The following is a 144,179-nucleotide window of genomic DNA, read 5'->3' on the forward strand; positions in this document are numbered from 1 at the left end:
GAAAACTTCCAAACTCATTTTATGAGGCCAGCATTACCTTGATCCCAAAACCAGACAAGGATCCCATCAAAAAAGAGAATTACAGACCAATATCCTTGATGAACACAGATGCGAAAATTCTCACCAAAATACTAGCCAATAGAATTCAACAGTACATTAAAAGGATTATTCACCACGACCAAGTGGGATTTATTCCAGGGCTGCAAGGTTGGTTCAACATCTGCAAATCAATCAATGGGATACAATACATTAATGAAAGAACAAGAACCACATGATTCTCTCAATAGATGCTGAAAAAGCATTTGACAAAGTACAGCATCCCTTCCTGATCAAAACTCTTCAAAGTGTAGGGATAGAGGGCACATACCTCAATATTATCAAAACCATCTATGAAAAACCCACCGCAAATATCATTCTCAATAGAGAAAAACTTACAGCTTTTCCGCTAAGGTCAGGAACGTGACAGGGATGTCCATTATCACCCCTGCTATTCAATATAGTACTAGAAGGCCTAGTCTCAGCAATTAGACAACAAAAAGAAATTAAAGGCATCCAAATTGGCAAGAAGAAGACAAACTATCACTCTTTGCAGATGATATGATACTATATGTGGAAAACCCAAAAGACTCCACTCCAAAACTGCTAGAAGTTGTACAGGAATTTAGTAAAGTGTCAGGATATAAAATCAATGCACAGAAGTCAGTTGCATTTCTGTACACCAACAACAAGACAGAAGAAAGAGAAATTAAGGAGTCAACCTCACCTACAATTGCACCGAAAACTATAAGATACATAGGAATAAACCTTACCAAAGAAGCTAAGAATCTATACTCAGAAAACTATAAAGTACTCATAAAAGAAATTGAGGAAGACACAAAGAAATGGAAAAATGTTCCATGCTCCTGGATTGGAAGAACAAATATTGTGAAAATGTCTATGCTACCTAAAGCAATCTACACATTTAATGCTAGGCCTATCAAAATACCATCCATTTTTTTCAAAGAAATGGAACAAATAATCCTTAAATTTATATGGAACCAGAAAAGACCTCGAATAGCCAAAGGAATATTGAAAAAGAAAGCCAAAGTTGGTGGCATCACAATTCCAGACTTCAAGCTCTATTACAAAGCTGTCATCATCAAGACATGGGGGCGCCTGGGTGGTTCAGTGGGTTAAGCCGCTGCCTTCAGCTCAGGTCATGATCTCAGGGTCCTGGGATCAAGTCCCACATCGGGCTCTCTGCTCAGCGGAGAGCCTGCTTCCCTTCCTCTCCCTCTGCCTGCCTCTCTTGTGATTTCTCTCTGTCCAATAAATAAATAAAATCTTTAAAAAAAAAAAAGATGGCATGGTACTGGCACAAAAACAGACACATAGAACAATGGAACATAATAGAGAGCCCAGAAATAGACCCTCAACTCTATGGTCAACTAATCTTTGACAAAGCAGGAAAAAATGTCCAATGGAAAAAATACAGCCTCTTCAATAAATGGTGTTGGGAAAATTGGACAGCCATATGCAGAAAAAGAAATTGGACCATTTTCTTAAACCACACACGATGATAGACTCAAAATGGATGAAGGATCTCAATGTGAGAAAGGAATCCATCAAAATCCTTGAGGAGAACACAGGCAGCAACCTCTTCGACCTCAGCCACAGCAAGTTCTTCCTAGGAACATCGCTAAAGGCAAAGGAAGCAAGGGCAAAAATGAACTATTGGTACTTCATCAAGATCAAAAGCTTTTGCACAGCAAAGGAAACAGTCATCAAAACCAAAAGACAACTGACAGAATGGGAGAAGATATTTGCAAGCAACATATCAGATAAAGGGCTAGTATCCAAAATCTATAAACAACTTAGCAAACTCAACACCCATAAAACAAATAATCCCATCAAGAAATGGGCAGAGGACATGAACAGATATTTCTGCAAAGAAGACATCCAGATGGCCAACAGACACATGAAAAAGTGCTCCACATCACTCGGCATCAGGGAAATACAAATCAAAACCACAATGAGATACCACCTCACACCAGTCAGAATGGCTAAAATTAACAAGTCAGGAAATGACAGATGCTGACCAGGATGTGGAGAAAGGGGAACCCTCCTACATTGTTGGTGGGACTGCAAGCTGGAGCAACCATTCTGGAAAACAGCATGGAGGTTCCTCAAAGGGTTGAAAATAGAACTACCCTATGACCCAGCAATTGCACTACTGGGTACTTATCCTAAAGATACAAACGTAGTGATCCGAAGGGACATGTGCACCTGAATGTTTATAGCAGCAATGTCCTCAATAGCCAAATTATGGAAAGAACCTAGATGTCCATCAACAGATGAATGGATAAAGAAGAAGTGGTATATATACATAATGGAATACTATGCAGCCATCAAAAGAAATGAAATCTTGCCATTTGTGATGATGTGGATGGAACTAGAGGGTATCATGCTTAGTGAAATAAGTCAATCGGAGAAAGACAACTATCATATGATCTCCCTGATATGAGGATGTGGAGATGCAACATGGTGGGTGTCGGGGGTCAGAAAAGAATAAATGAAACAAGATGGCATCAGGAGGGAGACAAACCATAAGTGACTCAATCTCCCAAAAGAAACTGAGGGTTTCTGGGGGTAGGGGGTCGGGAGAGGGTGGTAGGGTTGTGGACATCAGGAAGGGTATGTGCTATGGTGAGTGCTGTGAAGTGTGTAAACCTGGCGGTTCACAGACCTGTACCCCTGGGGATAAAAATACATTATATGTTTATAAAAAAATAGAAAATTAAAAATTTAAATAAATTAAATTAAAAAATAAGGTTTGCTAATATTTTTCCCATTCCATAGGTTGCCTTTTCCTTATGCTTAATGTTTCCTTTGCCATGCAAATCTTTTTAGTTTGATGTAGTCCCTACTTTATTTTGCTTTTGTTGCTTGTGATTTTGTATCAGACTAAAAAAAAAAAAAATCATTGCCAAGGCCAACATTGAGGAGCTTTTCCCCTATGTTTTCTTCTTAGAGTTTTATGTTTTCAAGGTCCTATGTTTAAATCTTTAATTCATTTTGAGTAGACTTTTGTTTGTGGTGTATAATGCGGTCCAAATTTCATTCTTTCACGTGTGTCCATCCAGTTTTCCCAGCACCATTTACTGAAGAGGCTATCCTGTCTCTCTTGTGTATCCTAGGTGCCACTGTTGAAAATTTGTTGACCATGAAATTTAGTCATCCAAGATATGAATGAAAACAAGGAACTGAGGAATGGAGATGCTGTGGTAAAAAAGATTGATAGAGAAAACTCCATCCATTTAAATGTGAAGCCAAGAATAAACAACTCTGAAAATTATAGCTATATAATTATAGCTATATGTCAGTTATAAAATTTGAAATGACAATATTATAATACACTAAATAAAACACAGAAGGAAATGGGATAAAGGATGAGTGCTCATTTCCTTATCTTTCACAGAAGAAATCAGTCAATATGATATAAAAGTAAAACATGAACTTTAAGAAAATTTCTTAATGTTCCTCATCATTCTTCTTTAAAGGCTCTTTTAGCAATAAATGTCTTTGATGAAGAAACGTCATAAGGTTGAATATCCAGTAAGCTTCATATTAGCTTCCTTTTTATTAAATTCAAATAAAACTAAATTTATCTTTTAATTAAAAATATCATGTACAAGTAGATGCAATTTTTGTTGCTGGCCATCTACAGTTATATTTCTATCTTTATGTAAACAGAGCAATGGCTAAAAAGTTATTCTACTTATTATATCAATATCTGCCTGTAAATAGTGGTACATGAAGGTACTTCGTAATCTCACTTGTATACTTCTGCATGGCTTAAATGTTTATAAATGGCTGTTAATTCTGTGAAAAATAAATAATTCTATAAAATTTTACTTAAAATCATGGAAATATCATCAAAAAAGATGTAGTAGTAAATACATAACCTTAAAATGATAAATAGTTGAATTATATTATGAAGCCTTCCGTACATGGAAAAGATTGCAGACTAATTGCCAAAAAGAAGATTGAATGAGAAAACTTGAATAAAGCTGTAGAGTGACATCTCTAATATATCTTTCCCCAAAAGTTTTTAAATAGAATTCAAAAGTGAGATTAGGAATAAAAGAGTATCGGGGCAGCTGGGTGGCTCAGTGGGTGAAGCCTCTGCCGTTGGCTCAGGTCATGATCTCAGGGTCCTGGGATCGAGCCCCACATCAGGCTCTCTGCTCAGCAGGGAGCCTGCTTCCCCCTCTCTCTCTCTGCCTCTGCCTACTTGTGATCTCTCTCTGTCAAATAAATAAATAAAATCTTTAAGGAAAAAATAGAAGAGCAGCATGAGTTTTATTTTTAGTAAAGCAAATTTGAATAATAGGTTCTTACTATGTGTATATCATTAGATAAATACACCATAATATAAATTATTTACTTTCAGATTGTTTTTTGGAAAGTAGCTTTGTTGAAAGGTAGTGAAACTAAAAAGGTGTTATGCAATAATTTCCTGCTGATGGTCAATATTTTTAGACATTTATGAAACATATAATTTAAATAAACTACTTTACAATAAATGTTCCCAATAAATTATACCTTTCCTTTAAAAAAAAAGAGAGAGAGAGAGAGAGAGAAGCAAACCATGAGAGACTCAACTATAGAGAACAGAGGGTTGATGGAGGGAGATGGGAGGGATGGGCTAACAGGTGATGGGTATTAAAGAGGCACTTGTGATGAGCACTGGGTGTTGCACATAAATGATGAATTTTACCATATATGTTAACTTAAATTTAAATAAAAATGTGAAATTAAAAAAAGAAAAAAATTTGAATCTCCCTGATGGCTAGTGATGATGAACATTTTTTCATCTGTCTGATAGCCATTTGTATGTCCTCAATGGAGAAGTGTCTGTTCATATCTTCTGCCCATTTTTAGATATGATTATCTGTTTTGTGTGTGTTGAGTTTGAGGAGTTCTTTATAGATCCTGGATATCAACCTTTTGTCTGTACTGTCATTTGCAAATATCTTCTCCCATTCCGTGGGTTGCCTCTTTGTTTTGTTGACTGTTTGCTTTGCTGTGCAGAAGCTTTTGATCTTGATGAAGTCCCAAAAGTTCATTTTCGCTTTTGTTTCCTTGGCCTTTGGAGACATATCTTGAAAGAAGTTGCTGTGGCTGATATCGAAGAGGTTACTGCCTATGTTCTCCTCTAGGATTCTGATGGATTCCTGCCTCACATTGAGGCCTTTTATCCATTTTGAGGTTATCTTTGTGTACAGTGTAAGAGAATGGTCGAGTTTCATTCTTCTACATATAGCTGTCCAGTTTTCCCAGCACCATTTATTGAAGAGACTGTCTTTTTTCCACTGTATATTTTTTCCTGTTTTGTCAAAGATTATTTGACCATAGAGTTGACGGTCCATATCTGGACCCTCTACTCTGTTCCACTGGTTATGTTTCTGTTTTTATGCCAGGACCATGCTGTCTTGGTGATCACAGCTTTGTAGTAAAGTTTGAAATCAGGTAAAATGATGTCGCCAGTTTTATTTTTGTTTTTCAACATTTTCTTAGCAATTCGGGGTCTCTTCTGATTCCATACAAATTTTAGGATTATTTGCTCCAGCTCTTTGAAAAATACTGGTGGAATTTTGATCGGAATGGCATTAAAAGTGTAGATTGCTCTAGGCAGTATAGACATTTTAACAATATTTATTCTTCCAATCCAAGAGCATGGAACGGTCTTCATCTTTTTGTGTCTTCTTCAATTTCTTTCATGAGTGTTCTGTAGTTCCTCAGAGAAAGGGGAACCCTCTTACACTGTTGGTGGGAATGCAAGTTGGTGCAGCCACTTTGGAGAACAGTGTGCAGATTCCTTAAGAAATTAAAAATAGAGCTTCCCTATGACCCTGCAATTGCACTGCTGGGTATTTACCCCAAAGATACAGATGTAGTGAAAAGAAGGGCCATCTGTACCCCAATTTTATTGCAGCAATGGCTACGGTTGCCAAACTGTGGAAAGAACAAAGATGCCCTTCAACGGACGAATGGATAAGGGAGATGTGGTCCATATACATGATGGAGTATTATGCCTCCATCAGAAAGGATGAATACCCAACTTTTGTAGCAACATGGACTGGACTAGAAGAAATTATGCTGAGCGAAATGAGTCAAGCAGAGAGTCAAGTATCATATGGTCTCACTTATTTGTGGAGCATAACAAAGAACACGGAGGACATGGGGAGATGGAGAGGAGAGGGAGTTGAGGGAAACTGGAAGGGGAGATGAACCATGAGAGACTAAGGACTCTGAAAAACAATCTGAGCGTTTTGAAGGGGTGGGGGATGGGAGGTTGGGGGAGACAGGTGGTGGGTAATAGGGAGGGCATGTATTGCATGGAGCACTGGGTGTGGTGCAAAAACAATGAACTCTGCTATGCCGAAAAGAAATTAAAAAAAAAGAAAAGAAAAGAAAAAGAAAAAAAAAGATCAATACTGTCCAACAGCTGAAGGAGAGTGCTGGTCTGCTCAGCATCTCAGAACCGCCCCTTTGGGGTGTCCCTGAAGACACACAGAAAATACCTGATGAGAAGCGTGCAGCTTTAGGGCACAAAAACAAGGCTTCACAGCAAGAGTCTGAGGCAGATAGGTCTGGAGAAAGGCCAAGGCCGTGCCCAGCCCCCGCAGTAGGAAAGCTGGGCGTTCGGAGGAGGCTGCTCTTCCCTTTTGGCAGAGACAGCGCCAGTGGCCAGGTGCAGCAAGGCCTTCATCACCGCAGGGTAAAAACAAAGCATGAGACATCTATGAAAAAAATAAAATAAAAAAAATATATAAACCTTTCCTTTTGTGAAGAGAAACAATTATCTACACGTCTAATTTTGTCAAAGCTGCAATAAATTTAAGGTGGCATAAAGATGAATGTTTTTGTATTGAAGCCAAAGAATCTGCCTTTAGGATAGTCATAAATAAATACCATAATAGCCAGTGTTGACAGAAGCAGCTAAAGAACAAGATATCAAAATTTCATTTTTGCCATAAGGGTAATTCTACTTATAATTTTTTTTTCTGATTTTCATGTGCAGGTTATCATTAATAATACGGAAACACTTTGGCTTATATAAAATTATCTTCTACCCAGCCAGCCATCTAACCAAATTCTCTTAATATAACTTGCACATTCTTACTAGAATGAGCTTATCATGGGTTTCTGCGTCAGTTTTCTAGGGCTGCCTTCACAAAACGTCACAGACCAGGTCACTTAAACTGCAGAAATCTGTTTTTTCACAGTTCGGAAGACTGGAAATCCAAGATCAAGGTGTCAACAAGGTTGGTTTCTCCTGGGGCTTGCAGGAGGAAACCAAGCTTTTTCATTGTGCCCTTGATATGGGAAACAAAGGCAAAAGAAATGTAGCTTAAATCAAATCTTCTTGCAGCTTGCAGCCCACAGATAGCAACCTGACACACGCAGAGTATGACATTCCTCAAGGAGCTCTTGGCTGCCTTAGTGCTTTTAATATATGAAAGGAACTTCCTCCTGGCAGCAGCTGGCCCCTCAAGGTCCTGAGAGCCTTGCCTCCAGACTCCTTGGAGACTGCTGCTCCCCATAGCCCCCACTAATTAGAAAGCATACAATCAGTCACTCCTCACAACCCCAGTGTAGCTCTGTCTGCCCACAGGTGCCATCCTGTGAGCAGGGAAAGGGTTAAGGTATAGGCCAGAGAGATAGGAGGCCTCTGACTCCCCTGATTAAGGCCCTAAACTATTCTTGGCAGGTAGAGATGCTGAGACAGAGCTGAACAAGAAATAAGGGAAGAAATCAAGACCACAAGCTTCCCACTCAGTTCTCAATGAAAGACTGCCACCAAAAGCCTCAGTGACAACCCACGAAGGACCCCTCTCACTCGAGAGAGCTTTTTTCTTTCCTTTCTGCTCTCACCTCCACTTAACAAACTTTCACTTTATTCCACCTTATGGCGTCCGTGGCTCTGGACTCTGTGAGGCAAGAACCCCACAACCCTGCAACCCCCTCACGTGGTCATCTGTGCTGTGTGTGTCTTAAACTCCTCTTCCTATAAGGCCACCAGTCATACGGAATTAGAGTTCCACTCTTTTGAGCTTATTTTAACCTTATTTACCTCTTTAAAAGCTATTTTTCCAAATATGATTGATCCCATTGGTGGTTAAGATTTCAACATATGAATTTGGGAGTGGAGAAAGGGGAGAGGGGCCAAAATTCAGTCCATAACAATTTCTAAGGATATGTAGATATATCATAGACAAGAAAAAGAAAAATCATTTTCTTTTCCATTATTTTAGGTGTTATCTCATTTTCTTCCTACTGCATTTTAGACAACTTCTAAAATAATGTTGAATAATAATAAAGTGCTGGTCATCTCTGTCCTTTTTCTAAGCGTAACAGAAATGTCTAATGTTCTGTCACTTAGAACCATGTTTACGATATATTTCTGACGGTCTGTCTTATTTAAGCATGTTCTGCTATCTTTATTGTACTTAGACTTTTTATGAACAACTGCTCTTTTATTCAAAGCTTTTCAGTGTCTTTTGATATAATTATATGGCTTCTTTAATTTGGAAAGTGTAAAGAATTAAACTCACAGGTTTCTGATATTGAGATAACTTTGCATTCCTGGGATGAGTTCTTAGTCATGACATATTAATAGTATTCTGTTTGCCAATATGCCATTTAAAATTTTTCGTTCAATACAATTTAAAATTTACATAAGCTTTGATTCAACAATCCCACTTTGGGGACTGTAGCCCATAGAAAGAGAATTTCCAGCAGAAGAAGATGTTTATACCTAAAGATGTTCCTTAGCAAATGTTAAGTAGCACAGTTTAAAGTCGAAAAAAAAAGTTTTAAAAAGTTATCCTATAAGGAAGTTTATTTTTTAAATTTCATCTATGGACTACATAGATGGTCTTCTCAACATATTAGAACACTGGTAATTTTACAGAAAGGTTGGATTGTAACTGATGCAGAGAGAAGGGGGTATAAAGGATAGGTTGTTTTGCTTTTTTTTTTTTTAATGTTTACTGATTAAAATCCCAGTATTTTTGTAGAACCTGACAAGCTGATTCTAAAATTCATATGAAAAATAAATGGCATGGTGTATCAAAAAAAATTTTTAAATGACAAAGTTTGGAGGTCTAATCAGATTTCAAGACTCACAACAATCAAAACAGTGTAGTGTTGGTTGAAGGATAAATTTATGGTCAGTGAAACAGAATACAGAGTCCTTAAATAGAGCCACACATGTGGTTAATGGACATTTATCTATTTATTTATTTACTTATTTATTTATGGATTTTTGACAAAAGGTGTCACGTAACTCAAGAGAGAGGAGAAAGGCTTTTGTACAGTGCTGGAATAACAGAATATGTATATGGGAAAAAATGAACCCTATTCCTTGCATAAGACTACACAAAAAACAATAAGTTAAAATGCACATAGTCTTACTCATAAAAGCCAAATCTGTACAACTTCCAAAAGAATACACAGAGAAAAATAATGAATGAGAGAACAGGTAAATAAACTAATATATTCAGAAAATAGAACATTACTCAGAAATAAAATATTAATCAAGCAGCATATGAAATTCGAAAGCATTAGGCTGAGAAAAAGGAGCCATTGCAAGAGAGTCCAAATTACATGAGCCCATTTGTGTGAAAGTTTGGAACAGATTAAACGAATGTATAGTGGAAGAAAGTGGAACAGCTGTTTTGGGGGCCAGGAGTGGGGTTGGTGCTGGAGGGATCAGAAAGTGGGGTTGGTGAGATAGGAGGGAGTAGAAAAAGGAAGAAGCAAAGCCCCATCTTGTCCCCAACCTCCTGCCTGTGCATTGCTGATGCTAGGACAGGAGCGCTTCTAGAAACGGCATGGAGTACGTTTGCTTTCTTCCAACGGAAGAACTGCGGAGAATATATTTAAAAAGAGAATGAGTTACAAAAATGAAGTCCCTTGTTGCATGAAGGGACTTACAGAAAAGTTCCAGAAAAAAGAACCATACACATTGCCTGTTATAGTTTATTTGCAGCAAATAAAAATGTGTGTCTAACATCACTAAGGCATTGTTTCCAGAAGAGAAACACAATAACGAAGTGCCGATCAAAAGCCAGCTCATGTTAATGTGAAAAAGAAAAGCTTTGAGCACAGCTTAAAGCTCAAAAGTGTAAAGGAGACCAGAGATGCCTTTTGGTTTTCCACAAAGACCAAGGCCAGGAGAATCAACACATGGTAAATACATCTGATCCCCCAAAGGTCCTCAAACAGAACCGGAAATAGACAATGTTGAGATCCCTGAAAGGGGTTTTAAGACAATATGCTTCTGAGCAGGGAAATGCCATGAATAAAGAAATGTTTGAGAAAATCTGTCTTGCTCTACTACAGGAGACAAAAATCTCAGGAACGATCATCGGGACGTAGGGAGACCTCCACGGAGGCTGCTGCAGAAGTCTGACAAATGAAGGAAATGTACCGAAACCCTAACACCGAAAACTAGGGGGACCTTGGAGAGCTTCTAGGCCCATATTCTCTTCTTGCAGCTGGTCAAGCAAAACAGGCTCATAAAATGTAACTGGCATAAAAGCTCAGATGTGTCGCAAAACTTAAGTTCTTTATTTTGTCAAAAACCAATCTGTTTTCTGTGTCTCCACCTAATCCCTAGCAGGCTTAGATACAGACTTATTGGACACACGAATAGAGAGATCTCCAGTACACTCTGGCCATCTAACAGGCCCTTCAAGTAATGCTCACGTAATGCTCTCTCATTTGAATAAAAATCCTCAGCCTCCCAGGAGCTCCTTCCTGCCCAACCTCCAGTAAATTTGCAACCATATGGGGTGTTATATTCTCTTGGTTATTAGAGTAAAGGGGCTCTCAGCCTCATGCCAGTCCTTGGACTGGCATCTGCTGGTCTCTGAATGACGTCGCCTGTTCTCCTGGTTACGGTTTGCCTCACTGGCCTCTGTTGCTGCCGCGTATGGCCAGCAAATTTATGATCCATTCCTTCGGTTTGGACTTTGTTCCCAAAAGAAATTGGCTTCTTCCTTCTGCCAACTCGGCTTTTTCTCAATCCTTACTGGCTTCAGACTCCTGGTTTACCCTGCAGCCTCCATCCAGTACCCTGGCCTGACGGCCTTTTCTCATGAGGTCATGAAGTCCCCTCACCCTAAATGTCTCTCATGTTAGTATCCAAATCCCTCCCTTCCACACACTGGTCAGGTCGTTACCCCCGCCCCTAAGCTCCTCCCTGCGGCCCAGTTAGGGGAACAGGCAAGAGGCATATGACATTGACAGACCATCAACTTCCCAAACAGGCCTTCAATCCAGGCTAAAACCAAGAGAGAGAAAATCAGGACACCAGTTTCATTGGTCCTGTATCCTACATCTTCCTATCCTTTCTGTCCTCCAACCCCATGCCAAAAAGGATGTTAGCTCTCCTCGTATATTCCAAACTTCATCCCCTTCTCTCTAATGGAAGTCTCTTTATTGCCCCTTAGAGAAAATTAGGGAAACCTTCACTAAACACTATGACAAGAAATATATTACACCTAAAGACCCTGGACTAACCTTAATATAATATATGGGCTTAAATGGTTAATAATTCCTAACTTTATGGGGTAGCCAGGTGGCTCTGTTGGTTAAGCATCTGACTCTTGATTTTGGTTCAGGTCATGATCTCAGGGTCATGAGATAGAGTCCCAGGTCAGGGCTGCACCAGGAAGGGAGCCTGCTTAAGAGTCTCCCTCTCCCTCTCCCTCTGTCCCCACCCCCACCCCCACACCACCCCTCCTCCCACGTGTATATGCGTTCTCTTTCTCTAAAAACAGAAGGAGGGAAGGAAGGAAGGAAGGAAGGAAGGAAGGAAGGAAGGAAGGAATTCCTAACCCTTTAAAAGCTTTCAAATAGGCTTTCAAGTCGCTTACAAATTAATCAAATATGTGCCTTCTGTCAACCAAAGAAAATCACAAGGCCAGCCCATATTCAAAGTTAGGGAAACAGACTCTTCTCCTTAGTGGAAGAAACAACAAAATATTGTGGCCAAATATTTCAAGCTACAAGAGAGGAATAGGGCTGAATCAATCCATTAGAGTCTTCCCCAAACTCCACCAAACATCATCGATCCGCCTATCATTTCCTAGCCCTAGCTACAAGAAAGGAAGAAAATGAAATCTTTCTGCTGGACCCATGGCTGTCTAAAATAAAAAGTTCCGCCAGTGGAAGCAGAGATGGGGAAGGGATCTGTAGGCAAGCAATCAGCATTCTCACCACACTAAGTATCTCCCAAGGTTACATGAGTTTTTCTGAGTCTGTGTTCTTAACCCTTAAATAAATACTACCCCAAAGTAACATCTGCTTTCATTCTATCTTGTCAAAGAAGTGCTTAATAAGTTTAAACATCCTTTCTCCAAAATAACTTACTGAAATCCCCTGATATGTCCAGCACGGCGAGATGCTAGAGCCTTCGGCACTGAGGGATTACAGCTGGTGAACAAGATGGGCTGGTCAGCATCTAGGGTATCAAGTGGTAATTACACACGCATACGCAGAGCACTAGGGGAGCTCAGACAAGGCGCAGGATCAATCTCCAAAGCTCATTTCTGATTCTTTCTGGTAGAGGATTTTAATTACAAGTAGCATTTACTCAGTAAGCTGTGCCAGTTTCTGTTCTAGCTACTGAGACACAGCACTGAAGACGACGGCCCTGGAAAACGGCATCCTGAAGCCATTACCGCTGTGAACAATACAGAGTGACCTGGCGGGGAGCGCGGGAGGGAGCCTCATGGGAATGTGTGGGAAGGTCAAGGAAAGCGTCTTTAAGGTGGTGACCTTTGATGAGAACTAAATAATGGGAGAAGCCAGGTATGTGGAAAACTGCCCTCGGGTCCAGAGAATAGTCAGTGCTACAGTCCTGAGTCGGAAACTGAAGAGGAAAAGGGTCAATGTGACTAGCGTGCGCGTCAGAGAAAACGAGCTGTGGGGCACGGGAACCGGTAAGTGGGCCAGCATGTACTTGTAGGTTGTGATAACGGTTGACTTTTTGTACTATATGCAATGAGAAGTCACTAGAAGATTTTAAAGCAGAAATAGGATAGCCTATGATTTATGTTTTCTGAAAGGCCACTGTGGTGTAGAAAGACAGATTGCAGGAAAATAGCATTATAGGAAGAGGAAAATAAAATTAGGAACTAAGAGCTTACCGCATTCACAAACCGAAAGGCAATTATGCTCTTGCCTTCATAACATTAAGTAATAGCAATGCTGAGCCCAGAGTAGCACCCCAGTGCATCCAGTATATTTCCTCTCTCCCTTTCATTCATCCGTTCCCTCTACAAACATCTTTTCTTTTTTTTTTTTTTTAAAGATTTTATTTATTTATTTGATAGACAGAAATCTCAGGTAGGTGGAGAGGCAGGCAGAGAGAGAGAGAGGAGGAAGCAGGCTCCCCATTGAGCAGGGAGCCCGATGTGGGGCTCGATCCCAGGACTCTGGGATCACGACCTGAGCCGAAGGCAGAGGCTTTAACCCACTGAGCCACCCAGGCGCCCCAATCATCTTTTCTAAGTCCCTTTTTTGTTGTAGGCACTGATCCTAATCAGCAGAGCTTAAGATTATCCTCAACGCCTTCCACAGTTCCTGATTCCAGGGAATGCTAATGGAAGAACCACTGAAGATTCCTAACACCCTATCTCAGGCTATCTTGAATAGCTATGACTAAATATTGTAAATCAGATATCTTCCGGTTCTCAAATTCTATGATTCTATGATAGTTCTATATTATTTACGGTATTTTTAAGAAATTGCTCTGAGGAAATAAGATTCAGAGAGAAATATGGAGACAAAAATATAGGGACACACTTTATTCATTACACTAAAAAACAACTTTTTATTTTGTACAAATGATAAAGATTCTAGAAATTTTTTGCAAGATCTTTTTTACCTTGTTCCTCAGAGAATTTACCTGTACTATGTCTTTAGAATGTCCAAAATCCATGTTGTTGGTCTGATCTTTAGTGTAGAATCATTCCATAAATTTTAAATTGGAAAAAATGCAATTTGGCTTTACACCCATATGTATGACCTATTTGAAGTTCTTAAAGGGGCTATGACATCATTCCTTATTCCTGTTTTCTTCTCAGGAAAAGAAAATATCATCTAAAGCTCCTAACCCCCACTCCTCAACCACACAACAATTAACAGTTGAATCACTGATGCAAACAAATGCTGTTCCAATTCAAACTGAGCATCATTGTGGTGAGAAATGTTAACTTCTAATGACCTTCTAGGATTAGTGAGCTTTTAGTAAATCTAAATATATCTAAAGATTGGAAGGAAGTTATTACTGCATCAAGATTCCATCAGCACATTTCGTCTTTCAGTAAATTTCATACAACATGGAAACATCATGAAGCATTCTGGATTGTGAAAACACATTAGTCAGTGGAGCAACACCAGTTTATCTTTCTAATGAACAAGAGGACTGAACCCTGGAACAGACACAAGCACTTATCAACTTCCTGGACCTCTAGAATCGACCAAAATCAAAGTCCAACCTCTAACATCGCCTAAATAGAGCAGAATGTTATTAAATGTGTCCCTAGAGGATGACTCTGTCTTTAACTACAGACCCACCATCTTAGCAGCCCAAGGCCCACCCAGGAGCTCACCAGCGCAATCACAACAGCCTATGAGATGGTTCGGACCTTCAAACCAAGACACGCATGGTCACACCAGAACATATCTATGTGGCATGACTCGAGTCATCTAAACAGTTTGCAAGGACAAAAACAGATCTAATAAATAAAATATTTATATTTCATAAATAAGGCCAGGATGATTGAAACTACCAAATGTTGGCAAAATTTCCTCAGGATCAAAGAATAAAAGTAAGCTTGACTACCTACACATCCTAATAGAGAAAAAGGCCCCTAAAGAATGGAACAGACCAAGTTAGAATTAATGTGAATCAAACCAAATCTGGATGCTGGTGCCTAGCAATGCATGGCCATTGAGGTTGAGATAGTGGAAGGAAAATAGTTCTAGGGTAAGGGCTACACGCAAAGACAAGCCAAGAATAAAAAGGTGGAGTAACAAGTTCACTAAACACCGTGGCCACCCTACTCTCGAAGGTCTCAAGAACATGTGGTATGGGCTACACTCACTTATGTCCCAGGTTGGTTAAGGATCATACTGACGAGTTCACCACTGCAGCTCGCACTTTACAGTGTAACCAAATACAAGAAAATAAAGCAAAGAATAGGTAGTCAGTAAGTAGAAGCCATTTCTCTGATTTATTTAGCAAATGGAGCCACTTGTAACAAATTAGCAAGGCATCAGGATTTATTTTTGGAATTCATTAACACTGAACTATTTTCATGCCCTGAAATTGTTACCTTGGGATGAGATGCTTACTGTAGTAATTGGGGCTAATTTCTTAAAATAATAAAGTTTTCCTTTTGGTCATCAGGTTTGTTTAGTTTAAGTGCAAGTTTATTAAAGTTGACTTCAAAGGTTAAGTCATTAGGCAGGGAAATTTGGTGGTTGCTGTTTTTAAAGACTTTAAAAAAATTACTTATTTCTAAAATGTATCCAAAGCAGTAACACTCCTTTGAAAGAAACAAAAGCTTGGAGACTCAAATTTGGCTCGATCTTCCAGGATGGAATCGTGATTTAGATCAGAAATGAGTTAGGAGGGTAGGATACCTCCTAACCCTGTGTTCCATGAACAACACCTAACTGACATGGGGGAATTCAGCTTAGTATGGGAGCCGAACAGGCTCCTGGGCTCTTTGGAAGCAGGAACTTGATGAAGACGGAGAACATCTCTGACTTATGGCTACGGTCTCCACCCGATACTGACAAACTTAAAATGAAAACCCATTGTTCCTATTAAATAAAAGAAATTAGGGGAGCCTGGGTGGCTCAGTCGGTTGAGTGTCTGCCTTCAATTCTGGTCATGATCCTTACGTCCTGGGATTGAGCCCTGCGTAGGGCTCCCCTCTCAGCAAAGAGCCTGCTTCTCCCTCTCCCTCTGTGATCTCTCTTACTTTCATTTTCTCTCAAATAAATTAAAAAAAAAAATTAAACAAACAAATAAATAAATAAATATGACAAATTTAATATTGAAATGTACAGAACTATTTCCCTTTTATGTATCCAGCTATGAAATATCTTAAAATTTTAGACATTGAGCTTAATTTAATGACTCAAAATTCCACATAAACCTAAAAAGGAAAACTATGGGATGTGAAAAGCCACCCGTGCAGTCCTAAGAACAGATATTTTTACAGCTTTGTTGACAGGTCTTAGATTCAGCCAGAACAACTGGGAATATGAGAATGTGAGAAATACTTGTTCAAAAAAATGTCACACTGACTTTGACCTTATCCTCTACAGGGTTATTTATGTCTCCCATGCCCTTAACTATCCCAAACTTTCACATTCACTTCCAATGATTATCTGTTACTTTTCCCTAACTCTTAGAGCAAAGTCAGACTTAACATTTCCCTACCTCTAGCAGTAAAGAATAAGCCTTCCAGCTTCCTCTGACTTTATAGGACAAATGTGCTTTCACATCCCCTGACCTAAAGAAGCGAATGATCTACCTCACCAATAGAAATGGCTTCCCTCCATCCGTCACTCCCAGCCTGCAAAGAGCTTGGACCCAGCCTTACAGCAGAGTGGAAAGAAGAAGGGGTAAGACAGAATAAGAATTTACTGGGGTGCCAGGGTGGCTCAGCTGGTTAAATGTCTGCTTTCGGCTCAGGTCATGATCTCCAGGGGCCTGGGATCGAGCCCTCCATCAGGCTGGGATGCTTGGCAGGGAGTCTCCTTCTCCCTATGCCACACCCTCTTCTGCTCTCTCTCATGCTCTGTCTCTCAAATAAATAAACAAATAAAATCTTAAAAAAATAAAAAAAGAGAGAGTTTACTGCAGTGGTATGAGGAGTCAGGGGCACAGCAGTCACACTTACCACACACACAGCTCATGGTACAAGGAATCACTTGAAGGACCACCCATTTGCTTACTAACTCTGCTTGCAAGCCTTGTTCGGCATCTTGTCTTTGGATTTAGTTTAGTGACGAACTATCCAGTCACCTGGGCAGCTTATGTAGCTGCTCTGAGAGTACTGTCCTCACCAGACAAGGGTCACTAATCAAAGAGATGCCATACCTATCCGTAAAAGAAAAAAGCTGTATACCACACCCAGATTGCCCTTGAAGTCGTGTCTTAATACTTCTGATCACAGCACAGAATTCTGCTGACTAAAGAAAAACTTCACTATAAGAACAAACAGACTAAAATAAGTTCATCGCCACTTTGCCTCTAATTAGCATAACAATTTAGCATTGTACGTGTGCCCCTGAACTCATAGTCTTTGTCTCTCCGACACTTTTTTGAAATCCTCAAATCCTTTTTAGAGAAAAACACAGAAAGAAGCTGACTCCAGCTGTGACTTCATTCCCTAAGTCTAAAGACACCATAACTGTCCACATCTACATTTACTCTTTAGTCCAACACTTTTTAAAAAATTCACTGTCAACTGAAAGAAAACTAATAACTAATGGGACTAGACTGTGTCCCATTTTGTAGTAGCTGCAAATTTTCATATTTAAGGGTTTTGACATATTCCTGTTAACTCGTTGTTTAATGTGTGTATCAGCTCATATACTGGCTAGAACTAGAGACCTGTCTTTCTGTGGTCTAACTAACGTCTCTACTTAAATTTTACAAGAATCTCATTTCTGGCCTTAGAGAGAATGTGAGTCATTGTCAAACCACTATCTGTACAGTGTCTGATGGCTGATAGGATGGGTTCACGATCTGAGGAATGCTGTTTATAACAGAGAGATTTAAAGCTGGATTCTCCTGGACAACAGTGATACAAACAAACTCTTCCCTAATCAACAAAAAATGTTAGTCATAAAGTGATAATTGGGTTTTTCAGTAACTATTTCTTATCCCCGCTTCTGGTAACTTCTCTTGGATCTGCTATCCTAGAATGTCAAAAGAAATAAACTTTCAAGTGCCTTTACTATGCCAAAATTCTCTCAATATTTCTCAGTTACAAAGGCAAGACATGCTTTTCAAGGCACGCAGGGCCTTCACACACCACTAGCTCGCAACTGCCTTTCTGCTGTCAAGGCCTTAAAAACCATCTGTCCACTTAATTTTCATACCTTCTCAGCTATATTTTTCATGCTTCCCATCTTTAGTAGGCATGTCCCTCTATTCGACTGTATTAATCAGACTAAACGAGGCCTCCCCTTGGGCACACCTCCTAATTACAAATTACCATGACAATCAATCCTCTCTAATGGCCAACAAGTCACTATCCTGGTTTCTTTTCAAAGATCTACCCCTCCAGCAGAAGAGTTAAGTTGTTTCTAGGTAAGGCTGATCTTAACCTAGGTAGAGTCGTTAATGTGCTATGAGAGAGTAAGACATGATATGACTGAAGATTATCAGGAAGATTCTGGGGGGGGGGGCTTTAAAATTCTTCATACAAAGGTTCCCTTTTAAAATATGAATATTCTGGGAAGTTATGCCAAGGACTGAATGTTTGTGTACCTTCCAAAATTCGTATGTTGAAAATCCTGATCCCCAATATGATGGTATTTGAAGATGGAGCCATTGGGAGGTAACTGGGTCATTGTAAGGGCCTATTTAGCCAGAGCGATTCCTTCTTGGATTAAACAGTCATTTTGTTGTTTATGCAGTAAAACTTAAACTGACCCTGCCCTTGCCCCTCAGGGAATTACTTAAAAGCAAGCCCAGGAAACCAGTCCCAGGTATCAAAGCCCAAATACAAAGGTGGGTCAGGCCCGGTGGAGGTATCCAATCAGTGGGGGTGCATACTGTCTCCCTAGCTACCAAGGAGTGTGGGTCCCGCCTTTTGGGTGCCAATTCTGACCAAGGTGATAGGCTAGTTCAAATATCTACTAGGGTAAATTATAATTCAGTTGGTCACTTGTGTGTGACCTAGCATGACTGTGCAGCTTTCTCTGTGTGTTACAATTTCATTGGCCACCTCTGCGTGGCCAGGCCCAATCACATGACCTTTGCCCTTAAAAGCTAGTCTGTAAATAGAGGGGTTGCCCTCTCTGTAAGAGGCGCAGCTCTGGCTGGTCAGTTTGATTCTTGATGCTTGGTGCGAAATAAAGCTTTGCTTGACCTTTGCTTTGTATCAGTCTTGCTCCTTTAATCACGGACCCATTATTGGGGGACCTTTCAGTCATGAGGGGTGGAACCCTCATAATGGAATCAGTGACCTTTTAAGAGGAGACACAAGACAAGTTGGTTCCTCTCTCTGGTCTCTGAAGATACAATGAGAAGATGACCGTGGGCAAACAGCAGAAGGGCCTTCCCTAAGAACTTGCCCATGCTGGCACTCTGATCTTTTAGGAATAAATGTTTAAGCCATCCAGTCTATGGTATTCTGTTATAACAACCCAGACTAACCTAGATGGGTTAATTCAACAAACAATTCACATGACAAAGTCAGAGATTTATAAAACAATTTCACCTCTATAGGCTTAGTAAGACACAATGTATGAGAGACAAGACGGAGTTGGGAAAAGGTACTTAATAAAATGAAACAAAGCTCGATGAAGACTAATTCTACCTAATTAAAAATTGTTCCTATCCCAGAAAGTCACATTTTGCTCAAAGCAAATATTCTAAACTAGATTGAACAATAACTAGTCTTGATTTACACATTTTATTTTAGTTCATTTTAGGTTTCTCCTTTCATGAGATGGTTTATAACATCCCCAGAATCTGTTATTTTCTTTGAGTACAATGCTCATTATTGAAACTCCCACAAAGCTCTTTACATAAAAAAAAGATACCAGAGAAATATCTGAGTCATTAGAAGCATAATCTTCTAAAAAGAATTTCAAAGCCAATAAAATTATTTCCAGATAATGCTACAAGAATAATTTAGTTTAAATAAAAGATAAGAGACTGTCAAAATGTGCCAGACTTTGAGAAGTTCTGTGTCATACTTCATTGCATACTTTTCAATGTCATTTAAAATTTTTTCAAACTTATCATGATCCTCTGAACAAGGATGATTTTTACATTATGAATTAATGAAATAAAATTTATAAAGAAAAGCATAGTATAGATATATGCTGGAAAGCAATGAAAGAATTTTCATCTATTAATAATTTACCAAGGTCACATCACAATTTGCAGGCCAAATTTTAATCTCTCCTTTTTCCATTTTTAAAAACCATTTCTCTGCATATACTTGGAATCCATAACATAAAAAATATAAGTTTCAATAAATTCCATAAACTCAGGGCACCTGGGTGGCTCAGTGGGTTAAGGATCTGATTTCAGCTCAGGTGAAGATCTCAGGGTACTAGAACTGAGCCCTGTTTTGGACTCCCAGCTCAGCAGGGATTCAGCTTGTTCCTCTCCTCCCTCTAGTTGTGCTTGTTCTTTCTTTCCTTCTCAAATAAATAAATAAAATCTTAAAAAATAAATTCCAGGGGCGCCTGGGTGGCTCAGTGGTTTAGGCCACTGCCTTCGGCTCAGGTCATGATCTCAGGGTCCTGGGATCGAGTCCCGCATCGGGCTCTCTGCTCGGCAGGGAGCCTGCTTCCCTCTCACTCTCTCTGCTTGCCTCTCTGCCTACTTGTGATCTCTCTCTGTCAAATAAATAAATAAAATCTTTAAAAAAATAAAATAAAATAAATTCCATAAGCTCTTCTTTTGGTCTTCATCTTAGAAATGCCAGATACAACTTGGATTTTTTTTTATCACCACTACATTATTTTAATTAACAGTCTCAGGAAAACATAGCTGATGGTTCACATTTCCAAATGAAATTTGGAACAAAGATAGCATATAAAGCCATTCTTAAGAACCGACCAGCTAATTTCACAATTTTGCATGAAAAGTGGCAGCTACATTTTTTTGTTGATATTTAGAATATACCATTTACAAAGAATGTATATGAAGTACTAAGTAAGAATCAAAATATTTGAGGGAGAGTAGAAACCAAGACCCTTTTATTCAGAATATAGAAAACCTTATTACCCTTGGTTCTAATTTCTCAGTATTAGTTTTGCTGAACTTTTATAAAGTTTAAGCAATTTATAGATATTTTCTTAATGGTAAATGTACTAGATGAAAAAGTTGAAGTGTATGATATCAAATTATTGTCTCAAACTCCCATTCCCAGTTTGTTCTTTCTAAAATTTTCTTTCCTTGATTGAGTATCCGCTACAGTGCACACAGTCAATTTGGAAAGCACTAGTATAGTGGGAAGAAATGGATTTTGAAGATACTTCCAATCCTGGCTCTGCCACTTTTGAGCATGAGCTAGTTAATTATTTCAAATGTAGTCCCTCCATGGGACTAAAAATTCCTATCATAAAAGTGCCATTTAGAATAAGTAAGGTAACTTTTTGAGGAACCTCCACAGTTTTCTATAGTGGCTATACCAGTTTGCATTCCCACTAATAGGGTAGGAAGGTTCCTCTTTCCCCACAGCCTCATCAACACCTGTTGTTTCTTGTGTTGTTGATTTTAGCCATTCTAACAGGTGTGAGATGACATCTCACTGTAGTTTGACTTGTATTTCCCTGATGACCAGTGATGTCGAGCATCTTTACATGCATCTTTGGCCATTAGTAGGTCTTCCTTGGAGAAATGTCTGTTCATGTCTTCTGCCCATTTTTTAGTTGGATTATTCATTTTGGGGGTGTTGAATTGTACAAGTTATTTATACATTTAGGATACTAACCCTTTATCACTTATGTCATTTGCAAATTCTCTTCCTCCATTCCATAGGTTACCTGTTAGTTTTGTTGATTATTTTCCTTTGCTGTGCAGAAGTACCGGTAGTTTATTTTTGCTCTTGTTTCCCTTGCCTCAGGAGTGAATTTAAATAAAAACTTTTAAAAAAAGAATTAAAATAATTACTTAAATGTTCCTATAATAGATCCTGGTGTATAAAAGACAATCACTAATCATTAGCAGTTCTCTTCCTGTTTAATTCAATTATTCAACAAAACATTATTGACCAGTTATAAATACTGGGGCTGGATGCTGGGGATATTAAAGACAGCTAAGACACCAAGTTCCATTCAATCCTGTGGTTTAACACGGGAGAAGGATATATAAAGAAATATTAGCAATACAGTAGGAATATTTCAATAGTAGAGACTTACTTATCCATTCAACTAGTTATTATAAGAGCTATATACATTAGGCATTCTACTTGGTACAGGGAATTCAAAGGTAAAATTTAATCCCATCTGGGAAGGTAATCAATTGTTGATTCTATTTTTTTAATATCTAAAAGGATTCATATTATCTCTTTCATTCACATCAGTTTTATTAGCTTGAGTTTTTAAGGAACTTGTTTCTCAATTATTTAATGCATTAGCCTAAATTAGCTTATAATATTTCCTTCTTATCATTTTAATGTCTATAAGGTCAGTGGTGATGTCCCCCTTTTTCATTTCAGTATTGGACATTTGTGTCTTCTTTCTCTTTTCTTGATTAATCACACTGAAGTTTTATCCATTTTATTAATCTTATATAAAAATCAAATTTGGCTTTTTAACTTGCTCCATTACATATTTTTCTATTTTATTAATTTCTACTCTTACCTTCACCATGTCTTCTACTTTCTGAATTTAATTAGTTGTTTAATGATTTTAAGATGAATCACTGATTTTAAGCCCTTCTTCTATAATAAGTTTATTCAAGACTATGAGTTCACCTCTGAGGAGGCCTTTAGCTGCATTTCACAAATTTTAATATGTTACATTTTCACTAACATTCAGCTTGAAATGTTTTCTAATCTCTATGGCAATTCTTCTCTAAACCCATGTATCATTCACAACGGTGTTTATTAATTTCACACTTGGAAATTTTCTAGCTGCCATTTAGTCATTGATTTCTAGGATAATTAAACTGTGCTCAGTGAACATACTCTGATGTTCAATCTGATTAAATGTGTTGAGACTTGCTTTTGCAGTCACACACATGGGAAATATATTAAGTATTCTGCAATTGCTAGATGCAGGTTTACATACATGTTAACATTTCTATATTAGATAATGTTTGTTATCATTCAAATCTACTATATTCTTCTACATCTGCTCAAACTAGCAGTTATTTAGAAAGGTTATAAGTCTCCCACTTCAGTGTGGTTTTGTCCATATTTACATTTAGTAAAATCATTGTTTGCTTTATATCTTCTGGAGCTACTTCACTAGACACACATAATTTTAAATTGTTATTTCTAAAAGACTGACACTGTTATTATGATTTATCTCTCATTATTTTATATTTCTTACTTTGTAGTCTAGTCAATTCGTTTAGTTAGACCAACTTTTTTTAGTTGCTGTTTGCATGCTATATCTTCTATAATTCTTTTTCATTCAACCCTTCTGTGTGCTTATATTTAATCTGTGACTATTAGAACAGAGTATGTTAGGATTTATTTTTGTATCTAGTCTAACAATATTTGTCTTTAAGTTGTTATATTTTATCTGTTTACATTTAATGATAAATAACTGATCTATGTGGGTTAAATCTTCCACATTCATATTGTTTTCTTTCTTACATTATTTTCAATTAATTATGTAGTTTTTATTATTGAATTTTCTTCCTTTCTATTAGCTATTTAGTTACATGTTCTCTTTACTTATAAAATTTATTCTATAACTACAATATTCATCCTTGATTCTTTCAAGTCTAACAGTATTTTTACCATTTTTAGACAGGTGTGGACTTTAGAATAATTATATTCCATTTCTCCTTGCTCATATTTTTTTTTTTATTTATTTTTTTTCAGCGTAACAGTATTCATTCTTTTTGCACAACACCCAGTGCTCCATGCAAAACGTGCCCTCCCCATCACCCACCACCTGTTCCCCCAACCTCCCACCCCTGACCCTTCAAAACCCTCAGGTTGTTTTTCAGAGTCCATAGTCTCTTATGGTTCGCCTCCCCTCCCCAATGTCCATAGCCCCCTCCCCCTCTCCCAATCCCACCTCCCCCCAGCAACCCCCAGTTTGTTTTGTGAGATTAAGAGTCATTTATGGTTTGTCTCCCTCCCAATCCCATCTTGTTTCATGTATTCTTCTCCTATCCCCCTACCCCCCCATGTTGCTTCTCCATGTCCTCATATCAGGGAGATCATATGATAGTTGTCTTTCTCCGATTGACTTATTTCACTAAGCATGATACGCTCTAGTTCCATCCACGTCGTCGCAAATGGCAAGATTTCATTTCTTTTGATGGCTGCATAGTATTCCATTGTGTATATATACCACTTCTTCTTGATCCATTCATCTGTTGATGGACATCTAGGTTCTTTCCATAGTCTGGCTATTGTAGACATTGCTGCTATAAACATTCGGGTACACGTGCCCCTTCGGATCACTATGTTTGTATCTTTAGGGTAAATACCCAGTAGTGCAATTGCTGGGTCATAGGGTAGTTCTATTTTCAACATTTTGAGGAACCTCCATGCTGTTTTCCAGAGTGGTTGCACCAGCTTGCATTCCCACCAACAGTGGAGGAGGGTTCCCCTTTCTCCACATCCTCGCCAGCATCTGTCATTTCCTGACTTGTTAATTTTAGCCATTCTGACTGGTGTGAGGTGATATCTCATTGTGGTTTTGATTTGTATTTCCCTGATGCCGAGTGACGTGGAGCACTTTTTCATGTGTCTGTTGGCCATCTGGATGTCTTCTTTGCAGAAATGTCTGTTCATGTCCTCTGCCCATTTCTTGATTGGATTGTTTGTTCTTTGGGTGTTGAGTTTGCTAAGTTCCTTATAGATTTTGGATACTAGCCCTTTATCTGATATGTCGTTTGCAAATATCTTCTCCCATTCTGTCAGCTGTCTTTTGGTTTTGTTAACTGTTTCCTTTGCTGTGCAAAAGCTTTTGATCTTGATGAAATCCCAATAGTTCATTTTCGCCCTTGCTTCCCTTGCCTTTGCCGTTGTTCCTAGGAAGATGTTGCTGCGGCTGAGGTCGAAGAGGTTGCTGCCTGCATTCTCCTCAAGGATTTGTTACATGTTTTAAAAGCACCAGGATAGTAGCCTTGATTAATACAATCAATACCATTTGGATGCATCCATATGTTTACTGTTTCCATAGATTTTCATTCCTTTTTGCATTCCCATGCTTCCAGATAGAATTATTTTCCTTCTATGTGAAGTACTTCATTACTATATATTTTAGTACAGATCTTCTGAAGATAAATTCTTTCAGTTTTTGTTTACCTAAAAATATTTATTTCATCCTCCTTTTTGAAGGATATTATTTTGTAGGCTGATGTTATATGTAATTTTATGTATATATGTATATATAAAATACTTTTTTGCACTGAGTTGTTAATTATAGTATATTCTGTCTTCCAATGTTTCTGTTGAACAGTCAACTATAAGACATTTTGGCTCATTTGGCAATAAAACCTCTCCTAGTCTGATTTAATGATTTTTTTTTTGCTATGATTTTTCAGCACTTTTACTATGATCTGCTTAGATGTGTCTTTTTTCCTCCATATTTATTCCCCTCAGAGCTCACAGTACTTCTTGAATATATGGCATGACTTTATATTCTTTCATAAGTTTTACAAATTTCTCAGTCATTATCTCAAATACTGCATCTGCCCCATTCTCCTTCTTCTTACAGAACTCCAATTACATATATGTCAGATTTCTGCACATTATCTCATATGTCTCTTATATTCTTTTCTACATTTTCTATTCTTTTTGTTTCTGTGATTTTTTTCTGAACATTTTCTTATTCTCCATATGCCAAATTACTAATTCTCTCTAGTTTCACCAAATGCTAATAAGCTGCCCATTAAGTTCTTAGTTTCAGATATTTGAGTTCTAGAATTTCTATTTGATTTTTAACAATTGGTAGTTCTCTGCCAAAATTCTTCTTCCGTGACTATTAATCATAGTTATTTTAAAGTCTGGGAAACACCAGTATCTGAACCTCCTGATAATAGATTTGTACCATCCTTGATTTAGGTCAGTTTTTTTATTTCTGTATGAATGAATTGGGTTTTTATTGGATGAAAGACACTGAAGATTTGTAAAAATAATTTGAAGAGCTGGGTGATGTTACCTTCCTTCAGAGAATCTACTTATGCTTTGGTGAAGCACCAAGTCCAAGAAAAGTTTGTTTTAATCAAATCAGAGATCAAGATGATTTGAAACTGGCCTTCAAGGCTAGTCTACTGGTTTACCCTAATTCTAGGAAGTTGTCCTTTGAGAGTCCCAGATGAAAAGGTGGCCTATTTATACAGAGTCTACCTCCTTGACAAATCCTCCACTCCAGTTTTTATTCCTGCATCTCCACATCACTCAAAGAATCTCTCCTCAGCTGCTCAGTTTTCCAACCCCTGGTTTCACTTTTGAAATCCACAATTTCCTTGCTGGGCTCATTTTTGTTAGTCTCCCTCTTGTTTCAGGTCTTGGCTTAAAAATGCTAGGTAGCTAACTGATGCCTTCATATGGTATGTTCTTCTTAATATTTTATCCAGAATTCACAATCATTCTCAATAGAACTGGTTTCAAGTAATCTAGTCAACCTCATGCACATTAATAGAAACGCTCTGACCCATGTTCTTTTTAATTTTTTTTAACCTATTGGCTTTTGACTGGTCTTTTCCTTCTACGTTATGTCACTTAAACCTTAAAAATATTTTTAGCCAGACTATTAGTGCATCCACACTAGGATCAGGTAGCTCAAAGTTTATATCAGCAATGCAATCTAGGGAAAAAAAGAGAGAGAGAGAGAGAGAGAGAGAAACCACGATCCAGCAAAAATGCTCCAGTGTCTAAGATATCTGTAAATGTTGACATATCCTCAAATTATCTCCCCTAGTTTTTACTTTCTTAGCACATCCATTTTTGTGAGAATTCTGGTGATTCACCTGTTATTGGACTCTAGTGCTCTGGGGTCATGATGGTTCGCAGACACCAGAGCTACCAGTTACTAGCTCTGGTAGAGACTTGATACAACCGAGGAAGCATGTATTTCCACTTGAGCCATTCCACAATTTACAAAAAAAAACACAACAACAACAACAAAAAAAACATTAACATTAGAATGAGTAGTATGTTTCCCTTAATGGTCAACAACCATTGTTTAAGGGAAACAGAAAAATAGCCCTGGAAATACATGGTACAAGCATAAAGTAGGGTCATTAGAAAGAAAACTTACAACTGGAGAAAACATCAGATTGCAAAAAACACCAAGAGTGCTTAGAATCCCACAGATCAGAGTAACTGGACTGGGCAGAGCTAGGTTCATCCTATAAAGTAAAGAACCCGGCCCTTGTGTCATTGTCAAGTGGTATGGGTACCAGATTACTTCAAGTGGACTATCTAACAATGGGAGCTTCCTGGCTGAAAGAATGTTTTAAAAAGAGTGTCTGGAGCTCAGATAAGATCAAATAAGGTATTAATTATTAGCCACATGGCAGGTGTCAGAGAGAGATTCTTGTTATCCTCACATTGAACAAGCATGCTCCTGCTGAGCTAAGTTTTTGTAAATCCATCAAAAGGCAGAAGAGAGTGAGCCACCAGGGTAATTTCCAAGGCAGGCCAAGAGGCAAGATTTATCTTTTCTCAGTTTTAGCCCTAGCTCGCCCTCCCATTATGTGTGTTGTTCAGACACGTGGCTCCCATCGGTCTCAGTCTCCTCATCAGTAGACTAGAGATAATAGAGGTGAGACTGGACAGATTCAATTCCAGCTCTGGTATTAGGACACTGTTTTCTAATTCTGCACAGAGTGTTTGCATGCTCAAGCTTTGCATAACATAATTTGTTCTTTCTCTAATCCACTTAGATCAGTGGGTTCTCAGCCTTGGATGCCCGTCAGAATCATTAAGATGTGCTTGTTTTTCATTTTTACTACAAACTATGTATATTACTTATGTAATCAGAAGAGTACATTAATGATCATGTACCCGTTACCTGACTGCAACAATTATCAATATTTGGCCATTCTTATTTTATCCATATCTTTGCCCACTCCCCAATCCATCTTCATTCAATTATCATTATTCTTAACAGTTTTAAAGTATAATTTGCATATATTGAAGTATAAAAGTCTTAAAAGTACAACTTTGATAAATGAGTACAACTATAAAATTCACATCCCTACCACAAGACAGAGTATTTCCACCTGCCCAGAAAGTTCCCATTTTGGAACTGCTTTAGAACTTCATATAAATGGAAACATACAGTTTGTATTATTTCGTCCGGCTCTGTTTGCTCAACATAAAAACATGGGTTTAATTTTTTTTTAAGATGTATTCCAATGTCTTATATATTTGGAAACAAGATATTTCACAAATAAAATGAAGAAATTGTCTCTGAGACAATAACATCTCAGACACTAATAAAAGTTGACTATGTTGAGAAATATCCAGGGGCATCAAAAAGCATATATGGCTTCAGTGCATATTTCTGCCACCAGTTATAATCGTATCCTTGTGCTTCACTTTAGTCTAACATCAAGTTGTTCCCCTGCTATCCTCCACCAGAAAGTGCACTCCCTGAGGGTCTCGGAAGATAATACTAATGTGGAAAAAGTTCTATAACTTAATGTGACTGACCCAGCTCTGACCTATAGCCACACGACTAGGAAAATTGTTTCAAAAGTGGTTTAGTCTGGTTTACATATATCTTAAAGGCAACTTGTGTATGGTGTGACTCAAATACAAGAAATAGCCGTTACCGCTTTGAAGGTGTGGGAAATGTACCAATGGTGCATGCAAGATCTTCACAATGTTCTAACAAGAGCCCAAAGATAAATCATCACGAAAGCAAGAAAGATGCAGCTATAATTTCTATGGGTTGAAGAAACTGGAAAAATCATTTCCTATAAACTCAAAAGGGAGAGAATTGTAATTGGCTGGCCTGTTTCAACCCAGATATCTATTGAACAGGTATTAATTTGTACTGTTTGTGCTGGCCAAGTTCTTCCCAAGCAGGAAATGCATTTGAAAATTTGTTAATGGCTATACCTTAAGAAGGTGTTTCAAGATAATACCAAATTTTTGAGAAAATCCTTAATGTTTCTCAATCACTTTTAGGTTGTTGGCCTCAAGTAAGGTTCCAACTCTACCTCTATAAAAGTTTTCTTACAAATGTTACTTAGAGGGTAAATAGTTGTAGGAAGTACATGGTAAAAAGAACTGCAAGGTTTTTCAATCCTTTGTCTTGAGCTGGGAAAGCCCGAGAATAAAGAAGAGGTGGAGGGAAATGTTTGCATCACTCAAAACACAGCAACAGCTGGTTCGCATCAAACGAAATGTTTTTAAATGTGCTAAAAGCTAATTCAAAATACGGAGAAAGAGATTCACTATGCACTGAGAGGGACATCCACCTTCCTCAAAACTTAGTTTCCTAAACGATCATGTCACTTTCCCATTCTGTATATGTGATCACGAGCTAACATTATAATCACAAAAGATAAGACTCTGCTTTTTTAAAAATTCAAAATCCTCCACAGCTCAGCAGCTGTGTATGATTAAGAATGTAAATAGACTCAGGAGACCGATTCCATTTCCAGGTTCTCTGTTTATGAATCACCTACCCAGGGACATAATTTTAATGGAAACAGAATTTCTTTCTAAAGCAACAAATAAATTAAACTTTCAGGAAGCCGCAGCAAGGCACTTCTTTACTCGTACTGATGCACGGAACAAAGGCAGACTCCTTTTTCTTTGCTGTAAGACACTTGCAGCAGCTAACAAGTCAGGAAATGACCGTTTCTCTGTTTTTCATTTTCTAGGAAAGGAAAAATATTAAGGCGGCCTTTTCGGTCACAGCAACTTAAACTCCAGTTCTTCCTCTAAAAGATCTGTCACTGAGGATGCGTACAGTACTGTTTTTTTTAAGATTTTATTTATCTATTTGGGAGAGAGTGAGAGAAGGCACGAAAGGGGAGAAGGTCAGAGGGAGAAGCAGACTCCCCACTGAGCAGGGAGCCTAAGGTTGACTCAGTCTTAGGACTCCAGGATCATGACCTGATGAGCCAAGCAAAGGCAGTTACTTAACCAACGGAGCCATCCAGGCACCTCTGACATATAGTACTTTTGATGGTGAAACTAGAATGTATCACTTAAGGCTCTTCAAGCCAAGCCTGGGTTGGCTGGTTCTATTAACCTGGCCCATGAAACTTAATATTGACCCTGGTTCATGTGCTTGATTTACAGTTCAAGACGAAATCCACTCAAAGTTCTGTGTTGTAAAAAACTGTGCTGTTTTTTAGCCAATTATCTAGCCCAGGGGACCCACTTCAAGCCAGGAAGCCATTATTCTTTCGGAGTAAAGGACAATGGGACGTGAGTACAAATCTAAGAAAAAATAATACTAAGTTATCTGAAATAAGAGGCTATACCTGGTGCTGAAGCTAAAGGTAATTCAACCCCCTTGGCATTAATACCATTCTGCTGCCTAGAAAATCGGCTTTTCTTTTCACTGCCTCGAGAAATTCTCCTCCATCATTCAACGCCTCACTCCAATATTATCTCCTCTATAAAGTCTTCCTCAGTTTCCCCAAATTATGGGTTGGCTCTTCCGCACTGCCAAAGATTTTTAATTTGTGCTTCTTTCCTTAAGAGTGGGATCTATCTTAATCCTCTTTGAAGCTAATCCTTTTTGAGGCTAGAATAGTATGTGGGGGAGGCCCTTAAATATCTTTGAGAAAAAGAAAGGAGAGAGGGAAAGGAGAAGGTAAAAATATTTTTTTAAAAAAAGTAAATAGATATTGCTACAGTAACTCTTTTTTTTCCTGAAAATTATTGTAATCACAAACCGTGTGAACTCTGTGAACTATCATCAACATAATTCAGTCTGTCAGATGGGGTACTTTAGTATCTCACAGCAGTGGCGAGAAGGTACATAGGTGTTACACAAACTTCTTTTATTACCACTAATCTTTAGGAAAATGAAATTTCAGAGTTATTATATAAGTTATAATATCAGTAAGATCTGGTTTGGTTTGCATTATTGGAGTGAATAGCTGCCTAATTAAAGCATAATGAAAGCTTGCAGGGAAGGAAAGAAAATCATATGGTTATTAAGAAAGGACTTTAAAGCAGACTCTACCATTTATTTGGGGCAACTGTTTCCCAGGAATGAATTGCTACATGTTAATGGGGTCAAAGACACTACATGATCCCCAAGGGCCCTTTCCTATTCAAAAGAGCTTTCAAAATAAAGTGCGGGTGGAACGAGAGGCGAGGGAGCTATTCCTTCATGCACCAAACGCATTCTCAGAGCACGAACATCTGTTTCAGTTTACATACTTTGAGTATGACTTTATACATGGAATTAAACTTAGGCAACATGCCTGAGAAGCCTGTCTCCAAAAGAACCGCATGTACCACCAACAGCTGGAATGTGTCTAGGTCCACATTCTGCACAGCCTAATACCCTGTGAGCCACCAAAGGACCCTGGTCTCAAAACTTAAATGTCAAAGAACAGCTCCTAATGCTCATGAAGATTTTATAGTTGAGACGGTTAAGATAGGAAAGGAAAAGGAATCTGACTCTGAAACAACATACAGTGCTAGAATTCAAAGAGATGTTCCTGTAAATAAAGACAATTAAAGATCCAAAAGTCATTTTGAATTTCTTTATATTAAGAGATGCTTATTCAATAACATTTCCCCAGTTTTACTAAGCATTAAAAATATTTTTCATGTACTAATAAGACAAGGATAATTTCTTACAGACTGAAGTGTGATAGGAACCAGGCAAAACTAATGATGTTCCTTTGCTGCCACCATGTGGTCCATCTGTATTTTTGCAGTCACAGTTTCAGTTTGTAAATAATAATTTTTATACCTAGTTCTGAAGACTTTACCATCAGCTCGAATCGCTGGTATGCAAACACTATAATAACTTGAGGGAACACAGGGTCTGTTCCCAGATGATGAACATACTAATAAATTATCAACCAGTAAGTAGCGACTACGATCCCACAATGCAGGAAGCATTGCATTCTATCTGGAAGAACAACCCACGGCCTTGTTCACAAAGCGTATACACCTGTTAACAGCAACACATGACAAATCTCTGAAAACGGTGAAACATTCATGAAAGAAACTGAAGACAATGTAAACAAATGGGAAGACTTTCCATACTCATGGATTAGAAGAACAAATATTGTTAAATGTCCATACTACCCAAAGTAATCTAAAGATCCAATGCAATCCTTATCAAAACAGCAACAGCACTTTTCACAGTACTAGAACAGAGAATACTAAGATTTGTATGGAACCATGAAAGACTCCAAACAGTCAAAGCAATCTTGAGAAAGAAGATAAGATGGAGTTATCACATCCCAGATTTCAAGGTACACTACAAAGTGGTAGTAATCAAAACGGCATGGTCCTGGCACAAAAATAAACACACAGCTCAGCGGAACAGAACAAAGACCCCAGAAATAAACCCACCTTTATATGGTCAATAATCTTTGACACAGGAGGCAAGAATATACAATGAAGAAAAGACATTCTTTTCAATAAATGGTGTTGGGGAAACTAGAGAGCTATATGCATAAGAAATTGGGCCATTTTCTAACACCATACACAAAAATAAACTCAAAATGGATTAAAGGCCTAAATGTGAGATCTAAAACCATAGAAATCCTAGAAGAAAGCTCAGGCAGCAATTTCTTTGACACTAGCCATAGTAACATTTTTTCTTAAAATGTCTTCTAAAGTAAATAAAACAAAAGTAAAAATGAACTTTTTGGACTATACTAAAAAACAAACAAAAAAAACAAACAAAAAAAAACTTTTCCACAGCAGATGGAACCATCGACAAAACAACCTATTGAATGGCAGAAGATATATACAAATGATATGTCCAATTAGGGGCTACTATCCAAAATTAAAGAACTTATAAACATAAACATATAATAACTTTATATGTTTTTAAACATATACACACAAACACATGTGTGTTTTATAAACACAACTTTACAAACACAAACAACTTAATACAAAAAAAAAAAAAAAAAAAAAGCAAACCAGGGGTGCCTGGGTAGCTCTGTGGGTTAAGCCTCTACCTTCAGCTCAGGTCATGATCTCAGGGTCCTGGGATCGAGCCCCACATTGGACTCTCTGCTCGACAGGGAGCGTGCTTCCCCCTCTCTCTGCCTGCCTCTGTGCCTACTTGTGATCTCTGTCTGTCAAATAAATAAATAAAATCTTTAAAAAAAATAATAACCAATCTGATTAAGAAGTCGGCAAAGGAACTGAATAGATATTGTTCCAAAAAAGACACAAAAATGGCCAACAGACACATGCATAGATGCTCCACACCATCAGTCAGCAAGAAAATGCGAATCAAAACCACAGCGAGATGTCACCTTACACCTATCAGAATGATTATTAACAAAAAGACAAAAAATAACATGTGGTGGCAGAGATGTGGAGAAAAAGGAACCCTTAGCAACTATGGGTGGGAACACAAATTCATGCAGTCACTGTGGAAAATAGTATGGAGTTTCCCCCAAAATATTTTTTTAAAATATATACTGTATGATCCAATAGTTCCACTACTGATTATTTACCCAAAGAAAAAGAAAACACTAATTCAAAATGATACATGAAGCATTATTTTTAATGTTTTTGCCGCATTTTAATGTTTAATATGTTTATTGCAGCATTATTTACAATAGCCAAAATATGGAAGCAGCCCAAGTGTCCGTCAATAGATGAATGGATAAAGAAGATGTGGTGCATTTGTGTGTGTGCGTGTGTGTGCGTGTGTGTGTGTGTGTATGAATATTACACAGCTATTTAAAAAAAAAGCATGAGCTCTTGCCATTTGCAACAACATGGATGGACCCAGAGGGTATTATGCTAAGTGAAGTAAGTCAGACTAAGACAGACAAATAGCATATGATCTCATTCATATGTGGAATCTAAAATACAAAACAAATGAACAAACCAAAAAAAGCAGAATCGGACCTTTAAATACAGAGAACCAGTGGAGGCCAGAAGAAAGGGGAGGGAGGGAGGACAGGCAGAGAAGATGAAGGAGAGTGAGAGATGCAGCCTTCCAGTTCCTCAGCAAAGACGTCACAGCATAGGGAACACAGTCAGTGATTCTGCAACGTATCGTACGGTGGAAGCTGGTAGCTACACTCGTGAGCACATGGTATAGTGATGCCGCATACCTGCAATCAGTGTCACATCTGGGTGTCAACTACACCCCCAACAACTGTCAACATAGTTAAATGAAGTATTAACATGAGACAACTCAAGAGCTGTGATACAATTGGACAGGAATGAGTAGTAAAGAAAATTTCAAGTGCTCTGAGTGGAAAGTAGGAAGACATGAGAAAGTTCACTGAGGAGAATTTAGTTTTGTGGTTCTTAGAAAGGATTTAGATACACAGAATGAAAGCAGGTGGAAATAATATTTGAAAAGGCACAGAGCTAGAATCCTCGGGAATGCTGGGAGGCCATACCCACTGTGAAGTTCAGAGAGGTAAGTAAAAGAAGATAAATCAGAAAGATGTCAGGACAATTTGTGGCAGTCCTTTAAGCCAAGAAGCCTGAATTTGGGGAGTCAGTCTCTGATTCAACATATCATGCATTTTTCCCCATTGTAAATACAATCCCTCAGCCACAGGAGCACCTGTGAGTTTATATGAAAATAATTATTTCCAAAACTAAGAATGATCCAGCAGCTCATATCCTCCAATCCCCCACCTTGAGTAAGTGACTGGAAGTTCCCAGGGTCCTGATATCATCACTGCCAAATCTCCAGGGAGAAAATTTTTCAATAAATAAGTATCATAAAGGATGGCGACTGGGCCCAGGAGATGTGAGACATGCTTCCTAGTGTTTTACTGGAGTCTTCTGTTCTATTCTGAGAGGGTAGTTGTTGGGTCCATTATCAAAGGAACAAGACTGAGATAAATTGAAAGTTATGTAGAGTTTTATTCATGCCAAGCATCAAGAATTGACTGACCGGTCAGGGCCATCTCCTAAGAGAGCGACCACTCCCAATCTTACAGGCTACCTTTTATTGGGTAGAATTGCAACCCATATCTTGGTATCTCAACCCACTGGGTTTGTGCGTCTCTCGTTGATTAGCTAGTTTCATCTGGTCTGGTGACGTGTTATTCAAGATTACTCCATACTAGGACAGTTAGAAACAGTACTTTCTGGGAAGGCTTAGTCAGTTGACATATTCAGTGTGAATAATAAGATCGTCGTCCTTCCTAAGATGGAGTCATTTTGGTTTGGGCAAGACCTTCTCACTGTTGCAAACAGCACTTCGTACTGATTGGATGTCTTCATCTGGCCTGACTCGTCCTTGTATTCTGGGCTCTGTTATCAGGAACAAGCCGACTACATTTTACTGGTTTCCCAGACTTGCTTCTAGGTAAGTTTCCCGGGGCGGGGGGGGGGGGGGGTGTAATTTAAGTTTACTGCACAGAGAACAAAATGACTATTTAACCGAAATGGAGTCACTCTGGCTAAATAGGTCCTTACATTCCCCCCTTTTCTTGGAAATTAGTCAAATCTTTGACTTTGAAGCTTGTTTTATGTCCTCCTGTTGTAAGGGGTTATATTGAGCTTGTAGGATTAACATTTTTATTGCTCCAATTCTCTTCTGTACTAATGACATTAGGGCGTTTATAATGCAGGGGCCAAAAAGTAACATTAGTAATAGTATAACCAGGGGGCCTGCAATTGCTGATATTAGGGAAGTCATCCACGGAGACCAGTTGAACAAACTTTCATACCATCCCTGGGAGCTCCTGCGTTGTTGTTCGCGCTCATCTAGTTTCTTTTTAACAGCTGCCAGACTGTTTTTAATGACTCCGGTATAATTTACCCAGAAGCAGCATTCTGTTCCTAGGGCTACGCAGAGCCCCCCTTTTTCTAGGAATAGTATGTCGAGCCTTCTTCTATTTTGCAGTACTACTTCAGCTAAAGAGCTTAAGGAATCAGTTAGCTTGTCTATATTTTCATGCATATGGCGTAGGTCAGCATCTACTTGTGACCCAAGAGTCTCAAAATCTACCTTTTCCTTTATTACAGCTGCGGTTCCGACTGCTGTGGACCCTGCTTTCCCTGCCACAAGCAGTGCTGGAATTAGGATGGGACCACACACTCTGTCCATTTTATCCCTGCAGCAAGATGTTGGAACCCCTCGGGTCCTCCATAATAATCGATTCGGGGAAGAATGTGGGCAGTTATGCAGAGTTCGTTCCAGGAAGAGTTTGGGAACAAAGTGAGATTAAGGCATGGCGTGAGCCTTGAACTGCAAGCAAACCCAGCTCTGGTGGGGGCCTTAAGGAAGTTAGTGAAGACGGTAGGGACTATTATGGTCTTACATAGGTCTCTATATGGGGAAGCTTGTCTACCTTTTTGTGTTGCAAGGAAAAGTCCCTTTCCTTCTATATCCCCTAGGGTTAATCTAGGTAACTTTCCCCATTCACAAGAGTCATAAGAACTCCCATTTTGAATCTGTTCCTTTTGAGTCCCTATGATAAGTTTGGCCCCTATTCCAATATAATATGGGGGCTGAGGGTTTAAGCATAGCCAACAGTCTCGAGTAATATTAGGGTCTGAAGTATTTAGAAAGCTAAACATTGAATCCACCAGTGGGAGTAAAACTTTTGCAGCGCTGTTGTCATTGTCAACACTATCTTTTTTATCCTCCATGACAGTGTTTTTTGGGGTTGGGGTGGCGGGTGGTCTGGTTGGTTTTGGTGGCTTGGGAGGATTTAAAACTGGGTTCGCCCTATAGGCCGGGGTGACTCCCTAATCTTTATTTTTTGGATGGTGAACTGTCCGCCTCTGTCTGTGCCACTTTCATAATATCTGAGGCCCCAGGATCGGCCATACTCCCAAAGATGGTCTTTGGGGTTGGTGATTGTGATAGTTATACTTGTACAAAACCTCCCATATTGCCAGGATGCAGTTGAGGGGAAGGTCCCCCCAGTCAAATTCCCAACAAATTCTTTTTGTGTTACACAGTTGTTTGTCCTGGTGGGTGCTATGGTTATATGAGGATCGTGGTTTGTTCCCCAGTCAGAGGCTATTGTCTCACAACCCATCGTGCACAGTAATATTCTGAGGCTCCCCCACATCCTGTACAGACCCCTGTGCTAGGACACATGTAATAAGGGGCATACGTGATGCAGGGGGTTAAGGGTGCCAGTTGACATATGGTTACATTAAATTGCAGTCGGCTGATGAGTTAGCCATTCCTGATTTGTATAACCTTTTCCATCTTTCCTAATTCTGTTTGTCTAATTTCCCACTTACACTTTTCTGTCTTATGAGGTGACTCAGAAGCTCTTACACAAACAGGTAACAATAGGAGCAACAATGAACTCAATGAACTCATTGTCTTTTGAGTCTTAGCTTTAGTCCACGGTCGGCAGGGTCCATCGGCAGTGGCTTCCATTTCTGGGGGGCATCCTTGTCCTCGGCTCATTTGACATGACACGCATGAATCCAGGCCCTGATGCCTTCTACCTTTATTGTTGTGGGGTGGTCAGGATGACAGTAAATGGTGCCTTCCAGCGAGGCTCCAAGTTTTCCACTTGATGGCAACGTATCTAAACCAAGTCCCCAGGTTGGTAAGGATGTGGTTCCACCTCTGTCTCAGTCTCAGTGTAGGCAGCTCGGATCCCTGTGTGGGCTCTTTTTAAGACAGACTGTAGCACCTGCAGTGACTGGAGTCCAGACTGATCAGTCATTTCCGCTAGGACAACCTCTTGTAGCCGTGGGCAGAGTGGAGGGGTTCTCCTGAACATTATTTCAAATGGGGTAATCTTGTTTAAGTAGGGTGTACATTGCGCCCTAAGGAGGGTGAAGGGAAGGAGATCCACCCATCCACTGCCAGTCTCCAGAATTAATTTTGTCAAGGTCTCTTTAAGAGTCCAGTTCATTCTCTCTACTCGCCCAGAGCTCTGGGGCCGGTAGGCACAGTGTAGTTTCCAATTAGTGCCCATGGCCCTGGCCAGTGCCTGTGAAACTGAACTCACAAATGCAGGGCCATTGTCTGACCCGATTGCGAGAGGCAGCCCAAACCTAGGAATTATTTCTTCTAGTAGCTTTTTGGCTACCATTTCTGCCGCCTCATGTTTGGTGGGAAAAGCCTCTACCCAGCCTGAGAAGGTATCCGTAAAAACTAGCATATACTTGTGTCTATATTTTCCCTGTTTCATCTCTGTAAAATCCACTTCCCAATAAATTCCTGGTTCTTTCCTTCTTTCTCTTTTCCCTCTTCCTGTTCTAGTTCCTCCCACATTTACCGCCTGACATTGAGCACATCTATCAACCACATCCTGAACCATACGCCCTAATTTAGAAACCTGGAACTGCTTGCCCATAAGCTCCTTAAGCTTTCGTGTCCCTAAATGAGTGCCCTGATGTATCTGCTCTACTAATTTTTTCCCTAGTCTTTGAGGAAGAATTAACTTTCCTGTCTTAGTCTTAGCCCAATCCCCTTCATAATCTAGTTTAGCCCATTTTTGTAAATATTTTCAATCTCCCTCTGAGTAGTCTGGTCTTTCTGGCAGGGCCGGAGCCGGGAGTGTAACCAGCTCTCGTGCCGGTTCTTGGGCTGCTTGTTTTGCAGCTCCATATGCCAATTGGTTTCCTTTTGAGATCAGATCTGTCCCCTTTTGGTGTCCCGGGCAATGCATAATGGCCACCTCTTTTAGGTCCCAAATAGCCTGGAGGAGAGCCAATATTTCTCCTCTGTTTTTAATTCCTTTTCCTTCTGTTGTTAATAGGCCCCTTTCTTTATAAATAGCCCATGTATATGGAGAGTAGCAAAGGCGTACCTGCTGTCCGTATAGATGTTGGCGGTTTTACCTTTGGCCATCTGCAGTGCCTTAGCGCCTGCAATCAATTCCGCTTTTTGTGCCAAAGTTCCATGTGGCTGGGCCGCCTTCCAGAGCTCCTGTTCAGGAGAAACCACTGCAGCCCCCACATACCTCTTTCCATCAGCCATGTAGCTACTGCCGTCTGTGAACAGAGTCATCTCCGCATCTGGGAGGGGAATGTCTCTGAGATCTGACCTTATTCCTGTGACTTGGGTTAGGACCTCCCGGCAGTCGTGTGGATGCTCAACCAGGTCCTCTGGCAGCAGCGTGGCTGGATTTAGCACCGCTGGGGGCCGGAAGGTCACTCTTGGTTCATTAAGGAGGAGGGCCTGATACCCTGTCACTCGAGCATTCATCATTCACCAGTCTGGTGGAATCCGGAGAAGGCCCTCGATAGCGTGAGTGGTGGTCAAGACGAGATTTTGACCCAAAGTCAATTTACTTGCATCCTTGACCAGGAGAACCATGGCAGCAATTATTCAGAGGCAAGAGGGGAATCCAGTTGCTACCAGATCTAGTTTCTTGCTAAGATAGTCTACTGGTCTTTGCCAAGGCCCTAGAGTCTGAGTCAAAACTCCTTTGGCCACCCCCTGACTTTTCATCCACATATAGGTGAAAGGGCTTGGTAACATCTGGGATGGCCAATGCTGGGGCACTCAGTAAGGCTGCTTGTAATTCCCGAAATGCTCCTTCTGCCTCAGCTGTCCAGTCTACAGTAGTGAGTTCTCCCTTAATCAGTTCATAGAGAGGTCGGACAATCTCTGCAAACTGCAGTATCCACAGTCTGCCATAGCTCACTGTCCCAAGAAACTCCCTCACTTGTTGGGGCATGGTGGGGCGGGGGCATCAGGGTGATCACCTGTTTCCTCAGGTGGTCTGTGAACACACTCCCTCGTGGAGATCAAAGCCTTAAGTGGCATGGCTCTGACAAAGCTGTGCTTTCTTTGCTGACACCCGATAACTTTTTTTCCTGCAGAGTCTGTAAGAGAGCTCTTGTCCCCCACAAGCATGACTCATAGTCCTTAGCGGCTATCAGCAAGTCATCAACATACTGTAACAGAGTGACTCCCGGGTTGGTGGTCCTATACTCACGCAAATCCTCATGTAGAGCCTCGTTGAAGATGATAGGTGAATTCTTGAATCCTTGGGGAAGTCTTGTCCAGGTGAGCTGGCCTTGGAATCCTTCCTGTAGGTTGGACCACTCAAAAACAAAGAGGGGCTGAGACTCTTTTGCCAAAGGTATGCAGAAAAATGCATCCTTGAGATCTAAGATGGTATACACAGCTCTTTGGGGGCCCAGGAGGGAGAGTAGGGTATAGGGGTTAGGCACCATTGGATGCATATCTTCAACCAATTTATTAACTTCCCGCAAGTCCTGAATGGGTCAGTATTCCCCAGTCTCCACCTTTTTGACGGGCAGCAAAGGTGTGTTCCATAAAGACTTGCAAGGAACTAGGATCCCGTCTCCTCGGAGGCAGTTAATGTGTTTTTTTATCCCTTCCTTTGCTTCCCAGGGTAGGGAGTACTGCCAGACGTGAACGGCCGTGGCCATTGCTTTTAACTGTACCACTACTGAAGGCCGTCCCTTGGCCAGGCAGGGAGGCTTCCCTTCTGCCCAGACTTCAGGAAACTCAACCTGTAGGGTTTGGAGAAGGCTTTCCTCCCTTGTCTCTTTTGGTTTTGAGGCTGGCTCATAAAGGAGGTGTTCATCTACTGCTATAAGCATCTGTACAGTGGGTTGTCTCAAAGTCACAGTTATGTCTCCTTCTGAGAATTGAATGCCAGCCCATAGTTTGTGGAGGAGATCCCTTCCCATTAGGTTATGGGGCATTAGGGAGGACCAAGAATCGATGTTTGACTACTCCTGAGGCCAAATTTAAAGTCCTTTCTGTTGTCCATTTATGTTTTTCTGTGCCATTTGTCGCTTGTACCCAGACTTCCTCTCCAGATAATTTTCCCATAGGCTTTAGTAATGATGAAAATTGGGCTCTGGTGTCCACCAAAAAATCAATTGATTTCCCCTCCACCTCAATTTTAACCCAAGGTTTGGGGAGGGGCTCCGAACCACGGCCCCTTCAGTCTTTAGTGCCAGCATTGCCACCTTCATATTAGGGCACTCCCTGGCCCAGTGTCCTTTTTCCTTGCAGTAAGCACACTGATCTGAATCTAAGTCTTCCCACCTGCTTTCTCTGTGCTTTGGCTTTTCTCTCCACGGACCATCCCCTACCTGCCTTTTCCTTCTCCATTGATCTTTTTCCCCCATCTCCTTGCTGCCTCATGTAATGCCAAAACCTTAACTATTTTTCTAATGTTTTCCATCTTCTTGTGTATCCCTGTTGTTAAACACATTTTCTGCTATTCTCACTAACTCAGTCAGATTCTTTCCTTCAAATCCTTCAATTCTCTGAAGTTTCTTCCTTGTGTCTGGTGCTGACTGACTGTCAAAGGCAAGATTTATTGCCCTCTGATTTTCAGGCGCCTCAGGGTCCATCAGGCTTTTATAGGCTTCAATAAGCCTTTCTAGAAAAGCCCCCAGAGACTCATCCTTACCTTGAGTCACCACACTAATTTTAGATAAATTTATGTGTCTCCTTGCAGCCACATGGAGGCCTCCCAGCAGAGTCTGGCAGTAGAAACGTAAGTTCTCCTTACCTTCATTGGAATTTGGATTCCAGTTGAGGGGTTCCTTTGGGCAGTAGTCTTCCATTCGCCGGGGATCAAGGTCCCAGTCAAGTCTTTCACTTATCACTTTATGGGTCTCTTGCAAAATGTGATCCCTCTCTTCTGCATTAAAGAGGGCCATAAGGAGCTGCTGAATATCCACCCAGGTGGGTTGGTGGGTAAGAAAGACAGTTTCCAAGAGACTAATTAAATCCTGAGGGTGGACAGAGAAAGATTTATGTTGGGCCTTCCAGTTATAGATATCAGAAGAGGAAAAAGGGATATAGGTTAGATGAGGGGCCCCTCTCCCATCCAGCAGAACGACCTCATGGAGAGGCAGGATTGGTGCTGGTGAAACCAGTGGGGTAGAGGGCGGCAGAGGTGGGTAGAGGGAAGGGGAGGAATCGGGGCGGTCTTTCTGCTCAGTGGTTCCATAGGTGGATCCTGACCATGTATGTGGTGGACTGGTAAAGGTGTCTCGGGACTGAGAGTCAGGTTTAGGGGACAGATAAGAAGGGGGAGAATCCATGTCTTCCACATCTGATGGAGGCAGAATGGCCTTTCTTGGTTCCCCCTTATCTTTCTGTTCCAGTTTTGGTGATCTGACCTGCCTTAGAGGGAGGGAAATGGTTTTGTTAGTAGGGGGAAGGTGAGACTTGAGCCATGATGGTGGCTCTTCCACCAGGTATCGCCAGGCCACAATGTACGGTATTTGGTCTCGATGGAAATCGAAGACCTTACTCTGGGTAGAGTAGATTTGAGCCAAGGCAAACATCCCTTCCAGTGGCCATCCTGTGGAGAAAGTGGGCCACTCCAATTGGCAGAGTGTTTTTAGTTTTCCTGGATAAACCTTGTCACCCGACTGGGTGGCTTTATCTTGAAAATCCTTGAAATGTTGGAGAACAAGACTTAGAAGTGTCATGGGTCCCTTACTCTCCACTTGCCCCATTTTCAAACACAAGAAACAACACAATAGACAACAAAGAAACAAAACAAAGACAACCGCAGACCCAGTAGCCCTTCCTCAATCAGATATCAAGTCTAAGGGTGTGCAAGATATAATCCCAGCTCAAAACATAACCTGCCACTGGTGGGGAATTTCTCGGTCCCCTAACTGCCTGGGGGACTCGACCCCCCCCCCCCCAGTGACCGCCCAGGGGTACTCAAACCCCCTGGTAACCGCCCAGGGGGACTCTAACCTCCTGAAATGGTGGGGGACTCGAACCCCCTGGTAACCGCTCAGGGGGACTCTAACCCCCTGAAACGGTGGGGGACTTGAACGCCCTGTGACCGCCTAGGGGGACTCTAACCCCCAGCAATCTACTAATGGAGGTATGGGGCATCCCTGCATCCACTCCAGCCCTGGGGAGCAATACTGCATCCAGGTTTTCCCTGGTGGGCCATACCCCTGGAGCTCCACAACCAGACAGACAGAAAGACAGAGTCTCGAAAGATGAGGTCTCAAGATCTTACCTCCAGAGGCTTTTCCCAGAAATTCTGATGCTGGCTCAGTTCTCATCGTTTGATCCCAGACAAGCCCCCAATGTTGGGTCCATTATCAAAGGAATGAGACTGAGATAAATTGAAAGTTATGTAGAGTTTTATTCATGCCAAGCATCAAGAATTGACTGACCGGTCAGGGCCGTCTCCTAAGAGAGCGACCACTCCCAATCTTACAGGCTACCTTTTATTGGGTAGAATTGCAACCCATATCTTGGTATCTCAACCCACTGGGTTTGTGCGTCTCTCGTTGATTAGCTAGTTTCATCTGGTCTGGTGACGTGTTATTCACGTTATTCACTAGGACAGTTAGAAACAGTACTTTCTGGGAAGGCTTAGTCAGTTGACATATTCAGTGTGAATAATAAGATCGTCGTCTTTCCCAAGATGGAGTCATTTTGGTTTGGGCAAGACCTTCTCACTGTTGCAAACAGCACTTCGTACTGATTAGATGTCTCCATCTGGCCTGACTCGTCCTTGTATTCTGGGCTCTGTTATCAGGAACAAGCTGACTACATTTTACTGGTTTCCCGGACTTGGTCCTAGGTAAGTTTCTCAGGGGGAGTGGGGGGGTGGGTAATTTAAGTTTACTGCACAGAGAACAAAATGACTATTTAACCGAAGTGGAGTCACTCTGGCTAAATAGGTCCTTACAGTATTCTGTTGAGAAGAAAAATTTTAACAAAGAAGGCAAAGAAATTTAGGCTCCCAGGCCTCTCTGCCAGTTGAGTATAATACAGTGGGCTGGGGAGGGACAGAGTCAGATAACCGGGTGAAGGGCTGGGACAATGGCAAGAGTGACTCTTGGGAAGTCCAGGCAAAAGGAAAAACTAACATTTGGATCTACTTGCTTCAAACAGCAGATATAAAAATTCAAAAAATAAGCTTAAAAGCTTATTGTGGGTCATATCCTATTGGATGCTCTCCTGTTCCTAAAAATGAAGCTACAGAACACCATGGAGAATAAAGGATTTCCAAAATGAGGTTCAAATAAGTTCCTTGATCTTCACCTGTACAAAATCATAAAGGAAATTTACACACAGCCCTCTTGAGGAAAAAGCAGTAATTGCCAATGAAATACAGTAAAAATTCATCTTGTAAAAGGAAACATTCTCATAATTTAACATGGTACCCACAGATGTTCCTGCCCTCTAAACAACAGCTCTTAGCATTGATATGCAGATTAGACATGGTTTCTCTGTATTCTCAAGTTTCAAATGGATTCCTGGGACCTAAAGATTCCTAAGAATTGTTTCTGACCCTTAAATGCTGCTCTTTAGCCATAAGACACAACTACATTAGATATTCAAGCCTGTTCTTTAATTCTTATATTTTGTTTGTAAGAAAACTTTGTAGGCAGAGCTTTCTCTATATGATAGAAAAGCAACATGAGGCTCTATCCGAATATTAGGATTAAATAGTAGGGGCCAGCAAAAGCAAAGGAATGATAGTCCCCTCAATCACAAGCACTAACAGAATATAATGGAAAAAACTCTGAAGTAAGTTTATCTTGTCATTATCATTCTGGCCTCTTAAGAAAAAAGCCAGTTAACTAATTTTCAGTCTTCTCTAATGTTCTAATAAATGCCATTTAAAGATAAAAATTTTCTTCTTAATACTGCTTTCTTTGCAGTTTTGGTTAAGTTGGTGTTCTCGTGAGTTCCAATAGTTTTTTTTTCCAGGATTTTTTTGTTTATTTATTTGACAGAAAAAGAGACAAAACACAAGCAGGGGGCAGTGGCAGAGGAGGCGAGAGCAGTAGGCTCCCCCACTGAGCAGGGAGCCTAACATAAAGAACGCCCGGATATGGACAATACAAAACAGAGTAGACAACAGCAACATGTAATTAAGAACTTTTTGAAGTTCTACAGTATTTGGAAAACCAACTTGCTGTAGAATGTAGTCTTGAAAATAATACTGTGTTGGAGATTTTGAAAGTTTCCGCCATGTTCACTCATTTCTTAGCAACTGGTCTCCAATCTTGTTTGTGCACCTCAACAGCTTAAGAAATAATTTGGGTACACATACCCAAACATATGTGTATTTACTTATTTATAAATGTTCTGTATACATATAAACATGTAAATATAGAAATATAAATATTTAGTACTACACTCGTATCTTGTAAACACAAAAACAACATAGAACTGAAGAGAAATGATATAAGAGAAGCTACAAAGAGAGGTTAATGACATCTGATTCTCATCAGAGGCAGTGACTGGTCATTCTGTTACAAAAGCAGAAAAACTATTTCTTACGGTCTTTTTGCTTTCAATCTCCATCAAGCCTAGCTATACTTCCTATAATTTGAATCCATGGATTTCCCAAACCCCCATCCCTACCTTTTCCCAATAAGGACATTTATTGAGAGTGTTTCTGTTTCTGGCAATCAAATGATCATGAAAACAACAATTTATAAGTAAATATTATTTACTTATAAGGCATTGTGTTCCTTTCATTTATATACATTTGAAGTATTCTACTTAATGCTATTGTTTAATATTTGAGGCAATGATGAATCGATTGCTGTCCTGATAAATTTACTTTAGACACAGAGCTGCATAAACTCACTAATCCAAGAATAATTTTAAAAGCTAAATTTGGCAATAGGTATTTTATTTCTTTTTTTTTTAAAGATTTTATTTATTTATTTGACAGACAGAGATCACAAGTAGGCAGAGAGGCAGGCAGAGAGAGAGGAGGAAGCAGGCTCCCCGCTGAGCAGAGAGCCCAATGCAGGGCTCGATCCCAGGACCCTGAGATCATGACCTGAGCCGAAGGCAGAGGCTTAAACCACTGAGCACCCAGGCGCCCCAGGTATTTTATTTCTAGGCATGTTTTCAAAGTATTAATATACTTCACTTAAATATAAACTGGTCTCCAATCTTGTAGTAGGTCCATAGGACATTCTTCTCTGATATCTCTCCTATGCACAAATGATCTTACCATAAGAAACATAACTCGGGGGCCCCTGGGTGGCTCAGTGGGTTAAGCCTCTGCCTTCAGCTCAGGTCATGATCTCAGGGTCCTGGGATTGAGCCCCGCATTGGGCTCTCTGCTCAGCAGGAAGCATGCATCCCCGACCCCTCGCCTGCCTCTCTGCCTACTTGTGATCTCTCTCTCTGTGTCAAATAAATAAATAAAATCTTTTTTAAAAAGAGAGAGAGAGAGAGAGAGAAGAAACATAACTTAGAGCTTCAAAATCCAAATCCTTGTGGCCTTCTGTTTCAACTTTTGTGTCCCAAGTTCCTATATGGGAGACTCTGACTGGCTCCTTGGTTTGGATACCCTCTCCAATTATCTGTGCCGTGGCGGCATTTCTCTGATGCAATAGTTTCCAAAGGGAGTCACTTGTAAGATGATGCCTGGGGATACAAGATTTCAAAATTCTAACTGCAACTTACCGCTAATATTTACTTCATTCTCACCTCACCTGGCAAGCACAGAAGCTGTCCTGCTTAAGAGTCAAATGTCCCACAAGAAGCAATACCTCTTGTAATAAATCCATAACCATTACTTCCAGAGGTCATGTGAGGGACATGTTCAATTACAAGACTGAACACAGGGGCGCCTGGGTGGCTCAGTGGGTTAAGCCTCTGCCTTCAGCTCAGGTCATGATCTCAGGGTCAGTGCATTGGGCTCTCTGCTCAGTGGGGCGCCTGCTTCCCCCCTCTCTCTGCCTGCCTCTCTGCCTACTTGTGATCTCTCTGTCAAATAATAAATAAAATCTTAAAAAAAAAAAAAACAAGACTGAACACACTCAGAGGAACATAAATTAAAACATCCTTATCAGACATGTATGGCTCATTTGTAGTTCCTCCTTGTCCAGATGCAACTTATTAATCAGGGGTCATTTTACTATAGATGATACTGCCTGTAATATACATGATATTCTATTTTCATACAGTTTCCAGTGGGACAGAGATGGCTTCACTTATTTGTGGAGCATAAGGAATAGCATGGAGGACATTAGGAGAAGGAAGGGAAAATGAAGGGGGGGAGTCAGAGGGGGAGACGAACCATGAGGGACTATGAACTCTGGGAAGCAAACTGAGGGTTTGAGTTGGGGGAGGATGGGCTAGCCCAGTGATGGGTATTAAGGAGGCACATATCGCATGGAGCACTGGGTGTTATACACAAACAATGAAGAGCACTACATCAAAAATTAATGGTGTAGTATATGGTGACTAACATAACATAATAAAAAAAAGAAGAAGAAAGTTAACTCAAGGTCACATTACTATGGTAGAAGCAGTAAAGGTTTTATTAAATCCTTTACCCACGCCCCCTACAATGGGCTCTTTTTTTTTTTTAATTTATTTATTTTTATTTGCTTATTTACTGCATAACAGTGTTCATTGTTTTGGCATCACACCCAGTGCTCCATGCAGTACGTGCCCTCCCTATTACCCACCACCTGGTTCCTCAACCTCCCACCACACCCCACCCCCTCCCACCGCCCCTTCATAACCCTCTGGTTGTTTTTCAGAGTCCACAGTCTCTCATGGTTCATCTCCCCTTCCAGTTTCCCTCAACTCCCTCTCCTCTCCATCTCCCCATGTCCTCCATGTTATTTGTTATGCTCCACAAATAAGTGAGACCATATGATACTTGACTCTCTCTGCTTGACTTATTTCGCTCAGCATAATTTCTTCCAGTCCTGTCCATGTTGCTACAAAAGTTGGGTATTCGTCCTTTCTGATGGAGGCATAATACTCCATTGTGTATATGGACCACATCTTCCTTATCCATTCATCCGTTGAAGGGCATCTTGGTTCTTTCCACAGTTTGGCGACCGTAGCCATTGCTGCAATAAACATTGGGGTACAAATGGCCCTTCTTTTCACTACATCTGTATCTTTGGGGTAAATACCCAGCAGTGCAATTGCAGGGTCATAGTGAAGCTCTATTTTTAATTTCTTCAGGAATCTCCACACTGTTCTCCAAAGTGGCTGCACTAACTTGCATTCCCACCAGCAGTGTAAGAGGGTTCCCCTTTCTCCACATCCTCTCCAGCACACGTTGTTTCCTGTCTTGCTAATTTTGGCCATTCTAACTGGTGTTAGGTGGTATCTCAATGTTGTTTTAATTTGAATCTCCCTGATGGCTAGTGATGATGAACATTTTTTCATGTGTCTGATAGCCATTTGTATGTCTTCGTTGGAGAAGTGTCTATTCATATCTTCTGCCCATTTTTTGATATGATTATCTGTTTTGTGTGTGTTGAGTTTGAGAAGTTCTTTGTAGATCCTGGATATCAACCTTTTGTCTGTACTGTCATTTGCAAATATCTTCTCCCATTCCGTGGGTTGCCTCTTTGTTTTGTTGACTGTTTCCTTTGCTGTGCAGAAGCTTTTGATCTTGATGAAGTCCCAAAAGTTCATTTTTGCTTTTGTTTCCTTGGCCTTTGGAGACTAAAAATGGGTTCTTTAATGTACTTTCTAGCATTGACAGATCTGATTTGAAGTTGCTCTCGAACAAGTAAAACATGGGCCATAGTATGTTAGTGGTGTTAGGTGACTAAATGACTTCAATTTTTAAAGAGTTTGAAGAAACTCAAAGCCTGGCCCAAAACTGCTTTGCAACAGCTTAATCCCTAGTTAATCCCTGAGTCTCTGAAAGAATGTAAAGCAACATGACATGCACCACAGAAAATATATGCCCCCCTGCAAAGGGCAGTCTGCCAAACGCCATCTCAGATGTAGCCATGGAGAACAATGAACAAGATAGATATTTCCAGAATGCAGAACTAAGGACAACAAGAACTATTTCAAACCTCACTCAGGTCGAGAAACTCAAGTATAAATCAAGCATGTAGGACTGAGAGAGAAGTTTACAAGTATGGGGGATTTTTGAGAAATGCAAGTGCTTAAGATGTGTATGTCAGATAAGCCTCAAGTTTACTTAAGAGTTCTTAACAAAATACACAAAAAAAATTGTTACAGCTATATTCTTTTGAGAGACTTGATGGATCATAAAAACTCCCTTGTCACTGATAAGAAATGTCCCTAAATGGCCTGTTAACTGAAATAGATATTGTAGATATTAAGTCATGTCACCAGAATAACAAATACCCAGTCTATATATACAGACAATAACATTATGACTTCTTTGAAAGACAGTGAATTAAGATGCCATCAACTATAAGATGCCATTGACTGTAAGACCTCTCTCAGAGATCTAAAAATGTTTTGTAGATTTGATGAAATATTGCAATGGTTTTAGATAAGGAGTTACCACTCATAAACTAATATAAACCACTAGTTTACCTCTAATATTCTCAAAGGGAGGGGCTGAAGACAGACCTGTAGTATTACCCTTATTGTTTGACCCCATCTACTGCTGCCAAATATTAATTTTCTGCCTTCCTGCATGGGTTCTCTCACTAACAAGCTGGAGTAATGAACCCAGCTTTTTTCGTGTCTTTCCTTCTCAGTTTTCAGTTGAGCTAAGTTTTGTCTGAGCTAATATTTTTCTTATAGAACCTTGCTTAGAGCTGCAAAATACACGCAATACTCTCCTACCACTTGACTTAAAACAATCTCTTTGGTAAATACATACAAAGTAAGAGTTTAACCAAATTTAAAAACAAACTGAAGTTTATTTTCCATTATGAAATACCTGTTAACATTAGTTATTTATGCTATTATGTACCAGTAGTTTTATAAAACTATTATTACTAGATCAAATCTCCTCTACTAGAGAAACTCTACCTCTATCATTTTACCCCTGATTATAAATGCTTGATTCTTGGTGGGCGGGGGGGGGGGTGTTAAGTAAGTTCTTTGAAGTAATAACTTTATTCCTAGTATCCTTCAAAGATGACTAATGACTTTGTTTTTGTGTTATGATGAACTCATGACTTTAACATAACATATATCTCAATCCAATACAGTTATTATTCTTTTTTATATTCAAAATGTTCCACCTCAGTGGAACCATCTTCAAGCTGTTCTTGAGTCCATTCAACTCAACCACAGTAGTCTTTGATAGATCTCTTGCTCTCTGGTAATGATAAGATGCTTTGTTCATCTGTGTCTCAGACCTAAAATCAGTCATTTCTTCAAGCAGCTTTGTTTCCTTTTAGCGGAAAATGGAATTTAGAAGCCATATCTGGGTGCTAAGAGTGCCCATGGCTACCAAGTTCATGACAAAATACATTTAAAAAAAAAACAGAATACATCATAAGTTCATAGTGATGATTCCAATTCAAATTTAGAACTATCTTCAGATGTTTCTAATGGGCACCGAAGGTAAAGAGCTAGTAAGCTAGGCCTAGCCTGTCCCCAAACACGGCAGTATTTTTTTAATTTATTTTTTTATTTTTTTAATAACATATAATGTATTTTTATCCCCAGGGGTACAGGTCTGTGAATCGCCAGGTTTACACACTTCACAGCACTCACCATAGCACACACCCTCCCCAATGTCCATAACCCCACTCCCCCTCTCCCAACCCCCCCTCCCCCCAGCAACCCCCAGTTTGTTTTGTGAGATTAAGAGTCACTTATGGTTTGTCTCCCTCCCAATCCCATCTTGTTTCATTTATTCTTCTCCTACCCCCCTAACCCCCCATGTTGCATCTCCACGTCCTCATATCAGGGAGATCATATGATAGTTGTCTTTCTCCGATTGATTTATTTCACTAAGCATGATACCCTCTAGTTCCATCCACGTCATCGCAAATGGCAAGATTTCATTTCTTTTGATGGCTGCATAGTATTCCATTGTGTATATATACCACTTCTTCTTTATCCATTCATCTGTTGATGGACATCTAGGTTCTTTCCATAGTTTAGCTATTGTAGACATTGCTGCTATAAACATTCAGGTGCACGTGCCCCTTTGGATCACTACATTTGTATCTTTAGGGTAAATACCTAGCAGTATTTTTTTTTTAATATTTTATTTATTTGACAGAGAGAAATCACAGAGAGGCAGGCAGAGAGAGAGGAAGGGAAGCAGGCTCTCCGCTGAGCAGAGAGCCCGATGTGGGACTCGATCCCAGGACCCTGAGATCACGACCTGAGCCGAAGGCAGCGGCTTAACCCACTGAGCCACCCAGGTGCCCCCCTAGCAGTATTTTTAACCTTGTCTTTCAGCATTAGAATCAACTGGAAAGCTTTTAAAAACTTGATGCGCGGGGCACCTGAGTGGCTCAGTGGGTTAAGCCTCTGCCTTCAGCTCAGGTCATGATCTCAGGGTCCTGGGATCGAGCCCCACATCGGGCTCTCTGCTCAGCGGGGAGCCTGCTTCCTCCTCTCTCTCTGCCTGCCTCTCTGCTTACTCGTGATCTCCCTCTGTCAAATAAATAAATCTTAAAAAAAAAAAACTTGATGTGCAAAAATAAAGATCTTAAATCAATAACTTAACTTTACACCTTAAAGAACTAAAAAAAAGGAAAGCAAACTAATTCACAGCCAGTTGAAAAAAAATAGTGAAGGGTAGAGTGGAGATAAAATAGAAATCAATAAACAATAGAGAAAATTAAAAAGATCAAAAAGATGTTTCATTGATAAACATTTAGGTAGACTAAGAAAAAAAAAGAGATGATGAAAATAAGATCAGAAGGGAAAGTGGGGACATCACTACCAATCTTATAGAAAAAAAAATTAGAATAGTACGAACAATTATAAGCAAATAAACTAGGTAACCTAGATGAAGTGAGAAAATTTCTGGAAACTTATGAATTACCAAAACTAACAGAAGAAGAAACAGAACTCTTTCAACATATAACAAGTAGAGACTGAAACAGCAATCACAAACCTCCCAACAAAGAAAAGTTCAGGATCAAATGACTTTACTGATGAATTTACCAAATATTTTTAAAAAATCAACACTAACCCTTCACAGTCACCCAGAAAAAACTGGAGTTGAGGAAATAATTCCTAACTTGTTTTATCAGGCAAGCATCAGTCTAATACTAGAGCCAAAGACACCACGGGAAAGGAAACTATAGGCCAATATTCTTTATTAATATAGGAATAAAAATCCTCAATAAATACAAGAAAATCACATCCTATAGCACATTAAAAGGATTATACACCACAACCAAGTAGTTTATCTCAGAAACGCAGGAGTATTTCAAAATATGAAAATCAATTTGGTAACACACCACATTAATAGAATCAAGCAAAAATCCCACACAATCATCTCAACTGACACAGCAAACTCATTTGACAAAATCCAACATCTTTTCATGATTAACACACTCAGCAAACTAGTAGTAGAAGGGAATTTCCTCAATAAGATAAAAGGAATTTATGAAAATACCACAGCTACCACCATACTCAATAGTGAAAAACTGAAAACTTTCCCCCTTTGATCAGGAATAAGACAAGGATGTCCACTAGAACTTCTAGTTCTAGTCAGATCTATTAGATCTAGAACTATTCGATCTAGATATATTAGAACTAGACGTTCTAGTCAGATTAATTAGAGAAAGAAACAAAAAATATCCAAACTGGAAAAGAAGTAAATATTCATAGATGACATAATCTGATAAATTAAAAAAAATACTAAAGGATACACAACAAAAAACTATTCGAGCTATAAATGAATTCATCAAAGTTGCAGGATATAATATCAACACACAAAAATCAGTTTTATTTCTGTACACTAGCACTTGAAGGAGGATACGTAGTGAGTGCTTAATGGTAAAGGATTTCCTTTTGGAGTGACAAAAACGTTCTTGATAGATACATACAGTGATGGTTGCGTAACATTATGAATATATTAAATGTCACTAATAAAAACTTTGTTATGTGTATGTCACCACAATTTTTTTAAAAAACCAACAACTCTGATACCCATGTGACACTGCGAAGCAACTACAACAATCTCTGGGGGTTGGACCAGGTTTCATTATTTTCCAAAACACTCCAGGTACTTCCTATGTATAGCTCAGGTTACTTGTTTATATACAGTAATGAGAATGTAGCAAGAGATTATATCAGTTGCTAAAATATCCTTTGGGGATATAACTGGCATAAAGTATTTATTAACACCAGGTACTTAAAAGTACAGTGTTTGGCGTAATTACATTTTTGGGGGGATAGGGCTTCAGGATCTAAGGACTTTTTTGCATAGCTGTACAAAATCTTCAGTCTTTTTAGCTTTAAGAAGTTATTCTCTATTGCCTAGTCTCTCAAACTGAAATCTGAGAGTTCAACTAGAATTTTTAAATTTTGAGATGCCACTTTGATAATCTGAGAAAAACAATGTATCAGTGTAACAACAAAAGTTCTCTTTTATAGTGGTACTTCCCAGTTGAAGTATGTCTTCAATCTGTAAAAATTAAAATAATATTATGTATATTTCCTTTCATGGACGCCCTCCATACTTCCTTCCTACCTCCTAAACCAAGAGTCAGCATAACTCTTTTTTTTTTTTTTTTTAAGTTTGGGACCTGTATTTATTGCTTAGCTACTCATGTATTTTTAATTTTTAAAATTTTTTTCCCAATCTCTTGTCTTTTATTATACATCAGTCTTTTTGAGAATGTCATATAAGTGGAATAATACTGTGTATCACATTTTAGCATAATGCTTTGAAGAATATCCAGACTGTTGCATGCATGAGTAGTTCAGTCTTTCTTTTATATATATATATATATATATATATAATTTAAAAAAATTTTTAATAAACATATATTATTAGCCCCAGGGGTACAGATCTGTGAATCGCCAGGTTTACACACTTCATAGCACTCACCATAGCACATACCCTTCCCAAGGTCCATAACCCCACCACCTTCTCCCTAACCCCCCTCCCCCCAGCAACCCTCAGTTTGTTTTGGGAGATTGAGTCTCTTATATTTTGTCCCCCTCCCAATCCCATCTTGCTTCATTTATTATTTTCCTACCCCCCAAGACCCCTATGTTGCATCTCTACTTCCTTGTATCAGGGAAGCATAACTCTTCTGTGAAAGAACAAATAGCAAATATTTTAGGCTTCTCATGACATACAATCTCTGTCACAACCACTCACCTCTGAGACTGTGGTACAAGAGCAGCCATAGACAATATATTAACAAGTGGACACGGTCGTGTTCTAATAACTTTACTTTCAAGAGAGATGACGGGCCACATTTGGCCTACAGGCCAGTTTGCTAAATACTGATGTGGAAAGAATGTGGGGAAAAAATGATTATTTCACATTGTCTCCCTCCTCAAACCTCCAACAACTCCTTCCCAATCCTTACTTCAGTTGATCTTATTTGCTGTTTCACTTCAAAAATAGAAAACAAAATTTCAAAATCTCCCAGAACCACATCTTCCCACCTACCTGCATCTTAATTTCTTTTCATTTCTATAGCTAAAGTGTCTGTGAGCCTGGCAAAGGCCAATTCCCCCGCTTACACACTGGATTCAGATCCCACCCTCTCTCACCTATTTAAGACGTGTTCCAGAATTATTTCCTTACTTTTGTTGTCAGTTTTTCTCCTCCTCCTGTGTCCCCTTTCCCTCAGCCTATTAGCTGCTGTATCTCTACCTTAGAAACAAACCAAAAAAAAAAAAAAAGCCTTTGTCTCTTGACATCACTTCCCCTCCAGCTATCGTGTTTCTCCCTTTCTCTATACACCAAAACACCTTAAAAGTCCTACGATCTCTAATTTCACTCTCTATTCTCTCCTAAAGCCACTCAAATCAATTTTCATTCCCCTCACTTCACCAAAACTGCTCTTATCAACTCTCTCGATGATTTCCATATTGCTAAGTGCAAGAGTCAATTCTTCGTCTTCCAGTCAGTTAATCTATAGTTACAGTTGACAAAAAGGTCAGTTCTACCTCTTTCTTCATTTGCCTTTCATGGCATATCTCCTGCTTAAACTGGCCAGTCATTTGCTGGTTTTCTCTTCATCTTCCTGATCCCTAAATATTAAAGTGCCTCAGGCTCAGTCCTTGGACCTCTTCCATTTTCTACCTACACTAATTCCATTGGTGACCTCAGCCTGTCTCATTGCTCCTCCATATCATCTAAATGTCAACGACTCCCAAATTTGTATCTCCAGAGAGACCTCTGCTCTAGATTCCAATAGGATATCCAACTGCCTACTTAACCAGAGGGAGCCATTTTGTTGTTTATGCAGTAAACTTAGATTGATCCTGCCCCTCTCAGAGGAATGACTTAAGTCAATCTGGTAAACCAGTCCCAGGTAGCAAAGCCCAGATACCAGGGCAGGTCAGGCCAGGTGGAGACATCCAATCAGTGGGGCGCGCATACTGTCTCCCTAGCTACCAAGGAGCGTGGGCCCTGCCTTTTAGGTGCCAATTCTGACCAAGGTGATAGGCTGGTTCTAATATCTACTAGGGCAAATTGTAGTTCAATTGGCCCCGTGTGTGACATGACTGTGCAGTTTTCTCTGTCTGTTGCAATCTCATTGGCCACCTGTGTGTGGCCAGGCTCAACCACATGGACTTCAGTTCTATAAAAGTTAGTCTGTGAGGCTGGCCTCTTACAAAGAGACGACCCTGACCCCTTGGTTTGATTCTCGATGCTTGGTGCGAAATAAAGCTTTGCTTGACCTTCCTTTTGTATCAGTCTCGCTCCTTTGATCACGGACCCATTATTGGGGGACCTATCAGTACTGAGATGTGGAGGCCAAGAAAAACAAGGCTGTACCCACCTCAAGTCTAGCCCCGACATAAGTACAGCCATCTTGACAAAGCAAAAGCTGGCACCTTGCACCCCCTCTCCAGCCGCTCCCCTCCCCTCGGTAATATGTGTGAACAAACAGTTGTCTTGCAGAAATCACAATCCTGCAGGACAGGCGTCTCCCAGTGCTAAATCTCACTCACAAGGACGCGTGATAGGAGGAATGTGACATTCCACCAGGAAACTCCCAACGGCCTTCATGTTAGTGCCTCATTAGAGAGAAAAACGGCCTTGGCTTGATGACGACCAGGCCTCCAATATCCTGACAGTCTTCTTTCCCCCTGAGAGCCTTTCTGAACATCCCCTTTGTCCTCACCCACCGCCGAGTCCACCCCTACTCTGCCTCTAGAAACTCGGACTGTAATCTGGTTCGGGGTCCAGGTCCCTACTCCGCTGCACTGGGTACACTTGGGCCCAAGCTTAAGCTTGTCAGATAAACCCTCGTGGGATTGCATCGGTGTTGGTCCTTGGTGGTCTCTCCGACGTGAAAACTCAGGCATAGCAGAGACTAGGATTTTGCTGTAACAGACAAATACCTGAACAGGTGAAAGTGGCCTTGGAAGTGGGTCAGGGCCGAGGCCAGAAGAGTTCTAAGGTGTGTGCTACAAAAGGTCACTACTGCCCTGGAAGGACTTCCAGCGCGACTCCGGAGCAGAGCTGGGGTCACTGGGGCCTGTCAGACGCGCTCGGCTTCCCGCTCTCTGCAAAGGAGCCACGACCCCCCAGTTCCCGGCTAGGAAATGCGCGGGAAGAGTCTGACCCCCTACCCGCCCCCGCAGACAGCACCTGCCGCCTTCTCCCACCCTCGTGTCATCCTTCCGGTCCCGCAAACACTCGGAACTGCTGCGCGCGCGCCTGCGGCCACCAGCACACACCCACGCGCTGCTGCACAACCCCGGGGCGCGAGGGAAGCTCTGAGCCTGGGGACGTACAGGTCATCGTCCTTCACTCCGACCCGCATCGCCAACGGGCCGGGGGCTCCGGCCACTTTCCGGCTGTTGCTCGTCGCCGCTTCATCAGTCCTTTCCCCTCGATTTCTCCTCAGGGCCATCCTCGGCTACGGCTCCTCTTCCGCGGCTTTTCCCCACACCCGCGCCCTCCCGTTGCGGCTGCGTCAGTCGCCCACCCGGCGGCCGCGGCAACTTAGGCCGGGGCGACCCGGGCGACCACGCCGCTTGTCCCCGGCCCGCGGCGTGCGCAGCAGCGGCAGCGAGTGCGCGTCCCGCCGCCGGGAAAGTGCAAACGACCCAACATGCACCTTCGAGAGGACTCGGCCGGCTCGCGGCGTCCCCGACGGACCGGCGCCGTCCCCGGAGAGCGAGGATCCGGCGCAGCCAGAGCGCGGCGGCGGCAAAGGGAGTGACGCGCCCCGGCCCGGGAACAAGGTGAAGTGACAGGCGCCGCCGGGAAACAGCGGTTGGCGTCGACGCCGGAGTCCCGGGGCCGCAGAGACGCGCTGCGGCCGCTCCGACCCGACGTCCGCGCTGCAGTCGGCTCCGGGAAACCCGCAAACGCGTGACCCGGCCAGTTACCCGCGAAGGCCCGCCCGCCGACTGACGGGGAAGCCGAAGCCCACGCAGCGGGCGCCGAGGAGCCTGACGCAACGCGGGACTCGGAGGGAGCGTCGGGTCCGTCCGAGCGGCGCCGCCGAATCGCTCAGCGGCGCCCGAGCCCCGGGGCAGGGGCCGGCGCCCACCCTCGGAGCTGTGGAGGCCACGGGGACCCGCGCTACGCTCGGCGGCGGTGGGACGAGCGAGCGCGCGGGCAGCGGACAACGGCCCTTCACCCAGGAGCGCGACTGCGCCGCCGCGAAGGCCGAGCGCCCGCGTCCGTCCGCAGCGCCGAATCACAGCGCGGGAGAAGCCGCCTGGCTGGGCGGGGGCAGGAGGGAGGGCGGGCTGGCGGTCACGTGGTACGCCCGAGGCCGCCCGCGCTCCTGGCGGAAGAAGTTACATACTCAAATCCACAGAGTCAGAGAGACGCTTCCTCCTACTAAATAAGCGCTCAGCGGAGTCTAACATAAACGGGGCGTCTCTGTGTCTCCGTTTCGCTTCCGCCTTTTCCGCACGTGTCCGAAGTTAATGTCGCCCACACAAAAGATGGCGGCCCAGGCGCTGGGTCTTATCATGGAGACGGAAGCCTAGAGGGGCCCGCGCTCCGGCTCTGTGGGCGGAGACTCGCGCCCCGGTGCCCGGCCTCCGTTGAGGCCGTTCGGGGCGGGCCCGCGAGCCGGAGTCCCTGCGCCTGCGCGAAGATGGTGGCGGAGGAGAGTGTGCGCGTGGTTCGTTGTGGCGGCAGCGAGTTGAACTTCAGGAGGGCGGTGTTTTCTGCGGATTCTAAGTACGCGGCCGCCGCGCGTCGCGACCGGGCCGGGGGGGCGTGAGTCGCCGGGGTGGGGTGGGGGGGGGCACTGTCCGGCCGGTCCGGACTCGCAGACGCGCGTGCGGGAGCTCCGGGGCGCGCGAGGTGAGCGGCGCCGAGGGTCGCTCCTCGTGCGGCGGCGCCAGGCTGGGCGCGCTGCTCCCGTGGCCGCGGCTTCCCGGCGGCAGAGCGAGGGCCGGGCCGGCCCGCGTGTCCCAACCCGGCGCGGAAGCCCGGACGCAGGCTCCGCCCGCCGCTGCCCTGCGCGCCCCGAGGAGCGTCCCCCGTCGGGAAGAGCGCGGACCTCGAGCTGCGGAGACGCGGCCTCGCGTGTCGTCCGCGCCCGCGTTGTCTGAAGCGGCGCTTGGGCGGCCTCCCGCGGCCCCGCGTGGGCCCGGAGCTCAGGTCTCGCGGGCGGCGGGGACCCGCTCCCGGTGCCGGGCGCCTGCTGCGTTCCCAGCGCGGCTCCTCGCCCCTCGGTTGCCCCCGCGGTGTGCGGGAGCCGCATTCTGTCGTCGTCGCGGGGCCGCTGAGGGGACGCGGCGCTGGGTCCGTGCGCGGCCGGCGGGGCGGGCCCTACAGCGTCCCGGGTCCCCGCGGCCCCTGCCGGCGCCCTGCGGCGCACCGCGGTGCAGGAGGGGATTCGGAGCCGTGTCCGGCCGGAGGCGCCTCCGTGTAGACGCCGTCCACCCCGGAGGAGTGAAGGCGGCACCTGAGGGGGCTCGCGTCCCGCACGCGCGGTGCTCAGGCCTGGGCAGAGGCGCCGAGCGCTGCGTGCCGGGGTTTGCCCGCCGCGCTGGGGCGAACGGGAAGGGCACGGCGCCCTCGGAGCGCGCGCGGAGCGGGCTTGGTCGGCGGGACGCGCCCGGGACGCAGAAGCGGTGCCCGCGGCGGCCCCGGGTCCTCCCTCCGCCCCGCGCGAGCGTCGCCAGAACGCGGTGCTGATGCGCAGCGAGACCGGGGCGGCGGCGTCTCCTGACCTGCGGCCGCTTCACGGAGGGACTCGCGGGGAGTCGTGAGCGCTGCCTGGAGCCGGGCTTCCGAGGGAGGAAGAAGTCCCGGGCGGACCGGCTGAGCACCGAAGGGTTCGGTTCGGACCCGGTCCTAAGGGCAGTGACAAACGCTTTACCTGTGCGTTGGTAGTGCGTCTCGTTCGCGACTTTGGCCTGCGGTGGGTCGGAAGGACGGCTCGAGGGGCCGCGCCGGGAGACGGGGAAGCGGGGAGGGCGGTCCGAGCCGCACATGCCTAGACGCGGTTCAGGCGCCCGTGGGAACGGAGAGGCCGATCCAGCCCGCGGGGAAACCGTCCACTCGGATGTTCCACTCCCGGAACCTGTTAGACGGCGGGGCGCCCCGCGTCCGGCCTGTCTCCCGTGCGCGCCTGTGAAATGCCTCTGGTTTCTCGGGAGAACGTGTCTCAGACCTGATGAACTAGGATGATGGGGACCCGGGACCGCCATGGAAGATTTACTCTTTCCTTTTTTGTAATAATTTTTTACTGGCTTATCCATTTAGTTTACTAAATCCTTGAGGATCCGGTGAGTTCTGTTCAACAAACTAGACTGGACATTGGGAATCAAAGATAAATGAAGGCCTGTGCCCTACCAGAGCTTACGGCCAAATAAGGCGGCAGGTGGACGAGTACAGGATCTGTGTATGGGTGAGGGAAGTAACCTGCACAACGCGAGAGGTACTAGGGCCAAGGCACGTACAGGGCATTTGGGAGCACAGAGGAGAGATGTAGCCTAGGAATTCTGCGATGTGTACCTTCCACGGCGCAGGGACGAACACCCTGTCGGGCCGGTGTCATGTTTACTAGTAATGGGCACGGACAGTTTTTTACTTTGTAGAAACTAGATTTGTATTTCTGAGCTTTGTCCTGCGGCTGTATCCGTAATGAAAACTCAAGTAAACGTTGCCCCCACTTAACTACTTTCAGTAACTTAGGAACCTCTGCCACAAATCCAAAAAGCAAAACCAACCTTTTAGCATCAAGAACTGTCGCAAAGTCTTCGTACTCTGCTGTGAAAGAGGACTTGCCAACTAGAGAGAGCTCGGACGTAGCGTTTATGAGGTGGTGTCCCCAATGAACAGGGAGAGTGAGGGACATGGGACGCTGCTGTCAGAGTGGTGGTGTAGAGTGAATACATGCCACACAATTTTTGATATACAGCTCTTGAAGCTATTGGTTTAAAGGAAACCTATTTGCAAGTTAAAAATTTTCTCATGGACTATAAAAAAAGATTATGCTTTCTACAGAATATATGAAACTTCTTTTTTTCCTTATTTGCAGGTATATCTTCTGTGTCTCTGGAGACTTTGTTAAAGTTCATAGCACAGCTACAGAGGAATGTGTACACATATTGCAAGGGCACAGAAATCTGGTGACCGGCATCCAGCTCAACCCCAACAATCATCTACAGGTGCCAAATGATTTATAATTGATGTATTTATAATTGATGTATAATTGATGTATAATAGTATTGGCTTTGTTGTTCCCAGGAGATTATGAATTGATTTTGGCTGGGAGACTTTCCAGGTCATAATTAGAAAAATACAGATATCCCTTGCTTTTCGAAAGTTTGTATTATGCCACTTCATTTTTACAAAGAAAAAGGGAAAGCAAAAACAGCGTTCAGTATTTATTTTGCAGCAAGGTGTTGTAGAGGCAGCATGCATCCTTCCAGCAAGAGTGGCGCCACCAGTCTCCTTTCCCAGGGGCCACCTCTCTACCTTTAAACTGTCTGGGAGCATCTGTGCTTATCTCAATGTATGTCATACATCCATTAGCAAGATGAGTCCCTAAGGTGTCAGAAAAGCCTAAGAGGTTATTTTTGGGGTCTTGGAAAATTTTTCCATATGCAGTCAAATGCTCTACCACTGAGCTATACCCCCAAATTTTTCCATATGAATTAATGGCAATTACTTTTGTTTTATACCATTTCCACTGCAAAAGATTTCCAAAGAATACTTACAGATCAGATTTTCTGATTCAGGGTCTTTTCCCACATATTTTTAGTTATTAAAATAGGGTCACAGAACTGCATTGTTCCCCATACTGTATTCTGTAAACCATTTGTTCCAAGGGATGCTGATAAGTGTTCCTTGAAAGAAGACATTTTTGGCTATATGAGTTTCTGAAATTCAGGGCTACGCACAATGAGGTGAATTTTTTGGTTATAGAGCCTCTCAAGTCCTTTTATAAGCATTGTGAATATCGAGAAGGGGTGTATACCATTTCGTTTCTCAGGCTTATATGCCTTTGAGCCCTTTGGTTTCTGGAACACATTTGAAAATGCTGGCTGAAAGGGATTGCTGTCACAGACCTGTTCCGTTACAGGTGAGACTCCGGTGCTGATGCAGGTCTCACCTCATCTTAAAGCCGGTGCTGGACGAGAAGGGATTCTGTAGTCAGTGGATGGACGAGATAACTTCAGGATGAACTTGGGAGTCCAGTTTAATGCGGACCCTCCTACTCACCCCACAAAAGCAGCTCTTCTCAGAATTCAAAAATAATGAAATGTCATTTTAATTCTGTCCTTACATTCTAGCAGCTACTAAAGAGATCTCGGAAACATTTTACTCTTGCTCTCGTTTTTTATCAAGTTCCATTTTTCTGGATTAGCCAACTTGGAAGTTATTGCTTGATACAAGAGTAACTTTGCATTGCCATTCACTTTATTATCACAGAGGAAGTAGGGCATAAAGAGACAGTGATCTTTTCTTTCCAGAATTAAATGAGCTACTGTGAAAATCAAAGTTAAGTAGCTTTTCTTCACCGTGCAAGCACGTATTTTTTTCTTTACTGTCCTGTGAGGATTTGACGTAAGTGTTACTTGTTGCATTTGAATGTTTTTCATAGCAGAAATAACCGTTTGTTAAAGTTGGTATTTGTGAAGTCTGTATTACTAAATTTTATACCAGAACAAAAAAAACAACATATACAATGCATAACAGATCTATTTCAGATGACTGAAAGTTAGTAAAATCAGAGGAGGCGAATTTTACTGAGCAAGTTGGTGGAGGTGAGAGGGAGTGCAGATTCTCTGGACTTCAGAGTCCTGGGATTTGTGTGCGAAGCATTGTTTTGACAGTGGTTTTGTGGTTGCCTTACTTTATTTTACTGATCCATGTGCATGATTTTCCCTTCATGTGTAGTACTTGCGATGCATGTTTCTTTTCACTGTAATTCTTTTACTTGAATAGATAATAGTCATCATTTTCTGTTCTCTGATTCCATGTCCACTTTGGCAGAAATCTTAAAACTGCCACTTTCAGAAAACTTTAAATTCTTTATAAACATTATAAGCAAAGTATTTTTCACAGTAACAGCAACCAAGTAATCCACGGTGACCTTAGTAAAATCAAGTCCATTGGGACAAAAAATAGAAATAAAAATACATGTTTTTAAGGCCTTCTGGTGCTACCAAAGTGTTGTGCACAAACCAGTGCCACAAATGTTTGGTTACAGCTGCAATGAGAAGAGTGTAGAAATCGAGTGGCCAAAACTTCAGAGCACCCGCCATTGCCACAGCATCCAAGTGCATAATAACTTCTGTTGTATTTTATAAAAGTATTGTACCTTGGATGTGTTGGACAATTTTTTTTTAAACAAGACAGTTTTATCATTTGAGAAGCACTCTTTTAATACCCATGTAAGGTGAAAACAGTTCTGCTAATAAAAAAGCACTGGGCACTACGAGAAATATTAGCAAGCTCTGAAGTGCTTCCATAGCTCAGTGACTTACCATCTAAATCCCTCTTGAAGATAGAGGGCTGACTTTTGTGCCCCTCATTTTAATTAAAACTTGAAGTTCCTAAACAATACGACTCTACCTGTTTAGGGCTACTAATTTAATGAACAAAAAATGTCATCTGTATCACTTAATTATTTGTTTGATATCTTAATGAAGTTCTGTTTTGTAATAAATTTTGTACTATTTTTACCCTTTTAGTTGTATTCTTGTTCCGTTGATGGCACAATTAAACTGTGGGACTATATAGATGGCATTTTAATAAAGGTATGTGTTTTGATCTTCTAGTTTTCTTACTTGAAAAGGGATGGCAACATAATTTAACGACAGATACAATGTTATAAGGCCTAATCTTTAGATAGCCTTTCTAAACAAATTATGAAAGTCATACATTATAAAAGAAAGAAAGTTGACTATTTGAAAATGTTAAACTTGTAACAAAAAGATGAGCAATAAAATCAGAAGAAAATATTTATAAGAGTTACTATCCCTAATGCACAGAAAATATACAGAAAACCAGTAAGAGAAAACTAATAACCTAGTAGGAAAAAATGGGCACAGGGTGAGAATATGTAATTCACAGGAAAAAAAATAATAGCCAGTAAACATGAAAAGGTGTTTAATCTCAGTAATAAAGAAATGGCACAGCATTTTACCCTGTCAGTTTAGCCAAACTGCAAACTGCAAAAACAGTTTAGTGATAGGTAAAGTATAGAGAAACAGAAACTTTGATTTTTGAACATAATCAACTAGAGTACAAATGAAAGTGAAAAATAATTTTTGCTCTAGTAATCTCACTTTTAGGACGCTCTTGTTGAAATAATGATGTGTGTGTAGCCATTGCAGACAGCATTGTTTATGGTAGGGAAAAAATTAATATAACCTTGATGTCTGTTAAAGTTTCATATTCATTCGGTAGAATACCATATAACCATTAAAAAGAAGCAGGTGGATCTATATGTATTAATTTAAAAATTTATTCGACAAATATATATTGAGTGTCTTCTGTATACCAGGTATTCTGATGTTGGGATACAGCAGTGAACAAAATGGATTAAAGAAAAGTCCTTACCCTTTATGGAACTTATGTTTGAGGGTTGGGGGTAGACAGACGATAAACAATATGGTACTTTTTATCTTTCAGACTTTCATAGTGGGGCATAAACTTCATGCCCTGTTTACTCTAGCCTGTGCTGAGGATTCTGTCTTTGTTATAATAAATAAAGAAAAACCAGGTATAGTATAATTAAGTTTGTTTTATATAGCATTGGGTTACTCTTTCTATAATTTCTCAAAATTTGAGAGTTTGGTTTTAGTTTGAAGTTAACATTTAAATTTAAATATGAAAGCGTTTAAATTCCTTCTGTTACGGCATTCATTTTGAGGATGCTTCCCGCTAGTTCTGAAATACACAGTGTGGAAATGATTACTTAATATGTAGTTGTAATAATAGATGGCAGAGCTCGAATTTCAAAGCTGTTTTGCAGAGGTGGGCGAGAGCTTGTCTTTCTCCTGACCTTAATTGGTCATTCTTAAGCCTCACTGTCCTTCTGTCCACTATTGAACACCCCTTTTGTTGACCTGTTAGAAATGGTGTAGAAAACAGTTCAATATTAAGAGCTCGTAGTGGTACTGAGCTACTGATTACATGTTCATTATCATTGGAACATGATTGCATTGAAATTGCCATGTTTCAGAGCATTTTATGAATTCCTAGAATATCTTCAGTGGTAACAAAAATTGCCCTTTAGCAGAGAATTTGATACATCAGTGGACATGAGGGATATATCCAAAGAATTTTTCTAATGCTGGAATTCAGTAAGGTCACTGCATCCTCTGTATAAAATATAGCTGTCTTTAGAAGTCAGAGATGAGGGGCGCCTGAGTGGCTCAGTGGGGTTAAAGCCTCTCCCTTCGGCTCAGGTCATGATCTGAGGGTCCTGGGATCGAGCCCCTCATCGGGCTCCCTGCTCGGCGGGAAGCCTGCTTCTCCCTCTCCCACTCTTCCTGCTTGTGTTCCCTCTCTCACTGTCTCTCTCTGTCAAATAAATAAATAAAAACCTTAAAAAAAAAAAAAAAAGTCATTGCTTAGGCGATGAGAAATTGATTGTGTTCTGAGTGTTCTTAGAAGGTAGAGCCAACAGGGTTTGCTGATGGTTTGATGTGAAATGTGAACGAGAAGTCCAGGATAACACAAGGATTTAGTCTAAGCAACTGGAAGAAAAGTGGTACCATTCCCTGCAGTGGGCAGAATTGGGGAAGACTAAATTTAAAAAGGAAAATCAAGAGTTCAGCATTTGGGTTTGTGAAGTTTGAGATGACTGAGAAGGCTAGAAGAACCGAGTTCAGAGCAAATAATAAGTGGACTGGAAACGGGAAAATGGTAAATTCATGTGTTACAAAAGTTTGTAGTCATTATAATGTCTGAGAGAATAAGGAAAGAGCATAATAAAATACAGCTGTTTTCTCTTGGGGGATTTTTTAAATGGGACATAAAGTCATGTCAGTATTACAGAAGAGAGATCTATCTTGTGAATATGTGGCAAGCACGTAGCATTTCTGAAAGCTCTCGGATGGGTTGTTGCCTTTGGCTACTAAGTTCACCAATACATCTCCATTGTAAAGGTCAGCTTAATACTTTGGAATACAGATTATACTAGTAAGATAAACTATTTTCTGTTTCAACATATATAGAGCATGTCTGTTTAGGAGTAAAATTAGACTTCCCTTTAAAACTTGAATATTCAAATGAGTAGTCCAACTTGAAGACTCATTTTGTTCAAGGTAGCCTAGAATTACTGCCGTCAAATGAATCCTAGAATACTAATTAACAGTTTCATATAAATAAGTGTACATGTACACTTTTTTTAGAGAAGGTTTATATTAATATAGCTTCCTTTGGCTAGATGTATTTCAGCTGGTTTCAGTGAAACTGCCAAAATCATCAAGCCAGGAAATAGAAGCTAAGGAGCTCTCCTTTGTTTTGGATTATATAAACCAGTCACCCAAGTGCATTGCCTTTGGAAATGAGGTAAAATTTGTTTTGGTTTTCTATTTTGTATATAATATCTCTTGGCAGCAGTGTTTCCTCTGAGCATTTTATGTTATAGTCAATGAATATTGCCTTGAGTTATAGTATTTTTTGTTAAGAGCTAAGAACTTTGTTCCATTACTTCAGCTTGTATTTGTGGTGTGGATTTTTTAGGATTCTTAATATTGTATATACCTATTGTTCTTGTAAGCCTTCTAATTGTTCAAAAAAATACCAGTACTTCAGCACTGGAACTCTTTCTTAGCCTGCTCCACGTAAAAGCCACTCAGATCCTTTCATTTTAGATTATGTGTCTTTAGAAAATATGACCTTTCTTCCTCTCCGTAATCGGTGCGCCCATTATAGAAAATTGAGAAGTTAAAAGTAAAGTGAATAAACTAAACCTTGGGGTGCCTGGGTGGCTCAGTGGGTTAAAGCCTCTGCCTTCGTCTCAGGTCATGATCCCAGGGTCCTGGGATCCAGCCCCGCATCGGGCTCTCTGCTCAGCGGGGAGCCTGCTTCCTCCTCTCTCTCTGCCTGCCTCTCTGCCTACCTGTGATCTCTGTCTGTTAAATAAAATAAGAATTTAAAAAAAAAAACAAAACTAAACCTTACTGGTGATATTTGAAGAATCTATTTCTGGACTTTTTCCTAAACATATAAAATAACTTTTCCCAAACTGAATTAGGATCTGAAGGCTTTTTACCTTTGTTTTCATTTAATATTGCAACATGAGTATATATTTAAATATTCATCAGAAATAATAACTGATGTTTCTACCTTGATTTAGCCTTTCCTTATTAATAATCACTTTATTATTTTCAAGTCAAGCACCACCGAAAGTCCCTAGATGACACATTGTGGTGGCCTGTTTCTATAATCTAAGTTGGTAGCATTCTTTTGGCTTTGTTCTAAAAAGGGTTGATTTCTTATAGTAGAGAAAACACTTTAATAGTAAAGACTGACAGTATTGAACATTAGCAAGATACGGAGCAAAGGTAAACATCTGTCCTTTCCATGAGCCAGAAGTTCTCCTCCTAGGTAGAGAAATGAGGACATGACCATAAAATGACATGTACCAAAATGATTAGTATTCATAGGAGCTCCAAAGTAGAAATAACCTCAATGTTCATTAACAAGAGAATAAATAATTTGTGATACGTACTCACGTATTGGAATGCTGCTTCATAATAATAGAAACTAATGATACAGATAAGAGCATGAGCGAGTCTCGGAAAGGTGAGGATGAGCTAGAGTTCAGACACAAAACTGTACACTGCGTCAGATTTCTGTGTGATGTTCTAGAACAGAGAAGTAACGGAAATCAGTGATAGAAATCAGTGGCTGCTGGCAGGGGTAGGGACATTGGGAATGACTAGAAAAAGGGACAAGGAAACACTTATGAGGTGAAGAAAATGTTCTAAAGCCTGTGGTGGTTGTTACATGAATATAAATGTCAAACATTGCATTATTTTGTATGTGAATTATGCTTTAATGGAAAAAATTCAAATATGGGACCTCAGTTCTTTTAATCTTAAAAGGATTATTCTTCCCATAGCTAACTAGCATTTTCTATTAATGTGCTCAGTGTGGGGAAAAAAATTGTTACTTATGTTAACTTTTGTGATGAGACCCATTTCTCAAAAAGTGTTGCCTATCTTTGTGAATGTCATCTCTAAAATACTAGGGAGAATATGTTGCCGCAGTACGGGACTTCTACTTGTCTGTCTATTTTTTCAAAAAGAAAACCACATCGAGGTAAGAATTTCTTTTTGATCGCCTTACTTACTTGAGTTTGTTGTAATTTTATTTCAGCTTCATACCTATGATTCGGAGCTGTTTCTAGTTTCGTGTTGCAAGTGGTTATTAAACTGCTACATATAGAGGTAGTTTTTAACCCACAATGGGTAGGGTTGAAGGAATCAAGAGTCACAAAAACCTAGGGAGCTTTGTCCAACCAAAACCCCCTGTCCACTTAGATTCTCGTGTGCATATATGTCAAAATTGGATCCAGTTTGAAAAGGCTAGCTCAGGTGGTCCTTTTTGCCTTTTTTTTTGGCTATAGGAGTGTGTGTAGGCTTCAGAATACGCAGGTTTAAAAGAAGTCAAATTTAGTCTCTTTGAAGCTCAGTGTAACTCAAATTAACATATATTTAAAGTGGGGATAATATCTACCTAATAGAATTGTAAGGATGAATGAGATAACGTATTTAAGGAGACTCTTCAAGTGAGACTGTTCCCTCTTCCCTTTTACCCTGTCAAGATTGACGTGTTGTTCGTTGCAGTGTAATAAGGATCCTGATGTCTTTGGACACATTAGTCAGTTGTCTCAGATATAATTTATTAGGTTTGTTCGTACCTAATGTTAAAGTTTAGCTTCAGTTGACAAGAAATTTGAACAAGCCTGGCTCAAACAAAAGCCACTGGAAGGACCGTCTTGGTTTACTTTGATGTCAGTGGCCTCTGTAGACAAGTTATCATGGTAGAATGTTGGTCACATGGAGTTTATATTGTATATTAATAAGTATTTGCAAAAAAAAAATTCTTGATTCTTAGTCACGATTTTTTTTTTTTCTTTTTAGTCATGCATTTATATTCAGTGAATTTTCAGAGCTCTCCAATTTGGTTGATAAGGGCATGAACTCCCTTCTACTTTTTATCACCACTTACCAAGTGACTTTAATAATCGGCAATTTTTTCTTCTAGGTTTACTTTATCAGCATCAAAAAATAAGAAACATGCTAAGAACAATTTTACATGTGTAGCTTGTCACCCTAAGGAAGATTGCATAGCAACTGGTCACAAGGATGGCAAAATTCGTCTTTGGTCAGTTCACTTATGAAGAGCATGGTGACCCTTTATATATCATTTGCATTAGTCCTGCAGAACAGAGCTATCTTTAGTTCAGGATGAAGAATAGTGCTGGTAATAGAGATGAGGCTTTGCTGCTCTCCTCTGTTTCTTGTCTTTCTGTGTTCTTCATTGCATAGACTGATTATTTTTGAATTTCTAACCTTGCGGTTGAGAGAGGAGTTAAAATTTCCATGTTGCCTAAAATTGTTTTATTGAGGAGAACTTTATCATTACTTTTTGCCCTTACTTTCCTAACTTAATGCCTTTGGTCAAATTAACAATTTTAGTCTTCTCCAATAGGAGGAATTTTGATGATGATAAGAAATACACATACACATGTTTACATTGGCACCATGACATGGTTATGGATTTGGCTTTTTCAGTGACAGGTAAGTGAAGTTTAATAATTAAAATGAACTTTTGAAGTACATGGATTAGTATTCACTGCATTTATACTTTGAAAGATTTAGAATTGCATGGACCAAAGGAATTGTAGACACTTGTATATAACCCCTGTGGTTTGAGCTTTCTTCAGCACAGTACAATATATTATAGGTCAGTGATAAAATCCTTGTTAACATAAAGAACCTATTTAAATTACATTAGTTTTTAAAAATGTAATTATAATTAGCACATGGCTAAGTGCTTGTTGTCCATAAGAGTAGCTGTAGTTTATCTGGTACAAAAGATTATGCTATGCTTTCTGTCTACTACCTCATTTAGTTCTGGAAGCTGTGAAATAGATGTCGTTTTGCAGATGACATGAGATTTGTAGTTGAGAACTGACTTGCCTAAGGTCGCACAGTTGTTAAGTAGGATTTGGACCTACGTCTAATTCAAAAATGTGTTTTTAACTGTTAGATTACCTCATCTGCATTTATAATTTTAAATTCAGAACTTGTGTTTCGTTTAAGCTGCATGAGAGTGTGCTTGAGATTTTGTCTCCCTCTGTCCCTCCACCCACTCTTGTTTGTATGTGCTTTCAAATAAATAATAATATTAAAGAAAATATGTACATATATATATACTGTTTGTGGTATATCTAGTACAAGGTTGTCAGTAAAATGTCAGCATTAATCCTGTATCGGTGTAAGAGAATGGAGGAGGAAAATCAGTTGTCTTTGTAATTGAGCTACAAATTATAGTTGCTTTGAGAACTGGTTATAAGTTCAAGCAAATATGAACAGTATAAACTGTTTTGGCTATAATTTGCACCCAGTCACACCGTGTGAACACTGAATTAATTCTTTCCAATTCTTAATCCCTTCTTGTCTCATGTCAGTGTATTAGGACCTCCAGTTAATGCTGAGTTACTGAGAATTTTTATCATGGGTGTAGAATTCTTTCGCTTTTTCTACATTTATTAAGATAATCATGATCATTCTCTTTGTTATGTAAATGGAATTAATTACACTTATTTTTCAAGTGTTAGGGTAACCTCACATTTTTTACAATAAACTCAGCTCTGCAATATGTTATCCTCTTAATATATCCTTGGATTCAGCTTGCTAATACTTTGGGAATTTTCATCGATCATGAAATTGGCTTAGAACTTTCTTATAATTTATTGGGTTGGTAAAGGATTATGCTGTTCTTTTAAACAGGTTGGGAAGTGTTCTTTGTTTTTTGGTTTGTGGGTTTTTTTGTTGCTTGGAAGAGTATAAAACAGGTTCATTTCTTAAGTGTTTGGAAAAATTTGTCGTTGAAGCCGTCTGGTCCTATAGGATGTTTGTTTCATTTAGTTTTTCTGTTATTGGCAGAAGAGTTAGTCGGAACAAACTAGTTAGATATTGTTGGAAAGGAAAATCCCAGAATCAGTGATTGTTAAGTCTGTTGACTCTTAATCTCAGAAAACAAACAGGGTTGCTGGAGGGTAGGGGAGTGGGGGGTTGAGGTGGCGGGGTGATGGACACTGGGGAGGGAATGTATTGTGGTAAGTGCTATGAATTATGTAAGACTGATGAATTACAGACCTGTATTCCTGTATACAGGCCTGTATTATATATTTGTATGTAACAAGCAATACATTATTTGTTAAAAAAATTTTTTTTTGTCAAGTTTATTAAAAGATGGGAGGGAAGATACTTGTTTGCATATTTTAAAAAACAGTTTATATCTCTAACATGGTAGGAAAAATTTAAGTGTTAATTATATTTTTCTACTTTTCTCCCAAAATACTGTCCTTTTCATTTCCGTGGATGGATGAGAAGGCACCAGTCTGCTGAGTGGTGGTCGTGAATCTGTCCTTGTCGAGTGGCGCGATGCAACAGAGAAGAATAAGGAGTTCCTCCCCCGTTTGGGAGCTACTATTGAACATATCTCAGTCTCGCCAGCAGGGGATTTGTTCTGTACTTCTCATTCTGATAACAGTAAGTCTGACTTTGTTGTGAGGAGATAGAATTGTACAGCTGGGGAATGGAAAATAAGAGACCTAAAACTAAGAGGAGCGTAAGATTTAATAAGCATTTCTTTTCTTCCATTCTTCCTCTTTTCTCCATTTCCTTTTTTTGACTCTAGATGCCACCAAAATCCACATTTTCAGGATTGTTTTTATAAAAACGTAGGGCTAAGTGTATTTGGTTCTTGTTGCACCGTCTCCATTTCAAAACCTTTACATGTGGGATGTGGGGATAATGGAGGGTTTTTGAAGTGGGCTTTTGTGCCTTCACAAATGCAGTGATATTTTCAAAAGAGCACGGGATGTACCATACTCTCAGCATGGGGGTCCTGTGGGTTCTGACAAGATTAGAGGCAGTCTTGTATACCTCCAGATCTTTTTGCTCATTCTTTTACTTTTCAGCCTAAATGTAGATCTCAGAGCCCATTGTGTCCTTTCCCTTCAGGGAAAAAAAAAAGCAAAACAAAACATAACTGGGGGCGCCTGGGTGGCTCAGTCATTAAGCTTCTGCCTTCAGCTCAGGTCATGATCTCAGGGTGCTGGGATCGAGTGCCATGTCAGGGTCCCTGCTCAGCGGGAAGCAGGGAAGCTCCCTGCTTCTGTTCCCTCTCTTGTTGTCTCTTTCTCTGTCATATAAATACCTTTTAAAATAAATAACTGTGAGCAATCCGTTAGTGCAATTACTCATTTCAAAGTAAACAATCTCTTTTGGGTAGGTAAGTTTCTGAATTAACACTTAAAATATATTCATAGGTACAACTGATAAACCTTAAAATTTCCAATAACAAAAACAAAAAAGCCCCTCCTTCCCAGCCCCAGTTTTTTAGCTAACTCCCAAAATACTCCTGATATCTTTTTTTAATCCCTGACTTTCTAATAATACTGAGTAAACTGAACTTACTAAGTTGTTTTGTATTCTGTTGTATTTTAGAATGATATAAATTCAACTGATTTTTTTTTTTTACCTTGAAACTCTGACCGATTTATAGGTTTTTGTGTTTTGTTTTTTTTTTTACCCACAGAGATAATAATAATTCACCGAAACCTTGAGGCATCCGCAGTAATTCAAGGCCTAGTGAAAGGTATTACAAAACTCAATGGATTTGTAATCATGCACAATTTAAAAGTGAATATTTGTATGATCTTAACTGTTGTTTGTCACTTCTTTTGCAGACAGCAATATCTTTACTGGTTTGATGATTGATCCCAGAACTAAAGCTTTGGTTTTGAATGGAAAACCTGGCCATTTGCAGTTTTATTCCCTGCAGCATGATAAGCAGTTATACAATGTAAGATTGCCCTCCATTAACTAGGCTTAAAGCTAATAGAGATTTCCAACAGCACCACTAGAGTTAAGTAACTTACTTAGTAGCTTCTAACGGACTGAGCCACCCAGGTGCCCCAATTAGTAGCTTCTGAAACAAGATCTTTTGCCTTTGTTTGAACATTATCAGTACTGTCTGTGGTTACTCAGTTGCTTACAGCAGAATTCTAACGAGGTCACAGTTGCAAATCAAGTCTCCATGTAAGTCAGTTGGCACTCCTGTGCTGGCTCTCCATTTAATTGTGTTTTAGCTCTCAACTACCTGTGCCTTTGAATTCCAAGAGTAGGGAAATAAGAAAATAAGGATTCTAAGTACAAATATGTTTCTGCTTTGTGGTAGAGTGTTGTCATATGTACATACCAGTGATAAAATTTTCAGTATAAAGAGGGATGCTGCTTATTAATCCAGACTTGCTACTTCTTTATGCCTCATAGTATCCTTTATTAATTTCTGTCATAGCAGCTCTCCACTTGATCTCTCTCTTTCCCTTGCTCTTAAACCCCCGAAGAAAGCAGACTTAGTTCTTTGTACATTTCCAGTACAGAGCCTGGAAATAATACTTTACTCAATGTATGTTTAGTAAATAGACAAGGGAATGGGATAAAAGAAACAAAATAGTCTACTTAAAACATTGCTATCTTTACCACGTAAAAATTGTAGATTTTATTTTTGCTCTAGTTTTTAGTGATGTGGAATTTAACCGTGAGATTTTATGTCAAGCTCTTTGTTCATAGAAACAAGGGAGAAAAGCATTACTGTCAATTAAAGGCTCTATTGTATCATGTACACAGGTCAGTCATCACTAAAAGTCCATTAAAGAATAATGCCACTGAACTGGTGCATATAATGTGCTTTTTTAATGGCAGTTTTGATGTCCATAACTAATAGTTCAGTTTTTTTCCTTTATCTGAGAACCTATTACTGCAGATTCTAGAAATTATCTTTGTAGTTACCATTCCTTTGAAAACTTTAACATTTATGTATTTACATTAATTAACTTTTTGGATTTTTTTAATCCATCAGTTAGATATAATACAGCAAGAATATATCAATGATTATGGTCTGATCCAAATCGAACTAACAAAGGCTGCATTTGGCTGCTATGGTAACTGGCTTGCAACAGTGGAACAACGTCAAGAAAAGGAAACAGAGCTTGAATTGCAAATGAAACTGTGGATGTATAATAAGAAAACACAAGGGTAATACTACCTGTCTGACTAATTTCAGAGTGGAAAATATGTGACTTTGTATTTTATGGTTTCATATGTCGGTGTTTAAAATGTTTCATATTGATAAATTTTAGAATTAGAGAAATGAGGGCGGTGTTACTGTACTAATAAATAGCCTTTCCGCTTTCTGCTCGGAGTAAGTGTTGGCGTGCCCCAAGTTGTAATATCGTCTCCAGTATAAATGAGGAAACGTGGGAAAGTGACCCCACCCCCTCCCCAAGGACATCAGACATAATAGCAAGCAAAGCCAGAGTTAGAATCCAAATTTCTGAGTTCCTTTGCTCTATTCACATTCTATTGCCTTCGGGAAAATGCATTGGTAGGCAGCAGAGGTATGTTGTCATGTAACGTGTATGTTTGATTAGGTAGGGAGTTGACTGGTTTCTCAGACCTTGATTATAGTAGCCGTTGATCAAGTCCCGGCTTGTCTAGAACTAGGCTTTGTGCTTTTATACCTGTTGTCCTACCAGTCTTCACAGAAACACTTAAGATAAACTTCTTTTCCACATTTTAAGGTTGAGGAAACAGACCCAGAGGGATTAATAGATGATCACTAGTCACTTTTCTTGTGGTATGGATTTCTAAAAAAAAAAAATCACAGCAGTCTTGCCCCGATGTTCTTTTAAGAACACCATGCTGGGTTATCATGCATTCATGTCACGCTGGAAACAAGCTTTGAGAGGTAGTTCGGATGGCTAAATATTAAATGCCAGCCAGGACGGTTCGAAGAGGTAGTTTGCTGTATTTTCTTGCCAGGTAGGGGCTTTTTGGCTTATTTTTGAAAGTAGATAGCCATCTGAGTTCTGTATAGTTTTCTTACAGAGTTTAGTATGATAGGTTTCCATGGAGCGTTCTGTGATGACTCCTATTTCATGTAGGTTGGCAGGAAACATAATAATCCCTATATTGCATAAATTAACAGCAAGAGATCATGCGTTAGACCTCTCTGTATTCTGTGGCCGTTAGGGGTAGAGCACCGAGTTGTTGTCATTCTAGATGATAGTCTCTTGCCCGTTCTTAAAGATGCTATTGTAAAATGTACAGTGAAAAATTCTTATATGATGATATATCATATTGTTCTGAGGTAAGAATAAATTGATGATTGCCTCTTTCTCAGGTTTGTTCTTAATACAAAGATTGACATGCCACATGAAGGCCACATCACAGCTCTCTGTTTCTGTAATGCAGAAAACTTTGAAAACCCCACCTTGGTTACAGCTAGTAAAGATGGTCACTTCAAAGTGTGGATATTAACAGATGATTCTGATATATACAGTAAGTTAATTAAATATGGTATGTCTAAAGGGTGTATAATTTTAAGAATCTCTTTAATAATGGTCTCCATTCCAGGAGGACATTTTCTATCTTATTTAACTTCTGTGGGTTATTGCCTAATTTTAAAAGATTTAAGAGATTACATTTTACCTGCCTTCTCCCCCAAATCTGTACATTTTCATGACTTTCTTGATCAGTCATGTGCTGATTATTTCGGTTTCGGTGAGGGTACTGTGTTTAAGGCAGGGGGCAGTTCTTTCACTGTTACTTCACTGTTCCACTAGAGGGAGGTCAAGATTTCCAGGAAGGGGCATATATTTTAAACCAGTCAGTGCTTTGGAGCATTTCTAACCCAAGTTTCAAGGAGCAGGGTTTTTTGTCCCTTCTTCTGTAATCCATGCTGCTTATAACTACCCTAAAGTATTATCTAGCATTAATACCATTTCTGAACTATATGATCTATGTTTCCACAGAAAAAGCTGTTGGCTGGACCTGTGACTTTGTGGGTAGTTATCACAAATACCAAGCGACTAACTGTTGTTTCTCTGAAGATGGCTCTCTGCTAGCAGTTAGTTTCGAGGAAATAGTTACAGTATGGGATTCCGAGACATGGGAGCTTAAATGTACATTTTGTCAGCGAGCTGGGAATATAAGGTAAATAATTGGGAAAGTATGTCATACTGTTTTGTTTTTTATTTAAATGAATCTTTCCACATAAACTTAGTAGTAATTTATGCTTCAGCTAACGGTAGTCTGTGCATCAGTGGGGGTCAGGACCAAACCAAAATGGTAGGAAGATAAAAATTTGGGGTATGTGAACCATTTGCTGTGGCTTTACCCATTTCTGTAATGAGAGCTAACATTTAACTCTTGACCTACAGATTTCTTTTTTCTTCAAAATCAATACTTTTCATGGTTGTGCTACTAAAAACAGACGCTAATAAGGGTCAGTGGATCCAGACAATGCTTTTCTTCTGTTTTCCTATAAAAAACAATGTCATGCTCAAACCTTGTTGTGTTCAAAAAGGCGAAAGAAAAACAGCAATATCTGCACTTGAGGCAACTGCCATTTGAGGACAGAATGGCAGAAGGCTAACAAGAGGGGCGCCTGGGTGGCTCAGTGGGTTAGGCCTCTGCCCTCAGCTCAGGTCCTGGGATCGAGCCCCACATCTGGCTCTCTGCTCAGCAGGGAGCCTGCTTCCCCCTCTCACTCCCTCTGCCTGCCTCTCTGCCTACTTATAATCTCTGTCCATCAAATAAATAAATAAAATCCTAAAAAAAGGAAAAAAAAAAAGGCTAACAATAGTTTTTAATGCCCAACATACCTGATTCTGAAATCGCTTTGTAAAAATTCTTCAGAATTTATATTGCAAATTTTCTTCTAAGTTAAATGAACATTAAAAAGGGTTTTGTTAAATGACTGTACATTTCACATACATGTTTATAGTATGTGTCATAAACCATACTGTACAGCATATTAGAGAAAAGAATTGGTCATCACACCTATTTCGTATAGAAAATAGCTTAATAAACCTTTTGCTCTCCTTAGCCCATTTTTCTGCAGGATAATTGTGAGCAAAAATGTGTCTTTCTAAAAATCTGCATTGCATAAAACTATCCCAGAAGTCTGCAGTCTGAAACTCAGCGTGCTGGAACTGATGGTTAACTTTGTGTGGTTTTTTAATATAGGCACCTTTGCTTTGGGAGATTGACTTGTTCAAAGTATCTTCTTGGCGCTACTGAAAATGGCATTCTTTGCTGTTGGAATCTGCTCAGTTGTGCACGTAAGATACTTATTTTACCATAAAGTGGCGAAGCATCTGATAAGTGGCCAGTAAGCTTTGGCATTTTAGGACTTCTGGATCATATCTTCATGTCTCTATCCATAGAATACATATAATATTTCACATGTCACATTATACCAGCAAACTTTGGAGTGCTGAGCCTGTAAGAAATGCACATTATTTGTAATCTGCCTACTTGGCCATAAAGTGACTTCCATTAGCCTTGCCTTTCTCTACTGTGTATAACTTTCTGTTGCCTTCTGTGTTCCATAATCTCATAAACAACCTGAGGAATGTTTTTGCTAATCTGTAACCTGCACTAACATGCAGAATCCATGGCAGCTTTAACTTTGAATGTCTCCTTTCACAAGCCTTGTAACAAGTATGGACTTCATTTTTACTCATTTTACTTATTGGTATTTTGTGCATTTGAGTATGTTTGGAAGGCATGGTGTTTGCTTAGTAATGACCATGTGTGATACTCTGTATGTATTCTCTACAGTGGTTCTGGTTAACATTTTGCCCATGTTCAGCAGCTGCAGAAAAGTCCCAGAAAGTAGTTGCACTGAAATACTAACCATTTCATAGTACTTGGGTTTTCTGCTTCCTGCCTCTCACGTCGGCGCAGCTTCCACAGACATTTCAGTTTGTCTCCATGTGTTATTTGGAAGTGTAATATCCCTCTTCCTGAGAATAGTAGAATTGACTGTCCCAGTCAAAATTGAGTACCTACTTTAAATAGCAGGCTTAGTGAAAAAGCTTTCGGTGACTCTTTCTCTGGAAGTGCATTGCTCTTTTCTCCCCAGTGGAATGGAGTGCGAAGTTAACCGTTAGAGTTATGGAACCCGATCCTTGTTCGGAGAATATTGCTGCAGTCTCTCAGTCTTTGGCGGGTTCAGACTGTAAGTACAGACCATAGTTTGATAATAAGAGGAGATCTACTGGCTAAATTTTCTTTTTGACATCTTTAATAGAATGTGAGTCAAGCTGCCTTTAAATCAAGTGTTTATTTTAAGCCATTCTACCTCTCTTGAGTTCCTACTCTGACATCTCATTCTGTACGCATTCATAACTGACTTCTAGGAGATTTCCAGTACATCCCTCATTTTTCACCATGCCGGTCCCAGTCGACATTCAGAACATCCCAAGAGAGACTTTTCCCCTCTGAAGCATTTTAAGAAGCTTTAATCATTCTTCCTCTGTACACTGTCTACAGATCCCTGTTCCAGTATGTAAGACAAAATACCGCAATAATATTTTGGTGTCTGCTGCAGGAGGCCAACCTGGTCTCTGGAGCAGGGATTCTTCTTCCTACTTTTCATCTTCATAGCCCTCATTCCTAACCTGCTTGGCACATAGCAGGCATCCAGTAGATATTTGTTGAATCAAAGCCTAAAATAATCATGACTTGAACATTTTACTCAATGGGGTAAGTCCCAGATTAGTGTGGTCTGTCATCCTGAGGCCAGAACTAACCTTCGCAGGCAAAATATTATGGTCTGTTTGTTTTTTCCCCTCTAGTGTTTGTATTTAAACCTAGTGAGCCAAGACCATTGTATATTCAAAAGAATATCTCCAGAGAGGAAGTCCAGTGGGGAGTGTTTGTTCCACGAGATGTGCCTGAATCATTCACCTCAGAAGCTTACCAGTGGCTGAACAGATCCCAGTTTTACTTCCTAACAAAGTCACAGGTGACCGTCCCACCTCAAAAAGGCAACCACTTTGTATATGTAATTTTCAGTTGCTTAGAATTTGAAAGTCCTGGCCCATAACTGCTGGACCAGTGATATTAAAGGATTACTTCCCAAGAGAAGTAAATCTGATATGCTCAGTAGAACAGTATTACTAGTGTTAAGTGTATTAGCACAACTTTACCCCACACCTTTGAGTCTCTTTGGGTATTGTTTGCATTATCTCCATGACACCAAAAAAATAAAAAATAAAAATAAAATACTTTAAATGGTACTTATTAGTGTGGTGGATAGATTTTTTTTTTTCTTTTTAGTTTTCGTATTTGCTTTGCCATAATAAAAACTGGCTTCAGTTTGATCCAAGAGTTAATCTGTTTCGTTGCCAATTCTTAAATAACTTTTCTCAGAACAATCTTGTAACTGTCACAGGAGTTACTAAATATGTTTTAAATCTTCTATTACTTTCCTTTGGGCGCATATATATATATATATATATATATATATATGAAAAATTGACCTCATTTTTATTTAGATTTTGCATCATTAATCTCTATTTTCAGAGTTTATTGACATTCACAACGAAGTCTCCAGAAGAGAAACTCACACCAACAAGCAAACAGGTATGTTTCAGCCACTCGTGGTGCAGACTGCATTGCCTCCCTCCAGAGATAACCTTATCTGTGTGAGGTCAGCTATGAGGAAAATGTTCCACCTGCCCAAACATGGAATTAGGCATAAACTTAAAAGCTACTTGCCTCTTTGAGGTTATATTTACTCTTCTAAAGTATTGCTTTAATTTGTAATAGCAAAAATATATGCTTGTGATTTAAAGAGTCAAGTAGTTATACAGGACTTTCAGGAAAACTTCCCAACACCACTGTGCCGTTACCCACAAAGATAATCACTTTCAACTCTTTTACCTAGTTTTTATTTGCCTTCCTATCTCTAAGAAACATGTTTCAATTGCTAATTCTGGATTTTTCAGTTATTGTCTGCTTACTGATCTGTTTAAGTTGCTACTCTTTTTCACATCACCACTTCCCCCATTCACATAACACAAACCCCCTTCCTGTTCCCCAGTTTTCTCAGTACAGATAAATCAAGTCAGTATTCATTAGAATGCTGTAAACACAATTCATAGCTGAGTCATGGAGTAACCAGACAGATTGTTTTCCTTTTATTTGCAACTCTGTTTTCTCCAGAGTTAAGGATTGCCATCTTCTTCTTTGCATAGTTCTCCATAATACTTCTCATCTAATTCACCCCCAAACTCAACTTGTATGAATCGTCTCTCAGTATTTCAGATATTCTTCCAAGTCTTGAAGGAATATTTCCAAGAGCCTCTGTCCTGCTTCAGTCTGGACCGGCTACTCTAGGAATACCTGCTGCACAGTAGTCATGGGACCTACATTTGCATCATTTGGGGATTCATTTCACCTCTAGCTTTCCCCTTGCTTTGGTGAAGCACATTTCTGTTAGTGTGTGGGATGCAAATTTAAGACCTCATGTGTGTGGAAATGCTTCTGTTCTCTCCCACTTGACTGGTTGTTCGCGTTGCAACGGTATAGGTTGAAATCATTTTCTCTTAGAACTTTGAAGGTATTGTCCTATTTTATAGCTTTGGGTGTTACTGGAAGTCTAATACCATGCTTATTCCTGTTCCTTTATCTGTAAACTAGCTTTATGTTCCTCTGAAAACTCAGTTGAATTTGTTCAATTTTTTTGTTGAACATCAATAGACTAGGGTCAGTTCTAGACGCTTGGAATACAAAACAGTCAATTCTCTAAACTTACAGTGTTTACAGTCTAGCAGGAAGATATAGCAAGCGTTAAATAAGTGAAATATGTAGTACTTTAGAAGTAGTTAAGAATTATGGGTGGAGGAATAGAGGAAAAGGGGTGTGGGGTGCAGCTTGCCATTTTATGTAGGCCAGGCAAAGTACGCTTTTAATCCTAGAAATGACTGAGAAAATTACTTCTTTGCCTTCATTTTCTCTGTTCTTTTTCTGGAACTCTTGTTATTTAGTGCTGGACCATCTCCTGTTTTCTTCTGTTTTCTGGGAGGTTGTTTCATCTTTATCATCTAATCTGCTTTTTTCTGGTTTGCATGGTCCCATTTCCATCATTTGTTTTCCATCTATTTTGGTCTCTTTAATAGGTTTTCGTCAGAGTCTGATAATTCTTGGCTGTCTTTTATTTAAAAGTGATCAAAACAGCCATTTGGAAGGTGTCCGCTGAGATGGAGTTTGTCTGCGGGTCTCTGCCACCTGGCTATTTTTGAGAAAGTCTCCAAAGTCATTATTTTTAGGTCTTTTGTCTTAGGCTGGTTAGATTTCCCCGATAAAATTCTTCTAAATTCTTGCCTGGAGGATAGCAACCTGGAAGCACCCTCTTAGGTACAGCGGCCTTCAGCTGGAAGGACACTGTCACCAACCCCACCAGGCAGTTCAGTTTAAAGACATACTTTTGTTCCACCCCTCCAAGGAATGTACTTCTAGCCCTCTCTTGGGGCTCAGAAGGAAATCTAGGAATCTGCATGCTCTCTAAGTGGATTTTCGACCAGGACACCCAGTTATTGTTAGCCTTTTTCTGAGGTACTGTTGCAATTGTACCAATTCCTCAGCATTTGCAGGATTCAGCCATATAAATTTGGGTATTTCTTGACTTTTCCCCCAGCCAGCTTAGACTTCTTTCTCAGTTCTACTAAGTTACCTACTACCTTGAACGTGCTTTCCAAAACCTTCCAACATCTTACTTACCCATTTTCTTTCTCACTGTGGGTTTATGTCCTTTTGAAAACCCATTTGCTGTCATTTGTCGTTGGTGGAGAAGCAGTAGTGTGTATTTTGTTCTGTCATCTGAACATCCACCGTTAGCTTTTCCCCAATAAGTGGACTGCTAGGCCTCAGTTGCTTTACTTGTAAAGAGAATCATATTAGATAATTTTTAAAGTTCCTTTCACCCCTCACATTTTGTAACTACCAATACTTTTTATTGAATCAAAGTCAGTTCCTCCTTTTTACTGAAGAAATTTCCCTTTGTCTTAAATCCTTACAGCTACTAGCAGAAGAAAGTCTTCCAACAACACCATTTTATTTCATATTGGGAAAACACAGGCAACAGCAGGATAAAAAGATAAATGAGGCTTTGGAGAGTGAATTAGTACAACTACCCTTAACAGAAAACATACCTGCAATTAGTGAGGTAAGTAATTCATAACATGAAACAGATTAAATACATTAAAGCACCTTAAGTTAGAGTTTATACAATTTGTAACATAACTTTTTTTTTTCTTTTTTAAGATTTATTTGAGAGAGAGAGAGTGTGTATGTGGGGAGGGGCAGAGGAGGATAGAGAAAATCTTTAGCAGCCAGACACGGGGCTCCATCTCACTTGCCTGAGATCAGAACCAGAGCCAAAATCAAGTCAGATGCTTAAGACTGAGCCACCCAAGCATGCCTGTAACAGATAACTTTTGAATAATTACTTGGTTTGGGTATTAGAACTGCACAGTATACAAATAACATAAATTTATGATTCCAGATTACTGGAAACAAACCCTATTGGATTCTGCTGGTGGCATTAAGTCTTTTTAAATGAAGCCCTATTTTTCTGTTTTTGTTTTTTTTTACTGTAGCTTCTTCATACTCCAGCCCATGTACTGCCATCTGCTTCTTTCCTGTGCTCCAAGTTTGTAAATTCATTGCTGCTGTCTAAGGAGACAAAGAGGTAAAGCAGTTTTTAAATGTTTGTTACCCTCTCCTAGAATATTCTTTCACTGTGACTCTTCAACAATGTGTGGGGTAGAGGCACTGACCCCCTGCATAGTCAAATCCACACATAACTTTTGACTTCCATAAGACCTAACTGCTAATGCCTGATGGTGCTTGCAAGTCTTAATAACATAAACACTCAATTCACACGCATTTTGTATGTTATGTATATCATATACTGTATTCTTAAAACTAGAGAAATTAGTCATACAGAAGAGAAAATATATTTACGGTATTGTATCCCAAAAAAATCCATGTATAAGTAAATCAGTACAGTCCAAAATCCATGTTGTTAAAAGGTCAACTGTATTTCTCTTTATTTTAGCCTTAATATGCAGTTAAAGGATATAGGACTATTAAGCCAAATGAACAAAATACATTGAAAATTATTAGAGTTCCTGTGTGTATAGTTAAGGATTTGTTATATAACTAAAAATTATACTTGTAAATTCACCTGTTCTTTTATAATAACCCATTTTTGATGTGCACTCAATAACAAGATTTTTAATTTACTTTTTCTGTATGGTTACAATTCTGTATAGGTCTTAAATTAGAAAGTTATCTAGAAAATTTTTTAATAGTAATTGTTTATATTTTATTTTGTTATTATGAAAGTGGTGAAGAAATCCTTGAAGATATAGATATGGAAGAAGATAAAGAAAGTGGTGACGATTCAGATGAAGAACATGATTTTACTGAAAAGACCCAGGATACAAATGACACAGATTTGGGAGAAGACATTATACATCAGTTGTCAAAATCTGAAGAAAAAGAACTAAGAAAATTCAGGAAAGTAGACTACAGCTGGATAACTGTTCTTTGAGTCTGGGAGATGAAAGGTTCTTGCACTTTGTATTTCTTTTATTATATATTAATACTCCAAAAACATCTTCTTTGATATTATTGCTCTCCTTAAAATATTAAATACGAACAGGCTTTACTTCTTAAGTAATTGGTAATACAAAGCTGTGTTTGCATCATGTTTTAGAGTTGCTGGGTGCATTCATACACACACTATCTCATTTTTATTTTGAGTTACATCAGCCTGAGAAATAGCTAGATATTTTCTTTACAAACGATTACAGCATTATGTCCCCTTAGCTACAATTTGGAGATATAAAAAGTTTTGAAAATCAGAACTTTTTGTCGAGGATATTTTTAAGTTTAGCAGCAAAATTTATTTGGTGACCGATAGGACCTGAACAGATGTGGTATTTTCTGTAGTCCTGCTTCATACCTCTTTAGTGTGTTTATTTCTCTAAGAGAAATTTAGAGAAATAATTCGATTATGCAGTGTTCCACAGATCCCACTGAGGGTATTTAATAATATGGGCTGCCTAAAATCTGAAAAATTCTAAATTCAAATCATTTGGCCTCAAGCCTTTCAGATAAGGGCTTATCTGAAAGGGCTTACCACAAGTAGAGTGGTCTACTTGTAAATATAATTTTTAGGAAAGCCTTGGAAGATACAAGAGGACCTGATATTATTTTGTCAATGTTATGGCTGTGTATACTGAGTCAAAGAACCACTACTTTTTAACCAAAGTCTCATTGCTAGTAGAAGAGAATCCAATTCTCTGTATTACATTTAAGTACTGAGGTGACTACTTTTTAACCATTTCGCATTTGGAGTTTTCCTATTCTACTCCTATTAAATTGACATTAAAAGTTAACACAAAATAGTAAAGTACACAACTTCATGGTCCAAGATAGTTCCATAGGAAGACCCTGAACTCACCTCCTCCACAGACGTATCACATCTCTGCTTCTGGAGCACTTCCTCCAGAACTGAGGGCTGACTGAATGCAGTTGAATCCAATAACAAAGGACAAATAAACTAGAGGGAATCAACAGATTAGAGAATGCAGAATAGATCAGCGATCTGGAAAACAGGCTAAAGGAAAACACCCAAGCTGAGCAGCAAAAAAAATAAAATTACAAAATGAGGATAGAGTAAGGAATATGTTGGACAACATCAAGCCAACAAACATGCATATATAGGGGGCCCCAAATGAAGGCAGAAAATTTATTTGAAGAGAGAATAGCTGAAAACTTCCCTAACCTAAAGAAGGAAGACACCCAGTTTCAGGAAGCACAGAGTTCCAAACAAAATAAACCCAAGGAGGTCCAAAACCAAGACACATAATGAAAATGTCAAAGATTAAAGAATAGAGAATTTTAAAAGTAGCGAGATAAGCAAATAGTCATCTACAAGGGAAACTCCACAAGACTATCAGCTGATTTTTCAGCAGAAACTGTAGGTCAGAAGGGAGTGACATGATCTGTTGGAAGTACTAAATGGAAAAAACTACAACCAAGGATACTCTGCCTAGCAAGGTTATCATTGAAAACTGAAGGAGAAATAAGCTTCCGAGATAAATAAAAGTTAAAGGAACTTCTTTAAGTGAAAAAGATAAAAAGCATAATTAGGAATAGGAAAGTTATGAATAAAGGTAGAAAATGCTTATACATAAAATATGGAGGGAGTAAAAAAGTTCTTTTAGAATTTTAGAATGTGTTCAAACTTAAAAGTGATTATCAACTTACTAGAGACTACTGTGTACTTAGAATGTTACATCAAACCTCGTGGTAATCACAAACTCAAAACCTATAATAGGTACACAAAAAATAAAAAGCCAAGCATAACATTAAAGAAAATCATCAATCACAAGGAAAGCAAATAAGAGAAGAAAGGAACAGAGAAGTAGTAAGAAAACCAGAAAATGATAATGGCAATAAGTACATACTTATTAATAATTACTTCAAATGGTCTAAATGCTTCAATCCAAAGAGGCAGAACGGTAGAGGAAAGAAAGATACATAGGTATGCTGCCTATAAGAGACTTCATACCTAAAGATACACACAGACCGAAAATGAATGGGTAGAAAATACTTAATGCAAATGGAAGTGAAAGAAAAAGAGCAACAATGTTTATATTAGACAAACATTAAAACAAAAACTATAATATGAAACAAGGGCATTACATAATATAAGGATCAAGCCAACAAAAAATTATAAAGCTCTGTGCACCCAACGTTAGAGCATCTAAATACAGAAAACAACTATTAACAGACATAAACGGAGAAATTGATAGTAATAAAAGAATAATAAGGACTTTTAATACCCCACTTACATCAATGGATAGATCACCCAGGCAGAATATCGATAAGGAAACGGTCTTTAAACAATACATTAGACAAAATGAACTTATATATATTTAGAACATACCACCCAAAAACAGAACACATTTTCAAATGCACGGGGGATATTCTCCAGGCTAGATCACATGTTAGGCCACAAAACAAGTCTTAACTAAATTTAAGACTGAATTCATAACACATATTTTCTAACCACTATGGTAAGAAACTTAAAAATCACAAGGGGGGATAAAAAACAAAACCATGGAAGCTAAACGCCATGCTGCTAAACAACCAATGGATTAATGAAGAAATGAAAAACATGGAGAAAAACGAAAATAACTGTCCAAAATCCTTGGGACACAGTGGGAACAGTTGTAATTTATGACAATCCAGTCCTACCTCAAACAAAAATCTAACCTTACACCCGAAGGAACAAAAAAAAAAAAAGAATAAAGCTCAAGATAGTAGGCAGGAAATAAAGATCAGAACAGAAATAAATGAAATACAAAGTAGGAAATACCAAACCAAGAGCTGTTTCTCTCAAAAGATAAAATTGATGAAACTTCAGCCACACATCAAGAGAAAAAAGACACAAAATCAGAAATAAAAGAGGCATAACAACCACAAACACCGCAAAAATACAAAGGATTTTAAGAGACTACTACAAAAAGTTATATGCCAACAAATCACACAACCTAGAAGAAATGAATTCCTAGAAACATAATCTTCCAAAACTGAATCAGGAATAGAAAATCTGAAAAAAATTACTAATACCAAAACTAAGTTTGTAATCAAAAGACTCCCTAAGGGGCGCCTGGGTGGCTCAGTGGGTTAAGCCTCTGCCTTCGGCTCCAGTCATGATCTCAGGGTCCTGGGATTGAGCCCCGCTTCCGGCTCTCTGCTCAGCAGGGAGCCTGCTGCCCCCCCTCTCTCTGCCTGCCTCTCTGCCTACTTGTGATCTCTCTCTGTCAAATAAATAAATAAAATTTAAAAAAAAAAAAGACTCCCTAAAAATGAAAAATAAAAGTGGAGGACCAGATGGATTCACAGTGAGTTTTACCAGACATTTAAAGAAGACATAGTACCTATTCTAAAACTATTCCAAAAAATAGAAAAGGAAGGAAAGATTCCAAATAAATTCTACAAGGCCAGTATGACCCTGATACCAAAACCAAAGACATTACATAAAGGAAAACTACAGGCCAATAACCCTGATGAACATAGATGCAAAAATCCTCAACAAAATAGTAGCAAACTGTATTCAGCAATACATTGAAAGTATCATCTGCCACAATAAAGTGGATTTGTCAGATGCAAAGAAGCTTCAATATTCACAAATGAGCAAGATAACACATTATCAAAAGGATAAAAATCAGAACTCAATAGTTGAAGAGCATTTGACAAATTCAACATCCATTCATGATAAAACTCAACAAGTGGGGGAACATGCCTACATATAAATAAGGCTATACGAGAAACAGCTAACATACTCCAATAAAGAAACAGCTTCTTTCTAAGACCAGGAATAAGACAAGGGAGTCCACTCATTACTTTTATTCAGCCTAGTATTAGAAGTCCTAGTCACAGCAACCAGGAAAGAAAAAATGTATTCAAATGGTCAGGAAGAAGTTAAACTGTCACTGTATGCAGATGACATAAAGTATTATACATAGGACCTAAAGATTCTAATACAAAACTATTAGGAATAATGAGTGAATTTAGTAACATTGTAGGATACAAACTAATTATGCATAAATCAGTTGTGATTTTATACACTATGTAAATAGCATATAATAAAGCAGAAAATTTTGAAAAACTAATCCCATTTACAATCATCAAAAATAACAAAATACTGACAAACATAACCATGAAAGTGAAAGACCTGTACTCTGAAAACTATAAAACACTCTTATGAAAGAGATTGAAGAAAACACAAACAAATGGAAAGATATTCCATGCTCATGGATTGGAAGAATTAATACTAAAGTGTCCATGCTACCCAAAGCAATCTGTAGATTCAATGCAATCCCTACAAAATGCCAACAGCATTTTTCACAGAATTAGAACAAATAAAAAATTTATATGGAAATTCAAAAGACTGAATAGCCAGCAATCTTGAGATAGAAGAACAAATGGAGGTATCACATTCCCATATTTCTGGGATATACTACAAATCTATAATAATCAAAACAGTATGGAACTGACACAAAGACACATAGATCAATGGGACAGAGTAGAGAGCCCAGAAATAAAGCCATGCTTATATGGCCAACTAATCTACAACAAAGGAGGTAAGAATATACAATGGGGAAAAGATGGTCTTTTTAATAAATGGTGCTGGGAAAACTGGATAGCTACATGCAAAAGAATGAAACTGAACCAGTTACACCATACACAAAAATCAGAATGGATTAAAGACATAAATGTAAGACTTGAAACTTGAATGTAAGACTTGAAACCATAAAACGTCTAAAAGAAAAATGCAGTAATTTCTCTAACATCGGCAATAACAACATTTTTCTAGACAGGTCTCCTGAAGCAAGGAAAACAAAAGCAAAAATAAACTATTGGGCTCCACCAAAACACAAAGCTTCTGCACAGCAAAGGAAACCACCAAAAAAAGGCAAACTGCTGAATGGGAGAGATATTTGCAAATATCTCTGATTAGGGCTTACTATCCAAAATATAAAGAACTACAATTCAACAGCACAACAATCCAATTAAAAAATGATCAGAGGACCTGAATAAACATTTTTTCCAAAGAAGACTACAGATGACAGGCACATGAAAAGATCCTTAACATCACTCACTAATCAACAGAGAAATGCAAATCAAAACAATGAGATATTACCTATTTGAGCAGCTGAAATCAAAAAGACAAGAAAACAGGTACTGACTGGGATGTTGAGAGAAAGGAACCCTCATGCACTGTGAGTGGGAAAGTAAATTGGTACAGGCATTGTGGAAAACAGTATGGACTTTCCTTAAAAACATTAGAAAGTAGAAATGCCAAATGATCCAGTAATTCTACTACTGGCTAATTATCCAAACAAAACGAAAACACTAATTTGAAAAGATATATTTACCCCTTTGTTTATTGTAGCTTCACTTACAATAGCCAAGTTATGGGAGCAGCCTAAATATCCATTGCCAGGTGAACGGATAAAGAAGGCATAGGGGATGTGTGTGTGTGCCAGTGTGTGTGCATCTGTGGAGTAATGGAATATTACTCAGCCATAAAGAACAAGATCTTGCATTTGTGATATGGATGGAGCTAGAGGGTACTATACTAAGTGAAATAAATCAGACCAAAAGATAAATACCATATGATTTTACTTACATGTGGAATCTACAAAACAACATAAATGAACAAACAGAAACAGACTGATAACAGAGAATAAACTGATGGTTGTCAGAGGGAAGGAGGTGGGAGGATGGTCAGAATGGGTGAAGAGGAATGGAAGACACAGGTTTCGGTTATGAATTAGTCAAGAGGATGAGCGTTACCACATAGGGAATATAATCAATGATACTGTAGTAGTGTTGTATGGTGACAGCTGATCGCCTCTGGTGAGCACATGGTAATGTGCAGAGTTGTTGGCCTCACCATGTTGTACACCTGAAAGTAATGTAACGTGTGTCAACTATACTTCAATTAAAAACAAAACAGTAAAGTATACACATCGTAAGAGCTCAGCTCAACACATGTTAATGATATTGCCATAAGTAGTTTCTCAGTATGTTTAAGTCAGTATCCAAGTAAGGCCTATACAATTTTTTTAAATACTAGCAAGACTGAGAGAGAACTCACACACTATACAATTCACTCATTTAAACTGTACAATTTAGTTTTTTAGAATATTCAGAGTCGTATACCATCACCACAATCAATTTCAGATTTTTTTCCTCACGCGAAACTGCGTTAGTTATCACTACCCATTTCTCCCAACTTACCCCACTCCACACCCTAGGCAAACATAATACTTGTGTCTTTATAGGTTTGTTTATATGGACAATTCATGTAAATGGAATCCTAGCATATATGTGATCTTCTTTGGCTGGTTTCTTTCCTTTGGCAGTCATGCTGTACTATGAATCAGTATATCATTCTTTTTTATTATTTTCATTTCTCCTGGGTAATATACCTGAGTGGACTTACCAAGTTACTTGGTAAGTCTGTGTTTAACTTTTTGAAGAATCACAAGACTTACAAATCAGTCCCAGAATTTTACATCATTTACATTATGTGGAGCATTCATTGTTCCATAATCTGGTCCATTAAATTTAGGTCCTTTTGCAGGGTTAGTTTTTGAGGCTAACTGTTCAAAAGAACATTTGCTAATCATTTGCTAATCTTGCAAAGATTTTGAGGGTTTTTTCTGATTCCGGAAGGATCTTTTTAGCTGTCTCTTCCTGCTTCTTTCTGCTCAACTGGCTGGTTTATGGTTTAGTTTATTGCACTGGTGGCGCTACTTACAACCCCCCCTTTAATGGCTCACCACCGAAATCTCCGTTGTTTGCAGGGACATCTTTAGGCTTGAACTTTACTTCAAATAATGTTAATGTTTATTTCAATTACTGTTCCCTATTCTTACAGACTGCCCCCGGACAAAATCTGTCAGCCACAGCTCCAGAACTAGGGGTAGACACGATGGCACCTTCTCTTAGTGACACCCTGCTTCACAAGCTGGGAGAGACAACAGCCTCGACTGCGCTTGTCCCTCCTCATGGATCCTCTGCCCTAAGCAAGCTGGGGGAAGGATGACCAGAACTCCGGTATTCTCAGCCTGTTCTCAGCCGAGGAAGTAGGATATATTGACATAGTTACGAATAAATGTCATTATTATTTTTTGTCATATTCAGATACTGACGTGGTACATTCAAGTTTAAGAAATGACTCTGAAAAACAACCTGAGGGTTTTGAAGGGTCAGGGGTGGGAGGTTGGGGGAACAGGTGGTGGGTAATGGGGAGGGCACGTTTTGCATGGAGCACTGGGTGTTGTGCAAAAAGAATGAATACTGTTACGCTGAAAAAATAAATAAAATGGAAAAAAAAAAAGAAAAAAAAAAAAGAAATACATACAGCTAATAAAAAAAAAAAAAAAGAAAGAAATGCTTATTTTTTTTGCAGATATGTGAAAGATTCCATAGTTTCAATCAAATCAATTTGGAACATATCTTTTTAAAATAATGATTATTATACAATCTGAATAGTTGCTTTGTGTGGATTTAATTACTTTTTCTAAAAAGTTGATCAGTCTAACACTAAGACATGACAACACTCGGAAAAAATTATTTCAATTATTCCTCCTCCAACATTAAAAATGTATATATACTGTTTCTTTTTCCAAAGACAACTATAAAAATAAAAGGGAAATGACCACTCTGATCATTAAAATCTAGACCTGTCCAGCAGATTTGCCGTTCTGGCCCTTCAGGCTCCTCCCCCCGCCCCCACAAAGAACTAGTTTCTTCATAATAAGTGAACTAATAAAGATGATTCCCTTGTCCCCTTCCTCATTTATCTATCTGTCTGTCCAGCATGAACCCGTTACTTGGTGCTTTCACGGGGGCAGCCTGTACTTCAGGACGTATAGAGTGTCAGCCTCTTGGGGGATGGATGAGCCACATGGTAACCGCTCACGATGCGCCACACATTGCACGTGCATCACACTTTCTCCACAACAACTCCGTATGTCGTGTAGTCACCCCCTTTGACAAATGAGGAAACTGGCGCCAGAGAGGGCAGGTAAATTGTATCTAGATCACTGGCCTCCAGAAGTGGGGTTAAGGGATGCCTGGGTGGCTCAGTCGGTTGAGGATCAAGGATCAAGTCCTGATCCTAGGGTCCTGGGATCAAGTGCCACATCGGGCTCCTTGCTCAGCAGGGAGCCTGCTTCTCCCTCTGCCTGCCGTTCCCCCTTGTGCTCTTTCTCATTCTCTCTCTCTCTCTCTGACAAATAAATCTGAAAAAAAAAAAGTGGAGTTAAGACACTCTTTTCCATCAAATTCTAAAGCCTGTGCTCTTTCTAGACTAGCATGTGGTCTCCCGGCACTTAAGACAGCTACTTAGCGTCAGAAAGTCATCGGTAACTGGGGAGGAAGCATACTAAGAAACAAGCAGAATGGAGAGCCCAGGTTTAGATAGTTCCAACCACAGACAAATAGGACCTAGCTCTGTGACCTGGCTGAAGGCCTTCAAGCCACTGGACTTTAGCCCCCTCTTACATACAATGAAGCTCTCCCTCCTTATGCAAATGGTTTTGATTATCTGATTAGTACTATCATGTTCCAAATACAGGAAAAGTATATAAAATTTAGATATTGTTTGAGATTATGTGCTTGGTTATATGCGAATTTTTAATGAAAAGCCAATTGAATACCTACATATTAATTAGTGTAAGCTCACTGTTAATAGAAATCTATTAAGTTGAACATAACAGCTTGGTTAAAAACTAAGTCTTATAAATGGGATTGGTTATTCCCATTGGTTATGGCTGTTTTATCTGAACTACAACTTCTGAAAATTGTGCTTGCTTCTGTTAGCTCTGTTTCTTGAAAGCCACAAAAATGGCAAAATTGTCTTATAACAACAAAGTCAGGATTCTGTAACACCACACAATCCTAAATGAAATGTAAAAGCTAAGACCCAAAAAAGATTTAGGATCCCAGGTAGATTACTTATCATTGGGATTAGAGAGAAATAACAATGAAGTAACTGGGATTTGATGGTAGTATACCACAGAGGGATCAATGTGAGTAGAATAGAATCAACCGGAGAGAAGCAGTCAGTGACTGAACTGTCCAGTTGGTTTTGCTTTTCAAAAACCATGAACAAACCACTTATTCTCTGAATCACAGTTTCTTCCTCTAAACTGCAGAAGTAAAATGACCTCTTCCAGCTCTGTGGTCCATGACCACAAAACTAAGATGCCAGAGCGGTATATTACAGTACCGCTCCCTCCGCATGCCCCCAAATACCAAGAATCTGTTCTTGCAAGTACTAAATCTGAGGTATCTGTATATAAATAGGTAGAGGTATAGCTATCTTAGTTTCCTATCTTCGAGCATAACATACCTCTAGCTTGGAAACTCCTTGGGAGATCAGAGCACTTAGTTCACAAAATGAAATAATCAGACATGAAAGTGCACCAGTTCCTCCCATTGTTGTGTAGAGTTTTGATAATCCTTGCTGCTCAGCTGTTGCCTGCTTTAACGGAAGGACAAATATAAGTGCTCTGAAAACAATCACTTTAAATGCAAATATTGATATATTCTAGCTCACATAGGAAGGTAAAATTAAACTTGTTCCCTCAAAAACGCCTGTTTGCAGTTGTGAAATTTAAGTTCACTAGTCGAGATTTATTTAGTATTGTGTGCCAGAAAGACCACTGGTCTAGGAGTCAGAAGACTCGTAGTTCCAGCTCTCCCTCTTTCTAGGTGTGTGCTTGTATTAAGTTTATTTGAGGACATAATTTTTTTACCTCTGAAATAAGAGGACTGTGCCTTGTTAGATGGTCCTCTAAGGCTTTTTTGTTTTGTTTGGCCTCTCAAATTGTGATTCCCCAGCATGCCCAGAATCCATCAGCCCTACTCAAAGAAATGTGCATGGCTTTCCAGCTTAATTACAGCTTCCTTTGGCGCTGGAGACAAGAGCAAACAAGCAGCTTAAAAGATTTTATTTCTGAATAGAAAAGATGATCCTGTACCTACTTGGGCTTGAGATGTACTTGACCTGAATCTTGACCCAAGAGAACAGATTAGAATGAGAGCTCTCCTCATCAGTAATTTCCTCAGAAGCGATGAGCAAAAGCAAAACCTGGAATGAGGGAGCAGTCTGGATGACACACGAGAGGCACTTACATTTGCTGAATGAAGGAAATGTCCTGCAGAGTAAAGATGGGGAGGTAAGTGAACAACTTTTGCCCTATCTAAATAGTATATTTCCCAGGCCCCAAGGACTCCAGAAACCGAGGACTCCCATGTTCTGCAACACACAGGCCACACAGTCCATGAGTTTCAGTAGTCAACTGGGTAGCTAAAGGAAACTGAATACAGACCGGCTTTTCCAATCTTAGAATACAGTGCTTCTCTGGATATTTGAAGCTGCTGTCCACTGCCCACATCACTGCCCACATTCCTCAGCACCAGGAGAGGACGCTGGCTTACTTTCTGTTCCACACTGACAAGAACCATTGCTGCTTCATCCCTGTGTGTCATCCACAAGCACACCCTTTGTGTTGATGAGTGACTAATTCTTGCTCTTGCCCACTTGGTTTTTGCCCCAGCAGTCATCACCACCGACTTGTCTATCTCTAATTTTCACTTTCTCCTTTCCCCTTGGCATAGGAACGTGCTTACACTCAAATATCTTCAACTTTTAAAACAGAATCCCACAGCCGACAGTGTTGCTTGGGAATCTCATGGTTGACATCCTTTTTCTTTGACCCCAACTGCGTTTACTTATTTTTCTTCTTCCTGTTTTTTGTTAGATCACATGTATTTCTGTAAGCAATCTTAAATCTCTTTGGACACAGACTTGAATATAAGGGCATGCAAATATTCACGTGCCCTAACAGGTATCATATCCAACTTGTCAACCTAGATCTAGTAAAGGGAGTTCCAAAGGAAAGTTTGAAAACTCAATGAGCAAATAGATGTCATGATTTATAGGGTAACATGCAATTAAAACAACATATTAAAGTGAGATTTTTGTTTTAGAACTGGCCATTTTTCTACAAAAATTGTGGAGATTCAAATCTTAATTAACCTGATTTCTCTGGTAACCTGATCCTTCCAGTAACCAATTCTGAAACAAAAACCTTTCTTGGGCAGATGGGAAGGTGGTGTATGCATGGCTGTATAGTAGCACCAACAAGCAAAGATGCGAGTCTCACTGGAAATCAGGACCAACCAATCTCCTCTCTGAGGCCTCAGTCATCTCACAGGATCATCCTGAGCATTAAATACAATCATGTATAATAAAGCTTTTCAAAAAAATACACATTTTTGTATAAAGTTAAAGCAGTTGGCAGATTCAACCACCCTGACTAAAATGTGTTGTGAAAGGATTTCACTTTCACCTGACGATGAATTGCAGTAAGACTAAAACCTATCTGGAGGTTAATTCTTGGTATTTATATTGCCAAACATATTGTATCTGTTTTATAAGTCAGTTCCTTTAAGACAAAAGAAAGTACAACATATAAACTCTAATATGAAAAGGACTTGATTATCAGTCAGAGGCCAGCCCTCTGATTCCTGAGCTACGTGTGGCACAGAGGGAAGTAGAATTTTGAGACAAACCCGGTTTATGTCGTGGAGGTCCAGATCAGCTCTCAGCACATCCCATATGTTCTTCACAAAACATGTATTCAAGGTGACTAGCAGAATCAATCAGCAGCAGGATTGTAGGATTTGGGTGCTCTGTGACTAACTGTAAAGCTTATTGTCTACCATACCATTTGTATGGTACAGCCACAAAAAATGTTTAACCTAAATTCAACCATGAGAAAACAGACAAGACCAAACTGAGGGACATTCTGCAAAACAATTGATCTGGACTCAAAAACAGCAGTCCTGAAGGAAAATAAAGATGGGGAACTATTATAGATCGAAAGAGACCACAAGAGACATAACAACTAAATACAATGTGTGATCCTTGTTTGGATACTGGATTGGAGGGGAGAAAAATGCTATAAATTTGGGGGACCTTTTTGGGACTCCTGGGAAAATTTTCATATATACAAATTTTAAATATAAAACTAAATCAATGTTAAATTTCCTGAAGGTGGTAAGAAATTGTAGTCATGTCATCATGCCCTTATTCTTGGAAAATAATGATAAATAAGTATTTAGGTGTTAAGTGTGACACAAACTATTTAAAATTCACAGATAATATAAATGTTTCATTACATAAAGATGCTTATGAGATAGGAGCAATTCTAGCAAAGTGTTAACCACCGGTAAATCTAGGTAAGGGGCATATGGATATTTAATGTTCTCTTCTTGCAAATTTTCTATAGGTGGAAAGTTTTCAAAATAAAAATACAAATTTCAAAAACTATAAAAATTCTACTTCTGCTATCTCTATCTCTGCAGGATCCAGTGCTTGCAACCAGTCTAGCTGTCTTTAGTTTGTCATCAGAACTGCTCAGATCCCTCACGGATGCGGCCCCTGATGACTTTCTTTCCTCCTCAGCGATTACTACCCTCAACGTTCGCAGCTACGATTTCCTCTTAAGCAATTTATCTGGACTTAGTGTTGATAACACAACTCTGCGTATCCCTTACCCTCTTCTCCTTTGTCCTCCTTTGCATTTTTCTTGCTCTTCTGTTGCATTGGAACCGGTTTGCAACCTCCAAGTTGAGTTTAAGATCTTTACCATTTTCATGTCTCCTGCAATTCAGGGCACTGAGCACTCCCACTCAAATTTTTCTCACTATGTGATAAAATCGGTTCTGCCTTTCTGCCCTGTCTCCCCCATAATTTGGCAGATTTTTGAAATTCTTGTTGACTGAATGCATCCAAATTCATTCCACTCTACCCTCTGGTGTATCCAATGTGTAACACTCCTCTCATCCCTCCAGTCCATAACCTTGGTAGAAAAGATCCTATTGACTATTCAAGACAACCTAAAGAACACACTGAACACTATATTGCACACTACAAAATATACCGATATGTTCAGATGTGTGGTTGGCTATTGAAACCAAACCACACTGAAAGTATACCTTTAATTGGTATGCCCCATAATTGGGAGTGTCTTGAGCCAAGAATAATTACTATTCTATATTTTCCCTTTGTCTCCTAACACTTTCAAAGTCCTCTTTTTTTTTAAAAAAGATTTTATTTATTTATTTGACAGAGAGAGAAATCACAAGTAGGCAGAGAGGCAGGCAGAGAGAGAGGAGGAAGCAGGCTCCCCGTGGAGCAGAGAGCCCGATGCGGGGCTCGATTCCAGGACCCTGAGATCATGACCCGAGCCGAAGGCAGCGGCTTAATCCACTGAGCCACCCAGGTGCCCCTCAAAGTCCTCTTTTAATGGGAAATTAAGTCACCGTGAATAGAAAGATCTCTAGCAGGAGCAATCTGTATGCCAGTCACTATAAGGTCCCTATTTAGGATTTGTGGTATCTCCTCCCAGGCCACCCTAAGAGGGCAAAGAAAGTATAGCTCAATCCCTGACTCAGTCACTGCTGAACTGCTTGGAAAAAATCACTTAAATTTCCATGGCTTCCATTTTCTCATCAGTAAAGTAGAAGAAGACCATCCTCTCTGAAGTGACTTCCAGCTCAGATAGTTCTTGACTGCAGAGGACTACATAATATCTTTTGCAATTAAGATGGTAATAATAATTTCAAAAGGTGTTTACTCATGATAGATTTTGATTTTGACTAAGATTAGATTTTTGCACATGAGTCATGCATGAAGTATTATATCTGGTCTGAATTGAATTATTTCATTGAGGAAAAAATGTTACCTTTAATCTACTTGTATAGCCATGTAATGTAATGTTTGGAAGAATAGACTGTGGGGACAGAGGCCCTTGGCTGGAGTCCGTGCCTCACTTGCTGTGTGACCCTGGTACAATCCTCTCTTTCTTTTTCTTTCTTCCTTTCCTTTCCTTCCTTCCCTCCCCTCTCTTCCATTCCCCTCCCTTTCCTCTCCTTTCCTTCCTTTAGAGAGAGACAGAGAAAGCGACAGCACAAATCGGGAGGAGAGGGAAAAGCAGTCTCCCCACTGAGCAGGGAGCCCGAGGCGGGGCATGATCCCAGGACCCCCAAGATCATGACCTGAGCCAAAGGCAGACGCTTAACTGACAGAGCTGTCCAGGTGCCCCCACTCTTGCCCTTTCTTTAAGGGCAATTTCAACTTCAGTAAAGCAGAGATTTTTTTTAAGAGATGGCAATATTTTTATAGCAGTAATTCATTATTGAATATGTTAATAGACTAGGGAAGCCTACTACAGTGTGCAGAATTCCTGGCTCAGTGGATTAAGCCGCTGCCTTCGGCTCGGGTCATGGTCTCGGGGTCCTGGGATCGAGTCCCGCGTCGGGCTCTCTGCTCGGCGGGGAGCCTGCTTCCCTCTCACTCTCTCTGCCTGCCTCTCTGCCTACTTGTATCTCTCTCTGTCAAATAAATAAATAAAATCTTTAAAAAAAAAAAAAAAAAGAAGCAACCACCTCTGCCATGGCACAATGAGGGGACACTGGCCCTGGTCCTTCTGTCTCGGTGCTTAAGTCCCCATGTGTTTGCATGTTTAGGGCTGGGGGTGGAGGGAGAGTCTGACGTGAAACAACTCATTGCAGAAATAGTTTCAACCTCCTTTAGGGCCCCATGATCATAATGACTGAACAATGAGAATTCCTGTTGTTTATTTAGGGCTCACCATGCGCCAATCCTCACCTTAGGATGTAGTTACACGTTAAACTGCAGTCTTGTTTTCGCTATTTTGCAGGTAGGACTGAGGCTCAGGAAGGTTAGGTGACTTGCCCAGGGTCACAGCGCTAGTAAGTAGCAGCATGGAGGTTTGAGATACATTTCAGGCTCCTAGAGCCAAATGGACCCACTCCCTCATCCAGGGCCGTCACCACAGCCAGGAACGCAGCAGCGCCTCTGGGCCATCCTCCCTCCAACAAGGCTGGGTCCGCACTCCGCCTCTGCCTGCCAGCCGTGCTGTGGTCAATTAATTGCCAACTTTGCCCCATCCCCACCGTCTGGAGGCCCTGTGATCCCCTTGGATCTTCTCTGCCTGGCCATGGATTCAGCTGCTCTGCAGATCCTGGACTTCCTTCTGCTGTGGCCTGGCTCCTCCTGACGGGATAGTTCTCCAGAGGACCTGTCGCTGCTGGGGGGAGCCGCCCTAGCCAAGAAGGGATGCACACCCGCGTGTCCCTCAGGCCTCTGGAGCACCTCTGTTGCTACCCAGGGGTATAACTCCTAGAAGAGCAGCAGATAAGTTACCAGGGAACCCTCACCTTCCAGTCTTGTGACCCCTGGCTCTGTATCCCCTTTAACTTGTTACCATGCGCCTTCTGGGAGTGGAGACTTCTGGCCCTTCCCAGGTCCCAGCTATGCTATAATCTCCTGCCCTTTCACTTCTCCCTCACTGCATGCTCTGCCTCTGTCCTGCCCCATACTCAGATTTTTTTTTCCCCTAAACTAAGTGTGGGTGAGGGATCTACAGTTCAGGCCCCATCTTGGCCGTCAGTCCCCTTGGCTAGAAATTCACTATTATTTTATAATTACACCAAAACCATTGAGTTTTAAATATCATCATTTTATCCTGCATATGCAGGTAAGGTATTGTAGATCAGAGACAGAGCTCCTGTTAGTTACCTTACAGTGAACATGAATCATGAGTATACTGGGCCTTTCCCCTTCCACCCCGGAGGGTATCAAAATGAGAGCAAGTCACAAATCCTGCACAAACATCTGGACACTAGATGAGTGATGATGAAAATTGAAGAAGGCAGCTATCCCCTGCCCTAATGAAATAGTCTTCTTAGAAACATAATGAGTCTGCGTCCTTGTTCCTTATGTGAGTAAAATATCTCCAAGGACCATATAGCCCCATGGGTCTTAGCTTTTATGACTGAGGTGGTGCCAAGGTCCGGGTTTCATACCATATGTTCATATAGAGACGCACTGCCATCGGTTGGCCTGCACACTGTGGCTTAACTGGGGACAGAGTCTGTTCTATAACCATTTGGCTCTCTCAGGAATATAAAAGAAATTCTGGAGGAGATTACGCTAAGTGAAATAAGTCAATCAGAGAAAGATAATTATCATGTGGTTACCGTTATTTGTAGAACATAAGGAATAGCATGGAGGGCATGAGGAGAAGGAAGGGGGAAATGGAGGGGAAATCGGAGGGGGAGACTGTGGACTCTGAGAAACAAACTGAGGGATCTGGAGGGGAGGTGGGGGTGAAGGGATGGGTGAGCCTGGCGGTGGGTATTAAGGGCACGTATTGCATGGAGCACGGGTCTTACACGCAAACAATGAATCATGGAATACTACATCAAAAACTAACAATTACTGTGTGGTAACCAACAAAATAAAATTTTTTTAAATTTAAAATTGTAATTATAAGCCAAAAAAAGAAATTGTATAATCATTTCAGATGAGAGCAATTAACCAGACTAGTAGATACAGATCTAATTCTTACGGTATGTGAAGAGTCTTGGGAGCCAGCGCTTTCCACAGGAGCACGAGGAAATCCAGGGAAGCTTTATTTCCCTGAAAAGACCCACAATGTTCTCATCCTATCAAGAAATGCCTGAAAACTTCTGGTGCCCCAAATCCATTTCATTCAACAAGGTTTTAAGTTTATACTTTGTGAAAAGGTAAGATGTAGTTTCTGTCCTTAAGCTGCAACAGCGCTGCATATGGTGAATTTATTACAGGTCAGTGGAGTCTGAAACTACAACTTAAACAGTTCCAGATAGGCCCATCATCATCACATACAAGCATATATTTCATGTGAAACATTAAGAGAAGATGATCACCAGACGTCCTGCCCCAGAACAACCACACACAAACTGCCGCCTCGCTCTGTCATTCCACATATCTGTGCTGGGGAGATGTACTCTTAAAAGAAATGTACCTGTCCTAACCTCTTTGCAGTGTACCAAATACAATGCCCATCGAATACCTCATTGCTCTCTGTAACTCTACATGAGTCAGAAGAATGGTTGTTATAGCCCAGAAGAAGTTAAATGACTTATTTAAAGTCATATGATGAATAAATTATACAACTCAAATTCTAATTCGGACCTTTGATTATAAAACCAGAATTCTTTTCACAAATAAGTTCCGTGTAATATTATGTAAGCACCCAATACTGCCAATATATTGTTAATTATTGTAATAGTTACTGTATCTTTCATTTGACTTTCTATAACATGAAGATGTTACAAATTCTTAAGCCAAACCAGTTGAAAAAATTGTGTAAGGATGTGTTGAGGTCCTACTTGTTGCCATGTGACATAAATTAAATACTGGGAAATGGCAGCAGCAAGTGGGCTGATTGAGCATGTGACAATCTCAGATAAGATTTCTACTCCCTCCCACAGCACCCAACAACCACGGATCTTTTTACTGTCTCCACAGTCTCGCTTCTTCCAGAATATCTTGCAATTAGAATCATACAATATGTAGCCTTTTCAGATTGCCTCCTTTCACTTAGTAATATGTATCTAAGGTTTTTCCATGCCTTTTTATGGCTTGATAGTTCATTTCTTTTTAGTGCTGAATACTATGCCATTGTCTGGGTGTACTGTAATTTATCTATTCACCTACTGAAGATATCTTGGTTGCCAAGTTTGGCAGTTATGAATGAAGTTGGTATAAACATTTGTGTGCAGGTTTTTGTATAGACATAAATTTTCAACTCTTTTGAGTAAATATCAGGGAGTACAATTACTGGATTATATGGTAAGAGTATGTTTAGTTTTGTAAGAAACCATCAAACTGACTTCGAAAATGGCTTTACGATTTTGCATTTCCACTACTCATGAATCAGAGTTCCCATCATTCCACATTCTCACCAACATTTGGTGCTATCCCAGATTTTGACCACTCCATAGGTGTCCAGAGGTCTCTCATAGTTTTAATTTGAATTTCCCTGATGATGTGAACCATCTTTTCATATCCTTACCTGTAATCTGAATATCGTCATTGATGAGGTATCTGTTTGAATCTTTGGCTTTTTCAATCAGATTGTTGTCTTATGGTTGATTTTTTAAAATATTTTAAAAATATTTTTATTTATTTGAGAGAGATCACCAGCAGGGAGGAAGGGCAGAGGCAAAGGGAGAAGCAGAGCCACTGCTGAGCAGGGATCCCGATTCGGGGCTCACTCCTAGGACTCTGGGATCATGACCTGAGCTGAAGGCAGATGCTTAAGTGACTGAACCACCCAGGAGCCCTCTAATGGTTGATTTTGAAGAGTTCTTTTATATTTTGGATAACAATCCTCTATCAGATGTGTCTTTTGCAAATGTTTTTCTTCTAGCCTGTTGCTTTCTCATTCCCTTGACTTGGTCTTTCCCAGAGCACGAGTTTTTAATTTTAATAAATGCAATTTATCAATTTTTTTCATAGATTGTGCCATCATTGTTGTATTTAAATAGTCATAGCTATAGCCAAGGTCATCTAGGTTTTCTCTTATGTAATCCTCTAGGAGTTTTATAGTTTTGTATTTCACACTTTAGCCTGTGATCCATTTTGAGTTAATTTTGTGAAAGGCATAAGGTCTGTGTCTATTTTTTGGGGGGGGGGGCTTATAGAAATTCAGTTGTACCAGCACCATTTATTGAAAAGACTCCCTCTTTTGTCAAGGATCAGTTGACGTTATTTATCTATTTCTTGGCTCTCTGTTCTGTTCCACTGTTCTCTTTGTCCATTCTTTAACCAATACCCACACAGTCTTAACTAATGCAGCTTTATAGTAAGTCTAGAAGTTGGAGAGTGTCCGTCCTTCGACTTTGTTCTCCTTCAATATTGTGTGCGCTATTCTGGGTCTTTGCCTCCTCGTATACATTTTAGAATAAGTGTGTTGATAATCACAAAATAACTAGCTGGGATTTTAATTGGGATTGCATTGCATTTACAGATCAAATTAAGAAGGATGGACACCACAGCAATATTGAGTCTTTCTATCCATGAACATATACTATTTAGTTCTTCTTCGATTTTGTTCATCAGAATTTTGCAGTTTTCTTCATATAAGTCTTGTGCATATTTTGTCACACTCATACCTAAGTATTTCACATTTTGGACACTAAATGATATTAGGTAAATTTGAAATTTAATTTCAAACTCTGTTCATTGCTGGTGTATAGGAAAATGATTGACTTTTGTATATTAACCTAGGCTCCTGCAACCTTGCTATAATTGCTTAATAACTAGTTCCGGGAGTTTTTTGTTGATTCTTTCAGACCTTCTACATAGACAATCATGTCATTTATGAACAAAGACAGTTTTATTTCTTCCTTCCCCATCTGTACATCTTTTATTTCCTTTTCTTGTCTTGTTGCATTTGCTAGGACTTCCACTACAGTATTGAAAAGGAGTGGTCAAAGGAGATGTCCGTCCCTTGTACCCGATCCTAGTGGGAAAGTTTCAAGTTTCTCACCATTAAGTATGATGTTAGCTATAAGGTTTGTTTGTTTTTAATTCTTTATCAAGCTGGAGAAGATTTCCCTAAATCTAGTTTACTGAGTTTTTGTCATGAATTAGTGTTAGATTTTGTCAAATGCTTTTTCTGCATCTATTAATACAATCATTAGATTGTTCTCTTTTGGCCTACTAATGTGATGGATTACATTAATTGATTTTCAGATGTTGAACCAGCTTTGCATACCTGAGATAAGTCCCACCTGGTGGTGGTATACAATTCTTTTTATACATCATTGGATTTGATTTGTTAATATTTTGTTGAAGATTTTTACATCTATGTTCATAAGACATATTCATCTGTCATTTTATTCTCTATTATTCTCTATTAGGTTTTAGGATAATCCTGGCCTCATAGGATGAATTAGGAAGTATGCCTCTGCTTCTTTCCTCTAAAAAAAAATTGTAGAGAATTTGTATAATTTCTTCCTTAAATGTTTAGTAGAATTCACAATATACCTGATACTCTGTTTTGGAAGTCTATTGATTATTGATTTAATTCCTTTAATAGACATACGTCTATTTATTTCACCTATTTCTTTTTGTGTGAATTTTTAACAGATGGTGTCTTTCAAGGAATTGATCCATTTAATCTAAGTTATCGAATCTGTGGGCCATAGAGTTGTCCACGCTATTCCTTGATTATCCTTCTAATGTCTGTGGAATCTATAATGATGTCCTCACTTTCATTTTTGATATTAATAATTTGTGTCCTGTTTTTATTAGCCTGCCTAGAGGCAGATTAATTTCATTCATTGTTTCAAAGAAACACCTTTTTGCTTCATTAATTTTCTCTATTGATTTCCTGATTTTCACTTCATGGATTCCTGTTCAAATTCTTATTTCTTTTCTTCTGCTTACTTTGGATTTAATTTACTCTACCCTTTTCTAGTTTCCTAAGGTGAAAATTTCGATTATTGATTGCAGAAATTTCCTCTTTTCTAATATATGTATTCAATGCTATAAATTCCCCTCCACGTGCTGCTTTCATTGCATTCCACATATTTTGATAAGTTGTATGTTCATTTTCACAGAGTCGAAGGGTTGGTTTTTTTTTTTTTTCAAGATTTTATTTATTTACCTGATAGAGAGAGAGCACTCATAAGCAGGGGGAGCAGGAGAGGGAGAAGCAGGCTCCCCACTGAGCAGGGAGCTGGATTCAGGGCTCAAGCCCTGAAGGTATTTTTTAGTTTCTTTTGAGATACCTTCTTTGACCAATATGTTATGTAAAAGTGTGTTGTTTAGAGCACCTCAATGTCTAGTCAGTTAAGCGGAGCCTGCTTCTCGCTCTGCCCCTTCCTTCCCCCCACCCCAGCTCATGCTTGTTCTTGTGTGCTTGCATAATCAGTCTTTCTTGCAAAAATAAATAAAATCTTTAAAAACTTAAAAAATAAGTGTGTTGTTTAATTTCCACATATTTGAGGATTTTCTATTATCTTTCAGTTATTGGTTTCTAGTTAACTCCATTGTGGTCTAAGAGAAGATATTGTTTGATTTCTATTCTTTTAAATTCATTAAGTGTTTTATGGCTGGAATGTGCAAGCTCCATGCGAGCTTAAAAAGAATATGTGTTTTGCCGTTGTTGGATACAATGGCCTGTGGATATTGATTGTATCCAGTTGATTGGTGATGTTGTTGAATTCTACTATGCCTTTACTAATATTGCCTGCTGGCTCTGTCCATTCTGACAGAGGGGTATTAAAGTCTCAAATCATGAAAATGAGGTCCCATTTCTCTTACAAATCTATTAGTTTTTGCCTTGCATGATTTGATGTTACATTACTTTTATTTCAGCAAAAGTATTTTGCAAGCTTTTTAAAAATTATATGAATAGGGCAAAATGCTTAACACTTAAAACCAGCAAGGCTTCCCATAAAGCTTTTTTAAAAAGAGATTAACCCCCAGAGATTTACAGTAGTTGATTTCTACCATACGTCAGCCCAGTGCGATATAATGGAAGCTCCATCATTAGCTGTTGATTTCCGCCATTGCTCTTCAGAATCGTAAAGGGCAGAGGAAGGGGTCCTTAGACAAACATGAAGCAAAATTCAAACCAAATAAACTGCAAAGTGATTCCTAATAGTTATAGATGCATTTTGCCTAAACTATCCAAATAAGTGCTGTGGAATAACTGCAGGAATTTCTCCGAGGCTGGGAAGGGGGTTGTTTCCACAGGTTGGTAAAAGCTCTGCCCTGGGTGAGAAGTCACAGGTTAAGGATGCACGCTCTGTGAATATTTACTACACGTACGCATGCAGTGTCTGTGAGCACTTGAAATACACAGTATTCGAGTACCCTCCAATGTCAGGTATGGCTTTTTAAAAATGAGATAACTTGAGTCTTACAATCCACAGGAAACCCACCTGGAGAGTTTTAACAGCTACCACTAAATCACTTCCAGTGTGCGGGGGTTACGGCATCTCTGGGCCCTCCGGAGTTTGCTGAAACTGGGTTTGCTTCTAGTGCAGCTACTGCACCTGTTGCTGCGTGGTAGATAACATTCTTCACCTGTGATTTATCTTCACGGTTGGTGTAAATCTGTGGCAGAGACAGAATTCCTGAGTAAGCCAGGAACATTGCTTAACATGTTCTGGAGAAAGAAAACCACCAGCCACTTGACTGGTGAAATAAGTTATCAACCTAATATGGAATTCCTGGGGAACAATTACCACATCTCTGGTAACTTTTTTTTTTTTTTTAAGATTTCATTTATTTATTTATTTAAGAGAGAGGGAGCAGCAGAGGGAGCAGGAAAGCAGGCTCCCTGTTGAACAGGGAGCCCAATGCAAGACTCGATCCCAGGACCTTGAGATAATGACTTGAGCCAAAGGCAGACCCTTAACTGACTGATGCCCCTCCAGCAACTTTCAGCCGCCCAGCTTTCAACTGTATAATTTTGATGAAGGTGCTTCCGTGGTGATGGGTCTAAACACCAGATGTGATTAGTAAGACCATGGTTGCTGGGTTTTCCTGAGCTTGCTTTTCTGAAAACTTTATAAAAGAAATGTTCATATCTTCTTTGTGTCTTCTCATATATATCTGGTATGTATGTACCAGAAGGCTCTAGGCTTCCCTTTTCCTTCAATAAATTGCTTAATTGTGAGTTTGTGAAAATTTCCATCTTGGACAGTTTTAAGCACTTCTCAATCACACTGTCCTTTTGAAATTCCCACATAGACCATGACATCAGGAGCATCAGATATGTCTCAGCAAAGATGTTACTCCACATTCTTGAACTTCCAGAGTAATTAGTCTACAAACATTATTCATCTTGAGACCTCAATCTGGCCAAAGTATTCTGGTAGCCTGGGGACAAAATACAGTTCACCATCTCACCTTGTGTATTCAAGCAATGGAATGTTGGCCATGAGATCATGAAACCTGGAAGCATATCTCTAACATTTCTTCCTGGTAGGCAGTCCTTAAGTTTCAACATTGCTAATTCTTTCTCATTTTCCAAGAAATGTGGAACTCCTTCAAAACCATTTCAAAAGTCTCCTGTTGTGGCTTCAGTGATGGTTTCATTGGTTCTTGCTATAGTATGAATGTGTCCCCCCAAAAATTCATTGTTTGGCTCTAATCCCCCCGTGTGATGATATTTTGAGGTGGGGTCGTTGGAGGTGATTAGGCTCTGCCCTTATTAATTCATTAGTACGTTGTAAGAGGCCCCAGAAATTTCCCTTTCCTCTGTCCTACGAGAACACAGCAAGAATACAGTTGTCTATGAATCCAAGAAGTGGCCCTCCCCAGACACCAAATCTTTCAGCATCTTGATCTTGGACTTCTCATTCTCCAGAAGTATGAGAAATAAATGCTTGCTTTTTAATCTATACAATGTATGGTATTTTGTTATAGCAGACCAAATAGACTAAGATAGTCCCACAATTAACTAGATCAACTTACTGGTCACCAAACTCTGATGAAGGACTCAAGGTTTCAAAATTCAGTGTTCCGGGGCACCTGGGTGGCTCAGTGGGTTAAAGCCTCTGCCTTCAGCTCAGGTCTGATCCCAAGGTCCTGGGATCGAGCCCCACGTTGGGCTCTCTGCTCAGCAGGAAGCCTGCTTCTCCCTCTCTCTCTCTGCCTGCTTCTCTGCCTACTTGTGATCTCTGTCTGTCAGGTAAATAAATAAAATCTTAAAAAAAAAATTCAGTGTTCCATTTATGATGCATCCATACATCATTACTGGGTACCCTCGTGTCTAGCACTCCTTGAACACATTCCAGTTCCTCTTATTGTTGGGATCTTGCAAGCCCAGTAAGGAGTTACCACACATCCAATAGTGAGGATTATCAGAGTGTTGTGGTGTCATCATTCTTTGAGGTTCTTACATAAATCAGAGCAAGTCTTATTTTTTACCAAAGAAGCAAGGATAGCAAGGATTTTTTGTGTATTCTTGTGTCCATTTTGTCATTGTTTTCCTTGTTAACATTCTCTCCGGTAAAGTCTGCTGACCAATTTAGAGGAAAAGTGCGGATTGGACGGGCCAACTTCATGCTTTTCGTTGGCTTGGAGGCTGCACTCTCACCCACAGCTGCTGGCTCCCGCTGAAGGGTTTCACAGGGGCGCAGCTTCAAGAACAGGTTTTTCTCAAAGTAAAGGAATCTGCTTTATGTCTTGAAGGCTGGCTTTGAGAAGAGCTTGAATTACCTGTTTTTACAAGGACAATTTGCCTTTATCCCACATTTTGCTCTTACAAAATGAACAAGCTCCAACATTATAGAGAACTTTTCCAAGAATAATCTGTGTGGACGTCAAGTTCCTTGTTCGTATACCTGACTCTTCACTCACCCTAGCAAGGAAAACTCTGGTAGGTAGCTCCCTGTCGGCAGTTTTTGCTCTTCATTTGGTAGGAATCCACACATGCTCTAAATTTACACTGAGGATACACCCAGTGCAAGCGAAGATGGTGGAATTGCACACATCACCCATTTCTTGAATACGTGTGGCAGCTCACTCCCTGGCAACCGTCTAAAAGATGCTCTTACTGTGACTCTACAGTTGACACAGCTTCCTTTCCAGAAATCACTGTTTGACATAGTGATCTCCAGTTCGGGCCCAGATATGTTTTTCTTTATCCAAATCAGTCCCCACCATGTTTTTGGTTAAAAGTAACCATAAGCTAATTGTTCATTATTATTATTAGAAACACTTAACAAAGAGGCCACACAGGAAAAACAAACAGCGACTCTACACACACACATCAAGCTGTAATAACCTAACAAGTTTCCAAGGTTCGTGTGAGGAGACTTGTGAATACACAGCTCCCTTTTCTTTTTCATCACTCACCTCAGAGGAATAGTGACTAAGATGATGAAACTGACATGTCTCAGCTGTATAGGTTAGGAATGGCTTCGAAAGCAAGGAGCAAAAAAATGTGACTAAATAAGAAGTGTGAAGACGTGTGGTTGTTGATGTGGGGCAGCCACTAAGCCGTGCCGTCAAGAGCCTAGATATTCTACGTGTTTACTCCATCATCCACAGCTGTTAGTTTTTCACCTCTGTGTATTCAAATTATGGTCTCAAAATGCCCACTGAAATTTCAAGCAAGAAAGAAGAGGGAAAGAATGCCTTTTACCATGAAGGCAAAATCTTTCCCAGAAGTCCCCGGTAGATATCGTCATATATTTCACTGGCCAAGACTGGGCCATTCGGCCAGCTTCAGCTCCAAGCGAATCTGGAAAATTCCCCAGATCTTAGTGGTTTATGAGAACAAGCATTTGTTCCTCACTTATGGGCACGTAGTCCATCTGCGATTCTGCTGGGCTTGGCTGGGATCATCTGGGCTTGCACACAGGGCTGTGTGTGTTTCCATGTCTGCCCGACGCATATTCTTATTCTGGCATGGTCTCACGGCAAACGGCAGGTACACAGGAAGCCGGAAAATCACACAAATGCATTTGGAGTCTCTGCTCAGGTCATGGACAGTAACACTCCATTTGCCAAACAAATTGCCTGACCCACTCCAACACAAACTGGGCAAGGATGTGTACTCTGCCTACTCCAGTGGAAAGTGCTACAAGGTCACATACCAAAAGGTGTAGATGTATAATCCTATTAGAGAATGAAGGGCTGGGAACAAAAATCTAATCTCTCTCCTCATTCCAAACAAACTGGAGCTGTGAGAGCAAGCAAGCAAGAAAGGACTAACTGTTGGGTCGCCATCCCACACTGCCTTCCACACTAGAGCGATCAGGAGACTTCGAAACTTGGTGTGAGGGTGTTCGTCAGCAGGAGGACGAGGAGGAAGTGAGGAAATCAGGATGCTGCTGACTGCTTTCCTGGGCAGGGCTTTCCAGCTACAGCTTTGACGGACAGCTGAATAGGCTGACATCTCAAACGTGCAATTCCATAATCTGTCAATATCCGAATTCCTGCGAATAGCACACATGTCTGAGGCAGTATGTGACAGCTGCCAAGTACTTCACACGCTTGCTTTATCCTCACAACAAGCCTGTGAATTTACCCTCGCCGCTGAGAGGTCACTTGGGCGGCTGCTTACACATGGCAAAGCTGGGACCCGACCCCAGATCTGTCTGGCTTTATGCACTTAGGCATCCACTACCTGCATGTCAGGCACCATACTTAGTGTTGAAGATGCAGATCAAGGACACAGACACAGCCCCTGCCCTCTAGGACTTTTTCTTAGTCTCCAAGCTTTATAGTCCAGCGGACATTACATGTTAACTCAAAAACGAGTCCAATATGTGTGGTATTTCTCAAATGAATAAGCTATGTGCCGAGGTACTCTTCTAAGGGTTTTTCATGTCAGGTATCCATGAACCATCATCCACTTTATGAAAATAAACACTATTACTTGCCATTTTAAACATCAGGAAACTGAGATATGTAGAGGTTCCCCTTGTTACACACTGAGAAATAAGGGAGCAGGATTTGAACATGCACAGTCTGGCTCTAGAGCTCATGTTCTCACCACAACACCACACACAGCCCAGGACTAATAAAATACAGGTTTACTTCGACATATTAATGCATCAGTGTAGCTTTTTCTGTGCATTTTCTCATTAAAAAAATACTCATTATAAGGATCTGCACAAGGAAGATGAATCCCCCTAACATTTGCCTTTGAAAGTGAGAGGGGCTAGATTTTGTTAGTTCTTACAACCACCAGGACTTAAAACCTTGAACAATAAAAATCAGTGGGCAGCTCTGGGAAATCCTGGAGGGCATTGGGAGGCAGAGTCCCCGCGGTTAAAGAGGCAGCGTGACAAACAGCCCTTGCAGATACCGGGTAGAACCGGCAACTGGAAAAAAGCCTGGGGCAGACTGGATGAAGACTGATTTACTCATTTCAGAGTGTGACCTGGAGAGGGAAGGACCACAGGGAAACCCTTCCACAAAGTTGCTGGCAGGGGGAATTTCCATCTCCTCCCCCCAGCATAAACGCAGGCCACCTGTGGGGACGGGCACTGGCATGATACTTGCTCCCTAACTTGCTTACACTAAGCGTGGCCCCCAGGCTTGGGAGGGTCCACCTTTCCTAGTCACACTTGCCTCAGTTCCAGCGCTATGTGCCCCGCTGCCCAAAGGGCCAGCATAAACTCCGCCAACACTTCCGTTCAGAGTTGTGCATTTTATGACACCCCATTTCTGGAGATGGAAGCTCTTATTTCACAAGCCAAACAGCACCTACTTTGTTCAAGCCTGCCACAGCACTGCTGGGGACCTCCCAGCCTCTGTGACAGACAGCCTCGGCAGACAACTGGACTGAAGGAAAAGGAGGTCAGGACTCAACAGCAGAGCACGTGCAGCACATACAGGAAACACTCCCTGAAGCCCCAGGCCCGAGGGAGCAGGGGACACCGAACTGCAGGGCACTCCAGGACCTCTTCTTCAGAAGGCCATTGTCTCCAAGAGTAGAGATGCAGCTGACTTTCCTAACACAGAGAGTTAGGAAAAAATGAGGAGACAGAGAAATGTGACCCAAATTAAAGAACAGGACCAAACCACAGCAAAAGACATAAGCAAAACAGATATAAGTAATACATTTGATAGAGAATTTAAAGCAATGATCATAAAGATACTAAGACTGAGAAAAAAGTGGAGGACATCAGTGAAACCCTAACAAGGAGATTAAAAAAAAAAATCCGAGATGAAGAACACAATACATGAAGTTAAAAATTAAATAGCAGAGTAGATGAAGTGGGGGACCGAATTAATAACCCGCAAGAGTAATGGAAAGTAACAAAACTGAAAAAAGTGAAAGGAAAAAGACCATGCAAATTAAGAATAGTTTTAGGGAACTCAGTGACTTCAACAGGAACAATACCATTCACATTATATGAATCCCAGAAGAAAACAGAGAAAGAGGGGCAGAAAATTTAATTGAAGAAATAGCTGAAAACTTCCCTAATCTGGGGAAGGAAACAGAAATCCAGATCCAGGAGACACAGAGACGCTCCCCCCCTCCCAAACCAACCCAAGGAGATCCACACTAAGATACATAGTAATTAAAATGTGCTGAACAAACAAACAAAACAATTAAAAGCAGCAAGAGAAAAGAAGTAAGTTACCTACTTGGGGAGGGGAGGAACCCCATAAAGGTATCAGCAGATTTTTCAACAGAAACTCTGCAGGCCAAAGTGTCAGGATATATTCAAAGTGTTGAAAGGGAAAAATGTGCAGCCAAGAATATTCCATCCAGCAAAGCTATAATTCAGAAGAGAAGGAGAGATAAAGAGTTTCTCAGACAAACAAAAGTTAAAGCAGTCATGACCACTAAACCGGCCCTGTAAGAAATATTAAAGAGAGCTCTGAGTGGAAAGACCACTAGTGGGAGAATGAAAAGTGAAAAACACAAAAGTAGTAAAAGTAATTATATCTATAAAAATTAGTCAAGGGAGTGATAAAATAAAAAGATGTAAAATAAGACAATGCTGTAGACCTAAAAAGTGTGTGTGGAGGGGTGGGGAAGAGGAGCAAAGACTGGGTTCAAATTTAAGCAGCAACGTACTTAATATACACGGCTATATACAGAAGATGTTATACACAAACCTAACGGCAACCACAACTCAAAAACCAGTAATAGATATGCAAAGAATAAAGGGAAAGAAATCCAAGTATACCATTTAGGAATGCTACAAACCCTGAAAGAGAACAAGAAAGGACCAGAGAAAAACTACAAAAACAACCACAAAACAAGTAATAAAATGACAATAAATATGTATCTATCAATAATAACTTTGAATGAAAATGGGGGAGGGGTGCCTGGGTGGCTCAGTCATTAAACGTTTGCATTTAGTTCAGGTCATGATCCCGGGGTCCTGGGATCGAGCCCTGCATCAGGCTCCCTGCTCCATCCCACTTCCCCTGGTTGTGTTCCTTCTCTTGCTGTGTCTCTCTGTCAAAAAAATAAATAAATAAAAATCCTTTAAAAAATGTAAAAAAAAGAAAATGGACTAAATGCTCCCATCAAAAGATATAGGGTGACAGAGTGGATAAAAAACAAAGACCTGTACTATATGCTGCCTACAAGAGACTCGTTTTAGACCTAAAGTCACTGAAGGTTGGAAGTAGAGGGATGGGGAAACCGTCGTGCAAATGGATGTCAGAAGAAAGCTGGGGTAGCCACACTTGTACGGGACAAAACAGACTTTAAAACAAAGACTGTAATAGGAGACACAGAAGGACCTATGTCACAAAGGGGACAATACGACCAGAGGATATAGCAATTGTAAATACTTATACACTTAAAGTGGGAGCACCCAAATACATATAAGAGTTAATAACAAACACTAAGGAATTGATCAATAGAAAAACAATAATAGTAGAGGATTTAACACCCACTTAATATCAATGGACAGATAATCTAAATATTTCAACAAGGAAATAGTGGCTTTGAATGACACACACAAAACAAGTCCCAATAAATTTAAGAACATTGAAGTCATACCACACAACTTTTCCAACCAAAGTCTATGAAAGTAGAAATTGATCACAAGAAACAATCTGGAAAGAGCACAAATACATGGAGGATAAGTAATGTGCTACTACACAATGAAAGAGTCCACTGAGAAGTCAAAAAAGGAATAAAAAATTACACGGAAACAAATGAAAGTGAAAACACAATGGTCCAAAATCTTTGGAATACACCAAAAGCATTCCAAAGAAGGAAGTTTGTAGCAATATAGGTCACCTCAAGAAGCAAGGAAAATCTCAAATGATGAACTAATCTCACACACAAAGGAGCTAGAAAAAATAAGAACAAACCAACAGAAGGAAGGAAATAATAAAGATTAGAAAAGAAAGAAATTATATAGAAACTACAAAACAATAGAAGAGATTGATGAAACCAGAGCTGGTTCTTTGAAAGATCAACAAAATTTATCAACCTTTAGCTAGCCAGTCTCATCAGAAAAAAGAGAAAGAGAGAGAGAACCCAAATAAAATCACAAAGAGGAGAAATAATAACCAACACCACAGAAATACAAACAATTCTAAGAGAATATTATGAAAGATCATATTCCAACAACTGGACAACCTAGAAGAAATGGATAAATTCCTAGAAACATATTACCTTTCAATATCGAAATAGGAAGGAATGGAAAATTCAGGAAGACTGGTAGCAAGAAAAGAAATTGAATCAGTAATCAACAATTCCCAATAAACCAAAGTCCAGAACCAGATGGCTTCACAGGTGAATTATATCAAACATTTAAAGAAGAGTTAATACCTATTCTCAAACTATTCTAAAAAATATAGAAAAGAAAGGAAAACTTCCATATTCATTCTATAAGGACAATATTACCCTGATACCAAAACCAGATAAAGACATCGCAAGAGAGATAGAGAACTACAGGTCACTATCTCTGATGAACATAGATACAAAAACCTCAACAAAATACTAGCAAAATGAATCCAACAATAAATTTTAAAAAGGCACTCACAACATCAAATTGGATTCATTCATAGGATGCAAGAGTGGTTTGATATTTGTAAAAACAATGTGATAAGTCCCATCTATAAAAGAAAGGATAAAAACTGCATGATTATTTCAATAGATGCAGAAAAGTCATTTGACAAAGTACAACAACCACTCATGATAGAAACTCTCAGCAAAATAGCTTTAGACATATTAAAAGCCTTATGCCAAAAAAACACCATTAACATGATACTCAATGATGAAAAACTGAAGAGTTTTTCCCCTGAAGTCAGGAATAAGACAAGAATGTTTATTCTCACCACTTTTACTCACCATAGTACTGGAAGTCCCAGCCACAGCAATTAGACAACAAAAAGAAATAAAAGGCATCTAAATTGGTAAGGAAGAAGTAAAACTTTCACGATTTGCAGATGACATACTCTATATAGAAAACCCTAAAGCCTGGGTGGCTCAGTGGGTTAAGCCTCTGCCTTCGGCTCAGGTCATGATCCCAGGGTCCTGGGATCGAGCCCCGCATTGGGCTCTCTGCTCCGCAGGGAGCCTGCTTCCTCCTCTCTCTCTGCCTGCCTCTCTGCCTGCTTGTGATTTCTCTCTGTCAAATAAATAAAATATTTAAAAAAAAAAGACTCCACCAAAAAATACTAGAACTGATCAATGAATTCAATAAATTTGCAAGATACAAAATCAATGTACAAAAATCCATTGTATTCCTACACACTAATAATAAAGCAGGAGAAAGGGAAACTAAGAAAACAATTCAATTTATAATTGCACTTAAAATGCAATATTGATGCATTTTGAGCAAATGCAAAATAAAATATCCAGGAATAAACTTAACCAAAGATGTGAAGACCTGTACTCTGAAAACTATAAAACACTGATGAAAGAAACTGAAGACAACACAAAGAAATGGAAAGATATTCCATGCTCATGGACTGGAAGAAAAAATATTGTTAAAATGTCTGTACTCTCCAAAGAAATCTACACATTTAATGCAACCCCTACCAAAGCACGGATAGCATTTTTCACAGAGCTAGAACAACCAACCCTCAAATTTGTATGGAATCACAAAAGACCCCCAATAGGCAAAGCAATCTTGAAAAAGAAAAAAACTGAAGGCATTACAATTCCAGACTTCAAGTTATACTGCAAAGCTGTAGTAAACAAAATAATGTGGTACGGGCGTAAAAACAGACACATAGATTAATAGAACAGAACAGAAAACCCAGAAATAAACCTACAATTGTATGGTAAATTAACATTCACAAAGGAGGAAGAATATACAATAGGAAGAAGTCTCTTCAACAAATGGTACTAGGAAAACTGGACAGCTACAGGCAAAAGAATGAAACTGGGCCCATTTCTTATAACGTGAAAAAATAAATTCAAAATGGACTAAGGAGGGGCGCCTGGGTGGCTCAGTGGGTTAAAGCCTCTGCCTTCGGCTCAGGTCATGGTCCCGGGGTCCTGGGATCGAGCCCCGCATCGGGCTCTCTGCTCGGCGGGGAGCCTGCTTCCTCCTCTCTCTCTGCCTGCCTCTCTGCCTACTTGTGATCTCTGTCTGTCAAATAAATAAATAAAATCTTTAAAAAAAAATGGACTAAGGACCGCAGGCAAGATGTGGAAACAAGTAACCCTGTGAAGGAGCACAGGCAGTGATTTCTCTGACAAGAGCCACTGCAACATTTTTTTCTTGATCTGTTTCCTGATGCAAGGGAATAAAAGGAAAAATGAACTGTTGGGATTACATCAAAATAAAAACTTCTCCACAGCAAAGGAACTAATCAACAAAACTAAAAGGCAATCCACAGAATGGGAAAAGATATTTGCCAATGACATACCTGATAAAAGGTTAGTATCCAAGATCTATAAAGCACTTTTTTCCCTTTTTTAAAAGATTTTATTTATTCATTTGACAGACAGAGATCACAAGTAGGCAGAGAGGCAGGCAGAGAGAGAGAGGAGGAAGCAGGCTCCCTGCTGAGCAGAGAGCCTGATGCGGGGCTCGATCCCAGGACCCTGGGATCATGACCTGAGCCGAAGGCAGAGGCTTTAACCCACTGAGCCACCTAGGCACCCCATAAAGCACTTTTACATCTCAACACAAAAAAACAAATAATCCAATTTAAAAATGGGCAGAAGACATGAACATTGTCCCAAGAAGACATCCAAACGGGCAACAGACACATGAAAAGTTACTCAACATCTTTCATCATCAGGGAAATGCAAATCAAAACCACAAGGAGATCCCGCCTCACACCTGTCAGAATGACTAGTATCAAAAACACAAGAAAACAGATGTTGACAAGGATATGGAGAAAAAGGAACCCTGTTGCACTCTCTGTGGGAATGCCAACTGGTGCTGCCTCTGCGGAAAACAGCATGGAGTTTCACCAAAAAATTAAAAATAAAAATAGAACTACGCATTGCTCCAGCAATCACCCTACCGGGTATTTACCAGACAACACAAAAACACTAAATCAAAGGGATACGTGCACCCTGTGTTTATTGCAGCATCATTTCCAATAGCCAGACTGTGGAAGGAGCCCAAGCGTCCATCAGGAGATGAATGGATGAAGACCTGGCATATAGATAGATAGATGATAGATAGATGATAGATAGATAGATGATAGATAGATAGATGATAGATAGATAGATGATAGATAGATAGATGATAGATAGATGATAGCTAGATAGATGATAGATAGATAGATGATAGATAGATGATAGATAGATGATAGATAGATAGATGATAGATAGATAGATGATAGATAGATAGATAGATGATAGATAGATGATAGATAGATAGATGATAGATAGATAGATGATAGATAGATGATAGATAGATAGATGATAGATAGATAGATGATAGATAGATAGATGATAGATAGATAGATGATAGATAGATGATAGCTAGATAGATGATAGATAGATAGATGATAGATAGATGATAGATAGATGATAGATAGATAGATGATAGATAGATAGATGATAGATAGATAGATAGATGATAGATAGATGATAGATAGATAGATGATAGATAGATAGATGATAGATTGATAGATGATAGATAGATGATAGATAGATAGATAGATGATAGATGATAGATAGATAGATGATAGATAGATAGATGATAGATAGATGATAGAGAGATGATAGATAGATAGATGATAGATTGATAGAAATACTCAGCCATAAGAATGAAATCTTGTCATTTGCAACAAGATGAACGGAGCTAGAGTGCATTACGCTAAGCAAAATAAGTCAGAGAAAGACGAATACCATGAGATTTCACTCATATGTGGAATTTAAGAAACAAAACAAATAAAGGAAAAAAGAGAGAGAGCCACCGCGAAACAGACTCTTGGGTGTAGAGAACAAACAGACGGTTGCGGGGGCAGCGGGCGGGGTCGGATGGAAGAGGGGGGCTCGAGAGGACACTTACATCCGAGCACCGAGATCACAGAGAACCGCTGAGTCACGATACGGACCCGTGGCGCTGACCGCGCTGTGCGTTAATCTACTGAAGTTAAAAGTTAAGAAAGTCAAGAAAAAGAACTTGCCGTCACTCGATCACATAAAGGCCTGTCAGATATTTTCCGTTACAAAGGGTTCCTCCTGCTTGAAAAACTTGAGAGCATGGCTCTGGCATTTTTAAAGTCTTCTAAAATTATAAACTAAGAGGAAAAATATTAAACCTAAAACAATTAAGTGCCATTCCTTTTTCTTAAATCCCAGAGACTGGATTTCAGCTATTCGACTCTTCTGTGGGTGTTCGATATTTACCTAATACTTTACAACTGCTGGTTAGTCACGGTACACTCTGGTGATAATTGTGCCTGTTATTATCACGATCCCTCCATGGGGGCCGCTGGCCGTGCCCCTGGCGAAGCCTGGCCTGGCCGCTCCGCAGAGCAGGGCGGGGTTGGGCCGCTGTTTCAACAGCACCGGTTCCGGGCCTGCTGCTGGGCCGCCCCGGGAGCCCTGAGACGCTGCCGCAGACAGGGTGGGGGGGCTGCCGAGCCCAGGTTCCCCCAAGTAGTGCTGCACCCCACTGCCCAGCCACATCCGGGATCTCGGGCCCTGGGGACCATGGCCACTCTGGCCCCTGTAGCCGACTAAGCTGCCGCCTATTCTGCCCTGCTGCCAACCGTCCAACTTGGAAGCAGACTTTGAGAGGGTAAGACATGAGTGTAGTCCTTACCAGAGGCCGATGTTCAGAAGTTCTTAATCAGACTGGCGCTGTGCTGTGGAGAATCAGCCTCACTCGTCAGCGCGCACACCACCTCGTTCCCCAGACTCCTTCTGAAGAAGGACTAGCCCCCCTACCTTCCTACAAGCTGGAATGATGTGTAGGCTTCCCTCAGAAGACTGAGATCAGATTGAGGAGGGGTATGAGCAAATCCTCTAAATCTTTTGTGAAATCAGACATGACCGATCACATTATGTAATGATACAGAACAAGGCCAGCAAGTGTGTCCTGAAACTTTGTTGCTTATCTGGGTGCAGGCCTGTCTACAAGACACAGCGTCTGTATGCTTCACTGCCGGTTTGCTGCCACGTTTCAGCTGCAGTTTTCCATCCTGACAACACTTAAATGCAGCTTTTGGTCCATTTTATACAACTTGAAAAGACCTTAAAACTGTCTGGTTGTATGGGGCACCTGGGTGTCAGTCAGTTGAGCGGCTGCCTTTGGCTCAGGTCATGATCTCAGGGTCCTAGGATCGAGCCCCACATCGGGCTCCCTGGTCGGTGGGGAGCTTGCATTGCCCTCTCCTTCTGCCTGCCTCTCTGATTACTTGTACTCTTTATCTCTCTGTGAAATAAATAAACAAAATCTTAAAACAAAACAAAACTGGTTGTCACAAGCATCTCTTTCTTTTCTCCTCATCCAATAAATAGCTGTGCCCGACGGGCATAGACACAAAAGTACCTGGAGTAGCAGTTTAGCAAAATATGCCTTCAGTGACACTCACCAAATAGAGCTTCCCTAAGCACAGTTCTTTCTCTTTTTAAAGATTTTATTAATGTATTTGACAGACAGAGATCACAAGTAGGCAGAGAGGCAGGCAGAGAGAAAGGGGGAAGCAGACTCCCTGCTGAGCAGAGAGCCTGATGTGGGGCTCGATCCCAGGACCCTGAGATCATGACCTGAGCTGAAGGCAGAGACTTAACCCATTGAGCTACCCAGGCGTCCCCTAAGTACAGTTCTGTAAGGGTGTGTGTGTGTGTGTGTGTGTGTGTGTGTGTCTTTTATTTATATTGTGTAAATGTTTTTGATCTTGGGGTTTCTGGATGTGAATCTGATGCATGAGCAGTTATGGTTTAAAATATTTGCTTGGTCTGCAGAACATTATTAAAGTTTTATGACCATGAGCCTGGTAACAGTGGGTTATTTTGTGTGGGGGTGCTATATGTTAAATGCAGGAACTGTTGCCGGGCACAGAACATGAATCCGAAGTTAGGACAGACGTTAGATGTGATTATGATGGCGTAACAGAGGTCTGTGGTCCTCGGTCTACAAATGTGTGGAGAGTGAGCAGGACAAGCTGGAAATGAGACCTTTGACAGCTGGACTCTGCCCGGCCGTGTTAGAAAAACACTCTTGCCTCCAACCCTGAAAATACCCACATGGAGTCTGCACTCAAACCATTTGCACAAAGCGCTCCCTGGACACGGAAATGCTAAAAGAAAACGTTTCCCCGGAGCAGAAGTCCCAGACTTTGCTCAGGGAGACAACATGCGGGAGCACCGCGCCAGGCCTGGCTCTGTCCTCCTGCTGTCTGGGAGGAGCCACTCCAGCTCCGGACCGGTCAGCACAAGTAGAACGAGGATCCTCTGTTAGGGTCCCCCAAAGTCTTTTAAGAGGTGTCCATATCCAGCTGCTTGAGGTTTTATGTTTTTCTTAAGATTGGTTTATTTGCTCATTTTAGACAGAGAGAGCGAGCAAGCAGGGGGAGGAGCAGAGAGCGAGGGAGAGAGTACGGAGCAGAGTCCGCTGAGTGCGGAGCCTGCTGTCGTGATCCCACGACCCGAGGTCATGACCTGGGCCCAAACCACAAGTCAGAGGCTCAATCCACTGAGCCGTCCAGGTGCCCCGTGACTGCTTGAGCCTCGTTCTAGCCGCCACCGGATCCCCGTCTCCGAGGTGCTGTTCTTCACCTTGTTCCAAATCCGAGCAACAGAGAGTGTCCTGTTGGGAGGAAGCAAAAGTTAAGTAAACATTTACCTTTCACTGTAGCTTGGTTCAGGACCACATTTTACACAAGGCCTTGCTGCCTTAATCAGTGTTTCTAGAAAGGAAAGGTCTACGAAAATAGTTTTAGTTGGAATATGGAATAGTTTTTCTTTAATAGGGCTTATTTTGAAAAATCGAGTTTAATTCAAAGGCAAAAAAGTTCCAGGTAATCTCACGGACACACAGTTGCAAACTCCTAAAAAGAGCACCGGCAGATGGCACTTGTCAATGCACAGAAAACATCGCATCATAATCAAGGGAGGATCTCGGATTGCATCGAAAATCGGTTCAGGGAGATCGTGGAGGTGTAAATGATACTTGCGCACCGGCCAGGAGAGAAGGCTCCAGGAGAAATACATGCGACGACAAAACGGATTCCTAGCAAGGTGACCTCCAGCTTTCGGCCCTCTACAGCGGAGAGCCGGAGCGGGAGAAGCGGTGGCGAGGAGGGATGCGCGGCAGAGGGGAGGTGTGCAGGGGCACGGGGGCTGAGTCCGGGTCACACACCCGCCGCCGGGTCGGGAGGACACACGGAGCCGAAAAGGCGCGAGACCGTCGCGGAAGAATCAGCTCTGAAGGACCCGGTCAGGGAGGCGACAGCTGGGCTCCCCCAACGGAGCGCAGCGACGCGCAGGTCTGTCCCCACGGCTGTGCTTAAGGACGGGGGTCCCGAAGGAGGTCGCCAGCGGGTAAGGCTTAGACGGTGCGGGAGCGAGAGGGCCGGGGCAGCGCTCGGTCCCCAGCCACCAGCACCGGCCGAGGGACACTCACCGCCCGAGGCTGCGACTTCCCGCCGCCGGACACCGGGTCTCGCTAAAGTCCGCGACGCCGGGTCTCAAAGAGCCCCGAAGGCCGCCCCGGGCCGCCCGGTCGCCGGAAAGAGCCGCGTCCTCCATCCTGCACATCACAGGCTCCCCAAAGCCTCCCCGCGCTTCTCCCCGCGCCCTGGCTGCCCTCCTTGCCGCACAGGTCGCGGCGGAAACGGAGCTCCCGGACCGACCGCACCGACCACCTCGCGTCTTCCCGCCGCGCACCCCCTGCTTCTGGGCGCCCGCCTCCTGCGCACTGGACCCTTCACGACGGGAGGACACCGGCCGAAGGCATCCCTGCCCTGTTCACCCAGAAAATCTTTGGCTTTCTTGAGCAGAAACAAACGGCCGAAACTATATGCACAACAAGATTTTGATGAGAAGTAACGGAAGAATTCCGAATTCCATCTCCTTGAAAAAATTCGATGTGCGCATCTGACCTGGGCAAACCGAACTTAGGAGCAATAAGGCGCCCTAATAAGGCCACACACTGCGTGCCGTCATCAGTACAAACCAGTACAGAAGTGACACATAGAAGCTGTTCCCTGAAGAAAATCATTTTAGCAAAATAAAAACAAAAATGGAAACTTGGTATATTTTAACTCTGAAAACCAATCGTTAGAAACCAAAATCCAGCTGAGGAAACCTGAAAGTCTAACTGCCTTTATTCAACAATCCATGAGCTGGCCAGCACCAGCAAGCAGGTGCAAAAGAGCTCTGAAAGGCTGGATGAGAGGAAAGGGGCTGAAAAGGAAGTTTCTTTCTTTCTTTTAAGATTTTTATTTATTTGTTGGAGAGACAGAGACAGCGAGAGAGGGAACACAAGCAGGGGGAGTGGGAGAGGGAGAAGCAGGTTTCCCGCTGAGCAGGGAGTCCGATGAGGGGCTTGACCCCAGGACCCCCGGAACATGACCTGAGCCAAAGGCAGACATTTAAAGACGCAGCCACCCACGCACCCCCTGGAAAAGGAAGCTTCTTTCTTTTTTAATTTTCCTTTTTTTTTTTTTGAGAAGGAAATTTCTAATAAAAAATAAGTTGTTTCAGGCAAGGCTGCCCTCTTTTTGGTGAAGGGCAGGGGTCCATCTTGCAGACTACCCCACTAGCGCTGACCAGGTAATTCCACCTTGACTGGCTAAAGGTCATATTCCCTGGAAAGGCTGAGACTGCAAGTAAGCTGGATTTTAAGTCTTGGTTTGCTGACAGGGGTCCAGCACAAGTCACTCCATCTTGGGTCTGTTATCTCTCTTTTTTAAAACACAATCAAGCTTACAAATGGTCATTAAAGTTCTGATATTTAGAAGCAAAGTCAAAATAATCTCCTAGAACAAGATTGGGAAAAAATTGTCCAACAGAGCAGTCCACATTTCCTGTTCTAATTTGGTATGTTTCCCTTCGGACTTTTTGATAATGTATTCAGACAGAACAGGGGCTCCACTCCTGCTTGCTCAAGCTCAGGGTCCTCAGGCATAGCCGGTTCATCAGCCCACACGTCCCAGGCCACCACCACACCACAGCCCTTGAACTAGCAGATGCCCTAAAGACAATGTCAAGAAGAGGAGAAAGCCAGGGCGGGTGGGTGGACTGGGCGCTGTCAGGCTGGATGATCCGCTGGTGAGAACCTGGTCTGGAGGGGGGGACAGTCCTCCCCGAGCGCAGGTCCCACGGCGGAGGCAACGTGAAGTTCTTGTTCACAGGAACTGCAGGTGGTTTTCTGGCTGGCAAGGCCTTGATCCGGTTTGAGTCCTGGCACCTCATCGTCTTTCCTTGATCTGCTTTGAGTCCAGGCACCTCATCATCTTTCCTCAGGCCCAGGACTCTTAACCCTAGTATGGAGGTGCTCTCTCTTGGATGCCGTTTTGAGGGGCTCCTGGTGCTTTACCTTCCTTTCTTATACCGCTCCCCCACCCCCAGCTTCCCTCCTCTGCTCTCCTTCTGCCCGAGAGACTCTTCCATTCCCTTGTCCTCTCCTCTCATGCTCCTTAGGAAAAACCTCCGTGTCTCCTTAAAAACTCATGTCAGGGCATTTATTGTTTTGCATTTAAAGAAGTTGGCAGTAGCCACGGCATCCTAACAAGTGAGAAGCTGAACACCAAAAAATCATCAGCTCTTCCCAGATTCACAAGGGAGGAGAGGACATTGGGCAAATCTCTGCCTCCAAGACTGGGAAGACTGAGCGGCAAACACGGGGCATTGTGGCTTACCAAGGCGGATGCTCACCTCAGTCACGGGGCTCGGGGAACTTGGACTGTCACTGATGGACTCCTGAGGCTCAGGATTCCCAAATCTGAGGCTTAAGAACTCCAGGGACTCCATCATAGCAGATCTCCACAATTTGGTGAAATTCACCTCTGGGAGTGTGAGCAAGTTCCTACAGTAAGGAGAGAAATCCCCTCCGGCTTCCGGCTGGGAAGGAAGAAGTATCCATTTGGAAAGAGACCAGAAGCGTCTGCTCTTCCGAACAAGGGCTGCCCTCAGGAGAAACCAGTCAACCCCGGCCTCGCTGCTGGAGGGGGATGAGAGCCGGACTCCCCCGGCGCAGGAAGCAGCCACCCAAGCCAGCAACAGTCATTCGCGGGAGGGAGGGAAATACGCAAGGCCAGGCCACTCCAGCCATCCTGTCCCACCCAAAGGGGGAGAAAAGACCAAGAAACCCTTGTGTCCTTTACAGTCCAGAAGCACAGGCTCACTAAAAGACAGAGCCGATCATAGAACAGTACACTGCTCCCGCCCCATGCCTTATTACTAGAGACCTGTTTACAGCAATCCTTTTGCCAGAACAAGTCCAGCTATCCAAGAAATAAACAAGTTACAGAACATACTAAAAATGAATTTAAAACTGGTGTCTACACAGTATTCTAATAGATGCGGGCATCAGATTGTATTTGATCTCCCATCTGTGTCGTTTGAATTTTCCACCATCCTAAAACAATGAAACCCTTACACGTATATATTTACCTAATTGGATGATACATTTCCTTAGATTATATTTCTAAAAGTTGTCAGAAGTTTGAAAATAATAGCTTAAAAGATAGTTTAAAAAACAACTCTGGCAAAGAAGGGTGAAGTGTAGGGGAGAAGTGTGGGAAGAGGAGAAAGTCAGTCAGTTTAGGAGAATTTATGACCACAGACTTTTCTTTTTTCTCCTCTGAAGTTGTTTTTATTACTTTTTTCAAGTATGGTGAAAAGATCCTTGGATTCAAAATAATGTATGTAAAAAAATAATTCTGCTTCTCATATGTCTCCCAGATCCCAGTTCTGATCATTTCTTCTTTATCTTTTTAAATAAGGGTAAACCATTCGAAACAACCATTTTTGTAGGTCAAACACGGTTTACAGAAATATGATTCCACCCAATATTATAATCATCCATTTACTTTTCCAAATATATGATCTTAAAATAGTCAGTGACTTCGTCATCTTTATGAAGATGTTTTGCCATAAACTTCTTTCCTACATGAGAACAAAATATCTGAAAGTCAGGTTTTAAAAATTAAAACTCCAAGGAATGTTAGTTCAGTGGAGTGGAGGAGGTCTTGGGTGTGGTGGTATTTATTTCCCTACAATGAAGAACGGGTCCTTTAACTGGAAGAGGGAGCGGCACTTTTGAAGTCTATAAATTACATAAACAAGTAAGCAAATGTACTGTATGAAGAAAACCTATAAACAAAGGCTGATGGGTTCCTGCAGAATCCCGGAGAGCCCTTCTCGCGCTGGGGGGCAGGCCAGAGGGCGCTGTGGCCCAGCCCCAGCTTGGCTCCTGCAGCCTGGACTGGAAATACAATCGCCTGGACTGGGTTTTGCACCGATAAGGAGCACGGGTGAATAGTTTAACCATTGTGACTTCGCTTCCTGAAGTAGTTTTTCGCTAGAACAGCAGGAGGCAATTACTAAATCTTCTTAGCTGTATAATTAGAATATCTTTTCAAGAAGATTCAGTTTGTAGAACTGGAAGAGACCTCACAGGGAATCGTATCAAGTCCCCTGTGGCGTTTTGGCTAATCATTTAAGGGTGGTAAAATGATTTTTTTTTTCAAGTTTGAACCCAAACCTTTGGACACTGTAGCATTAGATAATGATCTTTCCTGCATTAGTTTGTGCGGCTTTTCTGAATTACTGCTCAGTCACCTTCTCTTGAAATATACTCCTTATTATTTTCCCCAAAAGTACGTGTGGAATCACGACATCCTGGTCAACTCTGCTAACCCATAAATACATGTCCTCAGCCCTGATCCTTGTGAGGATACACACAGTACAGATTCTGTCTGCTGGGTTTCTTCTGACCTTCTCTTGCCTCTCTGCCGTGCACATGCATTACTGTTTGTTTCTCACTTCAAAGCATTGGGTTGAGTATTAAACCGACTGTTTCAATAGGAAAATGTGTTCTTGTCAGATTAGAAAATGATGGTTAGGCTTCCATGCCAAACCACCAAAACCTTTTTTTGGGGGGGGGATTTATTTTTTTATTTGAGGGAGAGAGAGAAAGCGCATATGAGCAGGGAGAGGGGCAGAAGGCAAGAGCAGGCTCCCCGCTGAGTACAGGGCCCCATGCGGGGCTCCAACCCAGGACCCTGAGAGCATGACCTGAGCTGAAACCAAGAGTTGGACACTTAACCAGCTGAGCCACCCAGGTTCCCCCCACTCCCACCAAAACTTTTTAATCTATAATTTACCTGGACCACGACGCTGGTGGTCCTTTTTCAATTACACCTTCATTTCACTGAATAAGCACGCGTTGGGAAACCGGGATATGGTCCTGATGTGGGACATCAACCACAGAAATTTCTCTTAACGCATTTACGACATCCTAAAACCGTCCTCGTGCCCTTTCCCAAGCAATTCCCCTAATCTGCAGAATCTGACAACCACTCATCTGATTCCTACCACAACAGAGTCGTTTTTGCCAGTTCTAGATCTTTGTATGAATGTAATCGTACAATATACATACTTTGGAGTTTGGTTTCTCTCACTTAGCACAATGGTTTTGAGATTCATCCATGTTTTATTGCATGCGTTAGTTGTATATTCCATTTGACCGCTTAGTAGGTATTTTACTATACAATGTATCAAAATTTATCTTTTCTGTTCATCAGCTGATGAATATTTGAGTCATTCCTCGTTTGGGCTATTATGAATTAAAGCTGCTATGAACATTCAAGTAAAAGTTTTTGTTGCAGGGGCGCCTGTGTTGCTCAGTGGGTTAAAGCCTCTGCCTTCGGCTCAGGTCATGATCCTGGGGTCCTGGGATCGAGCTCTGCATCGGGCTCTCTGCTCAGCAGGGAGCCTGCTTCCTCCTCTCACTCTGCCTGCCTCTCTGCCTACTTGTGGTCTCTGTCTTTCAAATAAATAAACAAAATCTTCTTTAAAAAAAATTTTCTCTTAACTTCAGTAGGAAGCATGACCAGAGCTGTAGAGTCAAAAAAGGTTGCTGGGCATTGGACTCCGTGTTCACTCGCTGTGTCGGAAACACGCCTGGTCCTCCAATGCACTCTTGTTTTACGTTCAGCAGACATTTATTATTTTGAAAAGTAGATCTCAAACTAATGAGACCTAAGGGCAGAACTGAAGCGAGTGAGTTAGGTCAGACAGAACTTGGTTTCGCAATAGAAGGAGCTGGAACAGAGTAAGTTCGCCCACGCAGCGCGGCCGTCCCAGCTGATCTTTCGCTTGGGGACAAGCCAAGCAGGGATGCAGGCGCGTTAGGGCAACAGAAAGAAGAAAACTAGAATTCGCAAGGGGGGAGTGCAAGAGTCTGCGGGTAAATTCAAGGTGGAGAAGAGCACGAAGGTTAAGTACAAGCGCTTAGTGGGGAGTGTGGTCACTTCTACAGCCTTGCTAGGTGTGGTTTGTTCTGGTCCCTGTAAGGGACGCGTCTTCTAAAGCAGCAGCGCTGCCAGCAGTGCACAGCGCACGGTAGGACGACTCGGGACAAACGCAGACTCGGTCCCACCTGCCCCCGCGTCCTGCCGGCCGTCCCCGCGCTGCTTCTGAGATGGGCGGCCCGAGTCCGGCAGGCGAGGTCTGCACAGATCGCCAACCTCTGCCGTCGCGAATGGAAAACCAATTCCGGGCCCGTGTCAGCGAGTCCATCACGCCCATCTGCCAGGAAGAGACAACAGTATTTATTGTGTGGACCACGGCTCATTAACACACAATTTTTTTTTCAGAGCGCAAGTGTGTCGGCTTCTCAGTGGCGACAATCCCTGTGCAAACACAGCGCTCTCAGCGGGCCGAAGGTCGGGACTGCGGCCGCGCTTGCTTCCCGGACGGACTCTGCGGTCTGGGTGGACCCTGGGCGCCGGGGAGCAGGGAGAAGGGACTGTGGAGTAAGTAGCAAATGTTTCCTGATGCCTGGTTCTCGGCAGGTGAAATGCAATGACCTGCTCCTCAGACCCACTGAAAAGCTTTTCTGTCCAAGAGGCAAGGTCTGCCCCCGACACTGGAGGGAAGCCAGAGGGCCCGTGTGATGAGCTGCCCGCAGAGGCTGCTCAGTCCTCACAGGACGTCAGCGCGGGCCATGCGAACGGACCAACCCATCGGCAACCGTGCTCATCTGGGGAGAAAACATCCTAAAAATTACATCAAGTCCGTTGAGACTGGGGTGGTACAACGGGTGGTAAATGCTGTGAAAAAGGGCAGGAGTATTGACATGATCGAACTGGTATTTTCCTTAGTTCAACTCAGGACATGCTGTGTCGCAAGAAGGAGCTGACAAACACGCATTTGGAGAAGAACCAAGTTTGAGTTCTTTGCTGGAAAAATGTAAAAGGCACAGGAAGGGCTAAGACTTTTGAAGGAAGTTACTTTCCCTTCTCCTCACAGAAGCCTCAAGCTGAAATCGCACAGGTTTATTCTGAGACAAAAGGTACTAGACACTTCTTACGTATTACTGCACACGTCCGTGCCTTTTCTGCCCGGGAAGAACCCGGATTACCATCAAGCAGAATCCATTATATTCCTCCTCCCCAGTATCTCACGTAAAGCCACCGCCGGCATCTCCTCGGGAGATGTAACAGGAAACTTCCAGTCCAACCGTGTGATTTCCCTCATAGTGAGAATCTATTTCTGGGCATCTAAAAATGGATCCGACAATGACAAGCTGTACCAATTGTACAGTTGGTTAAAAGAAAAAGTTCGACTCTATTTGACCCAGTTGAATATGTGTCTAATATTTGAGCATTTTTCCATGAGGAGGAAAATTACAAAAACAATAATAAAACATTTGTTTGAACAAGTTTAACTTTTTAATAATTTATCAGTAGCAAAAAGAAATCTAACTTGTCATTTTCATCACTCCGTGTACACACATTACAAATTATATATTGGGGCTTTGGAAAATAATGACTCATTATCATGTAAATTCTCTTTACAGACTCTCCTACGTGTACAACAGAACATATGTTTAGAGGCCCTGTGAAAATGAATGATTATTTTTAAACCACTGGCTATAGAACAAGGTGATTTTAGGCAAGAAGTGATTTAGAAGGAATTTACAGGGGGGAAAAAAAGACTAATGCTTTTTCTAGAATGATTCTGAATTAAAGTCATCATGCTTTCTTAACATTTTTTTTTATCCACAGTAGCTTTTCACAAAAACTTTCTAAATTTTAGACTATGGACTCTTCTTAGTAATACAACACTTCATCCTATCCTTAGAGAAGGACTTTCGTCACGGTCATTTGGAGGATTTGCACTTGTTCGTGAGGCAATGCTGGTCAAACAGCCGCGCTAGGGGCTCAGGGGGCATCTGGAAAAGTCAGCCCGGGGGGAGCTTGCCGGCTTCCCCCTCTAGTCCCAGTGTGAGTAGGGAATCCTTTCTTCAGGCTTTGCAGGTAAAACCAGCACAATTTGTTACGGTAAGTTTTCCTTTAATTTTAAATATTATGGATTTTACAGATGTCATTTCAGTATAAGAGAATTAATCTCTCTTCTACATTTCTTGGGTCTATTTGCAAGCCCTCGGCCTGAAATCACGTTATTTAAGAGGGATGCTGAAGAAATTTGTTGCTTATTTAGTTGTGTGAAGTAAATTTTTCAAAGTTGCAAAAGTCCATACACAAAATAGAAGGTTTGGCTTGTATTCTCGGAAAGAATCTGAAATATTTGAGGATTTTTTTGAAGAGAAGAAATATCTAGTGACCAGTAACGACCCACCGCGGAAAATCTCCATCTTTTGAGATGTTTTTCGTCGCACTCCCAGGGGATTTGGGGGCAAAGCGTTGTGAAACTCAGTCCCGCCGTCTGAGACACCCGGACCTCCTCCAGGGCCCGGGCCAGCTCCGGTAAACCGAGGAACCGGCCCCACAGAATCAGCTACCAGGCTTCCTGTAACCGAAGATGCATTTTTTTTCCATTTTAACTTTTCTAGACTCAAAAGGCTTTTAAGAGTGCGCTCGTGTTTGAGATGCTCTCCGTGCCCTGGGCCTCTGTTGGCCGGAGCCCCTTCTGCTTTCAGCCAGGTCGGCGCGGCCCGGCCTGCTGCGGCCCCAGGACCGTGGCCTCCGGCGGCTTCCCCTGTGGTGGGGAAGGGACGAGGTTTTCCGACGCGCGGCGACCGCTGCAAGCCGCCGTGTCCGGGGTGTGGACGCGGCTCCCCACCCGCGCTCCTCTCCGCGGAGCCTCCGCAGCGAAGACGCGCGTCCGGTTCGCACCGCGGCGCTGGGCGCACGACCCCAACTTACGGGTGACCTCCAAGTGGGTGTTTGTGGGGCCGGGAAGTAGACTGCCGCGGCCGCCGTGAGCTCCCTTCAGGGAAACACCCGTCAAAATCGAAATGAGCCCAGAGGCGAGACTCGGCCTTTGCGCACTGCAGTTGGTGTCCCTTGTCCCTGGTCCGCTCACTGGCGGGTCGGGACTAACGAACCCGACTTCAGAAAGGGACACCCAAGCTCTTGTGCGACTTCGTGTCCAGCAGGACAGGACTTGGCCGCACCCGCAAGCTGAGAAGTGAACGTACTCTCCTTTGTTATGCTGCAAAATTAGGGTTTGCCCCACGTGAGGGTTCCCCGCCAGCTGTGCCAAAGCTGCTCTGTCTAGGCCACGGGGTGGCTCGGCTGATCAAGCGACCGGATTGCGCCTCAGGTCATGATCTCAGGGTCGTGAGGTCCTCCCTGCCTCAGGCTCCCGCTCGGCACAGAGTCTGCTTGAGAATCTGTCTCCTCTCCCTCTGCCCTGCCCGCTCCGTGCTGGCACTCGCTCCCTCTCTCTCTCTCGCTCTCAAGTAAGTAAATAAAGCTTTAAAAAATTTTAAAAGCTATTCTAACAATTGTTTTACATTTTTTATTTTATCTGAAATGATATCAACATGGCTTGATAATATCATGAAAAAGTAATGATTCAAATAGATGAATAATAATAATTCATTTTTCCTTAGATTTGAGGGTTTGTCCTATGATTCTGTAAAGCCAGTGAACAATTCCCCGAACATTATCTTTAAAAAAAATTAAAAAGGAAGGAAAAAAAGCAAGGAAGGAAGGAACACACGACTATTGACAAAGACAGCTCTTCAAGTCAAATGTCTCCCTTCTAGTGTAAGAGAAACCGGTACAGACGGGGCAGCCCCCCAAATTAGGAGAGACAGACGAATGCCATAGTGTGTGTTCTCTATGCTCTATATGTAGCTGTAATGCAAGCTACATTGTTCTTGGGTTATTGTTAACTCTCAAGGTCCAAATTCAGCCTTGACCAAGTGAAGAGAAGCCATGAGAAATTGTCGAGCAGTGGGAAAAGACAAAATCTGGAGTCAAGTCCCTGCCTAGTCCCTTATTAACTGAGAGAATGTGGTTTGGTCGCTTAATCCCTCTAAGCCTCATTTTCCGCATCTGCCAACTAAGAACAATATGTTCTTTCAGAGGGTGTTTGGAGATTGAAATGACATCATGCAAATGTATATACTTTATAAAATGCTCTACAAATGTTTTTTTAAAACATTTTAAAAATAGGGGCGCCTGGGTGGCTCAGTGGGTTAAGCCGCTGCCTTCAGCTCAGGTCATGATCTCGGGGTCCTGGGATCGAGTCCCACATCGGGCTCTCTGCTCAGCGGAGAGCCTGCTTCCCTTCCTCTCTCTCTGCCTGCCTCTCTTGTGATTTCTCTCTGTCAAATAGATGAATCTTTAAAAAAAAATTTTTTTTTAAATAAAAACTGAGACAATTTTCTGGATGAGCAAGGTTTTCAGGAATTTTTCAAATCATCGGAAAAGAAGATCAGCAGAAATCAAACTTGACACAGCGAAGCATGAGGCAGTCACACTCCACACTAACTTCTGGGGCTGGTGAAGCTACTCCAGGATCCCACGTCCTCTAGCTGTGGAAGACCTACCCCTTGGACACCTCTGATAGCTTCAGGCTTTTCAATGATTATGACTACTTTGTCTCTTCACTCATTCTCCAGACTGGGTTCTGGAGCTACAGAGAGGACTAATAACCAAGGTTCCTCCTCTTCTGGAGCGTACAGTTTCATAAGAGAGACATAAATTCAACAAATAATCACTTGAATACATAAAAACAGTGGGAAAACCTCTAGAAGAAGAGTTCGGGGTCTCTGAAGCTTGCGAGAGATAGGCTTGCTCTATTGCGGTGTTGTCAGGAAGCTTTTCTGAGGAAGTAACACTTGGGCTAAAACATGAAGGATGATTAGTCAACAACTAGATGAGGTTGGAGGGGAGGGGAGGGGAGGCAGAGATATTTCAGGCAGAGGAACTGCCTTAGCAAAGACCCTGACACAGAAAGAACTGAAAGGAGGATGTGTTGACGGAGCCTGAGAGCAGCAGTAGGAGAAGCAAGCAGGAGGCAGTCTTTAACAGTAGAGAAGTGACAAGATTACTTTTTTAAAATAACACTGTAGAAAGTGAACTGGGGGTGGGGGGCAGGGGCAAGAATGAATAACAGTATGTTTGATTCAGTGGAAAACCTCTGATAGCTTCCAAAGAGGTACATGGGACATCTCATGTCTACGGATGTAGGTGGATTAAGAGAAAGGGTTTAGGAGTAAGTCTTGAGGGGCTCCAACATTTATGGTCTCATTAGAGGATGGTAAGTATGAAAGAGGGAGCAGGAAGGTCAGAGGGACATTTGGAGTCACCCCCCCAAAAAAATTCTGCCTTGTAGTCAAATAAGGACTCAAAAAAGAATTTAATGACATGGTGGCCGTCAACAAGAGCTGTGTTGGAAGAGAGGTGGAGACAAAAGTCAGGTCCACGAGTGAGAGGGAAGGGAACTGGGGCCAACTGGTTTAAGAAGTTTGGCTGCGGAAATTACAAGCTAAAGATCACGGTAGCTGAGGGGAAGAACAGACAGGGAAATAGTGGGGGATATTTTATTCACTCCTCTTATTTTGAGTCAATAACTTTCGTCTCAGTCAAAATTCCTTTTCCTCTTTAATTTAGGGTGGTTTCAGTCTTCTCCAGATCATAGTCTTAGAAAGTATTTGAGGAGTATGGACACCGGACTAATATGGAGATTCCAGAATTGAAAAACAAAACAATAAGCAGGTTATTCAGTCCCTCACTATCCACTGCCAACGAAGCCCGTGCCAGGGTTGATGGCTTCTGAAAGCCATCCTGAGTGGTGTGGTCCTGGAAGGAAAGCAAAAACAAGACATCATATTTCTGGGTCTTAGGTCTGGGGCTTCCCCCTCAGTCAAATATTCCTTTCCCCCAACAACTATGCAAGCTGTGTCCTGTTTGCCCACAACATCCCTAGTCGGTCCGTCTCACCCATCTGTGTGTTCACTGGCTTGGAAACTTCTGCTTCTACGTTGGGCCCTAGACAGGAATGGGGCCTGGGGCGCACCACTGCACAGTCATCATCACTCACTCCTCCTCTCCCTGTAGAGAATTCCAGCAAGTCCCACCCAGTACTGGTGTCACATTGGTGTGTGCTGTGGCTGGCCAAGAGGAGAGCTCAGCCCCTCACCACCTGTCTGTTCCCTGCTGACTCCACTGACAACCAGCCCCATGTCGAGGGTTGGCAGTTGTGGTTGTCCTGCTGGGTCCAGCTCCCCAACATAGGTTCAACCTCTTCGAGACCCTTATGTCTCCTGGAAGTTTCCTTCCAGCTGAAACTAGCTGTTGATGGAGAGTGTAGGATATTCTTCAACTCAGATACATTTTTTTATATTTTTATTTATTTATTTGTCAGAGACAGAGAGAGCACAAGCAGGTGGAGAAGCAGGCTCCCTGCTGAGCTAGGAGTCCAATGTAGAACTCGATTCCAGGACCCTAGGATCATGACCTGAGCCGAAGGCGGATGCTTAACCAACTGAGCTGTCCGGGCAGCCCAGCTCAGATGTATTTTTAAAGCTGTAGGCTTATTTTTCATTACTTGGCCCAATATATTAGCTGATTAACTAAAAAAATTAGAAAATCTAAGGATTAAAAAAATTTTATGAAATAAAAAAAAATTTTTTAAAGAGTGTTCTGAAAGCCATTTCTTGGATTCTTGGTTGCTAAACTCTAAAGTGAATCTCTCTTTTTTAAAAAGATTTTATTTATTTGTGAAAGAGCCTGCACACAAGTGGGGTGTGGGAGGGGCAGAGGGAGAGGGAGAAGCAGGCTCCCCGCCGAGCAGGGAGCCCGATGCGGGGCTCGATCCCAGGACCCTGGGATGATGACCTGAGCCGAAGGCAGATGCTTAACGGACTGAGGCACGCAGCTGTCCCTCGAGTGAACCTTGAGTACAAATAGGAAGCTTATATTTGTGGGAGATGTGCTGGCATCTCTGTCTGAAATGAAACAATGAAAAAAATTGGAACCTTTCCCTGTACCCAGACGGCCATTCTCTTCATCACTCTTGGTTCAGTATTCAATACGTCACAGGGGATATTCAGCAGTTTATTACAAAACAAGCTTTGTGTTGGGTGATATGGCCCAACTGTAGGCTAATGTGGGTGTCCTGAGCATATCTAAGGTCGGCCAGGCCGAGCGATGATGTTCAGCACATAGGTATATTCAATGCATTTTTATATATTTTCAAATTATGGTTGGCTTCTCTGGATGGTGTCCTACTGTAAGTTAAGGAGGATCTGTACATGGTATCAATGTAAGTTTCAATTTAAAAAATTCACACCTGGGGCACCTGAGTGGCTCAGTGGGTTAAAGCTTCTGCCTTCGGCTCAGGTCATGATCTCAGGGTCCGGGGATCAAGCCCCGCATCAGGCTCTCTGCTCAGCGGGGAGCCTGCTTCCCTCTCTCTCTCTGCCTGCCTCTCTGACTACTTGTGATCTCTCTCTGTCAAATAAATAAATAAAATCTTTAAAATAAATAAATAAAACATTTTAAAAAAATTCACACCTGAAGTTAGAAAGTTGTGCATTTCAAAATACAAGAAATGGAAAAAGACTTAGACAATTCACTAAAGAATACGTATGGCTGGTAAATAAGCACAAGAAAAGACATTGACCATCATTAGCCATTAGAGAAATGCAAATTCAAAGTACAATGAAATATCACTATATACCTCACAGAATAACACCAGCAACACTAAATGCCAGAGAAGATGTGCAAAAACAGGATCGCGCCTACCTTGTTGGTGGGAAGTAAAAAGATACAGCCGCTCTGGAGAACAGCTTGGCGGTTCCTTATGCAGCTAAACATGCGAGTGCTCCTCAGCCCAATAGTTAGTCTTGGGCATTTGTCCCCCAGAAATGGAAGTGATGACCACACCTGGATTTTCATACAGCTGTATTTGCAATAGCCAAAAACTTGAAACAGCCCAGAAGTCCTTCAACCGGTGAATGGTTAAACAAACCAGGAAATCTATAGCACGGGTACTACCCAACAATAAAAAGAAACAAACTTGACATTTCCAACAGCCTGGAAGGATTTTAGAGAACTAGGCTGAGTGAAAAAAGAGCCAGTCCTGAAGGTTACATAACGTGTAACACGTTTGAAAGGACAAACATTAGGAACGAAGGGCAGATGAGTAGTTGCTAGGGGTTTGGGTGGCAGTGAGTGGTGCACGGGGGAGACAAGGATATGGTCATAGAAAGCAAAGGGAGAGATCCTTGTGCTGATGGGATGGTTTGCGGCGTGCTGACCAGGGCGATGCAGAGACCTGTATGTGGTAAAGCTGTGTAGCATGAAACACACACACACAAAGGAGCACGAGCAAAACAGGGGACATCTGAATCACATCACTGGACTGTATTTGCGTCAATATCCTTGTCGTGACGACATATCATGGTTTGTAGCATGTTACACATTGAGAGAAGCTGGGAAGTGCGTAACAAGATCTCTCTGTGTGACCTCCTACAACTGCGTGAGAATCTATGTCTATCTCAAGAGAAAACTTCAAGTAAAAAAACACAAAGCAACCACCACGGGCTGCTTTTTTTTGCAACATACTCCCCTATGCAAAATGGTGATGAATCCTAATCATTAATAAGCCAGTGTGTTGCCCCACATTGGTTAAGACAGCTGTGTCAATAGAGTATCAACCACATGAGCCAGGAAATGAGAGTTTTAGCAGTTTTTTATTCAGTTAGCTGATGAATATTCTATATTCTTTTCAAATAACATGCCAGTAGCCAATTTACTATGTGCAAACTATACCATTAATTTTTTCCAAACCTTGTTTTCACGGCAATCCACTTCTGTGAAAATGTAAGCAGAAACTTGCCTCTGGGCAGGAATGTGCAAAAGTATCTAACTTACTTAATAGGACTCCGACTTTGTTTCCTACACAAGTAGTAGCCCCATGAGGCATTCCTGTCCCTTTACAAGCCAGAACCCTACGGTTTTAAAGCTTTGTTTGTAATCCCCTCCTCTGCTCCTTTTCTCCCACGCTCATCTGGGACATTTGAAACTGTGGGGTGTGGGGTTCGCTGTCCCGGCGTCTCACCAGTTTACCAGCGCAGCAACCGGACCACATAAAAACCCCGTTACGCATTTACCCCAACACAGACATACTTTTGCCAGTTTGTCTTAACATTCCACGTTCTGTTTTAGAAAGGATTGTTATAAGAAGTAGCCCTATGAAGACTGTTTCTGCATTTCTTCAACTATGAATTCAGTGTGTTATCAGATGTCTCATAGGTAATGATTTTTGTGATAAATTCCTCCTAGAATATATGGAAAAACAGAAAGTACTTTTAGACACAAAGGTATACAATTCCTTACACTAGATAATAAAAAGTATACAGCCCAACACAAGTTACTTTTCCCCTTCCTACCAAAAAACTCTGATCTAAGTTTTCAGCTCATTTACTATTTTGAGACTAACTGTAGATATTTTCTCCTTTCCCCCTACTCTATTTCAACATAATCTGTCTTAAAAGTTGTATTTTTAAAAATTTTTTGAAGATTTTAGCCAGCTTAAATTAATTTTAATAGATTAATAATAAAATCATTTTTATAATACTACTTTAAATATCATTTATTTTAATTCTTTTTTCAGAAGGATAAACAATATACTTGAAGGAAACAGACCCAGCAAAAGTACAAAAGGCACGTGCAAGATTACTTAATATGTTCGTGTTTCCATTTACTTAAAACTTAAGACTCAGGGATGTTTTTAGTTCCTTATTTGAACAACTTTATAGATGTTCTTGCTTTAAAAAAAAATTGGCTGTTTAGGGGTACCTGGGTGGCTCAGTTGGTTAAGCATCTGCCTTCAGTTCAGGTCATGACTCTGGGGTCCTGGGATGGAGCCCCGTGTTGGACTCCCTACTCAGCGGGGAATCTGCTCCTTTCTTTCCTTCTCCCTCTGGCTGCCCCCTCCCCCAACTTGTGCTCTCTCTCTCTCACTGTCTCTCAAATAAATAAGCAAAATCTTAAAAAAAAAAAGATAAGAAATTGTTTGTTTGGCTCTAAGTTCAAATCACTGAGTAGAACTCTTCTGGTAGACCTTAAAAAAATATCCAACCAGAGATGCCCCCAGAGTTTCTATTTCTATTTCTATTCCCTAAATAAATAGGTCCTCTATAAATATATTTTCTGCTCAGGTATAATAAGCTAAGTTCCCTAAAAGGTGATGTATTAATAAAAATAGATGAGGATGCAAAAGTTCATCAGGTCATCATGGAAGAAATCTTATTCCTGACCTGCCAGTTTGCAAACCAGAAGTTGCCATCTTTTCTCTTACCTTCTACCAGGAGTCCAAGGATAGGTTATAATTCTATAGTAACTGGTCTAAAACTCCTGTCAGGAGTTTTCTGTTTCCCACGTCCGCATCTCTGTTCCCTTCCCTTATAGCAAAAATATCTTTCACTGGACTTTCAGAGAAAGCCTGATGGAGGTCACAGAGCTGTGTGGCCTCCCTGTGCGATTCTCTAGTTACCTTTTGTTCTTGGGATTCTCTGCTGTGGTTTTCCTCGATTTCTTTTGACAGTAGTTTCCAATGTCAGCAATTCCAGGTAGTGGATCTTGGTAACTTCTTTGGTTTACCATGATTTGCCTTGATGAGTGGTCTTGCAGGGGATAGTTCCAATCCATGGTGACCACCTTGTCAGCACCGTCCCTCATTTCTGGACTTGTCTACCTGGACCCTGTGTCTTACCTGAGGCTGACATATTCGTGCAGCAACAGCTGGTGGCCAGCGAAGGGGAATCCGAGCATCATGACTCTGCTCACTGCGAAGATTCCAGACCTACACACCTTCGCTCCTGAGCTTTTGCTCATCCTCATCTTGTTTCTGAATTCCTGCCTGACTTTGGAACCGTAACTGATTTAGTTCTTCTGACTTGAACCCAACACTCTTTCTTGGACATGCATTATAGACTAGCTTTCTGGATGCCTCTGATTCTTACAGTTAAGTAAAATAACTACCTTGTGCTGTGCCCCCCCAGGCCTGTCTCACTCTCCCATCAACCCCGTTTTGGGGATCTACAGCTCTTCCAGGGGCCATATGCAAAAGCTCTTATAAATGCTCGTTTCTATTCCTCTAGGGAAGTTGTCCCTGGCAAGGGCAGGGAGGAGAGTCCTCAGAGCTGCCTCACAGACTTTCTCCTGCTCTTTCCTGAGCCAGAGCCTAAGCCTCCTCTTGTCACAGATGAGCCCTCGGAATGTTTGAGACTCTGACCCAGGGGTTGCAAGGCAGGGCCCACTGTCCCCATATCCAATTTATCTGGGCAACTTGACCCAACACCAGATCTTTCTCACTTTTCCCGCTCACACAAAGCGCTCATTCCAATTGGATCGTAGGAATGAACATCCTTGGAGATTTCATTGTGCCCCAAGCTGGGTTAATTCATTAGACTCTAATGTTCAGATTGGACACCACTTACACGGATGATTTTAAATATTCCCCTTGCGTAGTCCAGTCACGATAGCCCTCTTCCAGTTCTTCAAGGACACCAAATATGTGGTAAGAGGGTAATTAGGCATTGTATGCTCTAGCCTCTGCTCACCACCCCCGTCTTTTGCCATTTCCTCCCTCTGCCCAGCCATGCTAAAAAAAAAATATCTTTTAGTTCCTCGAATGCTCTCACTGGGATCCACGATTTCACACTTCTTTGTGTTTTTGCCTAATATTATCTAGTCTCCGGCCCTTACTCATCCTTATAACAATACCTCCTTGGTCCAAGTTTGGGTCCGATTGTCCATGTGTAGGCCAACACGGTGGGGAGCCACAGAGGATCATGATTTAGTGGGAATTAAAATGACATCTGCTTAGTATTTTCAAAATGTTATCCTGGTTACGTCTGTTTCCTTGATGATCTCCACTATTGGCCTGAAAGCTTAGTGATGTCAGAGGCTCCCTGCCATGGTAAATGGTCAATACATATTTGTTGAATGGATGAATACTTAAACTCTAGTTTTCCAATAAATCCTCCCAGTGAAATGCCTCACTTCTCCTTGCATTGGTTACACTATGGGTTTATTTACTCTTGTGACCATGGAAAGCCTATCCTGGCGGCGTTGTCTGACCCTGTCTCCCTGTGTCAACAGTCCAGCTGGGCTTTATCTGTTTTGTGAGAAGGAAAATGAAGCTGCATTAGTTTCTATCAAATTAATTTCATGAAATTAAAAAAAAATCTCAGATTGCAAATACATTGCCACATTCACAAACCAAGCATGCAAGTCTCAAATGAAAGGTACTTGAAAAGCCATTCCAGTCTTTATTTTTATGTATGAAAACGTTGACTTCTGCAGTTTATAGTCCAAACACAGAAACCTCAAAGTTGGCAGAGAATGTTATCTGGAAGGCAATGTCTGACCAAATACTGAATCATTATCTCATTCCCAGGAAATGTCCTCCCTGCGAGTGACTTTTGTTATGGTTCTAACACACGCTTGAAAGTGAAGAGACTTTCACAGTCTACTTTTTTTCCTTAAGGCAACTTTAAAAGCAATGTTTTTGCCAGTTAGTGGAAATGGTACTCATTAATGAGAAAAATCTAAATTGTTTTTGCTGACCAAAGCCATCCTCATTTTTGCTGAATCACCAACCATGCTATGCTTTGCTTTTTGCTCTCATCGAAATGTGTTTATGTATCTTACCAAAATAGAAACAGTCACTGTAATCAGTTCCCTTAAAAAGGAAGGAAATATTGGCTTTTCCTTCACAAGAGGATGTTTGTTCATGGGAGCAAGTACCAGCAGTTAAGTGTTGCCCAAATTTATGGAGCATTGATTTTTTTAATCAGATTTTTATATCAAATGGGTTTCAACTACTCCAGTAGGTCCAAAACCTGTCGAAGAGTAAAATACTAATTTTTTCTCCAAGTTTTATCTTGAGTTCATCATACCTAATTAATAGAGTCAGTTACTCAAACTTTTGAAGATATACCATTTCATTCTTAAACCTTTTAGGGATGAAAGAAATAATAATCATTTTAGCCTCTAACTTCAAAAATCCCAATTACCTTTCACATGGTTTTGTTATTAATCAAAGCAACTACCCAAGCAAGCACTTTAATTTTCTTCAACACCTTCTCAAAGATTGTCCTGAAACCTGAGATCAGAACATTCAAACAGCAGATCTTGAAACTGTCCAATAAGTTCTAAGATTCTAGAACATACCTAACTCAAGAGCCAGGATAATGAAACGGGGTGTGGGGAGTGGGAATGGTTTGGTGAAGTAGCGAGGTCAGTCCCATGGGAATAGGATACAGAAAGAAGTGTTGATGGGTGAGGAGGAAGAAATAGGGCAGATTCTAGTCTTGGAGGAGCCTTAGATTATTTTAGGACGTTGACCCAGAGAGACAGGTCTAGGGCAGGTAACTCATCAACATTCCTGAGTTGTTGGAGTCACCTGACCCGGGAGGGGGGCAAGCTCCAGTCATGGGTTATTCTGCTGATTGCTCTGAGCAAAATGATTCTTCTTGGCTGTTAAGTGTGTCTGTCTTGTGTGTTACCTAGTTGTATAGCTTTCTTCTTAAGTTTCTTGAAGCAAGCAGCCTTGTCTTATAATAATCTCACCACCGTGCGACTGTACTGGCACAGAGCACCACGTAAAAACAGTTTGTTAAATTGATGAATAAATAAAAATTTTCCAATGCTTTTTCAATGTAACAAGTCACTGAGAAAAGCCTAAATTCAAAAGTTTCATGTATTACTACTGAGATGATAGATAATAAGCAATTTATCACTTGATTAATACTTATAAATGCATATGTTTAAGGAAAACGCTAATTCACCAGCAGAAAATGCAAGACAAAGTCTTATTTGGATTATGCTGATATTTAAGTGGAATAAAACTCAGCATTTTCAATCGCTTATTTTAGGACTAGTTCTGCTTTCTCATGCTTGTCGCTGGCAGGGTCACGCTGTATTTATCCCACAGTATTAGTTCATCTGCCAGCAAAATTCGGTGCTTCCCCTGTTGACTTCTACTCCTGTTTCCTCCACAGCCTCCCCCCGTATCCACAAACATTGCTTTTCACTTTTATTGTTCAGAAAAACATTTATTAGAAATAAAACATTTCCATTGGCCTTATTATTCCCAGCCGGGACTGATGCAGGAGGAAGAGATTTGATATCGGCCGCTGAGGGAGCGCTGGAACCGTGGACACTGCAGGAACGCAGGGAATGACTAACTCGGGGGGGGGGGGGCAGGGAGAGGGACGAATGACAAGTAAATCCTGGGTGAATCCTGGGTGATTAAAAATGTTTAATACGAAGAAGCAGAAAGAATGAGAGGAACCAAGAAGGAATAGTAAAAGAGGTAAGAGAACTAAGAAAAACAGAGTCAATAGTGTGGTTGTTTTAAAGAAGCCAAGGAAGGAGAAACCGGAACGAGATTCTGGATTTGTCCATGACAAAGTCACTGGTAACCCTCGCCGACGCATTTGCTAAGGAGTTGTGAGATAGAAGTCAATTTGCAAAGAGAGATCAGGGAGCTCAAGAGAGCCGATGTAGACAATATAGATCTTATGTGAATTTTGTGTCCAAAAAAAAAAGTGGAGAGATAAAGCAGAAGTTTGAGGTGGAAGCAGAATTAAGAGATTTTTTTAAGCCTTTGTTGGCTCCAGGAAGGAGGCAAAGTGCAGCGTGTGAAGCCACCGGTACCCGACCGAACGAAGTCCTCAAGGGCGAAGGGAAGGATTCCCCAAGGGAGACAGAATGAGAGGAGGGGGTGGTGGGTGGGGGAAGTTCCTAATGCTGGAAGGACAGGGGAGGGAAGTAAATGAGATTAATTTTATCCAAGATTTAAGTGATAATAGTCACACACTGAGAATGAGAAGATGTGTAGGATAAAGACTCACGGAAAATCTGACAATATTTGGGGCCATCCCAGTGGAGAAAAAGAAAGGACACTAAAAGCAAAGTTTGCCTGGAAGCACGAAGTGCCCAGAGGGAGAGCGGGAATCACCACAAATTCCACAATTTTCCTAACAACGCAGGGTCAGCAAGTTCCCTGCTCTTTGAATCAAACACTCTTTCTTGTAAGAGAAGCTTGAAGATGAGAAGTACAGATGGCCCAGGTTGGGAGGGGACCCTCGGGGACATCAGCTACGTGCAACATCCAACAGTAGTTTCCAAACCAGGTGCAGTCCTCAAGCTGTGCGACCGCGTGAAGCCTTCCCTGGGGCCCGGGCGAGTGGTCGGGTGAGGCTCCACCTCTTGACTTTGGTCAGGTCAGGTCCTGATTTCAGGGTCAGGTCAGGATCTCAGGTCATGACATCAGAGTCGTGAGATCGGGCTCTGCCTCGGGGCTCCACACTGGTACGAACTTTGCTTGTCCCTCTCTTTTGCTCTCAAATAAATAAATAAATAAATAAATAAATAAAATCTTAAAAAAAAAAAAAAGTGAAGCCCTTTCCATACTACGTCTACTCCTCCTTCTTCCTGGAGGATGGACAACCTTCATTTTCCTCTTCTTTCTCCTCACCTAATTTCCTCAAACCCTACTCATGTTATGCCATTTATAAAAATTACAGCCGAAAAAGGTTTATGGGTCATCTTCAAATCCAAACATAACATGATTGGAGAATATTTTATTTTTATTCCACTTTGTTGGAAGTCAAAGTGCCGGGTTCCTAAGCCAGTCACAAGGGTGCCTTCATGTCTGAGGACTGCAAAGCCAGGGATCCGGTGACAGAAACGCTGACGACGAGGAAGTACTTTGTGATTTGACTGAGTTACTAATCAGAACTTCTAATTTTGAAATTTTCTTTTGGAATGAAAAATCCCATATTCTAGCACTCCTATCTCTCACTCTCTATTAAATAAATTTACATTTGTGAATGAAATGGACAGTTATGTTTTCAAGTCCCCTCCCCTCCTCCCCTGCCCATACACACATTCAACTTTTAAAACGACCAATTTCTCATTAATTCCATCCTTTCTCTGACAGTTTGGGCAATTCAGAAATGGTCCACATTTAAATTTTTCTTTCGGAAGCCATTAACAGAGTAAACCCATGTTCAAGGACACGTATCTACTTGAGTGTGTAAACTGTATTAAAGTTTGAAGTGAATAGTTGCCAACAGGAACTTTTCATGGTGAGAAGACTCCACGCGGCATAGCCTCACTCACAGAGCTGCCGATCTCTTTCTATTTTCCGTAAAGCAGGCCGTCTGCTGGAAGACATGCTAACCGTGGTCCAGGGCCTGTCTCTACCTGAAAACAATACCATTGCATTCCTATTGAAATATTTTTTAAATTTCACTGAAAAATGTTTATTACTGAAGTAAAATTATCACATTATATTGGCGTCAGGTATACAACATAATGGTTAAATATTTTATTCATTCAAGTAGTTCAGTAATTCTGATCAGTCTCAGTCATAATTTCTCAGTGTTTTTTATGCAGCTGACCCTTGAACAACACAGGTTTGAACTGCATGGGTCCCACTTACATGTGATCTTTTTTCAGTAAATACGGTACAATACTGTAGATGTTTTTTCTTTTTCTTATGATTTTCTTTTCTCTAGCTTACTTTTTGCAGTACAATCCAATATCGTAGGTGAGTGTAGATTATACAGTGTATGCTACGTGTGCTAATTGACTCTGTTATCAGTAAGGCCTCTGGTCAGTCGTGGGGTATCAGTACTCAGGTTTCGGAGGACTCAAGTTATATACAGATTTTTGACTGAGCAGGTGTGAGGAACCCTAACCCCTACAATGTTCAAGGGTCAGTTGTAATTTCATATTTATTTTACCTTTACCTTTTAAAGCATCAATTAGTTTTATTCCCATGACCCTTCTGAAAGTAAAAATTTAGTCCACCTGTGCCAGTCTAGAATGCTTCCTTCTGCTTCAGACCAGAGATGGTGCTTCGAAAGGAGCCGTTGTCCAAAGCCATGACAGTCCCCGTCACACAGCCCAGTGAAAAGGAAGAAAAATCTCTACGAGGCCGCAGTTTAAAACCTACTATGAGATATTGTTTAAAAGTAAAAAGCCACAATTGCTTACACAATTCTTTTTACTATTTTGTATTTTGTATTAATTTGACTATCTTGTATTTTGTGTTAATTCTGACCAGGTCTCGAAGTTGTTTATTGACACATATAATTGTCATTATATATATGTCATATAATAGAACTTCACCGTATGTTGACCTGCCCCGAAATCATCTCAACTTTCCCTTTACATCAGCGTCACTGCCTGACGACGACCTCTCTACACTTGTAATTTCTAGGATATTCAGTAATTCTGTTCGATTTTACAGAACGTCGGATGCGTGTCACACTCTCCGTGACGCCACACACTTACTCATGCCACCGGGTTGTCCTGGGGGCGTGGCGTACCTCAGCGTGTGCGGGGCTCGAGGCGACAACCCAGAAACGCCGCCCGCTCTGGGGCAGCTGCCATGGCGGGAACGGGCCCATCGGGTCACGGATGCTGCATGAAGCAACATGACTTTATTTATTTCCATTTTTAAGGATGGTTTCGCGGGGAGCCTACACTGCGCAGTCGGTTACGCGTCGGACTCTTGGTTTCTGCTCAGGTCACGACCTCAGGGCTCGAGATGGAGGCCGAGCGGGGCTCTGCGCTCGGCAGGGAGTCTGCCCTTTCTCTCCCCGGCCCGTGTGCAGTCTCTCTCTCTCGCGTTAAAACAAGTAAAATCTCCTTTTTTTTTTGAAGATTTTATTTATTCATCTGACAGAGATCACAAGTAGGCAGAGAGGCAGGCAGAGAGAGAGAGAGAGAAGCAGACTCCCCGCCGAGCAGAGAGCCCGATGCGGAGCTCGGATCCCAGGACCCTGAGACCATGACCTGAGCCGAAGGCAGCGGCTTAACCCACTGAGCCACCCAGGCGCCCCGTAAAATCTCCTTTTAAGAAGAATCTCACGTGTAAGTAATCTCTTCAGCGCACGTGAGCTCCCGCTCAGCCGCC

General features: G+C 41.1%; 1 protein-coding gene and 1 pseudogene across 3 annotated transcripts; one reads left to right on the forward strand and one right to left on the reverse strand.

Moving 5' to 3' along the window:
* Window positions 1-57,564: 57,564 nt before the first annotated feature.
* WDR75 (WD repeat domain 75) lies at window positions 57,565-90,216 on the forward strand. Of its 3 annotated transcripts, XM_046019116.1 has the most exons (22): window positions 57,565-58,051; window positions 60,366-60,495; window positions 63,028-63,093; window positions 63,971-64,061; window positions 65,733-65,857; window positions 67,545-67,615; window positions 68,564-68,683; window positions 69,011-69,099; window positions 70,921-71,079; window positions 72,131-72,190; window positions 72,282-72,397; window positions 73,457-73,632; window positions 74,780-74,937; window positions 75,411-75,591; window positions 76,627-76,721; window positions 77,528-77,623; window positions 78,243-78,412; window positions 78,973-79,032; window positions 81,470-81,616; window positions 82,050-82,141; window positions 82,801-83,024; window positions 89,924-90,216. In XM_046019116.1, exons 1-21 carry the CDS (start codon window positions 57,966-57,968, stop codon window positions 83,006-83,008), a joined length of 2,496 nt encoding a protein of 831 aa, XP_045875072.1. In that variant the 5' UTR covers window positions 57,565-57,965; the 3' UTR covers window positions 83,009-83,024; window positions 89,924-90,216. The 3 variants fall into 3 exon arrangements, with proteins under 3 accessions (XP_045875072.1, XP_045875071.1, XP_045875073.1); XM_046019115.1 differs by lacking the exon at window positions 89,924-90,216 and having other exon boundaries at window positions 82,801-83,133; XM_046019117.1 differs by lacking the exons at window positions 57,565-58,051; window positions 89,924-90,216 and adding an exon at window positions 59,109-59,556 and having other exon boundaries at window positions 82,801-83,133.
* Window positions 90,217-105,436: 15,220 nt separating this feature from the next.
* On the reverse strand, window positions 105,437-117,482 carry LOC123950893 (annotated as a pseudogene).
* Between the last annotated feature and the right edge of the window lie 26,697 nt (window positions 117,483-144,179).

This window comes from Meles meles, chromosome 9, assembly GCF_922984935.1.
Source record: "Meles meles chromosome 9, mMelMel3.1 paternal haplotype, whole genome shotgun sequence".
Taxonomy (NCBI): domain Eukaryota; kingdom Metazoa; phylum Chordata; class Mammalia; order Carnivora; family Mustelidae; genus Meles; species Meles meles.

Bases quoted from the DNA above. Each gene is read 5' to 3' on its own strand.
- WDR75 (XM_046019116.1), top strand. From the start codon at position 57,966: ATGGTGGCGGAGGAGAGTGTGCGCGTGGTTCGTTGTGGCGGCAGCGAG. The intron at 64,062-65,732 runs GTATAGTATAAT...TCCTTTGGCTAG, and splicing joins AATAAATAAAGAAAAACCAG to ATGTATTTCAGCTGGTTTCA. The intron at 82,142-82,800 runs GTAAAGCAGTTT...TTATTATGAAAG, and splicing joins CTGTCTAAGGAGACAAAGAG to TGGTGAAGAAATCCTTGAAG.